At 40.7% G+C, this 144179-nt stretch overlaps 1 protein-coding gene and 1 non-coding gene across 14 annotated transcripts; one reads left to right on the forward strand and one right to left on the reverse strand.

The window, feature by feature from the left end:
* Positions 1-15204: 15204 nt before the first annotated feature.
* Positions 15205-15309, reverse strand: LOC146394508 (U6 spliceosomal RNA). The gene has a single exon (XR_014835977.1). It is a non-coding gene; the product is annotated as a U6 spliceosomal RNA (small nuclear RNA).
* A 7480-nt stretch (positions 15310-22789) lies between these two features.
* ZFX (zinc finger protein X-linked) lies at positions 22790-85182 on the forward strand. 13 transcript variants are annotated; one of them, XM_085006333.1, is made up of 9 exons: positions 22790-22876; positions 24687-24756; positions 53520-53608; positions 56706-57275; positions 76908-77057; positions 77279-77422; positions 77793-77945; positions 78475-78615; positions 79667-83662. In XM_085006333.1, the coding sequence occupies exons 3-9, from the start codon at positions 53548-53550 to the stop codon at positions 80848-80850; spliced, it is 2403 nt and encodes an 800-aa protein (XP_084862459.1). In that variant the 5' UTR covers positions 22790-22876; positions 24687-24756; positions 53520-53547; the 3' UTR covers positions 80851-83662.
* Positions 85183-144179: the final 58997 nt, after the last annotated feature.

A 144179-nucleotide genomic window follows, 5' to 3' on the forward strand; every position in this document is an offset into this window, starting at 1 on the left:
TTTTAAAAAAAATGTTATAGCTGCATCTGTGGGATGTGAAAATTCTCAGGCCAGTGATTGAATCTGAGCCACAGCTGTGATCTGAGCTGAAATTGCTGCAGCTGTGTCAATGCTGGATCCCTTAACCCACTGCACCAGGCTGGGATGGCACCCACAACATTGCAGAGACAGCACTGGATTCTTAACCTGTTGTGCCACAGTGAGAACTCCTCTTTGCATTTTCTTTTTCTTTTTTTTCTTTCTTTTTTATTTTCTAGGGCTGCACCAGCGGCATATGGAAGTTCCTGGGCTAGGGGTCAAATGGGAGCTGCAGATGCCAGCCTACACCACAGCTATAGCAACGCCAGATCCGAGCTGCGTCTGTGACCTACACCACAGCTCATGGCAACGCAGGATCCTTAACCCACTGAGCAAGGCCAGGGGTCGAACCCACAACCTCATGGATACTACTTGGGTTCATTACCACTGAGCCACCACGGGAACTCCACATTTTCTTGATGGTGTTCTTTGAAGCACAAAAGTTTTTCATTTTGGTGAGGTCCAGTTTTATCTATGCTTTCTTTTGTTGCTCATGGTTTTGGTGTCATATCTAAGAATCCTTTGCCAAATCATGATTTACTTTTAAACCTATGAGTTATTTAGTAGCATTTCAGTGTTCTAAACTTTTTTTTCAGCTTTATTGAGGTATAATTGGCTAAACATTTATTTTTTTAATATTTCTTTTTGTAATTCTTTTCCATCAGTGAGTGAGGTCTGATTAATATTGATTCTTTGAAGTTTAAGACTTCATTTGCCATTTATATCTAGTCATCTTTTATAAATGCTTTATATGTAATAGAGAGGAATGAACAAAGTTTTTTTTTGTTGGTGAGTATCTTGTTGTGGATTTGCTGATCTTTATATATTTACGTCTTTCTCCAAATTTAAGGAATTTTCAGCTGTTATTTCTTCAAACATTTTTTTCTGTACTAGTCTCTTTCTGCTCTCCTGGGAGTCTAGTGGCACAAATGGTAGATCTTTTAATATTTTTTCACAAGTCTGAGGTTCTGTTACATTTCTTCAATTTTTTTTTTCCTCTGTGTGTGTGTGTGTGTGTGTGTGTGTGTGTCTTTTCTAGGGATGCACCCGAGGCATATGGAGGTTCCCAGGCTAGGGGTCTAATTGGAGCTGTAGCTGCTGGCTTATGCCAGTGCCGCAGCAATTCGGGATCCGAGCCACGTCTGCAACCTACACCACAGCTCGTGGCAACACCAGATCCTTAACCCACTGAGTGAGGCCAGGGATTGAACCCTCAACCTCATGGTTCCTAGTCGGATTCCTTAACCACTGAGCCACAATGGGAACTCCTCTCTCCATTTTTTGAAATGGTTAATTTCTATTGATCTCTCTTCAAGCTCACTCTTGCTTCTGTCACATGTAATAGTTAATTTTATGGGTCAGCTTGGCTAAGTTATGGTACCCAGTGTTTGGTCAAAAAACTGGTTTAGAGTTCATGCTGTGGCTCAATGGAATTGGTGGTGTCTCTGGAGCCCTGGGATGCAGCTTCCATCCCCGGCCAGGCACAGTGGGTTAAGGATCCAACACTGCAGCATAGGTCACAACTGTGGCTCAGATCTGATCCTTGTCCCGGGAACTCCATGTGCCATGGTGTGGCCAAAAAAGAAAAAAACAAGCAAAAAAAAATGGAGTTCCCTGCTGACCTCGTGGATAAGGATCTGGTGTTGTCACTGCCGTGGTGTAGGTTTGATCCCTGGTCCAGAAACTTCCGCATGTTATGGGTGTGGCCAAAAAAAAAAAAACGTTCAAAATTCAAATAAAACCCATCTCTTTAAAAATGGGTTTAGGGGAATTCCCGTCGTGGCTCAGGAACCATGAGGTTTCGGGTTCGATCCCTGGCCTTGCTCAGTGGGTTGAGGATCCGGCGTTGCTGTGGCTCTGGCATAGGCCGGCGGCTACAGCTCAATTCGACCCCTAGCCTGGGAACTTCCATATGCCACGGGAGCGGCCCTAGAAAAGGCAAAAAGACAAAGAAAAAAAAATGGGTTTAGAAATTCCTGTCATGGCTCAACAGTAACGAACCCGACTAGGATCCACGAGGACGCGGGTTTGATCCCTGGCCTCGGTCCGTGGGTTAAGGATCCGGCATTGCCATGTGCTTTGGTGTAGGTCGACGACACGGCTCGAATACTGCGTTGCTGTGGCTATGGTGTAGGCTGGCAGCTGCAGCTCCCAGTTGACCCCTAGCATATGTGAACTTCCATGTGCTACAGGTGCAGCCCTAAAAAGCTTTTAAAAAAAAAAAAAGAAAGAAAAGAAAAAATGGTTTAGATATTGCTGTGAAGGTTATTTTTAATATGTGATTAACATTTAAGTAAATAGACTGAATAAAGCAGATCATTCTCTGCAATGTTGGCGGGCCTCTTCTAATCAGTTGAAGGCCTTAAAAGAAGACTGACCTCCCTAGAGGAAGAAAGAATTCTGCTTCTAGGCTGCCAAAAAAAAAAAAAACAAAAACAAAAACAAAAAACAAAAAACAAACCAAAAAACAAAAAAACCAAGTGGCCACACCTGTGGCATATGGAAGTTCCTGAGCCAGGGTTCGAGCCACGGTGACTGTAGAAGCAATGCCAAGTAGTTACGCTATGAGCCACAAGGGAAGTCCAAGACTGCTTTTGGAATCAAGACTGCAGCATTAGTTTCTCCTGCGTCTCCGACCTGCTCTCTTGCCTTAAAGATTTTGTGCTTGTCAGTCTCCACTATTGTGTTAGCCAATTCCTTACAAATCAGTCTGTCTGTCTCTCTCTCTCCATATAGATGTTTTTATCATTGATATTTTTCAGTTTGATTCCAGTGTATCAAGAAGAAGTGCCCACAGACTTCCAAAATTCTCCCTAGAGGGCAGTATTGCCCCTGTTGAGCCCATAGCACGTTTGAGATAACTGTGCCTTGACTGAGATTGTCCGACCAGAGATTGGTTGGATTGTGAGATCTGGGCTGTAGATCTCCAATTTCTCATGGTCTCAAGAGCTAGACTAACCCCCCCCCTTTTTTTTTTGGTCTGTTTAGGGCAGCACCTGTGGCCTATGGAAGTTCACAGGCTAGGGGTCAAATTGGAGCTGTAGCTGCCATCCTATGCCACAGCAACATGGGATCCAAGCCACATCTGTGACCTATGCCACAGCTCAGGGCAATGCTGGATCCTTAACCCACTGAGGATCAAACCCACGTCCTCATGGGCACTAGTTGGATTTGTTTTCCCTTAGCCACAGCAGGAACTCTCTAGACTAATCCCATTTTTACAGAAAAAATGACATGGATTCCAAAATTTTGAAGTAGGGGTTCCACCTGTAGTCCACATAATCTTCAATTTATATAAATAAGGTCACTAGATGAACTCAATAAAGTAGATGTTTTATATATGTATGTATAAAATGAGGATTTTATACATATTACATATTTAATTTTTTAAAAATTGTATGGCCACACCCACAGCATATGGAAGTTTCTGGACCAGGGTTTGAATCCAAGTCGCAGCTGCAACTTACGCCACAGCTGTGGCAATGCTGAATCCTTTAACCTACTGGGCCAGGGCAAGGATTAAACTGGTGCCTCTGTAGCAACCTGTGCTGCTGCAGTTGGATTCTTAACCCACTATGCCACAGCAGGAACTCCTATATATTTACTTCTGTTGAGCTCATCTAAAGCATTTTTGCTTATGTATATTGTATTTTTATCATCTAAAATTTACACTTGGTTAGTTTTTATAGTTTCTTTTTACTCTGCTGAAAACTATCTTTTCATTTATTCAAAGGGTGTGTTTATCTCACAGGGCATAATTATAGCAGCTTTAAAGTCTTTGTCTTTTAATTTTAACATCCAAGTCATCTTGCATTTGGTCTGTTGAATGTCTTTGCCCTTGGGAATTAGTTACATTTTCTTGATTCTTCGTATGTCAAGTAATTTTGGATTGTATACTGGATATTTTAAGCTTAGTGTAAGAATCTCTGTCCTGTTAAAGTCCTCCAATGGATGCAATTTTTTTTTTTTTTTTGTCTTTTGTCTTTATAGGGCCGCATCCGTGGCATATGGAGGTTCCCAGGCTAGGGGTCTAATCGGAGCTGTTGCTGCTGGCGAACGCCACAGCCACAGCAATACCAGATCCGAGCAGTGTCTCTGACCTCCACCACAGCTCACGGCAATGCTGGATGCTTAACCCACTGAGTGAGGCCAGGCATTGAACCCGCAACCTCATGGTTCCCAGTCAGATTTGTTTCCGCTGTGCCATGTTGAGAACTCTCCTGGATGCAATTTTTTTAAAAACAGGCAGTCAGCCTGGTTAGTTTCAGTCTACAAGGTCTAGCTCACTTTCTGTGTGCAGTGGTCCCCATGTCAGTTCAGTTTTCAAAGCCATTGTAGTGATGCCTTGGGCTTATCCTACATGTGCACTATTCAGGGGTTAGTTTGAGTGATGTTTCATTTCATTTTGTAGTTCATTTCTCAAAGTCTTTGCTATGTTGCTTTGGGTCTGTCTCATGCATGCTCAGCTCAGAGGTAAGCCTGGAATTTGTGCTGGTTCATACACAAAAGTAGTAAATCCCCTTCTCCAGCTCTCTCCTCTTTGTGATTCCTTCCACGCTTTCCAGCTTTGAGGGGCATGTTTTCTCAGACCTCTGGCCAGAAGTATGGGATTCCTTGGAGTTTTTTCTCCTTGTACTGCCTATAGCAGCTCTGTTAGAGACGTTTCCTCTCATCAATGCTGGGATATATCGATAAAAATTCAATAAATCGCCCCTGTACGAGTCACTTCTTTAAGTTTTGACTTCCCTTCTCAATTCACCTGCTTTGCTTACTTTTCATGATTCTCAAATTGTTTCTCTTTGTGTTCTGTTTTTTCCCCAGAGATTTTAATTGTTTGAAGTGGGAGAGATAGATTGTAGTGGGATTGATTACTCTATCTTGGCTGGCCCCAGAAATTGGTGTATTCACAATATTTCTTTTAATAAAAGTCTGCGAGTGGTAAATCACTTCTTTGTATATATGTAAATGTCTCTATTTTGCCTTTACTCTACAATGGTAATTTACCTAGGTATAAAATCCTATGTTTGCTAATAATTTCCCTTTTTCACTGTGAAAATATTCCACCGTTTTTTGGCATCGGTTGTTGGCTGATGCAAATTCTCCTGATATGCTTATTTTTATTTCCTAGTGGTGATGCCTTTTTTCTCTTGTGGCTTTTAAGATTCCCTTTATCATTAATATTTTGCAGCTTTACTCCAATGTGTCAAGAAAAAGTACTCACAAACTTCCAAAATCCTCCCTAGAGGGCAGTAGTGTCCCTGTTGTGCCCATAGCACTTTTGAGATAATTGTCTCTTGACTGAGGTCGTTTGGACAGAGATTGGCTGGATTGTGAGATCTGGGCTGTAGATCTCCAGTTGCTCATGATCTCAAAGGTTAGACTAGTTCCCTTTTAATAGACAAAATAGCATGAATTCCAAGATTTCAAAGTTGGAATTCTGTCTGCAACCACATAATCCTCATTTCTGGGTTTTTAGTTTATTAATCCCTATTTCTTTAATTAATTCATGGAAACCTGCAGCTTTCACTAAGGTTTTGGCTAACTTCATTCAGTCCTTAATTGCTTTGTATTTCTTTATTCCTTTTAAGGTATTTAAATATATTTCAGAGTAACTCAAAACTACTTAAAGCTGTATCATTGGATCATTTGCCTGCTTTCTTTCCTTTCTTCCATCCTTCTTTCCTCCAATTATCTATTTGTTTTTTTAACATTAGTTGAATTAATAGGCCAGTTTCTATGCTAGATCAGGGGACGGAGAGATAAATAAAACCCAGACCCTTTTCTCAAGGTTTCTTTAGTCTCTTTAATGCATTATTAATCCAGAGAAAAAGTTTCATGACTTAGAACAGAGTTTTAAGGAACATGTGAAGCTATTCCAGAAAAGTCTTTAATTTGAATAACTTTATTTCTGGTATTTTTGGTCAGGATAAACTTGATCCTCAAGCTTCTATAGTCAGTCCTGGGAGTTTCTTGGTGGCTCAGTGGGTTAAGGATCCAGCATTGTTACACTGTAGCACGGGTTTGGCCCCTGGCCCTGGAACTTCCATATGCCAAGAGCATGACCAAAAAAAAAAAAAAAAAAAAAGCCAGTCCTGCTACTTTCTATAAAACACATTACAGGAGGTCCCGCCATGGTACAGTGGGTTAAGAATCAGACTGTGGTGGCTCAGATCACTGCAGAGGTGTGGTTTTGATCCCCGGCCTGCTGCAGTAGGTTAAAGGATCCAGTGTTGCTGCAACTGTGGCATAGGTTGCAGCTGTGGCCCGGCTTCAGTCCCCGGCCTGGGAACAGCCACAGGTGTGGCCATAACATTAAAAAAAATTACAGTAATATTTATTGATCCACGTGCAGGGTGGTTGTGAGATATTTTATAATATTTACTGTCAAATCTCCTTCAGTAGAGAAATTGTTATTCGAAATAGTATTTGGGAAATGTTACTTTGTCAGGCTGAATTATATGTTCTAAAACATCTTGTGTTGAACCTGAAAGTAATAGACATGTATTCAAAATGAGTCTAAGTATTTTTTCTTTCATTTTCAAGTGGACATTTGACAACATTTAATTTTTTTTTTTTTTTTTTTTTGTCCATTCTCACAGCATGTGGAAGTTCCAGGGCCAAGGACTGAATGTGCACCACAGCAGCAACCTGAGCCACGGCTATGACAACACCAGATCCTTAACCTTCTGCACCATCAGAGAACTCTGACAATGTTTAATTTTTGAGCAGAAATAATAGAAATATAAATGTGCTCATATAATTTTTTTTTTTTTTTTTTTTTTTGTCTTTTGTCTTTGTTGTTGTTGTTATTGTTGCTATTTCTTGGGCCGCTCCCGCGGCATATGGAGGTTCCCAGGCTAGGGGTTGAATCGGAGCTGTAGCCACCGGCCTACGCCAGAGCCACAGCAACTCGGGATCCGAGCCGCGTCTGCAACCTACACCACAGCTCACGGCAACGCCGGATCGTTAACCCACTGAGCAAGGGCAGGGATCGAACCCGCAACCTCATGGTTCCTAGTCGGATTCGTTAACCACTGCGCCACGACGGGAACTCCTGCTCATATAATTTTTAAAAGTATTTGTTACTAAATATTCCAAAAAAAGAAGTGATTGATTTAAATTAGGGACATCTTTGTTCATTATAAGTGGTTGTTTAGAGCTTGGATTTTGAATTTTTATTTAATATGTTAATTAAAAATACTAAGAATCAAACTATGTATTTAACTGTTAAAGTTGTTTTTTTGAAGTATATTTTGTATCTCGCTTGGGGAAATAAGCATTGTTAGTGAGAAGCAAATAGTTTGTATGATAATTTTACCTAAAGCAAATTTCTTTTTTTCTTTTTTTTTTTTTTTTTTTGGCTTTTTAGGGCCGCACCCATGGCATATGGAGGTTCCCATGCTAGGAGTGGAATCAGAGCTATAGCTGTTGGCCTACATCACAGCCACAGCAATGCCAGATCCGAGTTGCATCTGCAGCCTCCACCATGGCTCATGGTAACACCGGATCCTTAACCCGCTGAGCTAGGACAGGGATCGAACCTGCGTCCTCATGGATGCTACTCAGATTCATTTCCACTGAGCCATGACAGAAACTCTTCAAATTTCTGTTAATTGAATGCTATTCCAAAATTTATTAGAGAAACTTAAATGTGAACAAATTTGTTTTAGACCATGAAGTACTATATTGACAGGAAACATTACAATCTGTAATAACAATTTTAAAGAACTCCTAGGGCTAAAAGTATTATGAAGTGATTTCATAGACTTAGTTTATTTAAATGAGCAAGACCATAAGAGAAAAAAAATATAGATGAATAAATGTTCCCCTTCAAAGAGAGAATGGAAAATAGAAAGGAGAAAAGATCGCTCGTTTTCAGTTTTTTATTCACAATTTGGTGTGCAGTCCTTCAGGGGATAGGACCAGTAGTTCTATTATTGGTAAAAAAATATTAGGATAAAATCCAAAAAGTTGAAAACACTATAATATTAAAATGGAATTGAAAATATTCATATACCCTAAAAAAAAAAGCAAAACAAGCTCCCGTGGTGGCACAGCAGAAACTAATCCAACTAGGAACTATGAGGTTTTGGGTTCGATCCCTGGCCTTGCTCAGTGGGTTAAGGATCCGGCGTGACATAGGCCAGCAGCTGTAGCTCCAATTCAACCCCTAGCCTGGGAAACTCCATATGCCGCAAGCGTGGCCCTAAAAAGACAAAAAAGAAAATCTTCATATAAATACATGATTTAATATTGTACTAGTTATTATTGCTACATAGCAATATTTCTACAAACTTAGAGGCCTAACACAAGACACACTTATTATCTCACACTTTCTGTGGGTCCGGAGTCTGAGCATAGAACAAATAGGCCATAGCATAGCATAGGCCTTCAGTCGAGGTGTCGGCCAGGGCTGCAGTCACATCTGCGTCCAAGCTCACATGGTTGTTGGCAGCTTTTCATTCCTTGCCAGCTCCCAGACTGAAGGCCTCAAGGTTCTTGCTGGCTGTCAGCCAGAGGCTGCCCTTAGTTCCTTGCCAAGTGGCCTTCTCCATAGGCAACTCACCGCACATTGGCTGGCTTCTTCAAAGCCAGCAAGGGAGAGAGTCTCCTTGCAAGACTGGCATTAGTCATACATACTATAACCATATCTATATTATGTCTCTATCTATATCTGTGTAATCATGTGCATCTTGTCACGTTTATGGTATACTGCTGACTAGAAGCTGGTGATGGTTCTTCCCCCTTCTCAGGAGGAGTGTTGCACACAAAAGTACAAACACCCTAGAGTCTGTCTGCCACAATATGTGTATCTTCTCTAGCTCTGTCCATTGAAATGACCTAAAAGCACTGTCACCTTCGTAATATTGAACACCCCTTGCCCAAGTTGTGGCCTCTGAAAACCATTCCCCATTAAAGGAAAGCTGGGCCTTTTGGAGAAACGGCTTATTCCAGGGCTGGGACAGGGAAAGTACAAGGAGAGCTAGGGACATTTTGTTGTGCTATAAATCTATAAACTTCTCAAAGATCGTGGGGTTATGTTCCACTGGCCCCAGTCATGACATTTAGAGCATTATAAAGACTAATGGTGGCAATTAATTGAAGCAGATGGATTCTGTGAAAATCCATGAGTTAATAATGATGATCAAAATAGAGAATATCTGAAAATTTTTATTTGTCACTACTTGAGGCATCTATCAAATCTACTGCTTACTATGAAAATTGTTAATTAACAGTAAAGAATTAGCATTTTATCCTGCCTTTTCAGCAGAATCTATAGATCATGTAACCAAATATCCCCAGTAGATGAGGGAAGCTCTACTTCGCAGATGAATACCAATTAGTAAGTGTACGGAGTTCCCATTGTGGCTCAATGGTAATGAACCCAACTAGTCTCCATGAGGATGTGGGTTCAATCCCTGGCCTCGCTCAGTAGGTTAAGGATCCAGTGTTGCCATGAGTTGTGGTGTAGGTTGCAGATGAGGCTCGGATCTGGCGTTGCTGTGGCTCTGGTGTAGGTTGGTGGCTGCACGTCCAAATTGACCTTAGCCTGGGAACTTCCATATGCTACAGGTGCAGCCCTAAAAAAAGGCAAAAAAAAAAAAAAATAGTAAGTGTAGAAGAGATGATAGATTTTGAAAAATACCATTTTACAAACATTAATGAAATTATCATGATCATTATCATCTTCATTATGGTTATCAACTGATGTTAAAATGAATGGATGGGAGTTCCCATCGTGGCTCAGCGGAAACGAATCTGACTAACATCCATAAGGATGCAGGTTTGATCCCTGTCCTAGCTCAGTGGGTTAAGGATCCGGTGTTACCGTGAGCTGTGGTGTAGGTTGCAGACACAGCTCAGAACTGGTGCTGCTGTGGCTGTGGTGTAGGCCGGCAGCTACAGCTCTGATTTGACCCCTAGCCTGAGACGCTCCATATGCCATGGGTGCATCCTTAAAAAGACCAAAAAAAGAATAGATGGTGGAGTTCTCTTGTGGCACAGTGGGTTAAGGATCTGGTGTTTTACTGTAGCCGCTTGTGGCATTGCTGTGGCTCAGGTTTAGTCCCTGCCCGGGGAATCTCCCACACTCCCACATGCCACAGGTGCAGGCAAAAAAAAAAAAAAAAACCAACAACAACCAAAAAAAATCCCAAAAAAGTTTTTAAAAATGGATGAATGGCATTGAATGTTTTTTTTTTAATGATTTTTATTTTTTTCCATTATAGCTGGTTTACAGTGTTCTGTCACTTTTCTACTGTACAGCAAGGTGACCCAGTCATACATGCACATATACATTCCTTTTTCTCACATTATCCTGATCCATCATAAGTGACTAGACATAGTTCCCAGTGCTGCACAGCAGGATCTCATTGCTAATCCATTCCAAAGGCAATAGTTTGCATCTATTATCCCCAAATTTCCTGTCCATCCCACTCCCTTCCCCTCCACCTTGGAAACCACAAGTCTGTTCTCCATGTCCATGATTTTCTTTTCTGTGGAAAGATTCATTTGTGCCAAATATTAGATTCCAGAAATGAGTGATATATGGTATTTGTCTTTCTCTTTCTGACTTACTTAATTATGAGAGTCTCGAGTTCCAACCATGTTGCTGCAATTGGCGTTATTTTGGTTTTTTTATGACTGAGTAGTATTCCATTGTGTATAAATACCACATCTTCTTAATCCATTCATCTGTTGATGGACATTTAGGTTGTTTCCATTGTCTTGGCTATTGTGAATAGTGCTGCAGTGAACATGCGGGTGCATGTGCCTTTTTCGTTTGTTTGTTTGTTTTGGCTTCTTAGGGCCGAACCTGTGGCATATGGAGGTTCCCAGGCTAGGGGTCAAATCAGAGTTACAACTGCTGACCTATGCCACAGCCACAGCAATGCAGGATCCAACCCTCATCTGCAACTTACACCACAGCTCAGGGCAACTCCAGATCCTTAACCCAAGGAGCAAGGCCAGGGATTGAACTCGCAATCTCATGGTTCCTAGTCACATTTCTTTCTGCTGCGCCACGATGGGAACTCCACATGTGTCTTTTTCAAGGAAAGTTTTGTCCAGATATATGCCCAAGAGTGGGATTTCTGGGTCATATGGTAGTTCTATATATAGTTTTCTAAGGTACCTCCATACTGTTTCCCACAGTGGTTGTACCAATTTACATTCCCACCAAGAGTGTAGGAGGGTTCCCTTTTCTCCACACCCTCTCCAGCATTTGTTATTTGTGGACTTATTAATGATGGCCATTCTGACTGGTGTGAGGTGGTTCCTCATAGTGGTTTTGATTTGCATTTCTCTAATAATCAGTGATGTTGAACATTTTTTCATGTGCTTGTTGCCCATCTGTATGTCTTCTTTGGAGAAATATCTATTCAGGTCTTTTGCCCATTTTTCCACTGGCTTGTTGGCTTTTTTGCTGTTGAGTTGTATAAGTTGTTTGTATATTTTAGGGATGAAGCCCTTGCCAGTTGCATCGTTTGAAACTATTTTCTCCCGTTCTGTAAGTTGTCGTTTTGGGTTTTTTTATGGTTTCCTTTGCTGTGCAAAAGCTTGTCAGTCTGATTAGATCCCATTGGTTTATTTTTGCTTTTATTTCTGTTGCCTTGGGAGACTGACCTGAGAAAACATTTGTAAGGTTGATGTCAGAGAATGTTTTGCCTATGTTTTCTAGGAGTTTGATAGTGTCTAGTCTTATGTTTAGGTCTTTAGGCCATTTTGAGTTTATTTTTGTGCATGGTGTGTGAATGTTTTTAAAATGTAGACGTAACAATAGTCATTTCCTAGTTTCAGGGCAAAAATATAACTTTAAAATGGAAGGATTGGAGTGCCAGTTGTGGCGCAGGGGAAACGAATCCAAAGCAACCATGAGGTTGTAAGTTCGGTCCCTGGCCTAGCTCAGTGGGTTAGGGATCCGGCGTTGCCGTGAGCTGTGATGTAGGTCATGGATGTGGCTCAGATCTGATGTTGCTGTGGCTGTGGTGTAGGACGGCAGCTGTAGCTCTCATTCAACCCCTAGCCTGGGAACGTCCACATGCCGTGGGTGTGGCCCTAAAAAGCAAAAAAGTAAAATAAAATAAAATAGAAGGATTAAGCAGTCATCACTTTAATTCAGTGATGTTAATCGATCTTAACATGAAGGGGTTAATCATATATTATGTATCTTCTGATGCAATTCAGCATGAATACTCATCACTTATAGAGCGTTCTACCCAAAAAATGTTTAATAAGACTGTTATGGGAAATAACAAATAGAAGAACAAACTAAATAACACCGAGAGGTAGCAATGAAACAAACCCAGAAAGTGGCACGTTCCTCAGCACAACTATAGGACCATCTCTTCAATAGTCAACATCGTAAGAAAAGGTACCTAATAATTGGTACCTATAGTTGATCCTTGAACAGATCATGATTTTAACAACTAATAAGGACATTTTTTGTTATTTGAGAAATTTTGAATATAGTCTGTGTGTTTGATGAAATGGAAAGATGGGAGTTGACTGAACGAAAGCAGGTTATAAAATAGCCTTTACACTGTGATCCATTTTTGCAAAAAGTACACACACACAGAGTTCCCTGGTGGTTCAGTGCGTTAAAGACCCAGCCGTGTCACTGCTGTGGCTTGGGTCACTGCTGTGGCTCAGGTTTGATCCCTGAGTTCCTAGTCTGGGAATTTCTGCATGCTTCGGGTGTGGCCAAAATAAAAGTTCCTAGTCTGGGAACTTCTGCATGCCTCAGAAATAAAAATTAAAAGTACACAAACGCAGGGGTTCCCGTCATGGCACAGAGGAAATGAATCTGACTAGGAACCATGAGGTTGCGGGTTCGATCCCTGACCTCGATCAGTGGGTTAAGGATCTGGAGGTGCCCTCAGCTGTGGTGTTAGGTCGCAGATGTGGCTCAGATCTGGCGGTGCTGTGGCTGTGGCTCTGGTGTAGACTTGCAGCAACAGCTCCAATTGGACCCCTAGCCTGGGAACCTCCGTATGCTGAGGATGCATCCCTAAAAAGACAAAAGACCAAAAAAAAAAAAAAAAAAAAAGAACACACACACACACACACACAATCACAATAGTATAGGAAACGATCTGGAAGTACAGGTACTAAGGTATGAACAATGATGAATCTTTGTCATGGGAATGGGGGCTGTTTATGAATTTCCTATTTTTGCTGTAACAAATTACCACAAATTAGTAGTTTAAAACAATACAAATTTATTCTTTTACAGGTTTGTAGGCCAGAAGTATAAAATGAGTCTTATGGAACTAAAATCAAGGTGTCTACAGGGCTAGATCCTTTTGGAGTCTCAAGGGGAGAATCCATTCCTTGCCTCTCCCAGATTCTAGAGGCTGCTAGCACTCCTTGGCTGTGGCTGCATCACTCAGTATCTGCTTCTGTTATCACATCACCTTCTCTGCCTTCTGATATCTTCCTACCTCCCTTTTATAAAAACCCTTGTGATTCGTTGGGCCTGCATGTACCATCCAGGATAATCTCTCCATCTCAAGATCCTTTACTTCATCACATCTGCAAAATCCCTTTACTGTGTACCAGGTTCCAAGGATTAGGTAGTGGGTGTCTTTGAGGGGAGCCATTATTCTGTCTACTATAGAATACGGTATGTTTACTTTTTAAATATTTAATTATTTATTTATCTATTTATTTATTTTGCTTTTTAGAGCTGCACTCGCACCATATGGAAGTTCTCAGGCTAGGGGTCGAATCAGAGCTATAGCTGCCAGCCTACACCATAGCTCACAGCAACACCAGATCCTTAACCTACTGAGTGAGGCCAGGGATCGAACTCATATCCTTATGGTTACTAGTCAAATTCGTTTCCATTGAGCTGCAATGGGAACTCCGTTTACTTTTTATTTCTTGTACATATTTTTTGATTTTATGTAATGTGTATGTGTTACTTAAAATGTTTAAGTTAAAAGCAGAAAATATTACAGTTTAATATCAAGTGACATGAAATGTGTTTATTTATAAACTTTTATCTGGCTCCATGTGAAGCTTGAGCTTCACCTCCAGTTTTCTTAGTTTTTATTTTATTTTTTTTATTTTTTTAATTTTTTTTGTCTTTTTGCTATTTCTTTGGGCTGCTCCTGCGGCATATGGCGGTTCTCAGGCTAGGGGTCGAATCGGAGCTGTAGTCTCCGGCCTACGCCAGAGCCACAGCAACGCAGGATCCGAGCCGCGTCTGCAGCCTACACCACAGCTCACAGCAATGCCGGATCATTAACCCACTGAGCAAGGGCAGGGACCGAACCCGCAACCTCAAGATTCCTAGTCGGATTCGTTAACCACCGCGCCGCTACGGGAACTCCTTTCTTAGTTTTTATTTATACCAACTCATAAAATTCAAATTCACGATTATATGTTGCTAGAAATAGCAGCAAGTGTTTGGTAGCTGGATCAGCAACTTTGGTGTAGTGGATTGAACAAGGACTCATGAATTGAGAAGTCATTTCTTCCATTCGTTGTTGTCCCTAGCCACTAATGGGATGAAATATCCAAACTCATCCTCTGAGGGTGAATGTTTCACTTTAGGAGAGTGGGTCACTACCACTGGGGCGGTACCAGCAAAGGTATGCCTTGAAAACACATGGAGCTATTTTGGTTGTTACAGTGGTTGACAGGACTCCCCTAGCAGTTAGAGGGTAGGAGCCAAGGATGTCATATGTCCTTCAGTGCATGTGACATTCTTACAAGGACAGATTTTCCTACATCTGCATAATTTTCAAATGTCCTTCAGAGTTCCTGATGTGGCTCAGCAGGTTAAGAACCTGACATAGTGTCTGTGAGGATGCAGGTTCGATCCCTGGCCTCACTCAGTGGGCTAAGGATCCGACATTGCTGTGAGCTGTGGTGTAGGTCGCAGACACGGCTCAGATCCGATGTTGCCATGGCTGTGGTGTAGGCCAGCAACTGTAGCTCTGATTCGACCCCTAGCCTGGGGACTCCATGGGCCGAAAGTGTGGCTATAAACAGAAAAAAAAAAAAAATGTCCCTCTAGCCATTCATGTGTATGAAAAACCTATTTATGATTGTCTGAGCTTAAGCATAACCTCACTTTACACGTACACTCAAAGTAACTTTTTCTAAAATTTGCTTTTAAAAACATGGGATACCTTCACAAATGTGCATGTCGTTTTAGTGCAGGATCCATGCTTATCGTCTCTGTATAATTTCAATTTTAGTGTATTGCTGCTGAAGCGAGCATAACTCAGTCTTTTTTGAACAGTTTCAATATCCTGGAATTTTCCAGGAACGGAACTACTGTGTAAGTTGAAAGGAGTGTGTGTTGTTTTGTTTGGAACTTTACCAAGAATGGTTTAATGTTTTAGAAAAATCACGCCAACGACATCAATGCCATTTATGGACTGTGCTGGATATCTTCCATTTGCCCTCCCAGATTCACTCCACCCTCTGTACCTCCCCTGTGCCCTGGAAAGGGATTGTATCAACAGGTGTCTTTGCCCTCCAGCTTCTGGGTGGGTTCCCTCAATGGAAAGCACGGGAAGGTGGTCTGGAAGGTGAAAGGAGAGTGAGGTATGCCACTCAAAATGACCATTAGGAACTAGGTGTTATCAGATCCATGGAAACATCAAGTTGGATGTGACAAAGGTATTCTGTTGGAAAATGATAATGTTACATATACAACTGAGTCCAAGCTGGTCAGAAGGCACAAGTAAACTGCTTGAAGTGGTTTTAAACTCCCATGGTACTTGCTCCTACTGACTGACTTCTCGCTTAATCCACATTTATGGCTTCCCAAAGAGTTATCTATGACTGGTTAACAGAGAAAAGGCACAGGCCTGGCTTTGCACAGTTAGCTGGTACCAATTAAAGGCAGATGGTAGTTGCATTCTAGCCCCTGAAAGACAGTGGGGGAAGAAAATATTTCTAGGGGCCAAACTTTGGGCAGTACATCTTATTGTTCCCGTCGTGTGGATGGAGAGGTGGCCTAGTTTCTCTCCGGGCGTTATATTGTTGGCAGATACAATTTGTCACAGCCCAGACTGTCCCTGATTTTTCTTGTTTTATATGTCATAAAGGCAAGGCCCTGACCACTTTACCTGGGTCATTTCTCAGGGGTGTATTTGCAGGGAGCTGCCTTTGAAGGATGAGGTGGTATTTCTTTCTGTATTAAAGAGCAGGCTTACTATAAAAGATGTGAATTCCCCAAGGCCAATTTTCTTCAGCCATGATGCAAACATGCATTGTGTACATAGTGTAGCCACCTGGCCCCTCTTCATGGCCCCCTGTAGGACTCGGGGACATGGGGAACCCACACAAATATGCTGATGGTGCTCATACTGCTTCCTGTGCTGCTGGCATCCAGGAAATGGTGACAGGCTAACTTGTTAGCTTGTAAGTAGGAGGAAATCCCATACCCTAGCAAGTTTTTGTTATACACTTTGCAGTTAGTTAGTTTTACAAGACTTTTGTGTGTTACGTGACTTGTACTTGATTTTGCATTCAGGGGTGCAACTCAAAGTTCTTTCTCTGTAGTTTTGGTCCCTCAGGGAAAAATGTTGCCACTTTTATGTTTGAATGGCTTATTTTTTTTTCCTCTGTTCAGGCAAAACTCCTCTGGCAGAGGTGTCACTGCATATCTGTTGGAAAAAAACAGGTAAATTTTAAAGACTTCATGAAACTATTTGACAAAGTTTCATAGCAAACAATACTAAGGCTAGGGGATGAATGGACTGCCAGTATAATAAATCAGAAATTCAAATATTCAGAGCTCCTGTTGTGGTACAATGGAATCAGTGGTATATCTGCAGCACCAGGACACAGGTTTGATCCCCAGCCCAGCACGGTGGGTTAAAGGTTGCATCTGTGGCCTGGATCTGATCCCTGGCGCAGGAACTCCATATGCTGCAGGGCAGCCAAAAAAGAAAAAAAAAAAAGAAATTCAAATATTCATTGTTAGTTTTCTTCTATTTGCACTGTAGATAGGAAACATTTCATGCTCCTATTCCAATTGTTTGTAATTCTATTTTGCCGCTTTTCTTTCCATGGTAAGTTTTAATCTTACAAATGTTTTTATTTCTCACAGTTCTAAATAATGGAATTTCAGTATTCAATCTGAAAAACCACAGGCCCTCCTAACTGCTGGTTTAAGAAATTCCAGCAACAGAATAAGAAGATGATATTCTTGTTTCTTAAAATGTCCTTGAAAATGTTATTTCTAACAAAGAGGTCTTGTAAGACATCTGGAACTGAGGACTTATGGCTTGTTCTATGAACATAACCTTGACCTTAAAAAGCCTGCAATTCTTTTTGTTTGTATTATTTAATATGTTTCCCTGGTAATGATAATTAAATCAACATATACATGTCCTAAAAGCTATAAATACCCATGAGTTGTCTTTAATAGCCAAGTGAATCGAAAAGTTATGTGCATGTAAAAACTTGTTTCCAAATGTTTGTAGCAGCTTTATTCATCAAAAACGAAACAACCAGATAGCCTTCAAAGGTGAATAGACCAACAAACCGGTACATGTATAGAATGGAATACTAGTCAGTGATAAGAAGGAAAGATCTGTTGATTCACTCAACAACATGAATTAAGCTTTTTTTTAGTGGTAAAATATACATAACACAAGCATGGATGAATCTTTATTTTTTGCTAGAGCATGCAGCGGCTGAATGTGGGATCTCAGTTCCCAGACCAGGGGTCGAACCTAGGCCACCGTGGAGAAAGCACTGAATCCTAACCAGTAGACTGCCAGGGAACTCCCAAGGATGAATTTTTTTTTTTTTTGTCTTTTGTCGTTTGCCTTTTTAGGGCTGCACTGGCAGCATATGGAGCTTCCCAGGCTAGGGGTCCAATCAGAGCTATAGCTGCCAGCCTACACCACAGCCACAGCAACCCAGGATCTGAGCCACGTCTTCGACCTACACCACAGTTCACAGCAACACCGGATCCTTAACCCACTGAGTGAGGCCAGGGATCGAACCCGTGTCCTCATGGATCCTAGTTGGGTTCGTTAACCACTGAGCCATGACGGAAATGCCCAAAGCAAGGATTTTAAAATGCATTTTGCCAAGTGAAAAAATCCAGACTCCAAAGACCCCAAAATATTTTATGATTCAATTCATATGGCATTTTGAAAAAGGCAAAACTAAAGATATGTGTATTAGTTTCCTATTTCTGCTAGAAAAAAATTACCAAAAACTTGGTGTCTTACAACACAAATTTATTCTCTTACAGTTCTGGAGGCCAGAAATCTGAAAGCAGTTTCACTAGGCTAAATAAAGTCAGGGTATTGTAGGGCTTGTTTCTTCTTGAGGCTCTAGGGGAGAATTCATTTTCTAGCTTCTGGAGACCACTTGTATTCCTAAGCTTGTGGTTCCTTCCTTACATCACTGTAGCCTCTTGCTTGCGTCCTTGTGCCTCCTACTACCTTTTTTGACTCCTGTGCTGTCCTCTTTTAAAGATCCTTGTGATTATAGGGCCCACCTGGATAGTCCAGGATAATCTCCCAACCACTGAGATCCTTAATTTATTCACACCTGCACAATCCCCTCTGTCCTGTGATGTAATATTCACCCGTTGTGAGGATTAGGACATGGATATATCTTTTCAGATCACTATTTATTTTACAACAAGAAGGAAAGCAGATCAGTGGTGGCGAGGGATTGGGGGAGAGAGAAGGATTGAGTAAATAATGGGCTGCACCAGCATGGTAGTGGATATATGACTCTTAGTTGTCAAAACCTGTAGAATAGAACACCACCAAGAATGAACTTTACTGGAGTTCCTGTCGTGGCTCAGCGGAAATGAATCTGACTAGCATCCATGAGGACACAGGTTTGATCCCTGGCCCTGCTCAGTGGGTTAATGATCTGGTGTTGACATGAGCTGAGGTGTAGGTCGCAGATGCACCTTGGATCCGGTATTTCTGTGGCTGTGGTGTAGGCTGGTTTGTGTGCAGCTCTGATTCAACCACTAGCTGGGAACTTCCATATGCCGTGGGTGAGGCCCTAAAAAGATGAAAAAAAAAAAACTTTACTGCATGCAAATTTTAAAAAATCAACTTGTCAGTGATCTCAAGGTGGAATGCACAATGTGATGAAATAATTTAATTGCATTGAAAATGTATGACATAATTTCACTGACGAGGGTAGGGGGGAAAGTTGCTAAGGAGTTCTCTTGTGGCACAGTAGGTTGGGGATCTGGCATTGTCACTGTATCAGCTTGGGTTGCTGCTTCGTCATGGGTTCAGTCCCTGACCTAGGAGCTTCCACATGCTTCGTGCATGGCCAAAAAGACCAAAAAAAGTCGCTAAGAAACTGAAAAACTGTTTTAAAGCTTACAGATACAGAGAATAGATTGGTGGTTTCCAGAGGCGAGGGGTGGAGTATGGGTGAAATGGGTGAAAGGAGTCAAAAGGTACAAAGTTCCAGTTATAAATAAAGAAGTCCTGGGGATGAACTGTACAGCATGGTGACATTTTAAAAATTTCTCTCTCTCTCTCTCTCTTTTTTTTTTTTTTTTTTTTTTTTTTTTTGCTTTTTAGGGCCGTACCTGCAGCATATGGAAGTTCCCAGGCTTGGGGTCGAAACGGAGCTGAAGCCGCCAACCTGTGCCACAGCAACACCAGATTTGGGCCATGTCTGTGACCTACACCATAGCTTATGGCAACATCAGCTCCATTAACCCACTGAGAAAGGACAGGAATCAAATCCGCATCCTCATGGATCCTAGTCAAGTTCGTTACTGCTGAGCCACAATGGGAACTCTCTCTTTTTGTTTCATTTAGTGTTTCATTTAAATAATATAAAATTGACGGAGTTCCTATGGTGGCACAGGGAAAACGATTCCAACTAGGAATCATGATGTTGTGGGTTTGATCCCTGGCCCGGCTCAGTGGGCCAAGGATCCAGCGTTGCCATGAGCTGTGATGTAGATTGCAGGTGCTGCTCGGATCCTGTGTTGCTGTGCCTGTGGTGTAGGCCAGCAGCTGTAGCTCCAATTCGACCCCTAGCCTGGGAACTTCCACATGCAGCAGGTGCAGCCCTAAAAAACAAAAATAAATAAATAGAATTTCAATCCAATTTGTGAATATTAATTTTAATAAGGGAGTAGATTCAATTTATATTTATCATCACTGATACATTTGTTTTATTATTCATGTCATATTTTTCTTGTCTTTTTTATTTGCTTCGTGATTTTTTTTTTTCCTTCTTTCAGTTGCACCTGTGGCACATAGAAGTTTCTGGCCAGGGATTGAATCTAGGCTGTGGCTGCAACCTATGCGACATCTATAGCAATAGTGGATCCTTAACCCACTGTGCCAGGCTGGGGATCAAACCTGTGTTGCCACAGAGACAGCACAGGATTATTAACCTGCTGTACCACAGTGGGAACTCCTGCTTTATGATTTTTTTAATTCATTTTTATCTGTTTAGTATTTGCTTTTATCTTCTTTGTTTCTTTGGAAGGTCTGTATACATTTTTTGGGCTGTGCCTGTGGCATACAGAAGTTCCTGAGCCAGGGATCAAACCTGAGGCACAGCAGTGACCCAAGCCACAGTAATGACAATGCCAGATCCTTAACTCACTGAGCCGCCAGGGAACTCCAAAGACCTATTTACCTTTGATTCTGGTAACTGTGACTTTTAAGTTTTTCAAAAGCATTCGGAGTCTGTGGAAGGTCATGTCAGTATTTGAATAGCAAGAAAGTTGTCAGTGACTGTTAGGGTTACATCAGAAGGACTCTGGAGGCAACTTAAAGAAGTTCCCACTACCCACAGTTGGGATAATTTGAACATCAATAAAAATAATCGCAATGGATTGAAACACATCAAATATGTTTGAATTATAGTGTATAATAATACCAAACGAATTTATTTTTCACCTTAAAAAAACCCTAAGTTGGAGACATTTTGTGGCACAGTGAGTTAAGGATCTGGTGTTGTCACTGCAGTGGCTTGGGTCACTGCCATGGCACGGGTTTCATCCCTGGCCAGGGAATGTCCACATACTGTGGATGTAGCCAAAAGAGTAAAACAAAACCTGATTGAGGGAGCAGACTTTCAAAACTGTGTGGTAAGGAGGTAGGGAGATATTCCTCCATTGTAACCATTTAACTGATGAAAATTATTTTTATTTTATTTTATTATTTTTGAGAAACTTTTTTCTTCTTTTTAGGGAAGTTCTCATGCTAGGGGTCAAATTGAAGCTGCAGCTGCTGGCCTACACCACAGCCACAGCAACGTGGGATCCGATCCCGATTTGTGACCTACACTACGGCTCACGGCAATGCCAGATCCTTACCCCACTGAGTGAGGCCGGGGATAGAACCCGAGTTCTCATGGATACTAGTTGGGTACGTTACCAGTGAGCCACAATGGGAACTTCCTGAAAATTATTTTTAAAATCCAATGATTTAAAGTCTCTGGAATTTGTCCTAAGGACATACAGTGAATAGAGGAATATTTTTTCAAGAAAATCTACTGCTAAAACCTTAGTAAGGACAATGGGAATCTGGCATTTGAGCCAGGAACTACTTCCCACCCCCCAGCTCAGTGTGGTGGAAGCTCTACTCTTGGGAGATACAGCCAAGAATATGGGGCACCCTGTCTTCACAGCTCCTGGTCTAGAACTATGGTTTCAGTCCAGGAAGAGCAAGCCATTAGCATCTCGCATCACAGCCAGCCCTGTGTTGAAGAAGCTGTACCCAGGCAGGTGCAGGGCAGAGGACCAGCGCTCTCTTCCCCTACTTGGCCTCCACTGTAGGACAGAAGCTCTGCTACACATGTGGCAGGCTCTGGTACTGGGCCCCATCACTCTTGCTCCAACTTGCTTACAGGGCAAAGGTTCCGTATCAGGAGGAGCAAAATGAGAAGACTAGGGGCTACTATCCCTGCCCAGTTACCCTCTTCTAGAGCAGATGAGTCACTGTGGGAGAAATAGCTACCATCCTTCTCTTCCCCCAGCTCTGATATAGTTGCCCAGAGGTCCCCTTAGAACTTAGAACAGTGCCTGTCACGCAGTGTGTGTTTAATATCTGTTACCTATTTTTGTGAAAGACAGTTTGACAGAGCACACAGCTTTTTCTCCAAAAAGTCTAGCCGTTGCTCCATTTTCTTCTGAGAGCCAGTGTTGCAGAGGGATCTGAAACCAAACTGACTTTTCTGCCTTGTAGCTTAGTGGTTAAGACCTCTGGTCAGACTGCCTTGGTTTGGGTCCTGGCTCTTCACCTTACCCTGCATGTGTGACCTTGACCTTGGGCAAGTTACTCGACCTCTCTAATCCTTCCTGTCATCATCTGTAAAGTGGGGCAGCTCACAGACGTCCCTGTCGTGGACCCTTTGCATGTGTCAGCCAAGCCTCCTTCCTCTCTTTTGTCCTTTTTTTCTCATGCCAACCTCTTCATTCTGGTGGGACTTCTAATCCTAGTACCCTCAGCCCCTGGCCACATGTCTTACTCCATCCTCCTGGCCACCAGGATGGATCCAAGGGTGAGGGCAGAACATGAAGACAACCAGTGCCCTTCTGCGGTGAAGCCAGGAGAGGGCCCGTCTCTTTCTTCTGGGGTAACCGAGCCGGGACAGTGGGAGCCCGGAGCTGCCTGTGCGGCGTCTGGGGGAGGCCTGCCTGCTCCCACGCGGAAGGAGAGCTGAAGCAGCTGGAGAGCAGCGGGATCCTGACAAGGCCGTCCAGTTTCTGCATCCAGTCCACTGAAAGGCCGGCACCACCACGTTATTGGAGTGCTCTGAGCGTTACATGAGGGGATTCGTGGAAAGCACCAGGTAGCCTGCCGAACTCCAGGTAAGCCCTCAAGTAATGAGGACTCCTTTCCTCCAGTCTTAACGACTGCAGGGACCCCCCCTCCCCCGAGGTTAAAAGTTGTTGCCAAACTGTTTTCTGTGAGCAGGTGGTTCATGTTCCCTGAGACGTGGTGAGTTCTTTTGGTCTGCAGATACAGATCTTCCTCGAGCTTAGGCAAACCTTTTCCTAAAATCTTTCCTCGTTGCATCTCTTGGCTAGGAACAGCGAGTCCCTGCGGGCTGGTGCCGAGTCTCTCATCTCCCTCATCATTCTCACCTCCACCTCCGCCTGTTGAGTTCCTGCGGGTGTGGACGAGGGTGGAAGTGGTCCTCCCACTAGCCGTGGACTCCTTCTCGTTCTACCCCCAACCCTCCTGGGGCTAGAAGCCCCTGGCTGCCCCAAGCCAGCCCCTTTACCCGCAGGGTTGCTCGGGGAATGGACTTCTGCCACTTCCCAGGTACCCGCCATACAGGACTTCGCAGTGAGAGACTCAGGCAAAGTCTGAAGGGGTCGGGGGGAGGGGAGGGAGCAGAGGCTCCGCAGGATCCCCCAGAGCCCTGGGAGCTCCTTGGAAATGCAGAATCTCAGGCCCCATCCTGGAGCGTTTGCACAACATTCCCAGTCAATGTGTTTGCCCATGAACGTTTGAGAAGCTCTGCTCCAGAGCAGAGGCTTTAACCCTTTTCTTCATAATGCATGTTGGCGGGGGCGGGGGGTGGGGGGGGTGTCTACTCACCAAGTCATTCTTTACAGCAAAAACCTTCCCAAACTCATCACCAGACCAGATCAAGTCCTGTTCTGACTTTTTACTGCTTACTTCATTTTCATGCGAATTTTCCCTTAATGTAATGCTATTGTCATAAAGTGGGGGCTCCATTGCTGGGGACTAGGAGCCTGATAGGCACAATTCACACGTTATTGAAACTTTAATTCAATACAGTTCAGATTCCTGCTGTGTCCTTGGCTGGCCTCACCTTTTGGAGAATTTCGAAACTTTCCACATTTCTGCCAGATGCTTCTTCCTGTTTTGTTCTCAATTTGGGCTGCTTGTTTCTATTTGCTTGATGTCTGTATGCAAAAACAATTTAAAAATTGTGGTTTATGTAAACACAGAGTACAATTCAAATTTGTTCCATATGAGATTCTCTGACGAAGAATTCTTATGTCCTGTAATTGGTCAGAATATTTTTGCTTTAAACTGTAATGTTGAATTATCACTTCTTTTAGCATACTTATTTAATGTATTTTGTGGCAAAAAGTCACTATGTCATTAAAAAGGAGTCTTTGTTCAAAATGTGGAAGACTTTTCAAGAGCTGGTTTAACAAATGTTGCTAGCTGAAAGTTCATTCTGTAAGATAGTTATGTCCTTGGCAAAAATGTAAAAGCATGAGCACATCAAGAGTTGGCCAAGGAATGGGGAACTGGGAATTCTCTTCTGCTGGAGGGAATGTATATTAGTATAATCATTTTGGATACTAATATTGAAAATGTTATATCCAGCAATTTTACTTGTAAAGGTGGGCAAAGAGGCATGTTCTAGTATTTCTTAAATTATTATTGGTGTGTGGGCCACTTGTTTATATATCACCTGAGCTCCTGGTTAAACTGATTATTCCTCAGTCTTATAATGTACCTGCTAAAAACCAGAATTTTTAGAAATTGAGCCCTAGGAATTCACATCTTTAGTTCACACTCTCCGAATTTGAAATGGATTGCTGTTTTCCTAGTTATATGTGGTCTAATTTTATTTATATCATTGCTTATTTATGCTATTTGTTTTGAAAATAAGTGGTGTTATATGATCCACAGAAAAGTGAGAAAGGAAGCAGCTAATATCTGTAATGCTTGCCCTCCTCCAAAGATGCTTTGAAACTTGAAGGTAATTTTTTCTTTGTTTACTTGTGTTTGTTTTTTAAACTTGTTACGGAAAATTTCAAATGCATACACAGACAGAATAATGCATCAAACCCCCATGTGCCCATCATACAGATTTAAAAATTGTCTGCTCAGAGTTCCCGATGTGGCTCAGCAGAAACAAATCTGACTAGTATCCATGAGGTTGCAGGTTCAATGCCTGGCCTCTCTCAGTGGGTTAAGGATCCGGCGTTGCCGTGAGCTATGGTGTAGAAGACAAGCTCAGATCCCACATTGCTGTGGCTGTGGTGTAGGCAGGCAGCTGCAGCTTTGATTCAACCCCTAGCCTGGGAACCTGAATATGCCACAGTTGTAGCCCTAAAAAGACCAAAAAAAAAAAAAAAAAAAAAAAAGTCTATTAAAGGGCAATCATCTTTCATTTGTATCTCTCACCAACCTAACCCTCAACTTCTTTTCTGCCCTCACCCTCCCAGATTATTTTGAAGGCCATCTCCAATAGCATAGCACTTTATAGATGAATATTTTGATAATGTGTTTCTAAAAGATAAGGACTCTTTTAAAGATATAATCACATCATCTTTACACCTAAACTAGATTAACAATAATTTGTTCGTATCGGCATATATCCAGTTAGTGTTGATAGCAATCTAGTCAGAGTTCACATTTCTCCTTGTCTCATTTTTTAATATTTGTTTGACTCAAGATCGAAATAGGGAGTTTCAATTGTGGCTTGGTGGGTTAAGGACCTTACTTTCTCTCTGTGGGGATGAGGGTTTGATCCCTGGCCTTGCTCAATGAGGTAAACTGTGGAGTACGTTGAAGATACGGCTCGGATATGGTGTTGCTGTGGCTTTGACGTAGGCCTCAGCTGTAGCTTTGATTCCACTCCTAACCAGGGAACTTCCATGTGCTGCAGATGTGGCCATAAATTGGAAAAAAAAATTGAAATAAAGTTCATACACTTCAACTGATTGTTACACATTTTATGTCTTTTCTCATCTGTTGGTTTTCTCAATATTTTTTTCCTTATAATTTATTTGTTGAAGAAAGAAGATCCCATAGTGTTTCCCACCATCTAGATTTTATTGATTGCATCCCTGTTTCATCATTATATTTCTCTGTCCCTGTACTTCCTGTAAATTGGCAGATAGAGCTAGAGGGTTGATTGGGGTCTGGTTTGCTTTTTTGGCCTGTGCATCGTTTACTTTCATCATGAGGCGGATGTCTGGTTGTCACTTGGGTTAAAAGCTATTGATGATCATTGCTTAGACCTACTGATTTATTAGTAGTTGCAAAATGGTAATATTCTAATTCTATCAAGCCCTCTTCATCTATTAGTAGGAATACCTCTATTAAAAGAAACTATTTGTTTAGCCTGAGCTACAGTTCATACAGGATCTTTCCCTTTACTAGTTTTCAAAATAATGGATTCGTTCTCTAGCATTCTCTAAAGGTGATCATTTTTGAGAAATCACGATAATTCACATGCTATAAAATTCTTCCTTTTAAAGTGTACAGTTCACTAGTTTCTAGCATATTCACAAAGCTGTGCAGCCATCACCACTAGTTGATCATTTTTAAAAGCCTCATTGTAAACTCAGGAACATACTTGATGTGTTTCGATCCATAGCAATTATTCTTTTGACATTCAAATTGTTTCATCTTTAGCCAACTGGAGCCTCTTTAAACTGGCTCCAGAGACCTTTTGACACTTTCTTTTCTTGCTTTCTGTTATGAAGAGATATTCCTGGTTCATCTTGTACATTTCTGCTCCAGCCAAGAATTAGTCATTTCTGCCATAAAGTCTGGTTCCTTTAGTGGAAAACTGTTATATAGAGGTGTTAATCTGGGTACCTGGGGTGCTTATTTTTACTGGTTATTGTTTCTAGGCCTCATGTATTGATTTTCACCTCTTTAGTGGAGCTAATTTGTTTGCTATGTCCTGTGATTTATAATCCTTGAGGTAGAATTCGGCTACTGGTGATTTTCAGGAATTAAGCAATGTCTTATTCAACTGATGACTCGTGTGAAAAATACTGTTCGAAAACCACCATATTGTCAGTCATTGTTTATTTTAAAATTATTTCCCTTGGGGAGGGTGTGTGGTTAGACTCAGAGTAGAAATTCTTACTTGGCATTAATTATAGCCAGCTGAATTCCAATATGATGCAACTTGCTCATGTTAAGATAAGTACAAGATAACTTAAGTATCAAGCACCAGATAAATGGAAATCTTTATAGGGCATGCTTAGTTTAATAAAACTTGGGTCTCTCTAGGGGAAGGTAAATTTTTTTTTAAACTTTTGGTATATAAAATAACGAATTACCACAACTTTATTCAAGAAGGTCTATATTTTTTCATAAGCCAGTAATTTATTGTTTCTTATTTGGATTTCCATCAGTCAGTGAACGGGAGTGAAAACCAAAAGCTTCTTTTCTTCTTCTTTTTTTTGGTAACTTCTTTTCTAATCTTTTTTTTTTTTGGAAAAATGATTGAAAGTCCTTGTGTTAGCCCTGGCTCAAGGAAGTTTGAACATGTTAGGAATTTTTAGTTATTAAAACACTGTCAAAACCTTGAGTAGTTTCTCTTAACTATCTGATATTCATTAATAGCTCAGAAGGAACAAATAAAATTTAGTACATAATCAAAATCCCTTTGACTGCTTTGAAACCGTCTAGTTTGTATTCTCAGCACATGTCTTTGAAATGTTATATTCTCAGTCTCCCTAAATAAAATTTCACTGTATTGTGTGTTTATTTAAGTGAGAAAATGAAAGTGCGTAAGAATGTTTGTATTCAGCCATACACAGCCTCCTTATTCTGAGTGTCCCAAGGGCAAGTACAAAATCTTCTTACTTCCGGTGCTCAGAAGCTTCTAGGTCCCTAATACTAAAACAAGGAACAAAAGTATCAATGCAAGGTAGGCTGTAGTAGGTCCTTTAAGATCAAGGTGTCAGGGGCATAATCACTCAATGATTTTTTTTTTTTTTTTGCTTTTTAGGGCCGCACCTGTGGCATATGGAGGTTCCCAGGCTAGGAGTTCAATCGGAGCTATAGCTGCCAGCCTACACCACAGCCACGTCAGATCTGAGCCACGTCTAAGACCTACACCACAGCTCGCAACGTCAGATCCTTAACCCAGTGATTGAGGCCAGCGGTGGAACCCACAACCTCATGGTTCCTAGTTGGATTTGTTTCTGCTGCGCCACAACGGGGACTCCACTCAATGCTTGATTATCAAATGTTTTCAGTGATCTTAGGTGTCTTCAAGTCCTACTGGGAATATTTTTGCAACCTGTATTTTGTATTTTATTATAACATGGAACAATTTCTGATCTCTGCTGTTCACACTTCCTTTGTGCCTTCACTTTTATCACATGAGAATTTTATATTAAATGTAAAATGATTTTTATCATACATGTTTTCTTACGGCCTTCCATAAATGGATTTGAAGTACAAATTACTCCTCCCCCCCTTTTTTTTGGTCTTTTTTTTTTGCCATTTCTTGGGCCGCTCCCGCGGCATATGGAGGTTCCCAGGCTACGGGTCTAATCGGAGCTGTAGCTGCCAGCCTACGCCAGAGCCATAGCAATGAGGGATCCGAGCCGAGTCTGCAACCTACACCACAGCTCACGGCAACGCCGGATCATTAACCCACTGAGCAAGGCCAGGGACCGAACCCGCAACCTCATGGTTCCTAGTCGGATTCGTTAACCACTGCGCCACGACGGGAACTCCCCTACTTTCCCTTTTTTAAAAACTCAAAAGTATAGCTGACTTCATCCATACAATCATCTATAGAATAATCTTGGTTAGACTTCAATAATGGTTTATTTAGGAATGTATATATATGTGTATGACTGGGTCACTTTGCCGTATACAGAAATTGGCGCAACATTGTAAATCAACTATACTTTATCAAAATATGTAAATTAGGAGTTCCAGTCATAGCTCAGCGGTAGCAAACCTGACTGGTATCCTTGAGATGCAGATTTGATCCCTGACCTTGCTCAGTGGGTTAAGTTTCTGGCGTTGCTGTGAGCTGTCATGTAGGTCACAGACGGCTTGGATCTAGTGTTGCTGTGGTTGTGGCGTAGGCCGGCAGCTGCAGCTCCGATTTGATCCCGAGCCTGGTAACTTCCATATGCCACAGATGTGGCCCTAAAAAGACAAAAAAAAAAAAAGAAAGAAAGAAAGAAAAAATAATGGTTTATTGAATATAATTAATAGAACTAGGCTATCCTTTCCTTCCTATTTCCTATCAAAGTTAACAGTCTCTTTACAGATGAAAAGTAATGGCAAAAGGCTCTTTTGAAGTATCAATATCTAAACTACATCTGTTTTTTTATTTTATTCATTTACTTTTTTTGTCTTTTCTAGGGCCGCACCCACAGCATATGGAGGTTCCCAGGCTAGGGGTCTAATCAGAGCTGTAGCCATTGGTTTACATCAGAGCCACAGCAACGCCAGATCCGAGCCGCCTCTGTGACCTACAGCACAGCTCATGGCAAGCCGGATCCTTAACCCACTGAGCAAGGCCAGAGATTGAACTATCAACCTCGTGGTTCCTAGTCAGATTCGTTAACCACTGAGCCACGACAGGAACTCCTGGTTTTTTTAAATTGAGCAAAATCTTTCTTGTTTATGATCCTTGGCTCTTTTTTCTTACATGCTAGCGGACTTAGAAGTATTTGATGGTGGAGTTCCCTTCGTGGTGCAGTGGAAAGAAATCCGACTAGGAACCATGAGGTTGTGGGTTCGATCCCTGGCAGTGCTCAATGGGTTAAGAATCCGTCGTAGCCGTGAGCTGTGGTGTAGGTCACAGACGCAGCTCGGATCTGGCATTGCTGTGGCTCTGGTGTAGACCGGCAGCAACAGCTCTGGTTGGACTCCTGGCCTGGGAACCTCCATATGCCTTGGGTGCAGTCCTAAAAGGACAAAAGACAAAAGAAAAAAAAAAAAAAAAAGTGTTTGGTGGTAATTCTGGAACAAAAATGATGACATCAGGTTGTGTTCATGCTGCTTATAGTAGCATGGTTGAGGAGATCCCATTCTTGACATGCCATACCATTAAATGGAGGTGCTAGGAAAGTACTTAAGTGCTGGTTATCAATATTTTGAAATCATGTTAGTGTGGGTATACAAGTTATTTCTCACTTTTTTTCACTTGAAAAAAAATTAGTCTTATTTACCTTTCTGTGAATACAGGCTATGTCACAGTGCAGTGGAATTTTCTATAACTGATGGAGACAAGTCATTTATCATTTAATCGCTTGAAAAAAATCAAGGTAAAAGCCTTCAGAGGAAATTTACCATCAAGTACATTCTCAGAGATTTCTTATTACTGTACCTTTGCTTTTTCTTTTTGAAAGCAATTTTATAATTGTAAGAGGTCTGAAGGAAAAGACCAATTGCATTCTGGGAGTTTTTAAAAAGTTGTGACAGGAAACTAAAATATAAGGCCTCTGTATTTAAAGAGACTTCACACCAATACGCTATTTGCTTTATAAATTTTGTGTTCTTTACTGTTTAAAAATACCTTTACCTAACATTTAGTGAATTGAATAAGGAATAAAGCATGTAAGATTCGGATGAATGTAAAGGATACGTTATTTAACGTTTAACTAGTAAGTTTTAGTCACAGTTTGGTTTCAAAGTTCAATATGGAAAAAGCATAAAAGTTTCACTGTTGAAAATGCCAAATACACACTTTTGGAGTTGATAAATGTTTTACTTAAACGTATTTTTCTAAGTCTTCTTAAACTTTGAAAAGCTTAAGTAGTTTGTAAAAAACATTCATTTCCCAATTCTGCTACCTCTCTCTGTATTTATTAAATGTGAAAAATTCATTATTTATAAAACAACTACACAAAACACATACTTCATAGACTCCCCGACTTTGAAATACAGAGAAAATATACACTCCAAATTCCTCTTTATTGCAATGTGCGAAACCGGTTCAAAATGTAACATTTTTCCTTATTTTTTCACCCCGTAAACTAATAAAATCAGGTTCCCTGATTGAACAATTATTAAAAAAAAAAATTAAACGGTTTAATAGGTGCTCTAGGATAACCCTTCTCCCCCTCCTCTTGCCCACACACTCATTTAGACTGGCAAGCCTATTTTCATTTTATTTCAAAGATCTTTTTTTTTTTTTTTTATTTTTTTATAGCGAAGGCAGGGGACGGCGGGGGTTGCTAAATTTATCTTCTTCTCCAGCCACGGGAATGAAGAAAACACATTTACTGCGGGCGGGGGTCTGAGGGCCTGCAAACAACTCGAGCAGGCGCCTCGGCTAGGACCCGCGCGGAGAGGCGGTAGGTCTCCGGGGAGGGCCCGGGGGGCGGCCGCGGCCCACTGGAGATGGTGGGGGGCGGCCGGGCCGGGTGTGGGCCGCCTGCCTCTCCGCGGGGTCGGCGGACCGCGGCCCCGCGCGGGCTTTACGGCCGAGGCGGCGGCAGCGGCGCGTGTGTAGCGGCGGCGGCGGGCGGGAGCGCGGAGGAGGTGGAAAGAAGGGGGGCGCTGTCACGGAGACTCCGGCCGCCGGAGACCCCGCCGCAGCGAGGCCACTGGGCTCCCCGGTCGCGGGGCGTGAGCGCGCCGACCGGGGCGCCAGGGGGACACACCGGGCGAAGGAGGGGGCCTATCTACCCTTCCGCATTTTCCTGGGTCTCTCTCCCGGGCGGTGACGTGACGTGCTGACGGCGGGCCCGTGCCGGGGAGCTGGGCCGCTTTTTGTCAGCTCCGAGCTCGGCCCCTCCTCCCTCCCTCCGCCCGCCCCACCAGCCGGAGCCCGGCCCAGTGCTCCAGAGAAAGGCCGGCCTGCAGCACCCGCCACCGTCGCCGACCGCCCGCACGCCCGTCCGGTGAGTTCCGGGCGCCGCCGCGGCCGTGGGGCCTAGAGCGCGCGCAGGGGCCTGGTCCCGGCCTGGTCGGCGGCCCGCGTGGCGCCCTTCCGCGCTAGGCCGGGTGGTGTGGCGCGCGGCGTCGAGCAGGCCCCAAGGAGGCCGCAGTTAGGCCTGGGGAGGAGCCCGGCTGCCCCGAGCGGCGGCGGAGGCGCGCTCCGCAAACGGGCGCGGGTTGGGGGAGGGTCGCTCGGTGCCTCGGGAGGCGGCTGAAGGGCCCCGGGTCGGTGCCGCGGCCGGCCCGGGGCACCGCGCGGGGGCAAGGCCTGGCAAGGAGGCGAAGGCTGCAGGCGTGAGGTGAAGGCCGCAGGCCGGCCGGGCCGATTTTCGCTATGTAAATATCGGCGGGGGGGGAGGGACGGGGGACAAGATGGCGGAGGCTCGGCGCCTGCTGCAGGGGACGATTGAGGGGGTTGCCGGGAGGGGGAGCCGCCATCTTGAAGGCGGTGTCTGAAGTGAAAATTCCGCTACAGCCCGTGAGGGGGGGTTGGAGAGCGGGCGGCGGCGGCGCCGGCGGATCCGGTGCCGGGCTCCGAAGGCCCGGCGCGGCTGCGTGTGCGCGCGGAGGGGGCGTGCTCGCTCCCCACAGCGGCCATTGCCCTCGCCGCCATAATGGTCGCTCCAGCTTCTGGCGCTCGGCGGCAGCGCCACCTTCCTGCCCTGCCTGCCTGCCGCAGCCCCGTGACTGGCTGCTGCTTCCGCTGCATTTCAGCTGTGCTGCCGCAGGCGGCCATCGTTGGCCCCTGGGTGCAGGGGCCATCTCGTCCCTTAGCGCCCACGGCCTCGTGCCTTTCCCTGGCGCTTGTAGCTACTTGAGGGACGTCGGGGCGGATGGCGGGCCAGGGATCTGGACTCATGACTGCAAATGGGACCCCAAGACATTTTATTTTTACTCTAGCGAAGTCACACGTGACTGTCAGGGTGCCCTCGATGCGGTTGTTTTCCAGCAATCACTGCCATCTCTAGTGAAAAAAAAAAAAAAAAGGAATGAGAAAGAAAAAAAATTTGATAGGAAGTAGTTTTCACCACCACACTTTTATCCAGTAAGGGAAAAAGTGCAAATTGCATAGCACGGTACCGGGGGAATAAAATTTTACGGAGTCGTTTGAATTTATTTGGGACAACTTTCTAGAAAAGGTGTATTTAAGCTGTATGCGATCTGTTGAGGGCGGGTGCTTTTTGTCAGGAGTAAGAAAAGGGCAGAAAGTTGTTTTTTCTTTGTTTTTTGCTTTAGTTTTCTTACTGAAGGACAACACAACGTGATGCAGTGTTTATTGTTTATGCACCTGGCATGGCATTTAGTTTCTCTATTTGATTTGGAAAGGTGGAAATACATCCCTTAAAGTAGTCTGATTGTATACTCTGCTTCTCTCCTGTAAACTTGGAGCCTAGGTGCTAAGAAAGATTAAAAAGGTTCTTGCAACGCAGCCGATGGCTGCAAGAATTTCGTTCTTCAGAAGCAGATGAAATGAGGTGAAGTGCTCTGAAGTGCTGCGGGGAAGGTACAGCCAATTACTGGGGTTTCAGAGGAAGACACGGTTAGGGGACATTTTGAGGTGGGTAGGATTTTGTTAGACTGAGGTGGGAGTGGGCAAAGGGCACGTCAAGAGTGAAGCCTCAGAAAACAGCAGGTATTTATGATTTGGCTGGAGTGGATGGTGTAGGTAGAGGAGTGGTGGCTAAATAAGGTAGATGGTGGATGGGCTTGCTTTCCAGGTGGGGGGTGCTTAGACTTGATGGGGGGGGTAGGGAGCCCTCACCTGGCCGAGTGATGACGCACCCGAGCCTGACTTTGTAGTTCCTTGGCACTTCCACTGGCCTAGGAAAGTTTCAAAGTTTAGAAATAGTGAGAGTAGCAAGTTAACCAGTTTTTCACTACAGAAATGATTATCAAGAATGTTCGGAAGTTCAGCTAATTTTGCTACTTTTTGAATGATCCATTTGTAGAGAACTCCTTTCTTTCTATCCTAAATTCTCACTCGTAGTAACCTTTTGCTCAGTTATTGTAATTTCTGTAGTAAACAAATGGGGAGGGGTTTCTAGCTTTTCACTTAACCGTGGTTGAAAATTACAGGACCAGTGCTGTGGGTTACTTTTTGAAAATGAGCAGTGAACCTGTAAGTATCCCCATGGTAATTTTTAAAGAAGTCAGTTTTGAAAAGTAGGTTAGAAGAGCAATTACTGAGAAGGCAGTAGCCTTCATATGGCCTTTTTGCAATCCCTGTTCTTCCATCTGGTAAGAGGAATCATCTTGTTGTTTGAGAGGGTAACTAAGGCTCTTTGCTAAGCTAAGTCTTCCCGTATTTTCACTATTCTAGATGCACATTTTGGGAAATGTGTTTCCTAGAACTTTATGATATGAATTTATAGGTATTGTAAATATTCACTAGGAAGTTGAGTTTTTAGAGCAGTAGTTGCTCTGTGGGAGGGAGGGAGGGAAGAAACTGCAGATTCTCATGTTTTTTTTGTAAAGAGTCACGGTCTAGAAAAGTTTGAGATACAGTGCACTGTAAGAGGCTGAAGCAACTAGAATCGAGTTGCTAAGCCTGGCTGTGGTTGATGAAATGGTAAACAGAAACTTGAAAGAACCAGTTGCTTTATATCTTGATGGCTGGAAAAGACATGGAAGAGCTCTAAAAAGGAGAATTGTATTGCACACGTAGTACAGCAGCAGTGGATGTTCTGGTACAGTGAGTGGATGATTAAGATTAAAACTTGGACTCAGGTTGTACAGTTAAGAAGACAGAAGTATATGGTTCAGAAGGATTTCTCTTGGAATCAGTTAAATATAAAGTGCTTTTTGCCTGAAAGGATAGACCTCGATGGTCTGGAAAACAGTGGAGCACCAACCATCTTGGATGAGTGAGTGTTAGTTTTTAATTTATGTATATCTTTCAGATAGATGCCGGTTTCCTTTTTTAAAAACATGCTCACAGTGCATTGAAGAAAAACTTCTCCATGTTGCTTTTTGTAAATGCCTCCTCTCTAACCCCATCTGGACTTGTATTGCCACTGATGACCTTGTTTGCATTATTTGTGTTTGTGCACGCTGGCTATTCCAGACTTTTTTTTACTCTTAAACTCCTCAACCTGTCCTTGAAACCCCTCGGCCTCAGCAGAGATTATGTAATTTTTTACTTAAGCCAGAAATAATAGATGATTATCTGACCTAAGCAGGTGAGTTTCTTTCCTTCCTCATAATGCTCTTCCTTGGTGTCTACCTAGGCTGTCCTATTCTTTCCTTGAAGGAAGAATTAGCCTCCTCCAGGCCCAGATGCTCTGCCTCTGGGAGCCACTAGTCCCAAAGGATGGTGCTCTGTCGGTGTGATTCTGCTGCTTACATCATTGTCCTCTAACTCTGCTGGTGCCTTTCTTTTGCCTTATAAACATTCCTAAGTTTGTTCCTCTTACAAAGCCTTACCTGTTTTATCTTTCCTTTCACCAGGACTTTTATTTCTTTTCATCCCACTATTCCTAGACCCACTATTTCCCAAACTGGGAAACTGCCACCCCATGTCAGCAGGGGTGTCATATAAAAGTGTTTTGTCTTTCAGAAACTCTGTGCCTTCTTCTGTCTTCTGTCATTTGTTCTTGAATCTTCTTGCCTGGATTTGGCATCCTATGTCCACACTTTCTTCTAGTTTCTCATTTAGCATTTCCAGTTGCCTACCAACCATCTCCATTCAGGTGTCTTACTGTTTAAACATGGCTGAAATGAAATTTATCCAGCGCATAGTAGATGCCCAGTACGATTTATTGAAATCTTTTTTTTTTGTTGTTGTTTTGTTTTTGTTTTTTTTAGGGCCACACCCATGGCATATAGAAGTTCCTGGCTTAGAGGGTGAATCAGAGCTGTAGCTGCTGGCCTGTGCCACAGCCATAGCAACACAGGATCCTTAACCCACTGAGTGAGTCCAGGAGTCCGAATTCACATCTTCATGGATACTACTTGGGTTCATTACCACTGAGCCATGACGGGAACTCCTAGAAAAGTTAAAACCAATACCCCCCCCCCAAAAGCCCCTAAAACAACTCCTAGCTTGCTTTATGTTTATGACATCATTTTTCCGGGCTCATTCTTCTCTGTCTCATATAGCAACATGGATATCTTTTGATTTAGCATTTAACCTATTTTAATTGTGTATTTTTATTTTTGTCATCTTTTCTGAACTCTGGATATAGAGAAAGGTTTTGCTTTATCCTTTCCTGGAGCAGCACCTGGCACATGGTAATGACAATTAGCTAAAAATAGTTATCTCAGTTACTGGGTTTTGAGAATTGTATGTAGATGATTAGTTTTCAACTATTCAAGCATCTGCCTTTGACCAGGGGGTGTATATATTAAGGTATACCTCCCATTGCTTAAATTTACGGTTAATATGGCCAGTTTACTCTTAATTCCTGTCAAATTATTTTTCTAAATAACTTTTTATAAAATTCAGGAATCTTGTAACTGTATTTTACTCAAAGGGAGGTATGTTTTAGGTAACTGCGTGGCCTTGAAGAACACAGACATTAAGATTTTAAAAATTGGAGTTCCCGTTGTGACTCAGCAGTAACGAACCCGACTAGTATCCACGAGCATGAGGGTTCGATCCTGGCCTTGCTCAGTGGGTTAAGAATCTGGGGTTGCCATGAGCTATGATGTAGGTCTTAAGGCAGGGCTCAGATCCCGCATTGCTGTGGCTGTGGTGTAGGCCGGCAGCTGCAGCTCCAATTCGACTCCTAGCTTGGGAACTTCCATATGCTGTGGGTGTGGCCCTAGAAAGACACACACACACACACACACACACACACACACAATTTTAAATACTTAAAATTTAAAAATTAGGAAATATTTCAGAATTACTGAAAAGCAAATACCACTCAGATTTAACAGATCTTAATATTATAACATGTTTGCTTTGTAACTTTTTTGTATGTTTAAAGAAAGAAAACCTTATGGATCAGTTAAAGAGTGCCTCTCCATCCCATTCCTGTCTTTCTTTGCCAGAAATATCCTAATATCCACTGACCTAATATGTATGTACCCAAAACAATATCAAGTACTGCTTTGTGTGTTTTAACTTTACATGAGTGGTATCTTACTGTGTTGATCATTTTATATATATTTTTCACTTAGTGTTGGAGACCACTGAACAGCTGAACTCTGCAGAAGACAAATATCTGCTGACGCAGAGTTCTAAAGTACAGGCAATGTGATTTTGAGATTTATTCATGTTGTGTGTGGATCTAGTTTCGTGGTTCTCAGAGTGTGCTCCAGGAATTCCCAGGGATCCCTGAGATTCTTCCATCCCAATTCTTCTGAACACTGCACAAGTACTGTACAGAGGCCACACGAAACATGATGTCATGATAGATTGAACTCAGAAGCAGTTATGGGAATCCAGCTGTCCTCTATTAAGCCTGCCTTTGAAGAGATTTGCAAAGATGTAAAACAGTGCTACTCTTTTCACAATTTTTTTGTTTTGAAAAATTGTTATTTAAAAATAAGTGTTCATGTTTTCATACAGTGGGTTTATTATTTTTTATGAATTAATACTTTTTAAATGTCTTACGTTTAATTTCTTTTTTTCCTTTTTTTTTAGGTTTAATTTCTAATATAAACATCTGTAGATAGAACCTACATAAACAGAAACTCTTTGGGGTCCTCAATTTTTAAGAGTGTGAAGAAGTCTTGAGTCCAAGAAGTTTGAAAACTGTTGATCTAGTTCATTCATTTTACTTACATTTTAATATATAAATGTACTGTGGTTTGTTATGGAGGGACCATTAAGTTGTCAGCGGTTTTGCAATTTCACATGGTGTTGCTGTGCACATCCTATACAGGTTCTTCTCTCTTAGGATTATAGAAATAGAGTTGCTATATTCAAGAGTCTGTACATTTGTCAGCCTTACTGGGAATTGCCAAATTGTCGAATTGTATTCCATTTGACACTCCCACCAGCTGTGGATGAGCCTCTCTTTCTCCAGACCATTGCCAAAAGATTAGACTTTGCAATTTTTTCCATTCTTTTGGGTATAAATGGTATCTCATTGCTGTTTCCATTTTGCATTTCTTAGATTACTAGTGTTGTTGAGCTTTTTCCCCCACATATTATTGACCATTTATTTGAGTTTTCTACAGTGCCTATCCTTGGTCCATTTTTTATTGGATTGTTGCCTTTTTCTTATTGATTTATGGTTATTCTTTTTATATTCTCAGTACTAATGATTAGTAGCTAAACACACTGAAAATATCATTTCCTAGTCTGTGGCCTATCTTTTAGCTTTGTTTAAAGAATATTTTTGGGGGGGACTTCTTAACATGAAAGTAGTCAGTTTTCTCAGTTTTTAAAAAAATTTTTTAATTTATGGCTGTGTTTTCTTGTGTTGGCAAGAAATTCTTACCTTGTCCCAAGGTCAAAATGATGCTGTGCTTTTTCATATTTAGGCCATTAATTTATCTGGAATTTTTTCTGTTGTGTGATGTAGGAAATCTGATTTTATCTTTTTAATATGAATTTGCTGAAGAGTTCAGCCTTTCTTCTCACTGATTTGTAACACAACTCCTGAAGTTTATCGAATTCTTACATACGTACATCTGTTTCTACTTTCTTCTGATTTCATTGGTCTGTTTGACTGTACCTATACCACTCTGATTTAACAATGATAGTTTTATAATTAAATCTTAGTAAGTATTCTTTTTCTTCAGGATTTTAAAGCTATTTTCCTTCCTTTATTTTTTGGGTCAGTTTGTTGATTTCTATGAAAAATTGCTGGCTTTTTATTGTATTTGCATCAAATTATACAATAAATATAGATGCATATTTGCACATGCATGTTAGCCTATAGGTATATACTAAGTAGTTAAGTAGTGGAGCTTGGATTTGAATCAGGGCATATTCTACTTTTTGTAAAGCTCCTGCATAACTTTTGTTAGATTTTTTTTTTTTTTTTTGCTAGAAAAAATTTGTGTAATTTTTGTTATATTGTGAATAGGATTTTCTTTTAGATGTTATTTCTATTTAGTTATTGCTGATATATAGGCAGTACTGTAGGCTACTATGGACTCACTATGAATTGATCATGTAACTTTCTTATTAGCTTGTTTTACACATTCTGAAGTAATCCCCCCTCCCATTTTAACATCTCACAGATTCACATAGATCTTCAGTTGATGGTATCCTATAATCACTGTTGTCCAGGTAGTAGTCATGGTGTAGTTATGATGTAATGACTTTACATGTACATACTTGGTCAAGACTCTTCATTTTGTCATCACTTAAATGAGTTCGTGTGCTGTTGTGTTGTAATTTCATGCCAAACAATACAACTGAAGGCAGAAAGAATTGTGAAGTGGGTTTCTTACTGGAAAGAAAATCCCATAGATAGTAATGGACCATTTTCAGAAATGCCACATCACCAACACTCTTGGCAGAGGACAGTATTGTTAGGAAAGATTGAATAGCTTCGAGTAGAAAGGCATTCTATAGTAGGACCTTGAATGTGAAGTTTTAGGAGTATCCTACCAATTTCTTTGGCTTCTCTTTTTCCTTCTATATCTTCATAAGATATAATAAAAACAAGTCTAAGTCTAAAGAATTTGTCTTGATAAATCACGAGATTTCTAGATAATGTAGCATCAGTTTAAATTGGTAGTATATTTTTCTTAGTTATGGGTAAAATAAGGATGCATTTTAAAACTGGTGGTAGTTTTAGAAGCAGTGAAATTGAGTAATGACAGTTTATGATTTTAGATGTGGTGAATAATGATGTTTTATTTCTTCTTTTCCATTCTTTTTTGCCTTTTTTTTATTCGTTTTCCTTTACTGACTAATGGTTCTAGCACAGAGTTGAATGAAAGCATTGATAACAGGCATCATTGTCTAGGTACTTTAATGTTAATATGTAATGGAGTGCTTCTAATATTTCATCATTAAGTATGATATTTTGGTGAGTTATTTTGGGAGTGGAGATATTTATTAGTTTATATTTATTCTCTTCTACTTAGCATTTTAGAGTTTCCATTATGAACAGGAGCTGATTTTGTAATGTTTTTGCTGTATCTGTTGGTGTGATGAATTGTATTCATGGATTTTGTATTTAAAATTATCTTTGGTGTCCTTGGATATTTGTATCCTTTTGTTATTGCCATGTACTTTTCCTTTTTATGGTAACTTCTTAAGATGTGTTGGGGAGTACTTTTTTGAAACCAGTTAGTTGTATTTAATAGAGATGATATGTTTTTGGAAAGTTAGATAGAATTCATAAAGGAAATTGTCTTTGCGTAGTATCTTTTTTTGGTGTTTTTTTTTTTTTTTTAATTTTTATTTTGTTGTTGTTGCTATTTCTTGGGCCACTCCCACGGCATATGGAGGTTCCCAGGCTAGGGGTCGAATCGGAGCTGTAGCCACCTGCCTACGCCAGAGCCACAGCAACGCGGGATCCGAGCCGCGTCTGCAACCTACACCACAGCTCACGGCAATGCCGGATCCTTAACCCACTGAGCAAGGCCAGGGATTGAACCCGCAACCTCATGGTTTCTAGTGGGATTCGTTAACCACTGCGCCACGACGGGAACTCCTTGGTGAGTTTTTTGATTAATAGTTTCTTTCCTGGTGATAAGTCTTTTTGGCTTTTCTTGAGGTTTTTTTTTTTTTGTTATTTATGCAAAATGAACAGTATTCTAGAAAAATAAAAAATTTCAAATACATTGGTATAAAATAATAAGCTGAAATGACTTTAATATGTCTAATTTAATTCGTTTGTTCCTTTTTTTCTAATTAGTACTGCCAATAGCTTGCCTCTATTATAAAGGCTTTTCAAATAGCTTTTTTAAATTGACCCTTTGCTTCTGCTTATATGGTTAATATTTCTATTTTATTTGTATTTATTCTGACATTTAAAAATTTAAGTTGGAGGTTTGGCTCATTAGTTTTTTTTTTTTTTTAAGTGAATTTTATTTTTTATTTTTATTTTTTTGTCTTTTTGTCTTTTTGCCATTTCTTGGGCTGCTCCCATGGCATATGGAGGTTCCCAGGCTAGGGGTCTAATTAGAGCTGTGGCTGCCAGACTACACCAGAGCCACAGCAACACAGGATCCGAGGCGTGTCTGCGACCTACACCACAGCTCACGGCAACGCTGGATCGTTAACCCACTGAGCAAGGGCAGGGATCGAACCCACAACCTCATGATTCCTAGTCAGATTTGTTTACCACTGCGCCACGACAGGAACTCTGGCTCATTAGTTTTTAATCTGTACTCTTATATGCCTTTAACACTATAAAAATTTTGGAGTTCCCTTGTGGCTCAGCAGGTTAAGGATCAGACATTGTCGCTGCTGTGGCGTGGGTTCTGTCCCTGGCTTAGGAACCTCCACATGCCTTGGGTGTGGCCAAAATAGGGGAAAAAAAAACTATAAAATTCTTCTGAACTATAACTGGATACTGTGAATTTGATGTGAACTGATTTTTTTTTTTTTTTTTTTTTTGTCTTTGCTACGGCTGCACCCTTGGCATATGGAGGTTCCCAGGCTAGGGGTCCACTTAGAGCTATAGCCGTTGGCCTACGCCACAGCCACAGCAGCTCGGGATCCAAGCCACGTTTGCGACCTACACCACAGCTCACGGCAACGCCAGATGCTTAACCCACTGATCGAGGCCAGGGATCGAACCTAAAACCTCGTGGTTGCTAGTCAGATTCATTAACCACTGAGCCACATGTGAACTCCTGAATTGATTTTTTTAATTTTTTTTATTTATTTTTTTTAAATTTTTTTAATTTTTTATTTATTTATTTTTTTTTTTTGTCTTTTTGCTATTTCTTTGGGCCGCTCCCACGGCATATGGAGGTTCCCAGGCTAGGGGTCAAATCGGAGCTGTAGCCGCTGGCCTACGCCAGAGCCACTGCAACGCGGGATCCGAGCCGTGTCTGCAACCTACACCACAGCTCACGGCAACGCCGGATCGTTAACCCACTGAGCAAGGGCAGGGACCGAACCCGCAACCTCATGGTTCCTAGTCGGATTCGTTAACCACTGCGCCACGACAGGAACTCCTGAGTTGATTTTTTTAATTATTTAGTTCTAAATATATAGAAATTTTCATGGTGTTCTTATCCATTGAATTATTGAGACTTAGCAAATTATGGAAATTTGGGCGGGGCTATTATTTCTGTGCCATTTATTTCTAATTTATATTATAGTTGGGGAATATTAATACAAAAAATAGATCGCATTTTTCTGTACTAATAAACAATTTGAAAATCCCATTTAAAAGCCAGGAGTATCCATTGTGGCTCAACAGGTTAAGAACCCGGCTAGTATCCATGAGGATTTAGGTTCAATCCCTGGCCTGGCTCAGTGGGTTAAGGATCTGTCATTGCCTCGGGCTACATTGTTGGTCACAGTTGTGGCTCCAGTTCCATATTGCTGCGGCTGTGGCTGGCGTAGGCCGGCAGTTGCAGCTCCAATTTGACCTCAGCCTGGAACTTCCATATGCCGCAGGTGCAGCCTTAAAAACAAACAAATTAATTTAAAAAAAAGCTAGTATAATTTATGGTAAGGTCAGAGAACATTCAATACCTTGGAATAAATCTAATAAAGCTTATTAAGACCTTTAGTAAAAGCATTACTCAGAGAAATGAAAAAAGAACTAGTAAATGTTCATGGATTGGAAGTGTCAATATTAAAAATATGTCCCTTTTGACATAGAGGGACCAGTCAAACCCCAAAAGGATCTTTTTCTTTTTTCCTTTCTTTCTGCCTGCCTGTCTCCTTCCCTTCCTCTCTTCCTCATTTTCTTCCCTTCCTTCCCTCCCTCCCTCCCTTCCTTCCTTCCATTCTCAAATCTATATGGAAATGCAAAGGGCCTGGAATAGTAAATGCTGTCTTGAAAAACTTGGACTACCGTACATCAAAGCTTATTATAAGGTTATAATGATTAAAATACTGGCTACAAGGCCAAATCGATCAGTGGAACAGAACAGAGTTCAAAAGCAGACCTGCATATATAAGGTCAGTTGATTTACAACAAAGCTGTTGGGATTTTGATTGAATGTAGAGGTTGAAAAACTATGATGCAACATATTCAAGGCCAAGATTCGTTTCTCTCTATGTTTATCGCTTTTTTTTTTTTTTTTTTGGCCACACCCTCCGCACGTGGAGGTTCCCAGGCTAGGGGTTGAATTGGAGCTGCAGCCGCTGGCCTACACCAGAGTCACAGCAACGCTAGATCCGAGCCGCATCTGCAACCTACACCACAGCTCAAGGTAATGCTGGATCCTTAACCCACTGAGCTGAGGCCAGGGATTGAACCCGCAACCTCAGGGTTCCTAGTCAGATTCGTTAACCACTGAGCCACGACGGGAACTCCTCTACCAGCATACTTCATGAATTCATTCTGATATTTTTTAGTGGGTTCTCCTGGATTTCCTAAATGGGTTGTATATAAATAATTTCTTTCAAATAATTATATCTTGCGTTTCATTATCTAATTGCATTGAATATCAGTTTCCATATGATCTTAAATAATAATAATAGTGTTAGTGGGCATCCTTGTCTTAAGTTTGACTTTAGAAGAAATCCTTTTTTTTTTCTTTGCCCACACCTTTGGCATGCGGAAGTTCCTGGGCCAGTCCCGAACCACAGCAGTGACCCAAGCTGTTGCAGTGACAATGCCCCATCCTCAGCCTTCTGTGCCATACTTCAGTCCTGGAAGAAATACTTTTAAAGTTTCACCTTAGTTTTAGTACATACCTTTTTGTTATAAGGTAATACTGATATTCTTCTATCTAAAAATGCATGTTGTAACATGAAGTTTAAGATTTTCATGTACTTGTATTTTTTAAACAGCTTTATTGAGCTACCATCACCAGTAATTTTAGAACATTTTTATCACTCCAGAAAGAAACCCTGTACCCATTAGCAGTCACCTTCCTTTACTCCTGGCAGTCTACTTTCTGTCTGTATGGATTTGCCTGTTCTTCACATTTCATGTAAATGGAATCCTACATGTGGTTTTTTTGTATGTGGCTTCTTAGCATAATGTTTTCAAGGGTTATCCATGTGGTAGCATGTACTAGTTTTTCATTCTTACTGTATTTTTTGAACTGTTAAGAAAATGTCTATTTCAAATTTATTTTTGCTTTTTAGTTTAGTTTAGTTTCGTCTTTTTAGGGCTGCACCTGAGGCATGTGGGAGTTTCCAGGCTAGGGGTTGAATTGGAGCGTCCTTTGCCAGCCTACACCATAGCCAGATACAAGCCATGTCTTCAACCTATGCTGCACTTCGCAGCAATGTGGGATCCTTAACGCACTGAGCGAGGTCAGGGATCGAACCCATATCCTCAAGGATACTAGTTGGCTTCTTAACCCACTGAGCCACAACGGGAACGCCTCTATTTCAAATTTGACTGATTAGTTTGTTTTAAATAAAAAATAGATGTTGAATTTCAACTTTTCAGCATCTGGAACATCAGGATTTTCCTTTTTTGTGACCTGTTAACTTGGGCCATTATTTGGTTCCATCCTTGAATTTTAGAATAACCATGCTTTGCCAAGCTATCTGTGTGTGTGTGTGTATAAAACATGGTGGATCACATTTGCAAATACCTGACTTGGGATTTATTTATTTATTTATTTATTTATTTTTTTTGTCTTTTGTCTTTTTGTCTTTTGTTGTTGTTGTTGTTGTTGCTATTTCTTGGGCCGCTCCCGCGGCATATGGAGGTTCCCAGGCTAGGGGTCGAATCGGTGCTGGAGCCACTGGCCTACGCCAGAGCCACAGCAACTCGGGATCCGAGCCGCGTCTGCAACCTACACCACAGCTCACGGCAACGCCGGATCGTTAACCCACTGAGCAAGGGCAGGGACCGAACCCGCAACCTCATGGTTCCTAGTCGGATTCGTTAACCACTGCGCCACGACGGGAACTCCAGATCTCTGACTTGGGATTTATAATTAACTAAGTTTGTAGCTTGGTTATATTATTTTCCTTAGGTTTTTTTTAAAATGGTAAATTAGGAGTTCCTGTTGTGGTTCAGTGGTAACAAACCTGGCTAGTATCCATGAGGTTGCTGGTTCGATCCCTGGCCTTGCTCAGTGGTTTAAGGATCTGGTATTTCTGTGAGCTGTGGTGTAGGTTGCAGATGCAGCTCAGATCCCACCTTGCTGTGGCTGTGGTGTAGACTGGCAGCTGCAGCTTGGATTTGACCCCTAGCCTGGAAACTTCCATGTGCTGCAGGTATGGCCCTAAAAAAGCCCCCCCCCCAAAAAAAAGGTAAATTAGTTTTATAAAAAGAACCGAGAAGGCTTTCCTGTTCTCTGCTCTGGCATAGTTCAAATAGCTTTGGGAAAAGCCTAGAGCTTGTTGAAGGGGTAACAGACAAGCCTTCCCCCCCCCCCCCCAATTTCATGGTGCTTAGGTTTTCTATCTCTTATTAAGTTAATGCTTATAACTTAACATTTCTCTTCAGTGTGCTAGCTTAGAATTATAGACTACTTTCTTACAAGTTTTTTACTTTTTCTATATCTAAGTGTTTCTTTTTTTTGAATTTTTATTTTTATTTTTATTTTTACAGAATAAAATACATATATTTAAACACAATTACATTCACACAGATTATTATATCATGGATCTTAAGAAAGAGATTAAGTGACTCCCTCTGGAGAAGTGAAATGGAAAATATGCTGAGACAAATAGGAAATTTATTCTATACTTTATCCCATTTTGTATGGCTTTCATCTTTACTATTTAGTATTATCTGTTATATTTCAATTTTTCTTTAAAAATTAGCATTATATTAAAATTGTGTATATTATGCAACTAAAATTTATAAAGAAGAAAGCCTTATATACCATTAAATATTTTATATAGCATAATAAAAAGAATAAGTTAACTGGTAAGAATAACAAAAATAATACACCCTCTAAAAATAAGTAAAATATAAAATGCATAAATTGGTTAAAAAACAGCGTAACTATATAAATATGTCCTCACAATCTGTTACATCTTATTGATTCTTCAATAGAGGCATTACACCATTCTAGGTGATGTGATAAACAAGACATTATAGACTCTTTCTTTCTTTTTGTCTTTTTAGGGCTGCACTCGCAGCATATGGAGGTTCCCAGGCTAGGGGTCTAATCAGAGCTATAGCTGCCGGCCTACACCACAGCCACAGCAACGCCAGATCCGAGCCATGTCTGCGACCTACACCACAGCTCACGGTAATACCGGATCCTTAACCCACTGAGCAAGGTCAGGGAATCAAACCCACAACCTCATGGTTCCTAGTCATATTCGTTTTCACTGCACCACGACGGGAACTCCTATTTTTCTTTCTTATTTCAAATTATGTATGTTTGCTTCCCCTTACTTTCTTCCTCTCTTTTAGATTATTGTCTAGTAGTATTTTATTTTCTCTCCAAACTCCTGAAAAAAGTCAGGTATGAATTTTTTGGGGGGAGGCGTAGCAGTGGCCATAAACTAGTTGATTCCCTAGCTGTGCTCCAGAGAGTGATCATGGAATTAATGCTGCTGATACTCAGTCGAGCATGCCCATTGTTGGTCATGTATGAATCAGGCGGGGAGAGAAGTCAGGGGAAGGAGAATTAGATGAAGGTAGCCAAAAGGCACAGACTTCCCAGTTATAAGATAAATAAATACTAGGGGTGTAATGTACAGTGTGATAAAGGTAATTAACACTGCTTTAAGTTACATATGAAAGTTGTTAGAGTAAATATTGAGAGTTCTCATCATAAGGGGAAAATTTTTTTTTCTCTTTCTTTAATATTACATCTATAAGATGATGGGTATCCACTGAACTTGTTGTGGTGTGGTCATCATTTCATGATGTATATAAGTCAAATCATTATGTTGTACACCTTAAACTTAGTGTGGAATGTCAGTTGTAACTCAATAAAACTGGAAAAACAGTAAAGATGAGCAAACGGGGGTAAAATAAAGAAGCAGGTATGTGGGTATATGCAGACCAGCCCCTGCATTGTCCAGCCTGTTCTTTTTTATTTTTTGTGATTAAAGGAGTTATTAAGTTATAGGTACAAAGCATACTGCTAATTGTATTAGCAAAGGATCAATGTAAAAATAATCCATAATTCTGCAAACGTCAATTTAAAAAAATTTGTTGCATTTGTCAAAAGGCCTAATATTATATTCTTAACAGTATATATAAGATGTACAGAGAACGTTGTTAGTGTCAGCACTGAGTTTACAGAACCTCACAGACCCAAAGTAATGTATTTAGGAAGAGCAGTAATCAGAAGCCTATGTTCATGTAGGTAAGGGAGAGTCGAGTCAGTATTGGGTTACTGTGTTGATGATCTGACAAGACAGTAATTTTAAGAAGTTTCAGAGTTTCAAAAGATTTAAAATGGTTTAAAAACTGTAAAGCTGCAATATGTCAAATGATTTTTACAACTAGTTACTAGAAAACTATGGAAAGCAGTTAATAGCTTGAATAAAATAACATGAAAGTGAGAATGCTTTAATCTTAGGTAAAAAATACCTGAAAATTATAATACATTATCAGAAAGATTTTCTAATACAGCGAGATAGATTGCACATTAAGGAGTTTGATAAGAAAAGCACTTACTAAATTAACAATTGTGGGAATGACCAGTTCAACCCTATTTGGGGAAAAGACGGCAGATAAAAGGAAAAGGGTAGGAGTTCCCGTCGTGGCTCAGTGGAAACAAATCTGACTAGGAACCACGAGGTTTTGGGTTTGATCCCTGGCCTTGCTCAGTGCGTTAAGGATCCCGTGTTGCCGTGAGCTGTGGTGTAGGCCAACAGCTGCAGCTCCGATTTGACCCCTAGCCCGAGAACCTCCATATGCTACTGGTGTAGCCCTAAAAAAACAGAAGACAAAAAAAAGTGGGGGGCTAAAAGAAAATTTCTGGTAATACCAACCCTTCTTCATCATGTACTGCTTTTGACAGAAATTAACCTTTTAAAAAGTTTTTCCCTGACAGCTTTATTTAGTTTATTCCATGTACTGTGTAGTCTAAATCTCCATATTATGTCAAAACAGTCTTCATCCTTTGATCACATCTAGTGTTTCACAGACTCCACTCCAGTATACTTACAGCTTAAGGTAAACATTAGAGTAAACCCTGAGTAGAATTTTTGTTCAGTCTCAGCAAAAGCTGATAAGCTGTTTTTAAAAACTTCAAAAAGTGTGATCCAAAGAAATGAGTTGTTAAACATTATGATATACAATAGAATGTTAAATTTATGAACATAGATAAATTATTGAGTATATTAAATAGCAGTACTTCATGAAGGGTTATTGCTTTACATAACAATAACCAGTTAGAAAGTATATACATTTCCTAACATCAAGTTACAGTCCTAAAAACAAAGACATTTAAAAAGAGTAGTGCACCTCAGTGCAACCAAGTTCAGAGGGTATTTTGACAACTCTAAAAAATTTTTAATTTTTTTTTATTTTTAAAGTACTTTATTGAGATATGATTGACCTATATAAAAGCTTTACACATTTAAAGTATGCAATTTGATGAGTTTGGGAATAAGTGTACACTTATGAAACCATCACCACCATCAAGGCCATAAACATTCATCACCTCACAAAGTTTCTTCCTACCCTGTTGTTGTTGTCATCTTCTTCTCCTCTTCCTTATTCTGAGAAAACAGAAGATCTACCTTCTCAGCAAATTTTAAGTAAATACTACAGTATTGCTAGCTGTAGGCACTGTGCCATAGAGAGGATCTCTAGAACTCTGTATCCTTTGACTCTGACTATTACTTCACCATCTCCTCAATTTTAACCCCTGGGAACCACCATTCTGCTTTCTGCTTCTGTGAGTTAATTGTTTGAGAGTCCACATATAAGTGAGATCATGCAGAATTTTTTTTTTTTTTTTGGTATCTGGCTAATTTAGTATAATGTCCTCTTGCATCTATGTTGTCATAAATGATGGGATTTTAAGGCTGAATAATATCCCACTGTATGTATACACCACATTTCTTTCTTTATCTATTCATCTGTCAGTGGATGTTTAGGTATTTTGGCAACTGTTAATCTGAAAATGAATAGGGGTTTTGGAAAAGTAAGGCTTTAAAAAGACAACATTTTAAGACGAAAAAAATGTATTTTCTTGTTCAGAAGTGTTTAAAAAATTGTTTTTTGTTTTGTTTTAAATTGAAGTATAGTTAATTTACAATGTTGTATTAGTTTCAGGACCAAATTTTAATAGACTTTGAAAGTTCAAATTCTTAGACTTTAAGTAAACAGAATCTTGAAATTGCCAATTGGCTTAAATGGTGTTATGGAAAAGACTAATCTGTAACCGAAACTTGACCTTGAATTTTTTTTTTCTTTTTTTTTTTTTTTTTTCCTTTTTAGGGCCACACCCACTGCCTAATAGAGGTTCCCAGGCTAGGGGTTGAACTGGAGCTGTAGCTGCCGGCCTGCAGCACAGGATCCTAGCCACATCTGTGACCTACACCACAGCTCACGGCAACGCTGGATCCTTAACCCACTGAGCGAGGCCAGGGATCGAACCTGCTTCCTCATGGATACTAGTTGGGGTCGTTAACCACTGAGCCATGACGGGAACTCCCTAGAAGTATTTCGAGGGCATTTAATAATCAGACTAAATGTTAGTATATGTTCACCCAAATTGTTAGTTTCTTGGTTCTCTGAAGCATTCTGCTTATTTGTCTTCAGATTCAACTGGTCTCTGGGCTTGGTTCTTGCAGCAAAGGTAGGGTACTTTCAGTTACATCATTGGGGCATATGCTCCCCACCCTTACATTATCACCATCCTAAGAACTTTCCTGAGTAGGTTCCATTCTAAGAACATTGGTTTCATTCTGGTTGTCATAGAATTACTTGTAACCCCACAGGGGTTACAAAGTTGAAGTATAGTCATCTCTGCTTGGCAGTACAAAACATGTTTTTTCCTGATTCGAAGATGGAAAAACAACCAGTCAGAACTGTTTGTTGAAAAATTACTGCTTACCTGAGTCGAAATAAGGTGAGTGGACACCCTCCATTTGGGCCAGAATATCTGTTGGGAAATGGATATGCAATAAAACGATGGGAATAGTAGCACATAGGTCTGTTATGGTAGCTTGGGTTAATGTTTTAGAGCACCATAAATGTGGGGGAACTGCTGAAGCTTTCTGAGCAGGGGAGTGCCATGATCAAAGCCATGCTCCCGAGGATTAGTCTATCCCCAGATCACTGGAATGCCCTGGCATTTGGTGCCAGCCCTCACTTGTAGGTTCCTGGTCATTTGTTGTGGGAGTGGCAGAAAGCAAAAAGCCAGTTGAGGCTATTTCTGTCCCCTGGGGATCAGGAAATATGAAGCTGAGAGTTAATGGTAATATTGGGAATAAAAAGAAAGGCCAGATTGCTGAGAAGTTGTGGAGAAGGAATGGATACAGTGTGACAAACAGACAAAATAGAAACAGTGAAGAATGAAAAAGCCATGGTGGTCGTGTCTTGTCAGGGGAGAGCAAGAGTTTTGTTCTGATGAAAATGTTCATCAGACAGTCCGGTGGAAGTGTTAAGTACTACCTTGAGTATGTGAATTTGGGGAATCATCCTTGTGTAAGTGGTAGTTGAAAGCCTGGAATAAAGAGAAAGCAGAAGAGAAGAGGGCTGAGTGTCCCACTCTGGGCAAGGCTGCAGTAGTAATGGGAGAGGGGTGGCAGAGTGCATAGCGGTTGGGAAGGTGAGAGGGAGGACTAGGATGTCACTTAAACTGAGGGAGAAGAGAATTTCACAATCAATGATTATCTGTCAAACTCTAATAGAAAAGCCAAGAGAAAGAGTTACTGTGCAGGTTGAGAATAATTAGAGCTGATGAGTTTGGGTTTATGTAGGGAAATTGGGGAAAAGAGTCTTAAATACATCAACAAATCACATTTTTTTGCCTTCTAAATTGGCTTAATTTCATGTGGTACTATGTCATGCTTAGAAAATTAGTTTACATTTATCATTTTGTTATTAAGATTTTTTTTGGCCATACCATGCAGAAGTTCCCGGGCCAGGGATCGAACCTGCACCACAGCAGCGACAACACTGGATCTCCAACGTGCTGAGCCACCAGGGATCTCTTGTACTTACATTTTTAAAAGGGGAAAAAGAATTATGGCCAGAGGTGATTTTGATAGGGAGAGAGCAGAGGCAACTTAGAGCATGCACATTTTTCATTTTTTATAGTTGAAAATTTTTGTTTGTTGGTCCTTTTAATTTGAAGCTTTGAGTAAATAACATGAAACATACTCTTTCCTGAAAATGAATAGAATATACCTCAGAGTTGACAAACTGAAAATGTATTTATTATATTAATATTAATTTGAGTGTCTCATATTTTAAGGAATATATATATATATATATAAATCAAAGTTAGCACCCGAAAGAAATGTAAATAATGATAATTTACAGCGAACAAGTACAATCAGATAAAAAGGAAAAAGGATAAAAGTGTTAGAGAAATTCAGAGGAGGGAGAGATTATTTTTAGCTTTTTTTGTTTGTTTGCTTGTGGGGAAGGGGGTTGAAGGGAAAGATTCAAGCAGAGATGATAGAGGAAATGTATTGTAGGTAGAAGAAACCCTGAGCCAGATACAGAGTTTGGTTTTCCCAGGACATTGGCATTTTGATTGGTTGAAGTGTATGCATGTGGTGGGAGAGAAGGGATGCTTGGTGGAAAATTAGGGACGATAATGACAGAGTTTGTAGCTGGAACTTAGAAGATGACAAGAGTTTCAACTTTATTTGGAGGCAGCAATTAAACTTTTTTTTTTTTTTTTGTCTTTTTGTCTCTTTAGGGCTGCACCCTGCGGCATATGGAGGTTCCCAGGCTAGGGGTCGAATCACGATTGCAGCTGCTGGCCTACGCCAGAGCCACAGCAACGTGGGATCTGAGCTGCGTCTGCGACCTGCACCATAGCTCACGGCAATGCTGGATCCTTAACTCATTGAGCGAGGCCAGAGCTTGAACCTGCAACCTCATGATTACTAGTTGGGTTCGTTAACCACTGAGCCACAACAGGAATTCTGCCATTAAATGTTTTTTGAACAGAGGCCTTTTATCACCTAGCTGATGCTTTAGAAAAATAACTCTTATTTCTATTATTTGAAATTTTAGTAAGCAGCATGCAACACTTATATCATCAGCAAAAAAATGATAAAAGAAAGATGCGTCTAATAGTACCATCTTGGTTGGATTAGAAAGTAAGAAAGAAGAGATAAAGAAACCAGTGAGAGGGGAGAGTTCCCTTGTGGCACAGTGGGTTAAGGATCCAGTGTTGTCACTGCAGCAGCTCAGGTTGCTGCTGTGGGCATGGGTTTAATCCCTGCTGGGGGAACTTCCACATGCCATGGGCATGGCAAAAAGAGAAAGAGGAGAGAGAAAGAAACCAGTGAGGGGGGCAGTTTATGTAGTACTTAAACATGAGTAAACCCTAATCCCTGGTCCCTGCTCTTTTGAATATTTGGTAGTATGTTATCTGTCTGGTTAAGTTCTCTTTGTTTTAAGTTTTTGGCTTAGGTAGAAAAGGGAGCATTAAGGTCATCGAGATAGCTTATAGAAACTCAAGGTAGATAAGGTTCTGTAGCTGGACCTCAGAAAGGTCTAAAACCAGGAGCTAAAAAGCTGTTGATAATCCTCCCCTTTCTCCTCTCTCTACTGTTTCTCAGGACATTCACTTGAATTCTTCTTAATCATTTGTACACTTAATCTCACTAGTCTAGGAGACTGAAGTTGCTGAAATTGGAACCTGGCCTTCCTCAGCTTCAGTGTTCAGTTACCAAGAGAGGATAGAGAGACAAACTGACCTTTGCTCATGGTTTCCATTTTCAGGGATAGGACTTTGATTTTATTCTGCTCAAATATGAACTTATTTTTACTGTTTTATAGCTAGTGCCAATCACCTATGGCCAGGAGAGTATAAATACACTGTGGGAATTTACTTCTCTAGATTGGAGGGTTAGTTAAGAGGTTACTGTAAGTTCGGCAAAAATCCCAAAGGATGTTTACTATGATTATGCACTTTGAATTTTTAACCATTGTTTAGTGTATTTTTTGCAAGATTGCAGACTACATTAAATGTAAAGAAGTAATTTGAAAATCATGCAGGAATTTCCTTCCAATAAGGTGCAAAGTGTAAGTTGAACCTTAATGAAACTGGTTACCCTTGTGGGAGTGTGGCGTATACAGGCTGAGAGAAGACAAGAGTGCTGAGATACTGGAAATGTTCTATATCTTCATCTGGGTAGAGTAGTGATTACACAGATTTATGCATGTGTCAAAATTCATCAAGATGTTTGCTGTATGTGTCTATGTCTATCTAAGTATCTTGAACAAAAAGTCTAGGCAAAGTTGACTATTTGATTTATCCACCTTTCCTTGTTGTACAGATACTTGTATATCATTAAATTTTTGGCAATTTAACTTTTCCCTTTTATTTCAGATAGATATATTTTTCTTTTCTTTCTTTCTTTTTTTTTTTTTTTGTCTTTTTAGGGCCTCATCTGTGGCATATGGAAGTTCCCAGGCTAGGGGTTGAATCGGAGCTGCAGCTGCCAGCCTGTGCCACAGCAGCTTGGAATCTGAGCCATGTCTGTGACCTACACCACAGCTGATGGCAACGCCGAATCCTGAACCCACTGAGCGAGGCCAGGGATTGAACCCACATCTTCATGGATACTAGTCAGGTTCATTACCACTGAGCCAGGACGGGAACTCCCAGATAGATACATTTTTGATAGATATTCATCTGTCATATAATTTTGAGTGTTTTGGAAATGTCATATTATGATGACTTTTTTAACACATGATATAAAAAAAGTAATACTTAGTTTACTTTCTTCCCCTAATTTAGGAGCTCTGACTGATGAGAATTAAAGGCCATGGATGAAGATGGACTTGAATTACAACCACAAGAGCCAAACTCATTTTTTGATGCAACAGGTATAACTACTTGGGTTGTTCCACTTTTCAACTACCACATTTGGAGTTGACTATCAAGTAGACAAATTGCTAGACTCTCTCACTGATATTCACACTTAGGTATCTTGTTAGCCTGTCAAGCCTACAAATGTTAAAGTGAGTGCTTTATTGTTCCCCTCCTTAAAATTTGGTTCCCTCATAACCAACATTCATATTCTTGTCAGTAACAGCAACAATATCGAAGTCTTAGTGTTAAGTTATTCTTGCCCAGTTATAGCACTAAGTCCTGTTATAGTTCTTCCTTTGAAATCTACTTTCTTCCACATAGACTGGCTCTATCATCTCATTCTTAGTCTGCAATAACTTTTAAATTATTTTCCTTACCCTTAGTCTTTTTTTATCTAGCCCACCAATCAGAAAATAACATATGGATCATGTCATTTCTCTGTTTCCCATTACCCAGAAGGTAAAGTATAAACCTAGGGTCTTCCACATTCTGACTCCATCCTACTTTTAAAATCCTCTCTCTCACAAGTTAACAAAAAGAGCCATTTGCTTCAGGAAGATGGAGTCTTACCTCACTCCCCAAACTGTATAAGGAAAATTAAATTTATGAAGTTCTGAAAATAGAGGATCATGGGAGTTCCTGTTGTGGCTCAGTGGAAACAAATCCAACTGGTATCCATGAGGATGCGAGTTCAATCCCTGGCCCCACTCAGTAGGTTAAGGATCTGGCATTGCCTTGAGCTGTGGTGTAGATTGAAGATGCAGCTCGGATCTGGCGTTGCTGTGGCTGTGGTGTAGGCTGGCAGCTGTAGCTCTGATTGGACCCCTAGCCTGGGAACTTCCATGTGCCATGGGTGCGGCCCTAAAAAGCAAAAAAACCAAATAATAATAATAAATAAAAATAGAGGAAAATGTATTCACAATTTCTGATTACCCATGGTTCCAGTTATGTAACATAGTGAAGTGTTTATGCTAGGTTTTATAGTATAAAATGGTTTTATATCACACTAGCTACCCATATAAATAAAATGTTAATGACTTTTCCATTGGACTTGAAATGACTGTATTGCAGTATATTAAAGAACTAGCAATTAACTTTATCAGGAAATTACTGGTGATTTTTAATTTTAACTTTAATTTCTAAATCTAATGGATATATGTATTTTTCTTAACAATTTGGGATAATCTTTTGACTCATATTTGGTTATTTAAGTTTGATAATGACAAATGCCAAGTTATGATTCTTTCTCATGAACATGAGGTATAATTAATGTGCTTGAAAGAGAAACTAAGCTCTTTGGAGGAAAATGCACCCTATTTACTAGCTTAATAGTGCCACAAGCAAGCCTGGATCATGGGCTGAGTGGGGGATTGAAGGGCTGTTGCATTTTAGCCCTGATTGTTAACACTTATGGTGTTTGTTTATCTTTGAGCAAGTCACTTAATCTGCCAGGGCCTCCATTTTCATATGTCCTAATAATAATGAAACCTTTCATTACAGTTTTTCAGAACACTTCCCATATATTCCCATTTGATCATCACAACAGTCTGTGAGGTATGCATGGCAGATACTACTGTCCTCATTTTACTGATGAGGAAACCGAAACTCAGAGGTTAAATGACTTGCCCAAGGTCACAAAACTAATAAGTGTCCAAACCCTGTTCTCTGATTTAGATTTTGTAACCAGTACTCTTGCCACTAAGTGCTTTCATCTTTGTGTCTGCAGAATGGAGATTACAGTGATTTATTGCTTGATGTTAATATTGGGAATATTAAAAACATTTAAAAGCATTTTGTAGAAGTTCTATAGGAATTAAAGCAAACATACTCATTATTTCTGGGTGTAATTAAAATGGATCTTAACTTGCTTTAAGATTTCCTACAGTTTTAAAGGTTCTTTGGCTGTTGTTGATTATTTGCATTTGTTTAAAAAAAGCCATGTGTCTCTCTGAGGGCCTGGCCACTGATACACAGTCATTGAGTTAGGCAGCTGCTTGGACTCAGCCTCATCTGAGTCACATCCAGAAGCACTAATTGACTGAATAGCTTTTTAGGTAAGACTTTTAAAAGCAATTGTTTGCTTTTCTCTGGATCAGGAGCCAAGATAGAAGATTCGTTTTATTTTATCTTACATTATGTTTTTAGCAAGGATACTGATTTCGATTCTCATTTGTGGCATTCATTCAGTAATGTTACTGAGCACTGTAATCTGTGCAAACTGTGTGATCTTGGTGAAGTCATTTAATCTCACTGGGCTTCAATTGATTCAACCCTCTACCTTCATTCCTTAACTGCAGAGTGGACTAGAGTAGGGGGATTGGGATCTGGGGGGATGGGGGGAAGCTGGATGGGGCAAACTACCCTGGTGAAGTTGGGGCAGGCCCTGCTCCAATAACCTCACCTTCCACTGCTCCAGAGCAGCTGCACTTTTATTCATCTTTACCTATCCACAGAGGCTTCTTAACCACTTGTTTTCCCTCTTTAACTGTGGCCTTCTAGCTCTCTTTGTATTAATGGCCCAATCCTTTTTATATTCTAGATTCAGAGGATAGTTTCTGAGTTTTGGTAGTCATAAATGGAGGATATTGGTGGGATATTGTTCTAGAGCAAAGGAGGAGAAAAGGGGAAAAAAATGGAAGGGAAATAAAACATGGGAGAGATGGAAAGAAGAAAAAATAGGAGTTGAGAGAAATGAGCAAGAAGGGAAACAAATGAAAAACATATGATGAAGGAAATGGAATATACCATTGCCACCTGAAGTTGCTTTACTTATTAATTTTTATAATCATCCCTTAAGTACCTCTGCATATGGGCTTAATATTAGTCAGCCTAGAATTTTACTTTCATGAATATTTTTTCTATGACTGCCTCAATTACTTTGTTTTTCCATTATTTCCTTATCTGTTAATTGATTTGGGATGAGTGTAAATGTTCTTTTATTAAGAATTTCTATTTCTGATATGATTCAAAAATAGATTCCCTCTTTATTTCTGTAGTCTATTGTAATGTTTGAGATAACTGAAGTGCTAGTCTGTTTTCCTGGTAACAGTTACACTAATTGAGGTACTCATGCATGTCTACCTGAAATTTGTGATTTTTTGTTTTTTTAAGGAGCTGATGCTACACACATGGATGGTGATCAAATTGTTGTGGAAGTACAAGAAACTGTTTTTGTTTCAGATGTTGTGGATTCAGACATAACTGTGCATAACTTTGTTCCTGATGACCCAGACTCAGTTGTAATCCAGGATGTTATCGAGGACGTTGTTATAGAAGATGTTCAGTGCCCAGATATCATGGAAGAGGCAGATGTATCTGAAACGGTCATCATTCCTGAGCAAGTGCTGGACTCAGATGTAACCGAAGAAGTTTCTTTAGCACATTGCACAGTCCCAGATGATGTTTTAGCTTCTGATATTACTTCGGCCTCAATGGCTATGCCAGAACATGTCTTGACAAGTGAATCCATACATGTGTCTGACGTTGGACACGTTGAACATGTTGTTCATGATAGTGTAGTTGAAGCAGAAATCGTCACTGATCCTCTTACAGCTGATGTAGTGTCAGAAGAAGTATTGGTAGCAGATTGTGCCTCTGAAGCAGTCATAGATGCCAATGGGATCCCTGTGGACCAACACGATGATGACAAAAGCAACTGTGAGGACTACCTAATGATTTCCTGTAAGTCTTGGGGTACAATGATTGTAAGATGTGTTTTCGAAGGCTGTCTTTCCCAACTTACATCAAGGGTGAAGTTTTCTTGACTTCTATACAATTCACATAAATCCCATAGACCTTCCTTCATTGTTTCAGTTTGGAGCCTGTAGGATAACTCTTAAGTAAAGTGAAATGGTACAGAGTAGAGTCCTTTCTCAGTAAGAACACAATAGAAAGATGAGATTTTGTCAGTCTAGAGAGACAAATAGGAGAAGCATTAGAACTGAACTTTTTGAAATCATGAAGAATGTGATCGGGGTATTACCAGCCTTTATTAAAATTAGGAATCTTCTTGACACTTAAAAGGAGGTGAACTTGGAGAAAAATGTATAACCAAATTACTTATATCCTTGTACATGGATGTACAGTACTACCTATGTAATACTTATGTGCTTACTCTACTTATATCTAAAATGCTCTTTATATAGCAAATAGCATGAAAAAGAGCTGTGGCGTAGTATTGAAACATAAATGATTCCAAAACATGATTTCAAGTATTATGGTCTTATATCGGGTTATTAAAGAAAAATAAGGTGTTTTGGAACACACCTCTAATGTCTGGGAGGACAGCTATGTCTTCTTACAATTTATTTCTTCGTACCACTTTCAGAGATGAAATCCTCAGTTGGATAGACCACAGTTCTGACCCAGTATGGAAATTTTTACACCTTAAGGGACTAAACGTCTAACAAACACTCACAGACTGCCTTTATAAATTCACAAGACTGTTTCTTTTGCTCGAATACCTGTTATAATATAGGAATTTAATATAACATGTTGGAGTCCACCAGCATTTAGGAAATAGCTTTTAAAAGTTCTTAACAAGTTTTGGAAATCAGAGAATTCTTTGTGTAAAGAGGAAGAAAATGCCTTCATTCAGCATGTGTTTATTGTGCACCTCCTGTGTGTCGGATGTTATTGTAGATAGTGTAGGTATGGATATGTGTTAAACAAAAAAATACACAAAACCATTGTCTTTGGAGAGTGTACAATCTACAGTGGGAGAGAAAAATAGGTTACACTTTGATGCATAGGTGTAACTAAATTGCTGTGAAGACAGAATGGAGGTGCTGATCTTTGAACTCAGGGATGAGTTCTAGTTTTACAAGATTAAAAAAGACATGGGTAGGAAGGAGCCATTCTGGGGAAATGGTATAGTATGTAAAAAAGGTCTTGGTTTCTGCTGGGAATACTGGGAACTTTAGGATGTATTTGTGTATCTTTATGCACTGTTTAATTACTTAAAATAAATTTCTAGAAATAGAATTGCTGGATCAAAGGGCATATGTGTTTACAAGTCTGGTTACATTGCCTTGGTATTTTGCCTAATATGATTGCTCACCAAGTTTATGAGAATGTCTGTTTCCCTACACCCTGACCAACAGAGGGTATTGTTTTCCTTTTTAATTTTTGCCAATCTGGGATAGGGAAAAATATAGTATCCTGTTTCAAGTTTGAATTTATTTTAGGAAGATAGTCCTGGTAGTAATATGGAATAAGAGTTGGCGAAGAGAGATGAGTGGTAGAGAGTAGTTGAAATGATTCATGCATGAGATAAAGAAGATCCTAAATACCTTCATAGTAATGGGAATAGGGAAGGGAAGCTGGATTTAAGAGAGTTAGGAAGTAAAGTGAATATGATTTAGTGGTAGATAGAGTAGGGGTAGGAATTTGAGGGAGAAAGAGAATTCAAGACGACCCTAAGGTTTCTACCTTGGGAGAGTTGGGTGTCTGGGAGGAGGAATAGATTTGGTGGAAAGAAAATAATTTAGGACCTGTTAAAAGTTTGAGTTGCTTGCTGAATGCAATTGGGTGGATGTTTTCTATAGTGAGTTGAAAGAAATGAATTTGGTGCTTTTGAGAGAGTTTGTGAGCTGGGGAAGAGATTTGGGACAAAAAATCAGGAAGTTTTAGGAAGAAGAAGAGAAAAATTTTTAGAGAGTGTTTTTTAGCATTGTCAGAGGATAAGCAGAATTTCTGAGTGTCACTTAGTGAGAGAATGGGCTTTTAGTTGGGCAACTAGGGGGTCATTAGTATCTTTTTTTTTTTTTTTTTTTTTTTTTTTTTTTTTTGCTTTTTAGGGCTGCATCTGTGGCATATGGAAGTTCCCAGACCAGGGTTCGAATCAGAGCTCCAGTTGCCAGCCACCGCCACAGCCACAGCAATGGCAGATCTGAGCTGCGTCTGTGACCTACACCACAGCTCACAGCAATGTTGGATCCTTAACCCACTGAGCAAGGCCAGGGATTGCACCTGCATCCTCATGGATACTAGTTGGGCTCGCTAGCACTGAACCACAATGGGAACTTGCTTTTTTTTTTTTTTTTTTTGAATGATCTTTTTAATTTTTTTGTGTGTAAAGGCAACTTTATTATTTTTAATTTTTTTATTGTAACTATTGGGTATAAGATAGGCTCAAGGATGTATTGTACAACATAGAGAACATAGGCAATATTTTGTAATAACTGTAAATAGAAAGCAGCTTTTAAAATTGTATAAAAAAAATCATTGGTATCTTCATTAGAATAGTTTCATTAAAACATGGGCCAGTGGAAGAGGTAGAGAAGAAGAGCTGTGATGGATTGAGAAGTTGGTGGAAGTGGTGGAGTAGATGAAGCAGTTGGTATTAATTGCTGTTTTGGTCAGTGAAGGGATAGAAGCAACAAGAGTACAGCTTGTGATGGTTGGCTGGATGGCGAAGGTGTGTTGAGCATGTTTATAGGCTTATGATGCAGAACACCAACTGTTGAACAGGGAGACCGAAGATAAAGGAAGGACTGAAGGATAGACTGGGTTCCAGAGAAGAGGAAGGGAGTAGCGTCCAGAGCAGTGGTGGAAGGCTGATGGGTGAGTCCTAGAGAGGAAGAGTGAGTCCCCTTTTCTGAGGCAGGAAGGCAGTTAAGGATCAGGAAAATTGGAGAGTCTGGGACCGTTAGGTTAGAAGGAGTGTTTGAATATTGACGGCTATTTTCTCTGTGTAGCAAATTCACCTGCTAACATAGAGGGACCTGGAGAGGCTAAGTGGGAGCCGAAGGGTAGTGGCAAAGAGTTGAAAAGCTTTTGCTTTATGGGGATGGCCCAGGACAGAAAGCTAAGAACTTACAAGAAAGATTGCTGAACTGCAGAAGCCAGTGTGATTGGGAGTCTGGCTTTGTATGTAAGATGCATTATTTAGTATGAAAATACTATTTTTAAATACAACTGCCAAATTTTCTATCCCACGACTAGGCAACCTAGGAGCGAGGTTGGAGAAAGGAGGGAGTTGGGTTTGTTGTGCTTTATGAGGGAAGAGGGTCTGGTGAAATACTTAAGAGAAAGCACTCTCTGTTCTTGACCTTTCTTTCCATTCTCTGCCCTTTCGGTCTTAAACTTGTTTACTAAGCAGTAAAATGCATGGCATTGGTTCAACTTGTAGCTGCACACTATATCTTACCTTTATTACTCTTGTAGGAAGTTTAACCCTCCAAGAAAGTCATCAAAAAGCCCAGAAGTTTCTTTACTAACAGTTGACATAGTCTACTGGATGGTTGTATTAAAGTCCAGAGTTGCAAAATTTTCATTAAAAATCTTATTTATAGTTGTCATTTTTTTTTTTTTTTTTGGTCCTGGGTTTCTGCTAATTTATATAGATTTTAATGTTCTGAAAAAGCAAATACAGATGGACACAAACTGCTACTGTAGTATTCGTATGTAGAATACATATTTTAATAATACAATGATAATTCTTTTACTTTTAAAATAGAATATCACATCCACACTCAAAGAATATGAAGAACACATATACAAGTATCTTATCCCCCTATTTTACTCTACTGAAATAATTGAATTGGTTTTAAATTGGGTTTAGGGGAGTTCCCCCTTGTGGCGCAGCGGAAATGAATCTGACTAGGAACCATGAGGTTGCCGGTTCGATCCCTGGCCTCACTCAGTGGGCTAAGGATCCGGCATTGCTGGAAGCTGTGGTGTGGGTTGCAGATGCAGCTCGAATCTGGTGTTGCTGTGGCTGTGGTGTAGGCCAGCAGCTTTAGCTCTGATTCAACCCCTATCATGGGAACCTCCTTATGCCACAGATGTGGCCCTAAAAAGCCAAATGAATAAATAAATAAATTGGGTTTAGGGATATTGACTTGCAGTAGTATCTTTCATATTCTATTACATAGACACTTCTTCACTCTTTCCCTCCACTCCATACCATCATCCCTTTTCACTTCAAAGTAATGATTATGTCAGACTATTAGCTTTGGAATCAAACCAGTTGAATGCCTTGGAATTAATTAGCTTTTCTCTTGTTTCTGCCTCCCAGTAAAGATAATTCTTTTATGCTGCATTTTAACTTAAAACCTATAGTAATTTCAGGAATTGCCTGGTGGCTCAGAGGGTTAAGGATCCAGTGTTGTCACTGCAATGGCTCAGGTTTGATCCCTAGCCGTGGAACTTCTGCATGCCACAGGCATAGCCAAAGGAGGGGTGTGGGGGCAGCAACCCTATAGCGATTTCAGAAGTTTAGGATTGACCAAAAAAAAAAAAAACAAAAAAAACAAAAAAAAAACCAAGGAGTTCCCGTCGTGGCTCAGTGGTTAACGAATCCAACTAGGAACCATGAGGCTGCGAGTTCGATCCCTGCCCTTGCTCAGTGGGTTAAGGATCTGGCGTTGCTGTGAGCTGTGGTGTAGGTCGCAGACTCGGCTTGGATCCTGTGTTGCTGTGGCTCTGGTGCAGGCCGGCAGCTACAGCTCCGATTAGACCCCTAGCCTGGGGACCTCCATATGCCACGGGAGCAGCCCAAGAAATGGCAAAAAGACAAAAAAAAAAAAAAATTAAGTTTAGGATTGAGAAGGGCTTTGTGGTAAGCACGTAGAGGAACTGTGGCCTGATTTTATTTGTGATAGAGAATTCTGAGATGCCATTATTAGCAGTCAGCTTGAATGTATGAGTATTCTTTTCTTTCAACATTTCAGTAAGTTATTGAATCTAAGAGTCTAATAAATGGCTTTTGTAAAGTTTTTAGTGTCCGTCTTGGCAGGTTTCTTCCCTCCAAAGGTCTCATTTAAAATGATGATGAAGTAATTGTGTTATGGTAGTGTATGTTGGCACAAATACACTGTGTTGTCACAGTATGGCTGTCTTTGAGGTCAGGATGACCTCTTCATCTAGTCTTTGCTGTCTAGATGTTGTGATCGCTTCTAAATTGTTTCTTAAGGACAGGAACTGTCTATTGCATCGTAGCTACTTATGTATCTTCCCCATCAAACCCTTTAGCATATTAGATGTGAAATATTTGTTGAATAAATGAATATATGAATCCTCTAGCTGAAAGTTTCTGTATGGCATACCTCATCCCAGATATTAATGACACGTTTCTTCCTCACCAGAAGCTGTTGGGTTCTTACTTGGTTCTGGTCAGGCTAGATATGGTGATACTGCTTTATGGCACTTAAAGTGCCAAGAGTTTTATGGCTCTCTGAGAGGTGGAGTGTTGGTATCATCCTTTTGTTACTCACATTGTTTCTTAGTTCTCCATTAATCTGAGACAGTGACATCCCTAATTTCTTCGCAGTGGTTATCACCCTCCTACAGTTTCATTTTGCAGCTGCGTAGTCAAGATGCTATTTTGTGAAACATTAGCTTGTACAATAGGGCAAGTTGGGAAAGATCTGGTGATGATGAGTCAGGCACTGCCTTACAACAGCTGCAGGAAAGAAAATATTCTTTCGGTGCCTCTCATTAACATGGTCAACAAAATGTCATTCTAGATCTTGTTGACATGTCTCATGTCTGTATTCGTCTCTCTCCTTCCTTTCCCTTCCCTTCCCCTCCCTTTCTTTCCCTTCCCTCCCCTCTCCTCCCCTCCCCTCCCCTCCCTCTTCTCTTCCCCCGAGGCATATGGAGTTCCTGGGCCAGGGATCAGATTCAAGTTGCAGTTGTGGCAACGCTGAATCCTTTAAAACCCGCTGTGCCACACTGTGGATCGAACCTGCATCCTGGTACTGCAGAGATGCTGCCTATCCCATTGTACCACACCAGGAACTCCTTTTAATTTATTTTTTGAATTTTTAATTTTTTTTGGCTGTGCCTGTGGCATGCAAAAGTTCCCGGGCCATGGATCACACCTGAGCCACAGCAGTAATGAGAGCCACAGTGGATCCTTAACCTGCTGAGTCACCACAGAACTCCCTGTCATGTCTTTTAATTAAACATGTCTTTTAATTAGAACAGGTAGGAGATGAATGGGAGTTAGACTTTCCTTTCTAATCCTAGTTCTAGTTTAAGTGTAGAAATAAACTTTTTTTGGTAATAGTTTTATCCGTATACCATTTATTTAAAGTGTGCAGTTCAGTGGATTTTAGTATATTCCTAAACTTGTGCAACCATCACCACAATCAGTTTTATTAGAGATTTTTCATTATCTCAAGGAGAAACCCCATATCCTGTAACTATCACTCCTATCATCCCCCTTGATCCTTTCCAACTCTAAGCAACCCCTAATCTACTTTCTGTATGTATTTGCCCATTCTGGACATTTCATATAAGTGGAATCCCATAATATGTGGTCTTTGTGTCTGGTTTCTTTGACCTAGCATAATGTTTTCAGCATTCATCTATGTTATAGCATGTATCAGTACTTTATTCCTTTTTATTACTGAATAATATTCCATTGTAAGTTTATACATTTTCATCTCTCCTGGGCATATATATTGGAATGGAATTGCTGGGTCATATGGTAATTCTGTATTTAACCTTTTGAGAAACTGCCAGTGTTTTCCAAAGCGGTTGTGCCATTTTATATTCCCACTAGCGGTGAAAGAGTATTCTGTTTTCTCCACATCCTCTCCAGTACTTTTTTTTTTTGGTCTTTTTTTTTTTTTTTAGGGTCACACCTGTGGCTTATGGAAGTTTCCAGGCTAGGGGTCGAATTGGAGCTGTAGCTGCTGGCCTACACCACAGCCAGAGCAACACCAGATCCAAGCCATGTCTGTGACCTACACCACAGCTCATGGCAATGCTGGATCCTTAACCCACTGAGCAAGGCCAGGGATCGAACCCGAGTCCTCACAGATACTAGTCAGATTCGTTACTGCTGAGCCACGACGGGAATTCCTCCGGTACTTATTAATACTGACTTCTCTTGATAGCTATCCTCGTGGATGCGAACTGATATCTGATTGTGGTTTTGATATGTCTCCCTGATGGCTGGTGATGTTGAGCGTCTTTTCATATGCTTATTGGCCATCTGTATATGTTCTTTGGAGTAATGTCTGTTTAGATCCTTTGCCCATTTTTATTTATTTTTTAGGGCTGCAGGTGTGGCATATGGAAGTTCCCAGGCTAGGGGTCGAATCAGAGCTGCAGCTGCCCGCCTACACCACAGCCATAGCAACGCTGGATCCAAGGCATGTCTGCAACCTACACCACAGTTTCATGGCAATGCCACATCCTTAACCCACTGAGTAGGGCCAGGGATTGTACCCACATCTTCATGGATACTAGTCAGCTTCATTACCATTGAGCCACAATGGGAACTCCTTTGCCCATTTTTTAAATTGAGTTGTGTCATTTTGTTACTGAGTTGAAAGAATTTTTTTATATATATTCTAGATGCAGGCTCCTTATATATAATTTGCAAATATTTTCTCTTATTCTTTATATTTTCTCCTGTTGATTGTCTTCACTTTTTTTTTGATAGTGTTCTCTGATGCACAATAGTTTTAAGTTTTGTTGAAGTCCAATTTTTCTCTACAGGCATACCTGGTATATATTGCAGGTTTAATTCCAGACCACTACCGTAAAGCAAATGCCGCAATAAAGCGAGTCACACTATATAGTACTATGTTACATGTGTAATAGTTTTATGTCTTAAAAAAAGTACATGTATCTTTTTTTTTTCATGGCCACACCCATGGCATAGGTAAGTTCCCAGGCCAGGGATTGAATCAGAGCCTCAGCTGTGGCAGTGCCGGATCCTTTAATCCACTGGACCAGGCCAGGGATTGAACCCATGCCTCTGCAGCAGCCCGAGCCTCTGCAGTTGAATTCTTAACCTACTGCACCATAGTGGGAACTCCAAAAAAGTACGTATCTTAATTAAAAATACTTTATTGCTAAAAAATGCTAACCGTCACCTGAACCTTCATGAGTTGTAGTAACATCAAAGATTGCGGTCACAGTTAACTGTAATATAATAATAATGAAAAAATTGAATATTGTGAGAATTACTGGAATGTCACACAGGCATGAAGCAAATGTTGGAAAAATGGCGCCGATAGACTTGTTGGACCTAGGGTTGCCGCAGTCGTCAATCTGTGAAAAATACGATTATCTGTGAAGTGCAATAAAATGAGATATGCAGGTAAATTTTTTTGTTGCTTGTCCTTTTGGTGTCTCATATAATAAATTTTTGCCTAATCCAAGATCATAAGGATGTACCTCTGTGTTTTCCTCTAAGAATTGTGTAGTTTTAGCTCTTAGGTTTAGGGCTTTGATCTATTTTGAGTTTATTTTTGTTTATAGTGTGGGGTAAGGAGCTAACTTCATTCTTTGGCATGTGGATATTCATTTGTCTTAAGCACTTTTTGTTGAAAAGACTGTACTTTCTCCATTGGGTGTTCTTGGCATCCTTGTTGAAAATAATTGACTGTAAATCTGAGGGTTTATTGCTGAACTCTTCGTTCTGTTCCATTGATCTTTGTGTTTAGTCTTATGATTTCACACTGACTGGAATGGGTAGTGAATTTACAAAATACACTGCTCTAAATATTAAAATTTTCCTGAATTTTAAAGTCCAGGAAAGAATACATAATGCAGTTTTTTAAATTGATAAAAATTAATAAGTGATGGCAACATCATGCATTCTTACAGAAAACCAAGATCTCAGTTGGGTATGTGTGTCTACTGTTTATAGTAACGTCAAAGGTGTTTACTAATATGCCAAAAGGGACAAATTAACAAAAATGATAGCAAATAATTTAAGCTTAAAATCTTTAAAACAAGTTTGGTTAAGTGAAAGTATATCATCATTTTAATTAATTACTTAATTTTTTATGGCCACACCCATGGCATATGGAAGTTCCTGGGCCAGGGAGCGAATCCAAGCCACAGCTGTGACATACACCACAGCTGCAGCAATGCCAGATCTTTTTGTTTGTTTTTTTTTTTTTTTTTTTTTGTCTTTTGTCTTTTGTCTTTTTGTTGTTGTTGTTGTTGTTGCTATTTCTTGGGCCGCTCCCGCGGCATATGGAGGTTCCCAGGCTAGGGGTTGAATCGGAGCTGTAGCCACCGGCCTACGCCAGAGCCACAGCAACGCTGGATCCGAGCCACGTCTGCAGCCTACACCACAGCTCACGGCAACGCCGGATCGTTAACCCACTGAGCAAGGGCAGGGACCAAACCCGCAACCTCATGGTTCCTAGTCGGATTCGTTAACCACTGCGCCACGACGGGAACTCCGCAATGCCAGATCTTTTAACCCACTGTGCTGGGCAGGGGATTGAACCTACACCTCCGAGTGACCTCAGCCATTGCAGTTAGATTCTTAACCCACTGTGCCACAGTGGGGGCTCCTACCACCATTTTTAATATGTTTATTTATAAACTTTGAAATTTTACTTAGCGCAGACCATAATTGTAATTAAAACTTTTTGATAGGCGTTCCCTTCCTGGCTCAGCGGTCAACGAGCCCGACTAGGATCCATGACGATGTGGGTTTGATCCCTGGCTTTGCTTAATGGGTTAAGGATCTGGCGTTGCCATGAGCTGTGTTGGAGGTTGCAGACATGGCCCGAATCCTATGTTGCTGCTGTGGCTGTGGTGTAGGCCAGCAGCTGTAGCTTGGATTCGACTCCTAGCCTGGGAACTTCCATATGCCATGGGCACAGTCCTAAAAAGCAAAAAATAAGAAAATAAAAAACAAAAAAACCCACTTTGATGACATTATGGAGTAATAACATAGCTTGTGTTCTCTCCTTTTAGTTGTTTTTATATTCTAAGGCCAGAGACTTTTTCACTATGATAAGTCTGTATTCAAAACACTATTTTCTACAATATATCCAACTGCTTTTTTAAAACCTGAATGTTAATACATCATTAGATTGGTTAGTTCTTAACTAATGTTTACTAAACTCCTTTGATCTGGTGTGATAAATATATATATATATATATACACACATATATATATATATAAAATTTAAGTCTGTTCGAACTAATATTTTAGGAAAGAGTTCAGGTGCTCATGTGTGCGTATGCTTCCAGACTCCCCAGACCTGTCTTTTTTTTTTTTTTTTTGTCTTTTTAGGGCTGCACCCACAGCATACGGAGATTCCCAGGCTAGGGGTCAAATCAGAGCTGCAGCTGCCAGCCTTCACCGCAGCCACAGCAACTCGGAATCTGAGCCATGTCTGTGACCTACACCATAGCTCATGGCAATGCCGGATCCTTGACCCACTGAGTGAGGCCAGGGATCAAACCTGTGTTCTCATGGATGCTAGTCGGGTTCATTAACCACTGAGCCACCACAGGAACCACCACAGCTACTCCCCCAGACCTGTCTTTTAATGACCCTTGAGTCAATTGGCATTTCCATCAGAAAATACAATTTTGTTTGGTAAGGTTTATTTTTAATAAAATTTCCTTCTTGTCTTTTTTAGGGCCGCACCCATGGCATATGGAGGTTCCCAGGCTAGGGGTCCACTTGTAGCTGTCTAGCCTGGGAACTTCCATGTGCCACAGTTGCAGCCCAAAAAAAAAAAAAAATATATATATATATATATATATATATAGTATGAAAGTGTTATACACCAAAATTCTGTGGAAGCTTGGTTGAAGATATAACTAAATTTATTTTCTCTCTACTGCTGTGCATTTTCCTCCTTCCCATATTGTTTTGAAGCAAGTTCCATATATCATTTCATTTATAAGTATTTCAGCATGTGTTTCTCAAAGATCTTTAGAGGTGCAAATAATGTCTTTGGTGAGGTGAATGGAGGAAATGGTGAGAAATGAGTGGCAAAGTAGGCCAGGGCACAAAGCAAAAAGGCTCTTGAATATACTAAGAACCCTGCTCTGCGTTTTCGATGTTGGGGATTGTGAAAGGGTTGTAAGCAGATTAATAATAATGTGCTTAGTTTACAGTTTAGAAAAGTAACCTTAATGGCAGTGTTGAGGGCTACACAAAGTAAGGGTAAAATCAGAAACAAAAAAAAGTACACTGTGGGAGGAGGTTGTAGTAGTCCAGGTGAGAAACACATGATGATAGTTTGAGATAAGGTTCTATCAGTAGAATTTGGCAGAAACAGCTCCATGACATACTTAGGAAGTAGAATTTGAATTAAATTTAGGATTGAAGAAGAAGGAGGGTTTGAAACTCTCTCTCAGGTTTCTGGCTTGTGCAGCTGGGGAGATGGCAAAACCATTGCTAGAGGCGGAGTACGGTAAGACACGCTGAGGGGCTCTCTGCAGGGTTGCTGCCTGCAGCTGTGTTGAGGTGTTTTGACTAGTTGGTCTGATGTTAGCTCCTAATTAAGCACAACTTTGGTCATAGCGTAGATATCCAATAAAAAGTTGTTCAGGGAATGAATGACTAAGTCTAAATCCCCATGTGTTTAATGTATAGACTCTGAGGATTAATACAATCTAATGACTTGTTTATTGATTCTAGGGGCTGTTTGCACAAGAGACATGGTAAAATATTAGCTTATTCCTTTATTCCAAGGGCTTATTGTTGGATGTGTATGAATCTTACCACTATTTGTATATACGAACTCTCTCAATTTTCTTCCTTAAACCATTTGATAAGCCACGATAAAATTTGAGAATTTAAAAATCCATATCCGGAGTTCCTGTTGTGCTGCAATGGAAACGAATCTGACTAGGAACCATGAGGTTGCGGGTTTGATCCCTGGCCTCGCTCAGTGGGTTGAGGATCTGGCGTTGCTGTGAGCTGTGGTATAGGTCACAGACGTGGCTTGGATCCTGCATTGTTGTGGCTGTGGTGTAGGCCAGCGGTACAGCTCTGATTAGACCCCTAGCCTGGGAACCTCCATATGCCACGGGTGTGGCCCTAGAAAGCAAAAAAAGAAAAGTCAATACTAAAATGAATGAATGGAGGAGTTCTCTTGTGGCTCGGTGGGTTAAGGATCTAGCATTGTCACTGCAGAGGCCTGGATCACTGCTGTGGTGTGGACTTGATCCCTGGCCCCAGAATTTCCATATGCTATGGGTGCATCCAAAAAAAAAAACCCATATATATGAGAGAGAGTGCTTTCAGTTTTATGTCCAATCTGGATATCAGTTAGATTTCTGCTAAGAATAAAGTGCTCAAATAAGGTAAAGATGTCCTTCCCTTTCCCCACCTCAAAAAAGATTGGGTTAAAAGGTCTATAATCTTGAAAGTCTTAAAAGCAGTTGGAGCTTCACATTGGTCTTATGATTCATATTTACTGTTTATCTGCTTCAGACCTAGACAAAAATTGTCTTAGAGCTTGCCCTTTGAGCAGATCTCTCATTACTTGGTGGGATAATCACCAGGTTGGGCCTGTCCTCTCTCTCAGAGAAGCAACATGGTGTTATGGAGAGAGTGCCTGTAGCTTAGAGTCAGCCAGCCTTCACTTTGGATGCCATTCCTGCTGCTAATTAGCTGTATGAATTTGAGCAAGTTAGTGACTTCACTTTGCCTTAGTTTCCTTATTTATGAATGAGCAGTAATGCTATCTGACCTGCAGGGTGGTTGTGAGAGTTAGAGAGCATTGCACCAGGCATTCAGCACAGAGTGTGCCTTGTCACATGCTCCCATTGTTATTATCCACACAGAGGCTCTCTGTTGGTGGCATCTTTTGGGCTAGCAAGACTTATGCTTGACTGGCTTCACTTAAGACCTTCCTGTTGTCCCATCAGGAAATTTTGGGGTAAAGGCAGGCACAGGGTAGGATTTTAGTAGTCATTCCTTTCCTCCATGAATTTGTTAAGAAATAAGTTCTAAGTTAACTAAGTTTAGTTAACTATGTTTTAGACCAGTTCAGTGCAATTTCACAGGTATTTTTCATTAATTGTATCTCTGACACCATGCTCAGGATCACTGTAACTTAGGATAGGCGCTTGAGTAGTTCTGATCCTTTAATTCCCTGTCTATAGAATGAGACTTTCATTAAGCCTTTGACCCTCTCTTGGAAGGTTTCAAGAATTAAAGGACATCAGATTATAAGCATTTCTTTGAAATCTTTTATAGGCTATATAATAAAATGAAGATGGAATTTTAATCCTAAACAGAGAGTTCCCAAGGGGGAAGGTAAGAGAGGGAGGTCTAAAAGTGAACTGTTAAGCATATTTATCTACTAGAACATTTGCTACCTTGGCAGAATGCTTCTTGCAAGTTACTCAGTCTTTTAGGTGCTCCAGTTTCTTTTAGGTGCTGTAAAATGGAGATGACACACCTAGTAGTGGGGTTGTTGTCATTGATTTCATGATAAACTATAGGGAAACTACCCATCACATGTCTGTTAGATGCTCATGAGCTTAGGTATCTTTTTAGGAGGAACTACCCATCCACACAATATTGTCACTATTAAATACCACCTGCCTACCCAGGAATCCTTAGGGTATTGAATAATACCAAGTTTTTTATTCTATAGTTTTTCTTTTGATTGAATTTTGGATTTAGAGGTTAAAAAAAATTGAAGTGATTAGGTAGTTAAAATGAGTGTTGGACTTAGCAGAGTCAGTTGGCTCTTGGTTCAGAGAATTGAATTCTTTCTTCAGCAGCAATACTGAGATAGGATTTTATGCAAAGGCGTGGTTTCACTTCTTGATATTAATCCTAAACTAACATTTACAACCTGGCAATCTTGTTAAACCTTTAGGAAAGGTATATGTGTTCAGACTGTCCCTTGAAGTAACTTAATTTAGGAAATAAAATCATCTGTATTTTTCCTTCAAATTAACTTGTTTAAAGATCTGTCAGGTAGCTTCTGGTTCTGAAAGTCTGGAATTTATCCTCTCTGTGGATAAATAGACTGTGGTCATAAATAGACTTCAGGCTTAACTAGACTTTGTCTTTATTCTGTCCTTATAGCATGAGTTTTCCTTTTTTTTTTTTTTTTTTTTTTTGTCTTTTCTAGGGCCTCACCCGAGGCATATGGAGGTTCCCAGGCTAGGGGTCTAATTGGAGCTGTAGCTGCTGGCCTACACCACAGCCACAGCAATGGTGGATCCAATCTGTCTATGTGACCTACACCACAGCCCACGGCAACACCGGATCATTAACCCACTGAGCGAGGCCAGGGATGGAACCTGCAACCTCGTGGTTGCTAGTCGGATTCGTCAACCACTGAGCCACCACAGGAACTCTGGGTTTTCCTTCTTGATTGCTTCTGCCTTCTTTGAAATATATTCTAAAGTTTGACTTTCTTTTCTGTCCACTTAAGTTTTTCTTTGAGTTCTTCTTTTTCCAGTGACTCCCTTCTTGTAGCTTTCTGTCTTTGTGATCCATTCTGGAATAGTTACTTTTTAGGCTTACTATAATACAGACATTTTCCTGAAATTTTCCTTCTTTCATTTCCTTGGACTAATCCACTGTTTTCTGGATCCCCATGCCACCTTCTTCCTTGATTTATTTTATTGGACCACATATTGAAATAACTTCCTAAGGAGTCTAGATTTGTATACTAAAAATATTTTTATTCTGCCCTTAAACTTGATGAGGTACAGAACTTGGTTAGGTACAGAAGTGTAGGTTAAAATGAATTTTCCCTGAGAATTTGTGATTGCATGTTTCCTTGTCATCCAGCATTTGGTGTTACTGTTTAGGAGCCTGATGCCATTTTGATTCTCATTCCTTTGTAGATGTTCTTTTTTCTTCAAAAAAGATCATCTCTTTATCCCTATTGTCCTGAAATAACATAGGGTTTAGTTAGGTGTGGGTCTTTTCCTCATGTGTTGTGTTATCGTGCATCATGAGCCCTTTGAATCTGAAGAATCATGTTCCTCAGCTCTCTGAAATATTATTTAATATATTGCAGGACAAATATTATTTAATGTCATTTAATATATTGCAGGACTGGTATATAGTTTCTAAATTGCACCAACCACATTTCAAGTGTTCAGTAGTCACATGTGACTAGTGCAGATAAATAGAATATTTCCATCGTCCCAGAAGGTTTTCTTGGCTGGTGCTGATCTGCAGAGTCAGTGAATTTGCAGACAACATGATCTCTTAAGACTCGAAGAGGTACAGAGGTTCAGAAAATGTACTACAAGACAATAGAAGCAGATAGAAAGTAAACCGACAGAAATCAGAAATTGAAAAGTAAAAATGTGATCAAGTTAAAAACCACCATAGAAGCAAATATAAAAATAAATTATTTGGAGTTCCCATTGTGGCTCAGTGGCTAATGCAATGGACTGGCATCCATGAGGACATGGGTTTGATCCCTGGCCTTGCTCAGTGGGTTAAGGATCCGGCGTGAGCTGTGGTATAGGTTGCATACACGGCTTGGATCCACTGTTGCTGTGGCTGTGGTATAGGCCGGCGGCTACAGCTCCAATTAGACCCCTAGCCTGGGAACCTCCATATGCCTCGGGTGAGGCCCTAGAAAAGACAAAAAAAAAAAAAAAAAAAAGAATAAATTATTCCTCAGTATATAACCAGGGACAAAGGGACCTGGCTTTAGGAAATCACAGAAATGAAATGATTAAAAATAAAAGATAGAAGAAAGATTATGGAGAAGATGGATCTATATGAGAAGCAGATAAAGGAGACAAACAGACATAAGTGAAATTCAGGAGAAAATAACCAATGAACTAGAAAAATATTTATCGTAGAAGAAATTTTTCTGAAATAAAGACTGTGATCTTCAAGGAACTTCCCTGAAATAGAGATTGCCTTTCTTGTTGCAAGAAATTGACAAAATGATAGAAACCACTAAGTCATAATCACAGTGATATTTAGTGAACTCTAAGGACGAAGAATTGTAGGGACATCTGCACAGAAGTATTCAGTGCTAGAAGACTGGAACAATGTCTACAAACTTCTGAGGAACTAGAACCTAGGAATACGCCTATATTTTGCTCTAGTTTTGCTATTGCTAATGAGATAGTTGATAAGTCAAATTTTTTCTACACTTCTATAGTTTAAAATGCTAGAAGAGATGTAAAGCTTATTATTATATAAGGCTTGAGGACACTATGATGCTAATTTTGTTTTTTTAAAAATAGAAAAAACTGGGAAGGAAATTAACTAATGATGCAATCTCTGGTTAGTGAGACTGTTGATGATTTTTTGTTAATACTAAATTTTATACAGTGAACATACGTTCTTTAAAAATCAGAAGATGAAAATAGAGACCTGGTTTCTAAAGACAGGCACCTCTTCACAGTCTCCCACCCCTCACTTATTTGCTGATTGGGCAAATCACATGTCATCTCTAAGCTTTTCCTTCTTATCTGGAAAAGGTGAGACTCAAATGAGATAAAAGTACATAGAAATGCTAAGGAAATTGCAAAATGCCATGCAAATGGTAGTTATTATTAGAAGTGGTTTTAGTTTCCAGAAATTATGTTTTTCTATTTTAGAGAGGACTTATTCTAAAGCTCCAGTTCTTCATTACAACATTAGAGGAAGGCACTTAGACAGAAATCATATGTATGATGACTCAGTTTTATCAAAGCCTTCTTTGTCTATTTTTAGAAATTCATTTTTAATGGTAGCTTTAAAATCACAATGAAATTTTTAGTACTTAACAGGAACATCAAAATGTTTTTTTTTTTTAATAAATCACTTGTAGTATTTCATGTTAAGAATAATTTCATAGGTTGAATTAGTGGGATACTTTCTCAAGGTGAAAATCTGAAGGTGAATTCTACTTTGGTCTAAGAATAGAATAGCTTTGCTTGGCTCAGGTAAGCCTGTATATTTTAGATGTGTTTCCCACACATTTATGAAAGCAAACAGAAATGTCTTTTTACTCTTAAGTTATAGGTAAATGCATGATGTTTTGCATACTCCATGGTGATTAAATTATCCAGTCATCAAAGATTTTATCTTACAGTTACCAATAAACTAATGTATGCAAAAAACTGCTAGCCCAACCTTGTTCTTTGTAAATAGAGGGTCATTTGATTTTCCAGTACTTGTTAGAATCAGTTTTGACAAATCTTGCCAAAAGAGGCCAAGATTCATCAACAGTATCATACTGGTTAGAGATAGTTCTCTGGAGACATACAGATTTATTTTGGCCTGTCCTGCTAGTTTGGTGATATCTTCAGCCTTCTAATGCTATCTCACTTTGAAATTCCAAAGCCACCTCTAAGAAAATAAGAGTGGCCCAGTAACCTGGGTATGTCGTAAAAATATTTAGCTTTGAAAAAGGGTGAGTACACTTCAGGCCACAAATAAGGACATGATGCTGATTCTTTCCCTCTACAAGCCATTTTTATAAAGTATAGACAAGATACTTGAATTTAGGTAGTTATGTTCAGAGTTCAGGGAACCTTTTTGTTTTTTTAAACTACAGAGAGTTTAACCAGCTGGTCTGTTTGAACCCTCAAATCAATAAGCTTGTCCTGGATCAGCTCATTTTCTCTAGCTTCTCAAGCTCTTAACCCATCTACCAATCTCTTAGTGGTGACCAAAGCCCTTGCCTCCTGTTTCATATTTATGGTCGAAGCCACTAGCTGGGAACTCTTTTCAGCTTTTCTGCATTACAATCTTCCCTGCTTCTCTAAACACAATGTGAGCTGCATTCTCATGTTTACCTCCTCAGGTCTCACCAGGATAGCATATTTCTCTTCCTATTTAAGGAGAATTCCTTTGTCTTGATGCCTAGTTTCATCTCCCTGTTCTTCTGAGATCTTGATCCCAAAATTTCATCAGGTCCTCTGGCTGGTATTTTCTCTCACAGACTGAGCATGCATGAGTATTTTTATCACATACACAGAAAAGTCCTTGACCCTGCAACCTCTTCTTGTTTCTACCCCTTTGTTCTCCATTTTTAAATTGGACTTTTTGAAGAAAGTCACACCTTCCATTGAATCCTCAACCCACTTTCATATGACCCTGTGCAGCTTTCGCTACACTGCTTTTCACCAGGAACATAGGTGACTTCCAGGTGACTAGTCAGTGTGGATATTCCTCCTTGACTTGTGTACACGCTGTGTTATTGCCCTGGACCTTACTAGGATTCTTGGGATTTTTAACTCCTTAGCTTCCTTCATGACCTTCTGCCAACCTGTTCAGCTTTCTCTTCTCGGGTTCCTTTGTAAACTCTTCTTCCTGTCCCTCCCTTAAACTGTGCCATTCCCCAGGATATCCTCAGCCTACTCTTTGCTCACACTGTGGGTTCTTACTTTGTGATCTTAGGGCTTAGTGAACAGGGAGCCGATAGCTCCCACATCTATCAGGCTTTCAGATTTGAATGTCCAGCAACTGACTTCACATATCAGTCATTCCTTGACTCTCTGATTCCTCAGTATTCTAAGTTTTTGCTCTCACCAGACTCTGTCTTAAAAGACTGAGTAGTGAAAATATAGATTCTGCTCTATCAATGGGAAATATGAGGGCAAAAAACTCAGGTAGTTCACAATACTGTAAATCATATACTCTGTGAGAAACAAGCACAAGGTGCTATGAGCACAGAGGGATGGGGCAGGCACTGGTTCTAAGAGCTTTTAGGGATGCCACTCTTTGGAACCTAATTTAAGATACAGAAGAGAGACCTTTTCCCTAATTTCTCTCCATTTCTTTCCCCAGTCACTCAGTCACCTATATCAGAAACCCATGATTATCCTTGGTTCCTTTTGCAATTTTCAGTTTTCATTTAGGTACCCGGTTCTGCTGTTTCAGTCCCAACATAGGACTCTAGCCCTCTTCCCCATCCATAACTACCTCTATCCTGATTTTTGAGGCTTTGTCATCTGTCACCTGCATTATTGCAGTAGACCCAAAGCTAGTGTCCCTGTTTTATTTCTTGATCCCTTTGAATGTCTTTCTCAAGGCCATCATGGTGTAGCAAAAGTGGTGATCTAACCTTGTCACTGCTCTGCTTTAGTGTCTCCTGTCACCTGCAGCAGACATTCTCAAGCGTCTAATCAGAATCCCTGGGGCAGGGAACCTGTAAATCTATCAGGCCCCACCCCTGCATATTCTGCTTTTTTTGGCTGCACCCATAACACGTGGAAGTTCCCAGGCCAGGGATAGAACCTGCACCACAGCAGCAACCCAAGCCACTGCAGTGACAACGCCAGATTCTTAACCTGATGCACCACAGGAGAACTGCGGATTCTGATTCTGTAGAGCTGGTTGGCTGGGGCCTGTGTTTTTAAGTTCCCTAAGAGATTGTGACACTTGACCAGATGGAGAAACCTCCTTCCTACCAGGGTTAAGTCTGAGCCCCTCTGTCTGGTTGCCCAAAGCCCTCCATGACTTGGCTTTAGCCTAGCAGTCAGCCACATTTCTCACCATACTCTCTGCATGTCTGCTTGTCTAGGTAAAATCATCCAATTTTATGTGAATCAAGTTAGAGATTGTATTAGTAAAAAAGGACTTTTGAAAATGGTAACAATTTATTTAAATATATGCTATTATTATTTGTAATGTGTTTCCTGCCTTTTTAGTGGATGATGCTGGCAAAATAGAACACGACGGTTCCTCTGGAATGACCATGGATGCAGAGTCGGAAATCGATCCTTGTAAAGTGGATGGCACTTGCCCTGAAGTCATCAAGGTGTACATTTTTAAGGCTGACCCCGGAGAGGATGACTTGGGTAAGAGCAAACCTTCAGTATATTATACATCCTGATCAAACACTTCAACCTGATTATTTGAGGGCGGGGGGGTTAGACGGAGAATATTTGAATTCTTTTCTGAAGATAACCTTTAAAACAGACTTTCAATGTATTAATAAAGTGTTGAGAATTTATTAAGGTGAAACAGGTGGAAACAAAGTTTTCACATAAATTCTTGGAGCTGTCATCTTCCCTGATAGGTGGCACTGTGGACATTGTGGAGAGTGAGCCTGAGAATGATCATGGAGTTGAATTACTTGATCAGAATAGCAGTATTCGTGTGCCAAGGGAAAAAATGGTTTATATGACTGTCAACGACTCTCAACAAGAAGATGAAGATTTAAGTAAGTAGGTGGCCTTTTTGTGGGAGAGAATTTTATGTTCCTGTAGCTTTTTTTTTTTTCTTTTTAAAAAATATGGCCAGTATTTGAAGGGAAGAAGTAACATTGTTGTAGAAATTATTAAGCTGCCATATTTCAAGGGAAACATCAGTGACTTTTTATGTGTGCTTAGAACGTTGCTTTGAAAGCAGATTATGGTGAAAGCCAAGAATATGAGTCATTCAGCAAGTATTTATTGAGTGCTTACTGTGTGAAAGCTATGTTCTAATTTGAACCTTCCTTCTACTTGTCTATTAATTGAAATCAAGTGGGAATATCTTTCCTGTGATCTCTGTAAAGTTGGTCATACAAGTTTTTATAATTTTCTACTTAGATGTCGCTGAAATCGCTGATGAAGTCTATATGGAAGTGATTGTAGGAGAGGAAGATGCTGCTGCAGCAGCGGCAGCAGCTGCTGCTCACGAACAGCAAATCGATGACAATGAAATCAAAACCTTCATGCCAATAGCATGGGCAGCAGCTTACGGTAAGTAAGTCACATTGCAGTTCTTAGGATTGAGTTGGTTTGTGAACATGAATTCATGATTGAAGAATGGTTTCTGTGGTCTTAGGTTTCAGAAATCTGAAATACCAGTACACTGTAAGGGTTATTTGAATAAGAATAGAGGAAGATGATAACGTCTACTTTTTGTCTTTATTTTTAACAGAAATTTCCTTCATGTGTATATTACGTAGAAGGATGTATTGCAAGAAGTACACAGGCTTTCAAGCTGAAACTTTTCTTCTTGATTTTATGTGGCCCATAACTACAATTTTGGGAGACAGCAAGGGAATCCATGGGGCAAAATGCTGACGTGTTTTTTAGATTTGGAAGCTAGGCATTTCCTCTGGTCTTGCTATAATAAATGTGGTCATAAAACCTATTACCTAGAATGGGGAATTTCTGTCATTCATGAGTATCATGGCTTACTTTCGTTGTTATAGTTAATAGAGAGTCCCTAATTCTTTATCATTTATAATACGGTATAATTTTGTTTTTCAATGCGCATTGTTAGGTAATAATTCTGATGGAATTGAAAACCGGAATGGCACTGCAAGTGCCCTCTTGCACATAGATGAGTCTGCTGGGCTCGGCAGACTGGCTAAACAAAAACCAAAGAAAAGGAGAAGACCTGATTCCAGGCAGTACCAAACAGGTGAGGGCACTTGAGTTCCACAGCCCAGCGTGCTTTGCGAGCTCTCAGATGAAACTCTAATATGTATCCACTAAGGTGTTGTAATGGCATTTTAGCTGCTAGACCATATAAAACTTTTGTGTATTAAATTTGGAAATAAAATTTTAAGAATTCACTGATATTCATGAATGATTTCCTTGGATTAAAAAAAAGAACAGGGAGTGGATCAAACATGGATTAAAAAAATTCAAAACTTGGGTGATTTTTATGTGGATTTGAAAAGAAATAACCTCAGATATGTTGTAAGCATTAACTTTTTTTTAAGCCAAATATATTTAAAGAATCTGACTGTGTCAGCGTGAAGCAGGAATAATTTACAGAGCATCAGGAGAAGTACTTTAGTTCATGTGAGGTATTCCTGTCTATTCTTGTATGCTGATTTGCATATTAAAATTTTAAAGGCATATTGTGATTATGAAAGTTTGTTTTTGTCAGTAATTTTCCACTAATTTCTAAATCGATACAGCTTCAGTTACTAGTTGATAGAAGTTACATATTTATTCCTTTTTTTGTCTTTTTATCTTTTTAGGGTCACACCCTCGGCATATTGAGGTTCCCAGGCTTGGGGTCTAATCAGAGCTGTATCCGCCAGCCTATGCCACAGCCACAGCAACACCAGATTCCAAGCCGCGCCTATGACCTACACCACAGCTCACACTAATGCTGGATCCTTGAACTGCTGAGCAAGGTCAAGGATCGAACCCATAACCTTGTGGTTTCTAGTCTGATTTGTTTCCACTGCGCCACAACGGGAACTCCTTATCACTTATTTTTTTAACTGCAGGGAGAGAGGTTGGTACGGTCATACTGAACCAAGTTGCCAGACCAGGTTCCCTTCATAATGAGGTTGTTATATCTTTTATGTTGAAAAATGGTGAAAGGAATGTTAAGTAGCAAATAGTCTAACATAGGAGTACTTGCCCCATAATGTTCAGGATACACATTTTATTATTGAAGAAACCAAAACAGAACTTGGTTTGACACTCATGCCTCTTTCTTTTTCATTTCTTAGCAATAATTATTGGCCCTGATGGACATCCCTTGACTGTCTATCCTTGCATGATTTGTGGGAAAAAGTTTAAGTCGAGAGGTTTTTTGAAAAGGCACATGAAAAATCATCCTGAACACCTTACCAAGAAAAAGTACCGCTGTACTGACTGTGATTACACTACCAACAAGAAGATAAGTTTACACAACCACCTGGAGAGCCACAAGCTGACCAGCAAAGCAGAGAAGGCCATCGAATGCGATGAGTGTGGGAAGCATTTCTCTCACGCTGGGGCTTTGTTTACTCACAAAATGGTGCATAAGGAAAAAGGAGCCAACAAAATGCACAAGTGTAAATTCTGTGAATATGAGACAGCTGAACAAGGGTTATTGAATCGCCACCTTTTGGCGGTCCACAGCAAGAACTTTCCTCATATATGCGTGGAGTGCGGTAAAGGTTTTCGTCACCCATCAGAGCTCAAAAAGCACATGCGAATCCATACTGGGGAGAAGCCGTACCAATGCCAGTACTGCGAATATAGGTCTGCAGACTCTTCTAACTTGAAAACGCATGTAAAAACTAAGCATAGTAAAGAGATGCCATTCAAGTGTGACATTTGTCTTCTGACTTTCTCAGATACCAAAGAGGTGCAGCAACATGCTCTTATTCACCAAGAAAGCAAAACACACCAGTGTTTGCATTGTGACCACAAGAGTTCGAACTCAAGCGATTTGAAACGACACATAATTTCAGTTCACACGAAGGACTACCCTCATAAGTGTGACATGTGTGAGAAAGGCTTTCACAGGCCTTCAGAACTCAAGAAACATGTGGCTGCCCACAAGGGTAAAAAAATGCACCAGTGTAGACATTGTGACTTTAAGATTGCGGATCCATTTGTTCTAAGTCGCCACATTCTCTCAGTTCACACGAAAGATCTTCCATTTAGGTGTAAGAGATGTAGAAAGGGATTTAGGCAACAGAATGAGCTTAAAAAGCATATGAAGACACACAGTGGGAGGAAAGTGTATCAGTGTGAATACTGTGAGTATAGCACTACAGATGCCTCAGGCTTTAAACGGCACGTTATTTCCATTCATACGAAAGACTATCCTCACCGTTGTGAGTACTGCAAGAAAGGGTTCCGAAGACCTTCAGAAAAGAACCAGCACATAATGCGACATCATAAAGAAGTTGGCCTGCCCTAACAGTACTTCTATAGACGTTCGTAGAGATGTTGGCCTTGAAGCAGAAAATTCATTTTAAAGCCAATCAGTCTCGTTCACATACAATACTGTATATTGATTTATGCTGTGTACAAATAGAGTTATTGCTTCTAGTTGACTTTTTTTTTTAACATTTTGTTCAATAGTGTGTTCTGAATTCTATTCAGTTTGTTTAATAAATGGGGAAAAGCAGCAACAAGCAAGTTGCTTTTAATAAAGTAATCCCTGATTCTATACTGAATTTTTCTATCTTAGAAGTTTTATATTTATTTAAATATTTACCTTGCTTACCCTGATGGTACTCTTCTAAGATCATTTAACTTAAGGTAACTTTAGATTGGTAACTCTCAAAGTACTCATGTTGACTCATTTTTTTCCCCCGTAAATTTCTCACAATAAAATTGTCAGAGACATCTACTAACATAAATGGGAGATTTTATGGTCAGGTCTAATTATCCTAACATGGAAGTCATTTACTCGTTTAATATTTTCAGATCACACAACAGTGAAAGTTTGCATTTGAGCTTTTGTGTCCCTGGCATCGCTGAGTAAAGAGCAGTGACTGGGTGCGTGTTTACTTTTTGTTTTGTTCAGCAGACAAAATACACTTTTGGGGGGGGCTTTCTTCAAAGTATTTACATCTTTTGTCTGCATAGCAAACTTTTAGAAAACTTTATTGAAAAATTTTGCTTGATCTTGTATTTTGATTACTCTATCTGTGCTGCTTTGTCTTGGAATGGTTGTGTGCTACAAATGAGACTTAACTGAGGACTGTATCTGGAATTTCCTAGAGGTAATTTGTGGCTCATAGGATCTTTTGCAACTTTATGTATGTAAATGTACCCTGAATTATGTATATGCACATATATATAACATGTATCTGTGTGTATGGCTTATTTTACATATTTATACACACACCCCAAGTAGTAGTTGTTTAAAATCTATAATGAAAAGTATTAAATTTACAATAACATGAAAGATGCAGGGATGCATGAGAGAGCATTTTGTAACTCATGCTCTTCAGAGAGACTACTCAGGTGAAGAATTAGAAGGAAAATAAGGACACTAGTATTTTTAAAGAGTAAAGGTATTTTCTTTTAAATATCTTTGGTAACTGAAAAATAGACGTTAATATGTTTCTAGATAGAATGTTTTCATATAACTTCAGCTCTATGCCTTTATATTTTTCTGAAAAGCTAATGAGTATCCAGACCTAACTCCCTCAGTTCTCTCTGAGAAGCCCATGAGGGGACTCTGTGTCACCAGGTGAGGGGGACTAAGGAAGCAATGGCTCCGTGTACCAGAAAATGGGTGCTAATTATGACTTACACTTGGCTAGTTCAGCCGGCTCTGTTACTTCTGAGTGACAGTTAGCAGACTCTTAAAATCTTAACACTCAAGTTGGCTTTGATTAGAAGATAAAGGTGTGTTATAAGTGCATGAGGAAAATCTGAGGCCTTATTTGGAACATCATCAAGTCTTTCACAGGTTGGTTTTTCTTTGAAAAGGGGACATTTTTAAACAAATGGTTCTGAATTATGGTTGTAAATTCATATAATAGACTTGGTTAGTTAGGATTTGGCTATTTTAAGATGAACCTTAGAGAACAGAAAACAGTTTTTGGGGTCCCTTATATTGGCTCTCAGCACATGAGTATCTGGCACATCATGGGAGATTTAGGAATTTTCTCCCTACTTGTTAGCTGCCTTGCCACTTCATTATGGTGCTCCATCCTCTTCGTGCTATGACATGTTTACTTTCATCTTTCTCTTTGCCATTGGTATTTGTATGCAAGAGTTATAGGGATAGAAATCTAAATATTTGGTGTTTGGCAAGCCTCTGAAATGCTAGATTGATTTAGTCCAGTTGTAAATCAAGTGCTTTAGGCTGGTATGAACTCCAACCTGAATGCCAGTTAAAGCCAAGGCATAGGAACTCCTATGTCCTCTTGGCCCCCATCACGTGCTTTTTATTTTCTTAAAGTTACTTACAATTGTGTGATTCATTGACCTGCAGTGCTACTCTTGAAAGCTCTGTCTGTTTTTTTGTGAGAACCTTTAAAATCTCCCTTAATTTTTATTTTTCCCAGAAATAATGTAAAACACGTAAGTGAAAGTGGAAATTTATTAATTTTAAAGCATCCTGTAAAAATTAATACAGAAAATATAAATAATTGGTCATTTAACTATATTTTTTTAAATAAACTGAAAGATAAAGAACACAACAATTTACACACTTTATATTTCTCTTACATAGTCTGGAATCATACACAGTTCTTTTCTTTTTAAAGCACAATATTGAAACCTTTAAAAGGTATTTAAGGGTTTGGTCAAGTGAATATGATAAAATGTATTTGTCTGTATAAAGAGAAAATGAAATTGTAGTCACTGTTATGTACTGACATTAGTTACAACCTAGTTTTAATTCTTAAAACAATTTTGATTAGCAAAGCTAAAAAAAAATGGATGTTTCAGTTAAATGTTTTAAAGAGGTACAGATTTTTACGAGGACATAATATAAGTTATTGTTCTGTAGAAATATCCTATTAAATATTGTATGTCCCTCCCTCTGTACACTTTGTAAAAAAAGTAAAATACATAAAAAGAAAATCATATAGGGATGTGTGACATTATTGTAATTGTGTACTTGAGAATAACGTGCAAAAATAAAAATCAGAATATTTTCCTGTTAATGAATGTTTAGTCTATTTGATACCAGTACTAAGTTAATGCTTTTTCTTAAGGAAAAAAAAAATGTACAGTTTTTGTAAACCTAATAAACATCAAAAACAGTGGATTATTTTTATTTCCCCATTTCTTAATTCCTTATATGCAGCAGTGGAACGGAAAATGCTTGATTGCTTTGAGTTTTGTGACTTGGATTTAAATACTGATAATATTTCAGCTCTGCAAATTTGCAAGTTAAGAGGTGATTGGTGAGTCCTTTGATGAACATGTCCTTGAAATTCATTTTTTCTTTTATCTTCATAAAGCATTTGTTTTATTAGCAGTTCTAATTCCCCTGAGATAAATTTTCCCATGCATAAAGTGGTTTTTGAGAGCGCCTAAAGTTTATTTCAGCATCAGTCCACAGCACATGTAATCAAAGAGGTTGTTCCCACCTCCACAATAGAAGCCCTGCCCTAGCATTACCCCCTTTGTGCCCAGTTTGGAGGGCTTGTAGTAGTAGACACTAAAGTACTAGAGAATGGTCATTGTTGTAATAAAAATTGGAAGTTAGGTAAAAGTTAGCATGAGTCAGAAGTAGATTTGAGTCATCTTTGATTTTTAAAGATGAGATCCTGCAATTATTTATTTAACTGTGGAAACAGGCGTTTCCCTTGTAGTTGACACACTAGATAATGAAAACGTGAATGTCATTGTCCAGAGCCACACAGACACAACCACAGCATGCTGAAAAACCTAATTGTAATGTAACACTCGACAGATAACATCTTACTGGTCTTTGATCCCAACCAGTCAGATAATGTGTTGCTTGGTTCTCTGGGAATCTCAGTAACAATTTCCCTTTTCTCACATTCTAGGATTCCTCTAAGGAAAAGCTTGACCAGTCAAAATCTTAAAAGGGTGATATTTCAGTGCAGTGGTTTTCAAAGTGTGCCTTGGCAGCGGTGACAGCACCCTAGGACTTTGTTAAAGATGCAAATTCTCAGCCCCACCCCAGACTCACTAATAGGAAACTGGGTGTGGGATCCAGCAATCTGTGTCTTAACACGTCCTCCTGATGATTCTAATGCATGCTCAAGTTTGGGAAGCACTGTTTTAGAGCACTTGAGGAACTTAAAAGATTACTGGTGCAGCATTGTGTGTAGTAGACACACAAGCAAATCCCAGAAATAAGTGGTGATGGTGAAATGGGACTCAGTTTGTACCTTCACTTTTATGCCATTTTATCCCTTTGGCACGTGCACCTGTCGGCCAGTAAGTATTTCTTTTAGTACACATGTTAAGTAGCCTGTACTTCATGAATCTTGTACGGCCTCCCCAAAGTTACACTCCTCAAAAGTAAACAACGCAGAGGAAGATTCAGCAAGTAAAAAAAGAAGGGCTGAAGAGTGTGTGTTTAGTCGGCCCTATGTTACTTAAGTAATTCATATCAGAAAAACCATTTTGTCACATTCTGCAGCTGTTGAGATAAGGTCAAAATTAAGTTTGCCCTTTTGGATTTTGTTTTATCTTTTGTGTATATATGTTTGCCTTTTTCATAAAATAATTCTTGGATTTGTTATATATTGTTCCTGTTATTTTTGACATCTTTGCTATTGTAAATAAATTCCTATTTTGTTTTAAGTTACCCTAGTGGAGTGTTGGCTGATAGACAAGGCATACATACACACACATGCATGGAAATGAGGCTTAACTCACACAGTTAATAAATCCCCCACACTGTATAAGCCAGGAGTGATATGACCCCTTCAGTAGTTGAGCACTTTTAGCACCAATGGAAGTATTACTGTTGCATGTAGGTATAGCATCTGTACCTGCTTAGACTTTAAAATTATTTTCCTGACCTCTGAGGTGAAATTTCTTAGTCAACCAAGTTTGAGGTCAAAATAAAAAGTCGAGTTATTTTCCTTTACTTGGTTTTTCTTGTCCTCTTTCTTGGTCTTGTGTTGCTAGTATTAGTGAACACAAAGCATACTCTAAAGCCACTAGGATAGTTGGCTACAGAAAACCTTGGTAGGACTTTCAGATGGCGTTTAATCATTCATGATGTGAGTTACTACAGAAATACCTAAACACATTGACAAAAACAGAATAGTTACTTAGACCTACATTATTTTACTTTTCAAGAGAGGCCAGTTTCTGCTTTTCCTTTATGCTTGTGTTTGGCTTTAAATATAAAACCCATTTCCTTTTTTTTTTTTTTTTTTTTTTTTTTTTGGTTTTTAGGGCCACACCCGCTGCATATGGAAGTTCCCAGGCTAGGGGTCAAATTGGAGCTACAGCCGCTAGCGTACACCACAGCCGCAGCAACGTGGGATCTGACCCATGTCTACAACCTACACCACAGCTCACGGCAACACCGGATCCTTAACCCACTGAGTGAGGCCAGGGATTGAACCCGCCTCCTCATGGATACCAGTCAGGTTCATTACTTCTGAGCCAAGACGGGAACTGTCCAAACCCCATTTCCTTTTGCCTGAACTTCTCGAAAATAAGGGGAGGTATTCCAGAGCCATTTGAAGTTGCAATCACACCAGCCATCCTCTCTGGGTTCGAACCACTTTGAAAGTAGACATAAGGAAAAGAAAAAAATAGACATAAGAAACCACCCATGGGGTGTGCGACTTACTCTAGTAAAGCTGGACTGGGAGTCGCAGAGGCTGAATCTACTTCCCTACAGTCTAGGCGTTGGCCGAGGCAGCCAATTCGTTGAAGGTGTGAGGCCCACCTTTTCCTCTGTGAGTTATAGAGATTCTTGGACCCCTACCAGAAGAATGGAGCAAGAGGTATTGATGAGCTGCAGCATTGTCGTCAGCCTTCCCAGGCTGGGACTCAGGGTTAGTCCAATTCTGAGTTGCCCTCTGGCATTAGCCCACTAGACAACTGTGAGGTTCTTACATTTACCCTTGCATATTTGTGTCCATTATCCCTTATTGAGTTTTATTGCCCCCACCTTGAGGTGGTGGTTGTGACAGACTTTCAAAGGTTTAGTTCCTGTTCTCCCAGGGTAGTATGCTTTTCTTTAGAAAAAATGACTTTTGACTGCAGCCTGTGGAAGTTCCCAGGCCAGAGTTTGAACCCATGCTACATCAGTGACAATGCTAGGTCCTTAACCCATGGACCCGCCGGGGAACTCCCAGAAAAAAAAAAACCTTTAAAAGGGCAAATTTACTTTAAACAAGGTGGAAAACTTGCAAATTATTTTTGCTGCGTGTTTTCATTACAAAATTTGAAAAAAATGATGATCGATATACCACTTGCTCTATTAAAGGCGTTCATCTGTTCTCTCCAATCATAGTCCATACACATGAATTTTTTGCATCTTGTAACATCAGCTGGCAATTTCTGGACATCAAATGTTTCCATATCGTTTGAATTTTTAAAAATTTTTAGAGCTTTTTTTCTTTTTGGCTGCAGCGTGCGGTGCCTTGATGTGGGATCTCATTTCCCAGACCGGGGATTGAACCTGAGCCGTAGCCGTGAAAGTGCTCACTCCTAACCACTAGACCACCAGGAAACTCCCAGAACTTAAAGAAAATTTAATGCACATTCTTTTTGCAGAGCATATGGAAAATTCGGAATGGTATAACGAAGAAAGTAAAATGCCTTTCTCTCATTCCACTACCCATAACCTTATTATCCTTTTAAAAAAAACTTTACCGAGGAGTTCCCGTTGTGGCGCAGTGGTTAACGAATCCGACTAGGAACCATGAGGTTGCGAGTTTGATCCCTGCCCTTGCTCAGTGGGTTAACGATCCGGCGTTGCCGTGAGCTGTGGTGTAGGTTGCAGACGCGGCTTGGATCCCGTGTTGCTGTGGCTCTGGCGTAGGCTAGTGGCTACAGCTCCGATTCGACCCCTAGCCTGGGAACCTCCATATGCCACGGGAGCGGCCCAAAGAAATAGCAAAAAGACAAAAAAAAACAACTTCACCGAGTTTTAATTTTATTAGGTCTTTCAGTGGTAAAATACATGTTATTGTAACACGTTATACGATGCAAAATAAGTGTAAAGACAATGATCTCTTCCCTACACTTCCTTCAAGCCCATTTCCTTGAGGTAATCATAGGCAACAGATGTACGCCTTCCCTCTGTGCTCTTACAAACCTGTACAAAGATTGATCTGGAAAGAGCAAGAGGAGGCTTGGAGTAATTTCATTTTTGTTGACCAGAATGAGATCACACATCTTGGCAAGTCACTTAACAAATCATATCCATCCCTCTGGGAAAGTAGATCAAGCTTTATCTCATTCTCTTTAATAACTGAAAAACTTTCCAGAGATTGTACCCACCATAATATAGTCAACCATTCCCTTCTTGATGGACATTTAGGTTATTTCCAGTTTTCTGCCCATACAAGAATGCTGGAATAACTCTCCTTGTGCATATAATCCTTACATGCTTATGCTTTGATTTCCATGGGATGGATTCCCCCAAGAGGTGAATGCCAAGTGAAAGGGTATGTGCTATTTTTAAAAGGTTACTAGGTATTAGCAGATTATTTTTTGTTATAATGTAAATTCCTGCAGTGCAGGGATTTTTGGTCTGTTTTGTTCTTTGCTGTTCACAACATGGCATGTAGCAGTTGCTAAATAAATGTTTGTTGAATGTTGAGGATTTCAGGGTTGTAGCAATTCACACTCCCCCAGCAATATATGAGAGGGCCCACTCCCCTCTACCTTATAAACATTGGGTGTTAAAGCCAATATCACAGGTAAGAAAAACTACATCTCTCTCTCTCTCTATGTCATCAGTGTTTTAATCTGCTCTGACCTGACTCCTAGTGGGGTTGTCATATTTTCATATGCCCAATACCCTTTGAGTTTTCTCTTTGAAGAACCACCTGTTCAAATCCCATGTCCCATTTTCCATTTAATCTTGTTCATTTGGCCTATTAGCTTTCTAGTAGCTTTGCCACACATTTTTCTAGTCTACGACTGACTTTTTTTTTTTTTTTTTTTTTTTTTGTCTTTTTCTAGGGCTGCCCCCACAGCATATGGAGGTTCCCAGATTAGGGGTCGAATCGGAGCTGTAGCCACCGGCCTACGCCAGAGCCACAGCAACGCAGGATCCGAGCCGCGTCTGCAACCTACACCACAGCTCACAGCAATGCCAGATCCTTAACCTACTGAGTGAGGCCAGGGATCGAACCCACAACTTCATGGTTCCTAGTCGGATTCATTAGCCACTGAGCCATGACGGGAGCTCTGACTTACTTTGTTATTTGCTATCTTTATATAGACAAAAATCTTTAATATTCGTGTAGTCGAATATGTATATGTTTTTCCCTTTATGATTCCTGAGGTTTCTTGTCCTACCTGAAAAAGTCTTTTCTGGTCTAGTTTCTACAGATATATGCCTAGATTTTCTTTTGATGATTTTATTGGTTTAATTTTTCTTGGATTTTTATACAATTAAAATTCTTTTGGCGTATGTTGTTTGGTAGGGGGGTTTTGTTTCTCTCTTCTCTTGGATAGAGAGCCAATTATTACAGTACTGTTTATTAAGTAAGTCATCCTATACCCCCATGAAATGAAAGACCCTTTATTATGTAAGTTCATTTGTAACCTTAGATTTCTCCTTCCCTTCCTCCCTCCCTTCTTTCCTTTGATGCTCCCATGACATGCAGAAGTTCCCAGACCAAGTATCAAGCTCGTACCACAGCAGCCACCGGAGCCACAGTAGTGTCAATGCCCGACCCTTAACCTGCTGCATCGCAAGGGAACTCAGATTTATTTCTGAAATGTTTTGTTTTACTGATCTCTGTGTTATTCTTGTGCTGATAACATACTGTTTTACTCACAGTACTTCTATAGCGAACTCTCACACCTAGAAGGCAAATCTTATTTCGGTTTCTTTTAGAAGACTGATTGGAATTTTTGATTCAAATTACAGGAATTTTTAATACTAAATGGAGCCTGAAATTTTTATCATATTGCCTTCACATTCATGTTCCTCCATTTATTTTGGTCTTGTTTTACATTCTTTAATAAGATGTTATTGCTTTCTTCATATAGGCATTATATTTTCATAAGTACATTACAATTCTTTAGCTATCTGGATAATGCTCGAGTATAGAGAAACATACTGATTTTTATACATTTTTCATGGACACAGCTACTTTATCCCATAATCTTCCTAATTCCAATTTGCTTTAGTAGTCTTTTGAGTTTCTTTGTGTGCAGTCATATTGCAAAAAGATTCAATTATTTCCTTTTTTCTATCTTGTATTAGCCAGAACTTATAAAATAATGCTGAATAATATGTATTATACCAGGCATTTACTGTGTTACTCCTGCCTTTAATGGCACTATTTCTGTATTTAATCACTTGGTATAATGTTGGTTTTGGAAAATTAGTGTTTACCAAGGCAGGATAGTTTCCTTCCACAGTTACTTTATATAGAGATTTTATTAGGAATGACTGATTAATGTTATCAAATGTCTTTTAGCCACCCATTGATATAATTATTTGATTTTCTCTTTGTGAATGAAATGAAGTGTACTGAATTAAATCGATAGGTTGTATCATATTTGCATTTCTACGATAAAATTATCCTACTTAGGCAATTTTATTGTTCTTTATATATATAGTTGCTTAAATTGGCTGGTATTTGGAATTTTGTATCTTTGTTCATAATTCTGGTGTTTTGTTTTGTACTGTCGTAATCAGATTTGAATATTAATGTAAAGCTAAATCCGTATGATAAACTTGGAAATTTCTGTAATCTGGAATGGTTTATTTATTTATTTATTTATTTATTATTTTTTGCTTTTTAGGGCCACTCCCATGGCATATGGAGGTTCCCAGGCTAGGGGTGAAATCGGAACTGTAGCTGCTGGCCTATACCAAAGCCACAGCAACGTGGGATCTGAGCTGCGTCTGTGACCTACACCGCAGCTCATGGCAGTGCTGGATCCTTGACCCACTGAGCGAGGCCAGGGATCGAACCCGCCTCCTCATGGATACTAGTCGGGTTCTTAACTTGCTGAGCCACAACAGGAACTCCTATTATCATTTCTTGTTAAATGAGCTCCTTGAAAGCTGTGCATTTCCTTTGGTATAGTCTTTGCTATACCCATTACATATGAATTGTTCTTTTTCATAGCTTTCTAGATAGTTCTATATATCAGTTTTGATTTCTTCTTCACAATAGTGTTTAACTTCCAGGTAGTAACTAGTTTTTTAAATTAATCTCTTTAGTGTTGATCTCTGGTTTTATTGGTTTAGGTTCAAAGTATGGTGGCCTGTATAGCCTCTACAGTTTTTGGAATTATATAGTTTTCTTTTGGGGCAAGACATGATACTTTTTTTGGGGGGGGGCGGGGGGAATACACACACAGGCATGTTAGTATAATATGGGTTTTTTCACTTTGATATAAATTTATAGATAAAAGATCTTGGTGATTATACTTTGAAATCTTCTATAGTCTTGCTTTTTTTCTTTGCTGCAAAAAGCTTCATTGTTTCCCTTTGGTCCTACGCTTGGGAGAGGGCCCCATGGTGGTTAAAAAGCTGCCTAGTGGCTGCAGAGAGGGCCTTCAGGCAGAAGCCCTGACTCCAGAGGGGCTCCTCAAAGGCCACTGGGCTTGGGAGGCTCCAAGTCCTGCTTGAGGGTGAGCCTTTGAAATAGACACCAGCCGGCCCCGCCCAGGGACCAGGCGGGTTGCTGTGGGCGGTCAGGTGGTCGCCCCTCTTCTCAATGAGCTTCACCTGCTCACCCAGGAAGCGGCTGCCCAGGAAGCAGAGAGCTGGGGGAGTCTGCGCAGGCGGAACCGGGCGTGTGAGTCCAGAGGGCCTCGGGGTCAGGTTCTTCTCCACGAGCAGGCGGCTTCCAGGGCATCCCGGGTTTGACCCACGCATCCTGAGATGGCTCTGCACGTCCTGGAAGAGGGCGCGGCCGCCGCGCTGGTTTTGTGGTTTCAAGGGAGGCCGGGCGAACTCGCGCTTCACCTCGGCCAAGTTGCAGAAGTGGCCCAGGAGCTCCAGAGCCACGTCTTCGCAGTGGAAATAGAAGCCCGGAGAGAGGTAGGTGTCAGGGGACCCGCAGATCAGCCCCCATCTGGGTGGAATATTTCTGAAGAATCTGGGAGCTCATGCTTGATCTTCAGTGGGGAACTAAGCTTAAAAAAATGATGTTGGCTGGTCCAGAGACCGAGGATGGCTGAGTGTTTGGTCCCCATGGTCATGAGTTGAAAAAAGGTTGGAGGGTGGTTGGAGGCTGGAGCAAGGGTTGTCCCAGGGTCTGTTCCATCCAAACACTGTTGAGACAACAGGCAGACCCTTGGGACCGCCGACTGTACTGCCGGATTCTTGCTGTTTTTGACTACCTGATTTTTTTAATTTTGGAAAAAATATTAAAATTTCCCACCATAGTGGTGTTTAATTCAGTTTCCTTGTATTTCAAGTTTTGTGTTAGGTGTTTGGCATCTGTTGATTTTTGTTCCTTAGGTGTATGAGGTAGCTTCTTCATGATTGTACAGAGCATTTATTTTTGTCCTCTTTAACAGTTGATCTTGAATTTGGCTTCACCTGATATTTCAACAATCCTTTTTTATCTCTTATATTAGAATCCTTGTTCATGTTGTCAGTGTGTGTATATGTAAGTGTACATTGCAGGATTTATTGCTGCTGTTGTTCCTTATTCATTTTATCTTTCCCCATTTGATGTCTCTGTGCTGAATAAATTGCCTTTGATGGATGCACACCAAATGTTTGTTCCCTCATGCCTGGTATGTGGGTGTATTATATTCTTTCTGAGGCCCTGACTACCCTAAAATATCTACTTTTGCCTTGACAAATGCTGTCTTAGTTGGGAGATAGTTTTGGTCATAGTCCCTTTTTTTTTCACAGTTTATAGATGTTGTTTCACTGCTTTTTTGTGTATGTTAGCTCTTCCTTGGTTTCCTAAAGTTTATGTGATTGTTTGAAAATCTTTGGAATTAAGACATTTCATTAAGCTATGTCGAGAAAGAGAGAGAGAGAGAGAGGGAGAGTATGTGTGTGTGGTTTTTTTTTTTTAATAAGTTTTTTTTTTTTTTTTTCTTTTTAGGGTTGCACCCGCGGCATAGGGAGGTTCCCAGGCTGGGAGTGGAATCAGGAGCTGTAGCCTCCGGCCTACACCACAGCCCCAGCAATGACAGATCCAAGCTGTGTCTGCGACCTACACCACAGCTCACGGCAACGCCGGATCCTTAACCCACTAAGCGAGGCCAGGGATCAAACTTGTGTCCTGTCCTCATGGATGCTAGTCAGGTTCATTTCCGCTGAGCCACGATGGGAACTGCTGTGATGTGTTTTAATCACATCTGGGAGTTATTTGTTGCGCTCTTACTTGCTGATGGGTCAAGTCTCCCTTAAGCTGAAGGAAATTTCCTTACATTATGTGTGTAATTGTTACTTCTCTGACTGGCATTTTGCTTCTTTGGGCTTTCCTATCATTCACATACAAGATCTTCTGGATTTGTCTTGTGGTCATAAAATGGTGCCTGAAAAAAAAATCGCTTTAATTCCACATCCCATCATGTGATTATTATACTGAAAAATGTAAACGTTTGAAACGAATATCTCTTGAAGAAAGAAGCAAGAGAGTGGTCATGTTTTAAATGAGTAACTTGTCCTCCTGGAGTAACAGTGCTTCTGAGGTATTTTTGTGTAGTAGAAGGAACTTCGGCCAGAAGTTTCCTGTGTTAGAATAATAGCAGTCTGAGTAACCTTTTTGCCTCAACTGTAAATAAAGAGGCATGTGAAAAGGTCTTAATGCTTAGCACACAGTGCTGAGTAAGAGTTCCCCATGTCCTTCTTTCCCAGTACGTTATAAATCTTGTTGAGCTAGCAAGAGTGACAGCATTTATTGTCGCAGACATTCATTGCCGTTATCTCCGAACATTTTTTCTCAAATCGTTCAAATTTAACATACAGTGCCAAGCTTTGTTTCAACACGAAGCAGTTTATACCCTCGCCAGTAAAATCTGGAAATAGTAAGTTTTGGTGAGGAGGTGCAGTGAAGTATGAGAAGTCCCGTTGCTGTGCATTCTCACCAAAGCATATTTTCAGACTTTTAAGTCTTGCCAACTTTATGCATGGAAAAATAACTACATCGAGGCTTTAATTAACATATCCCTAAATATGAATAATATTGAGCATCTTTTCACATACTTATTGATCGTTCTGTTTCCTCCTCTGTGAAAGCCTGTATAGATTTTGGGGGGGGCTCATTGTCTGTTGGATTATTTGCCTTTTCCATGTTGATCCATAAAATATCCTTTATATATTTTTGATATTGGTCCTTTGTCAGTTAAATGTGATTTATCAATCGCTGCCAATTATCTCCTCTAGTCCTGTAGCTTGCCATCTTACTCTCTTTTATTTTAATGAACATGTCTGTTTTAAGGAATTAAAATTGCAATACTTTCATTATATTTAGTGTTTCATGTGTCTTAGAAAAACCTTCCCTTCCCTACAGTAATGAAAATATTCTCTGATGTTATCTTCAAAAAGCTTTATAGTAATCACACCTAATCTTTAATCCACAGAGTCAGTTTTAGGATATATATGAGTTAGGCATCCACTGTACAGTTTTTAAATTTCAGATTGATGCAAGTTCAATTCTTTATTGAAAAACCAATACTGTCTCCATTGATTTTTCAGAGCCAGCTTTGTAATATGTAAAATATTGCTACATATGTGTGTCTGTTTCTGGATTTTCTGTTTTGTTCTATGGGTTATTTGTGTTTTTCTGCAGTTACACCACACTGTTGGAATTGCTATAGTTTTTGAAAATGTCTTTATTAAGATGTGATTTACAAACCATAAAACCCAACCATTTAAAGTATACAATTCAGTGCTTTTAGTATAATCAAAGAGTTGTGCAACCATCACCATGATTTAAATTTAGAATATTTCATCACCCCCAAATGAATCCTGTACCCACTGGCAATAACACCCTAGCCTTCCTCTCCTTCCAACCTCTGGCAACCCTTAGTTAACTTTCAGTCTCTATAGATTTGCTGTTCTGGTAATTTCAAATAAGTGGAATCATATAATATGTGGAGTTTTTTTTTTTGGCTGGCTTCTTTCACTTAGCATAATATTTTCAAAGGTCATCCATATTGTGGCATGTATCAGTATTTCATTCTTTTAATGATAGAATAATATTCCGTTGTATGGCTATACCACATTCTGTTTATCCATCAGTCAGTTAATGGACATTTGAGTTGTTCTACTTTTTAGTTATGATGCATAATGGTGCTATGAGGATTTGTGTACAAGTTTTTACATGTATGTGTATTTTCATTTCTCTTGGGTATATATACTTAGGAATGGAATTGCTGGGTTGTATGGTAACTCTGTGTTCAACATTTTGAGCAACTACCAGACTCTTTTCCAAAGCAGCTGCATATTTTACATTCCCATCAGCAGTGTATGAGGGTGCCAATTGCTCTACATTCTTGCCAACACTTGTTATTGTCTGTCTATTTGATTTCAGTCATCTTAGTGGGTGTGAGGTTTATCTCATGGTGGTTTTGATTAGCATTTCCCTAATGACTAAGGATGAGAACATTTTTTCATATGCTTGCTGGCCATTTATATATCTTTTTTAGAGAAATGTTTCTTAAATCCTTGCTCATTTTTCTTTCTTTTTATGGCCACGCTTGTGGCATATGAAAGTTCCTGGGCCAGGAGTCCAATCTGAGCCGTCTGTGATCTACACTGAAGTTTGTGGCAAGGCTGGATCCTTAACCCACTGATAGAGGCCAGGGATCGAACCTGTGTCCTCATGAACACTATGTCAGGTTCTTAACCCACCGAGCCACAAAGGGAACTCAACATTTGCCCATTTTTAGTCGTATTATCTGTCTTTTTTATTACTGAGTTCTTTATTATTCTGGATACCAGTCCCATGACTTACTATAGTTTAAGAATAATTCTTATATTTCTTAGAACAAGTCTACCCATTTTATTCTTCTCTTCAATGGTGTCTTGGCTTTCGTCATTCTTTTCAATGTCCACATATCATATATTTTGGAGGCCTATCATGCAATTATAAATACATCATTTTTAACATTTTCCTTTAAAAATATCTTTTTACTTTTAACCTTGTGGTACCATCATGCTTTAGACTTAATCTCCTGTAAGCAAATTTAAAATAAATTAAAAAATTCAGTGCAATTTTAGTCTTGTTAACTTGTTTTAATGTAAACAGTGATATATTTGATATTTATCTAGCCTACTGTATAGTTTTACATTTTGATTATAAAAATTTTAAAATAAAAATCTTAAGCATAGGAGTTCCTGTCATGGCTCAATGGTTAATGAATCTGGCTAGGAACCATGAAGTTTCGGGTTCGATCCCTGGTCTCACTCAGTGGGTTAAGGATCCAGCGTTGCCGTGAGCTGTGGTGTAGGTTGCAGCTCGGCTTGGATCTGACATTGCTGTGGCTGTGGGGTAGGCCATCGGCTACAGCTCCAATTGGACCCCTAGCCTGGGAACCTCCATTTGCCGCAGAAGCGGCCCTAGAAAAGGCAAAAAGACCAAAAAAACCCCCACTTTTAAGCATAAACAAAGGTTGTTGGAATAGGGGTAATGGACCCCTGTTTACCCATTATCTAGATTCAATAATTATCAACATTTTACCAATGTGCTTTCATCTATCCCCCCATCCCATTTTATACTACAGTGTTTTAAAGCAAATCCTAAATATCATGTAGTTTCTCTGATAAATGGGTATGGCATTTACTTATGTGGTTAGTTAGGCTTTGCTCACGATATACGGACATTCCTTGATTGAACCCATGCCACAGCAGGGACCTGAGCCATAGCAGTGACAACCCTGGATCCTTAATCTGTTTCACCACCAGGTAACTCCAAACAGATGGCATTTAAAAAAATATAACTACTGGAGTACCCATTGTGGCGCAGTGGTTAACAAATCCAACTAGGAACCATGAGGTTGTAGGTTCAGTCCCTGGCCTTGCTCAGTGGGTTAAGGATCTGGCGTTGCCGTGAGCTGTGGTGTAGGTTGCAGATGCGGCTCCGATCCCACATTGCTGTGACTCTGGCGTAGGCTGGTGGCTACAGCTTCGATTAGACCCCTAGCCTGGGAACCTCTACATGCCGCGGGTGCGGCCCTAGAAAAGGCAAAAAAAACAATAAAAAATAAAAATTAAAAAAATAAATAAATTAAATTAAATTAAAAATATAACCACCATGCCCTCATCAGATGCTGAAACATTTATAATAATTACTTATCATACATTATCCAATTCATATCCAAATTTCCCTAATTGCTACTTTTTTCTTTAAGTGTTCCTCACCCACTCCCCCATCTTTTTTATGGAATTAATCGATTAATTAATTAATTTTATTTTTATGGCCACACCTGTGGCATATGGAAGTTCCTGGGCCAGGTGTTGAATGCAGCTGTGGCAATGCTGGATCCTTAACCCACTGCACTGGGCTGAGGATCCAACCTGCACCTCCACAGCGACCTGAGCCCCTGCAGTCAGAATCTGAACCCACCTCACCACAGCAGGAACTCCTTTACGGAATTAATTTTTCAGAGAAACCAGGTTATTTGTTATATGGAATGTCTCACAGACTGCATTTGGCTGGTCCTTCCTCATGATGTCACTTAAATTGTTCTGCCATTGCTCTTATCTCTTGTAAATGGGTAGTTAGATCTGAAGCCTTGATTAGATTCATGTTCAGCTTTTTTGGCAAGAATACTTAATAGGTGGTGCTGTGTGCTTCATATTGCATCACATCATTAGGTGCATAAGATCTGGTTTTCCCACTTTCAGTGATTATTGAGTAAATTTAGATGCATATTTACCTTTCATCTATTTGATTGCTTTCCTTTGGATTTACTGTTTTTCAGTACTCTGCTTTTTCCCTTCTGTTAGTCTGCAAATAAAAGAAGTTTCTTTTACTGTTTTAATAGTTGGAGTTCCCGTTGTGGCTCGGTGGTTAACGAATCTGACTAGGAACCATGAGGTTGCGGGTTCAATCCCTGGCCTTGCTCAGTGGGTTAAGGATCTGGTGTTGCCATGAGCTGTGGTGTAGGTCGCAGACGAGGCTTGGATCCCGTGTTGCTGTGGCTCCGGAGTAGGCCAGTGGCTACAGCTGCGATTCGACCCCTAGCCTGGGAACCTCTATATGCTGAGGGAGCGGCCCTAGAAAAGGCAAAAAGACAAAAGAAAAAAAAGAAAAGAAAAAAAGGTTATTTGGACATTACAATGTGGTTTCTAAACTTATCAAAGTCAAATGTTAAGTGATGCTTTTACACTTCCCTGAGAAAGTATAAAGACTATAGTTTAGTTTCCCAACTTAAATGCTACGGTTGTCGGGGAGTTCTTGTCGTGGCACAGTGGAAATGAATCTGACTAGGAACCATGAGGTTGCAGGTTCAATCCCTGGCCTTGCTCAGTGGGTTAAGGATCCGGCCTTGCCATGAGCTTCGGCTTGGATCTGGTGTTGCTGTGGCTCTGGCATAGGCTGGCAGCAGCAGCTCCGATTAGACCTCTAGCCTGGGAACCTCCATATGCCACAGGTGTGGCTCTAAAAAGACAAAAGACAAAAAAAAAAAAAAAATGCTACTGTTGTCGTATATTTTATTTTATTTTTTATTTTTTTTTATTTTTTATTTTTTTGTCTTTTGTCTTTTTGTTGTTGTTGTTGTTGCTATTTCTTGGGCCGCTCCCGCGGCATATGGAGGTTCCCAGGCTAGGGGTCGAATCGGAGCTGTAGCCACTGGCCTACGCCAGAGCCACAGCAACGCGGGATCCGAGCCGCGTCTGCAACCTACACCACAGCTCACGGCAATGCCGGATCGTTAACCCACTGAGCAAGGGCAGGGAGCGAACCCGCAACCTCATGGCTCCTAGTCGGATTCGTTAACCACTGTGCCACGACGGGAACTCCTATTTTATTTTATTTTAATTGAAAGGATTTATTAGATACTAATTTTTTGAAACAGACTTAAAATAACATATTTTGTTAAAAGGCAGAGAAAGAAAAAGAAAATTAATGCATTAAATATTACAGTTTCATTATATTCAATTTATTAGTCCATATTTCCATTTTGTTCTAAAAAGTAATTAATATGCCCTTAATGAAGAGATTTATACAAGATGCATTTGGTACTAGGTGTAACATCATAAACTTAATTTATCATGAGGTAATTATTCCAAATGTTTATTCCAAAGGTCATGTATTTTAATTCTCTATGTGTTTTAAATCCTAGGTATAGAATTATAGGTTGGCAGGTTTTTTTTTTTTCTTTATATTGTTTTCTGGATTCCATTGTTCCCTTTGAGAAGTCAGCTGTTGACCTAACTATTGCTCCTTGGAATGTAATCAGCTTTTTCCCTTCTATGTGTTCCCCCTAGCACCCATAGTTCTGCTGTGATATGTCTGGATTTGAATTTCTTTTGATTTATCCTGCTTTGGATTTGTTGGGCTTCTTGAAGGCAGAGATTAGTGACATTTGTTATCTCTTCAAATGTTGATTCTTCTCCATTCTCTCTTTCCTCTCCTTCTGAGAGTCCAGTGAAATATGTTAGGTCTCTATAGTCTATCATACTATATATTTTTTAATGGCCTCACTCTTGGTATATGGAATTTCCTGGGCCAGGGATTGAATCTGAGCCACAGCTGTGACCTATGCTGCAGCTGTGGTAAAGCTGGATTCTTTTTTTTTTTTTTTGTCTTTTGTCTTTGTTGTTGTTGTTGTTGTTGTTGTTGCTATTTCTTGGGCCGCTCCCGCGGCATATGGAGGTTCCCAGGCTAGGGGTTGAATCGGAGCTGTAGCCACCAGCCTACGCCAGAGCCACAGCAACGCGGGATCCGAGCCACGTCTGCAGCCTACACCACAGCTCACGGCAACGCCGGATCGTTAACCCACTGAGCAAGGGCAGGGACCGAACCCGCAACCTCATGGTTCCTAGTCGGATTCGTTAACCACTGCGCCACGACGGGAACTCCGTAAAGCTGGATTCTTAACCCACTGCCCTGGTCTGGGGATTGAACCTGCTCCTCTGTGGTGACCTGAGCCACTGCAGTACAATTCTTAGCCCACTGCACCACAGCAGGAACTCTCCTCCCCTTCATATTTATAAAAATATTTTTTCCATCCTTTAAGTCTCTCCATGCTTCATTCTGGATAGTTTCTTTAGAACTTCCTTCTACTTCAGTAATTTTATCATTGGCTGCATATGATCTGCTCTTGACCCTACTATTCTTTTTCTTTCTTTTTTTTTTAATCTTGTTTCTTTCACTTAGCATGATTATTTTCAGATTCATTCATGTAGCTGCATGTACCAATAGTTTATTCCTTTTAACTGCTGAGTATTATTCCATTGCATGGATATAACACAATATTTTTATACATTCATCTGTTGGTGGATATTTGGATGGTTTCCAGTTTTGGGCTGTTACAAATAAAACTACCATGAACATTTATGTATTTGTGTGGACATATGTTTTCATTTCTTTTGGGAAAATGAAGTGACTGTTTTGTATGTTCTGTATTTAACAGTTTAGACATAGCCAAACTTTCTTCCAATGTATTTTACCATTTTACAATTCCACTAGCAGTGTTTTTAAAATTTTTATTATTATTTAAAAATTTTAAAGTGTAGTTTATTTACATGTTTTGCCTTCAATAGCAGTATTAAAGAGTTTTGGTTGTTTCATATCCTCACAACACTTGTTGCAGTCATTGTTTTAAAATTTTTTACTCATTTTAGTGGTTATGTATGATATTAAATTTTTTCTCTTTTAAAAAATTTTATTTTATCTTATACAATACAGTTGACTTTTTGGTGTAAAAATCTACGAGCTTTTTAGAAATTAACATATAGTATAAATGATTCTTTGTTTTGGTTGTGCAGGTCTCTGAGTTCTAACAAATGTATTTATTTGTGTAACCTCTGCCACAAACTGGATGCAAAAAAATCCTATCATCCTAAAAGTCTCCCTCAGCCTGCTGCTTGTAATCCCACCCTCATCCTACCTGTAATCCTTGGCAAGTAATATTCTTTTCCCTATCACTATAGTTTTCCCTTTTCCAGAATTTCGTATAGATGGAACCATGTAGTATGTAACCTTTGAAAGTGGCTTCTTTTGAGTTCCTGCTGTGGCTCAGTGGGTTAAGAACCCAACTAGTATCCATGAGGATGTGGCTTCAATCCCCACCAAATGTGGATTCCAGATCTGGTCTTGCTGCAAGCTCCAGTGTAGGTTGCAGCTGTGGAGTAGGTCTCAGCTGTGTCTTGGTTCCCCCGCTGCTGCTGTGGCTGTGGCTTAGACTGTCGGCTGTGGCTCCAGTTTGACCCCTAGCTTGGGAACTTCCATATACCATGGTGCGGCCCTAAAAAGATAAAAGAAAGAAAAAAAGAAAGGAAAGAAAGAAAGAAAAAGGCTTCTTTCACTCAGCGTAGTGCCTTTGGGACTCATTCATGTAATAGTTTACTCCTTATTGCTCAGTAATATTTCTTTATAAGGCTATACCACAATCGTTTCTTCATTAACCCATTATGAACTGCTAATCCCAAACTCCTAATTTAGTCCTCCCTCTCCCTCCCTTTCCCCTTTGGTTACCATAAATTTGTTTTCTATGTTGGTGAGTCTGTTTCTGTTTTGTAAATAAATTCATTTGTATCATATTTTGGATCCCATATATATATAAGTGATATCTTATGATACTTGTCTTTCTCTGACTTACTTCACTTAGTATGATAATCTCTAGGTCCATCCATGTTGCTGCAAATAGCATTATATCATTCTTTTTTATGACTGAATATTATTATTCAATATAATAATATTCCATTATTCTAATAACCTTACACACACACACTCTCACAACATCTTCTTTATCCATTCATCTGTTGATGGACATTTAGGTTGTTTCCCTGTCTTGGCTGTTGTGAATAGTGCTGCTATGAACACGGGGCTGCATGTATCTTTTCAAATTATGATTTTCTCAAGATATATGCCCAGGGAGTTCCCTTCGTGGCTCAGTAGTTAACAAACCCAACTGGGATCCATGAGGATGTGTGTTTGATCCCTGGCCTTGCTTAGTGGGTTAAGGGCCTGGTGTTGCCGGAAGCTGTGGTGTGGGTTGCAGACGTGGCTCAGATCCGAATTGCTGTGGCTGTGCATAGGCAGGCAGTTGTAGCTCTGATTTGACCTCTACCTTGGGAACTTCCATATACCATGGGTGTGACCTTAAGAAGCAAAAAAAAGTATATATATATATGCGCCCAGGAGTGGGATTGCTGCTGCATCATGTGGCAACTCTATTTTTCAGTTTTATAAAAAACCTCCATACTGTATTCCATAGTATTTGCACCAGTTTATATTCCCACCAACAGAGTAGGAAGGTTCCATGTTCATGGATTGGAAAAATCAATATTGTAAAAATGGCCATACTACCCAAAGCAATCTACAGATTCAATGCAATCCCTATCAAATTACCCATGACATTTTTCATGGAACTAGAACAAACAATCCAAAAATTTATATGGAACAACAAAAGGCCCAGAACTGCCAAAGCAATCCTGAGAAACAAAAACCAAGCAGGAGGCATAACTTTCCCAGACTTCAAGAAATATTACAAGGCCACAGTCATCAAAACAGTGTGGCACTGGTATCAAAATAGACAGACAAAATAGAGCACCCGGAAATAAACCCTGACACCTATGGTCAATTAACCTTTGACAAGGAAGGCAAGAACATAAAATGGGAAAAAGAAAGTCTATTCAGCAAGCATTGCTGGGAAACCTGGACAGCTGCATGCAAAGCAATGAAATTAGAACACACCCTCACACCATGCACAAAAATAAACTCAAAATGGCTGAAAGACTTAAATATAAGACAGGACACCATCAAACTCCTAGAAGAAAACATAGGCAAAACACTCTCTGACATCAACATCATGAATATTTTCTCAGGTCAGTCTCCCAAAGCAATAGAAATAAGAGCAAAAATAAACCCATGGGACCTAATCAAACTGAAAAGCTTTTGCACAGCAAAGGAAACTAAAAAGAAAACAAAAAGACAGCTTACAGAATGGGAGAAAATAGTTTCAAATGATGCAACTGACAAGGGCTTAATCTCTAGAATATATAAGCAACTTATATAACTCAACATCAAAAAAGCCAATCAATCAATGGAAAAATGGGCAAAAGACCTAGAGACTGTTCTCCAAGGAAGATATACAGATGGCCAGCAAACACATGAAAAAATGCTCAACATCGCTGATTATAAGAGAAATGCAAATCAAAACTACCATGAGATACCACCTCACACCAGTCAGAATGGCCATCATTAAGAAGTCCACAAATAACAAGTGCTGGAGGGGCTGTGGAGAAAAGGGAACCCTCCTGCACTGTTGGTGGGAATGTAAACTGGTACAGCCACTATGGAGAACAGTTTGGAGATACCTTAGAAACCTATACATAGAACTTCCACATGACCCTGCAATCCCACTCTTGGGCATCTATCCGGACAAAACTCTACTTAAAAGAGACACATGCACCTGCATGTTCATTGCAGCACTATTCACAATAGCCAGGACATGGAAACAACTCAAATGTCCATCGACAGATGATTGGATTCGGAAGAGGTGGTATATATACACAATGGAATACTACTCAGCCATAAACAGAACGACATAATGCCATTTGCAGCAACATGGATGGAACTAGAGAATCTCATCCTGAGTGAAATGAGCCAGAAAGACAAAGACAAATACCATATGATATCACTTATAACTGGAATCTAATATCCAGCACAAATGAACATCTCCTCAGAAAAGAAAATCATGCACTTGGAGAATAGACTTGTGGCTGCCCAACAGGAGAGGGAGAGAGTGGGAGGGATCGGGAGCTTGGGCTTATCAGATACAACTTAGAATAGATTTACAAGGAGATCCTGCTGAGTAGCATTGAGAACTATGTCTAGGTACTCATATTGCAACAGAACAAAGGGTGGGGGAAAAATGTATACATGTAAGAATAACTTGATCCCCATGCTGTACAGGCAGGAGTGGGATTGCTGCTGCATCATGTGGCAACCCTATTTTTAGTTTTATAAGAAACCTCCATACTGTATTATTCCATAGCATCTGCACCAGTTTATATTCCCACCAACAGAGTAGGAAGGTTCCATTTTTTCCACACCCGCTCTAGCATTTATTATTTGTAGACTTATTAATGGTGACCATTGTGACTGGTGTGGGGTGATACCTCACTGTAGTTTTGATTTGCATTTCTCTAATAATTAGCGATGTTGAGCATCTTTCCATGTGCCTATTGGCCATCTGGGTGTCTTTGGAGAAATGTCTATTTAGGTCTTTTGCCCATTTTTTGACATTTTGTCCATTTTTAATGAAGGTGTTGTTTTCTTACTATTGAGTTCTGAGTTTGTGTATTCTAGATATAAGGCCTTTTGTTGGATATGTGATTTCTATATTTATTTTTAAATTTCTTTTTTAAATAATTTTTGTTATGGCTGCACCTGTGGCGTATGGAAGTTTCCTGGCCAAGGATTAAATTTGAGCCATAGCTGTGCCAATGCTGGATCCTTTAACCCACTGTGCTGGGCCATGGATCCAGTTGGCACCTCCAGGGTGCCTGAAGCCACTGCACTCAGATTCTTAGCCCACCGTGCCACAGTGGCAACTCTGGATATGTGATTTTTAAATAGCTTATCTTTTCATTCTGTGAACAGAGTCTTCTGCAGATCAGAAGTTTTAAACTTTTATTTTTATTTTCTATTTTTTTATGGCCACACCCATGGCATATGAAAGTTCCCGGGCCAGGGATTGCATCCAAGCCACAGTTACACAGCTGCAACAATGGGATCCTTTAACCCACTGCACCAGGCCAGGGATCAAACCTGCACCTCTGTAGCAAACCAAGCTGCTGTGGTCAGTTTCTTAACCCACGATGCCAGAGCAGGAACTCCAGAAGTTTTGAACTTTCGTGAAGTTCATTATTTCAGTTTTCTTTGATAGATGATCATGCCTTTTTTTTTTTTTTTGCCCACACCCATGACATGCGGAAATTCTCCAGCCAGGGATTGAGCCCACCCCACAGCAGTGATCCAAGCTGCTGCAGTGACAACACTGGATCCTTAACCCACTGTGCCACAAGAGAACTCTGAAATGAAAGATTATGCTTTTCATACCATACCTAAGAACTCTTTTTCTAACCCTAGGTCAACAAGAATTTTCTCCTACTTTATTTATAGTTTTACAATTTAAAATTACATTTATGATCTATTTTGAATTAATTTTTGTATAAGGTATGAATTTAAATTGTGGTACTTTTACGTGTCTGTGCATTTGGATGTCCAATTGTTACAACACCATTGGTTGAAAAGACTATATTTCCTTCATTGAATTGATTTTGGACCTTTGTCCAAAATCAATTTGCCATATTTGAATAGTTCTCTTTCTGGATTCTTAGTTCTGTTCCCTTAATCTATGTGAGTATCCCTCTGCAATACCACATTGTCTTGATTACTGTAGTTTTATAGTAAGTCTTAAAATTGGGTAGTATGAATGCTCCAACCTATTGCAAAATTGTTTTAGCTCTTCCAGTTCCTTTGCGTTTTCATACAAAATTTAGAATAAGCTTGTCTAGATCTTCAAAAATCTCTGCTGGGATTTTGATTGGAATTGCATTGAATTGTAGATCACTTTCATGGGAATTGCCATCTTCATGTTATTGAGTCTTCCAGTTCAAGAACATGGTATGTCTCTCCATTTATTTAGGTCTTTTAACATTTCTCTCATTAGCATTTTGAAATTTAGCATACAGATCCTGTACATGTTTTGTTATACTTATACCTAAGCATTTAATTTGGGTGTTATTGTATGTGATATTGTTTTAAAAAAAATCTATTCCTAGTAATTGTTCCTTGCTATTTATTGTATAGAAGTACAATTGACTTTTGTAGCTTGACTTTGAATCCTGCAACCCTTCCAAATTCCATTATGAATTCTAGGAGCTTTTTATTGTCAAATCATTGAGACTTTCTACATAGACAACCATGTCATCTCTGACAGCTTTTACTTTTTACATTCCAATAACATGCAACTTATTTCTTTTTCTTGCCTTACTGACCTGGCTATGGCTAAGATTTCCAGTACATTGTCAAATAGGAATGGTGAGAATGGAATTCCTTGCCTTTTTCTGATCTTAGGGGAAAAGCATTCAGTCTTTCAGTAATAACTGTTATGATAGCTGTAGGATTTTTTGTAGATGCACTTTCCTTTTTGCATATTATTGAATTCCGTTTGCCAAATTTTTGTTTAGAATTTTTTTTGAACTTTGATACCCCCTCATAAGCTTATAGAAACTCCTGGAGTATTTACAGTTAACATCAGTCTTGTGGTGCTTTATTGCCTTGGCTTTGTAACCCCAGGGCCTACCTAACTTTGGGTCTTAGAAATATATACATTTCTGGGAAATATGGCTGGTTTGCATCAATCCCGGATCACTACTTTTGGCTTTCTTTAAATTGATGAAATCCTATGTTGTTGATAGAGGGACAAATTATGAAATTATAGCAGTGAAAGGCACAGGAAACAGCCCTCTGGTACAGGTCCCTTATTTTAGGCAGATAAGTGTGTAAGTTTTCATGGGCTCTCAGTGGCCCTGATGTTCTTCTTTGACAGGAAGGAAGTAATTTTCACTTGGTCAAGAGAGGAGGGTAGTAGCTGAAAGTGGCTCTCTCAGTGATTCTACCTCCTGTATGGCGTTATTAAGCAGCTCCTTCCACCTCCACCCCCAGAATGAGCAGTCTCAGCCTTTAGATCTTAACACCTGCTAGAGGTTTACTCACTGAAGCTGCTTTAAATGAGCCTGTCCTGTTCAGACAGATGTCATGGGATTGCATAAAAACTCAGTGCAGGATTTGCCTTAAGAACTTATCAGTTACCCCCCAACCCCTCCCCATCATCTCTGGTTCTTCAGCTTCCATTTAACTTTGTGTCTACTTCCCAGGTCTTGCCTCAGGTACTCTGGTGTGCAACACCCACTGTGAACCCACTGGCTCAACTGATTCTGTTTTGTTTTGTCTTTTTTTTGCCATGCCTGTGGCATGTGGAAGTTCCCTGGGCCAGAGATTGAACCCACACTACAGCAGCAACCTGAGCCACTGCAGTGACAGCACCAGATCCTTAACCCACTCTGCTACAAGGGAACTCCCTGATTCTGTTCTTGATATTTACACTTTCTAGTTATACAAGCCAGTAAATTCCATTTTTTTATGTTTAAGTTCTTTAGAATTGGGTTTTTAAATTTTTATTTATTTATATTTTTATTTTATGGCGATCCTGCGTATGGAAGTTCCTGGACCAGGGACTGAATCTAAGCCACAGCTGCATCAGTGCTGGATCCTTTATTTAATCCACTGCTCTGGGTTGGGGATAAAAATGGCACCTCTGCATCAACCCAAGCCACTGCAGTCAGATTCTTAACCCATTGTGCCATGGCAGGAACTCCTAGGATTGAGTTTTTAATATCACAAAGTGTAGAGCCCTGGCTAATGCAGAAGTATTTTATAAAGTGTATTGAATGCCAGACTTAGCGGTTTGAACATTGTTTTGATAGGGAGAAGAAACCCTTGGAAATTTTGAAGTAGACAACTGGCATCATTTTTGTTCATTCGATCACTCAAGATACATTTATTTATTTGTCTATTATTTTATTTTATTTTACTTTTTGCTTTTTAGGACCACACCTGCGACGTATGGAGGTTCCCAGGCTAGGGGAACCTTCAGCTGCTGGCCTACACCACAGCCACAGCAACACGGGATCTGAGCCATGTCTGCAACCTACACTACAGCTCATGGCAATGCTGGATCCTCAACCCACTGAGCAAGGCCAGGGTTCAAACCTGCATCCTCATGGACACTAGTGGGATTCGTTTCCACTGCACCACAATGGGAACTCCAAGAAACATTTATTGAGTGCTACCATGTACCCTATGCTGGGTCATGGGCATCCAGGGGTAAACACAGCAAGGTGATACCTGCCTGGAGGAACTCACTGTTAATTTCACTAAGTAAATAATATTTGACTGCTGATTATATATAAAACACTGTGGTGTTTGTTGACATAAAGCTCTTAGTTCAAGATGGTGGCAAAAATGGTGTTGTTGGAAGGACAAACTGGTTTGCACCAGTTTACAGGTGTACTAGAAGAACTGGACTGAGGTAGGGAACGCCACTCGGCGGGGGGGGGGGGGGGGGGGGGGCTGCAAGAGCCCAGCCATGAGATAGAAGTGCTTGAGTTAGAACAAGCAAGATAGGTGGGAAAAGCCTTGAAAAACAAAGAGGGAAGGAAGGTCGAGGAGTTGATTGATGGGAGCATGAGAAAACTAGAAGATGGTTTTGAAGACAACCTGAATGGCTATGAACAACAGCAGGGATATTGGGAATTGGTTTGAGGGGGGCAGTGAGGAGACTTTTTGCATCTCTGTTTATGAGGAATACTGGATCATGGTTTTCATATCTTGTGATATCTTTTTCTGGCTTTGTGTCAGTTATGCTAGCCTTACAGAATGAATTAAAGTCCTTTCCACTTTAATTATCTGGATGGGATGGTATAGAATTGACATTATTTCCTCCTTAAATTTGGTTTGGTAGAATTGACTGTCAAAGCAATTTATACTCCCTGGCATTCTCTTTGTGGGAAAGTTTTATATTACCAATTCAATTTCATTAATAGAGGGCTATTCTGATCTTCTTTCTCTTCTTGAGTGAATTGTAGTAGCTTGCGTCTTTCAATGAATTTGTTCATGTAAGTTGTTGAATTTACTGTCCTAAAATTGTTAGTTGTATTCCCTTATTATCTTTTTAATAACTATAGAATCTGTACTGATGTTATCTTTTATCTCAAATATTGTTATTTTGGGGTTCTTTTTCTTCTTCCTGAGCATCGTGGCTAGAGATTAATCAGATTTATTGAAATTCTCCTAGGACCAGCATTTGGTTTCATTAATTTTCTCGATTTTTCCTATTTCATTAATTTCTGCTCTGATCTTTGTATCATCTTTCTTCTGCTTAATTTGGGTTTAATTTTCTCTTGTTTTCTAGTTTCTTAAGGTGGAAGCTAAGGCCATTGATTTGAATCTTTTCTTCTTTTCTAATTTAGGCATTTAGTTTTATAAGTTTCCCTCTAAGTACTACTTTAGCACACCTTACGACTTTTGAAGTGCTGTGTTTTGATTCTCATTCAGTTCAGTCTACTTTCTGATTTCTTTTTTGATGTCTTTTTGACCCACGAGTTATTTAGAAATGTGTTATTTAGTTTCCAATTATTTTAAAAGAATGTGCATTCTTCTGTTTTGGGGGGCGTATTCTACAAATGTCAATAATTAATTAGGTCGGAGGTTGATAAGTTTGTTCACGTCTTCTGTATACTTCCTGATTTTCTGTTTCTTTTGTAAATTTTTGAAAGAGGGGCATTGAAATCTCTGACTGAAATTGTGGATTTGTCTTTTTCTCCTTGTAGCTCTGTCCATTTTTTGCTTCATGGGTTTTGATGTTCTGTAATTAGGAGTGTAAAGGTTTAGGATTTTCACGTCCTCTTGATTAATTCACCCTTTTATCATTATGAAATGCTCATCTTTACTCTTGATAATAGTCTTTGATCTCAAATAGACTTCCCCTAATATTAATATGGCCATTCCAGCTTTCTTATTAGTATTATAATGGTACATTTTCCCCATCATTTTAATCTTTTAACCAAGCCGTAACTCTATGTTTTGGTTGTGCCCGTGGCATGTGAAAGTTCCTAGGGCAGAGATCAAACTCCGAGCCACTGCAGTGACAACACCGGATCCTTAACCTGCTGTGCCGCAAGGGAACTCCCAGACCATTTATATTTAATGTAATTGTAGATATGGTTAGATTTATGGCTATCATCTTTTGCTAGTCTTCTATTTGTCCCATCTCTTTTTTGCTCCTTTTCTTTTCCCCGCCAGCTTTATTGAGGTATAATTGAAAAGTAAAAATTGTATATATTTAAGGCATACAACATAATGTTTTGATATACATATCCATTGTGAAATGAGTACCACAATCAAGCTAGTTAACATATCCATCACCCCGCACAGTTACCTTTTTTCTTTTTTCTTTTTTTTTTTTTTGCCATTTCTTGGGCCGCTCCCACGGCATATGGAGGTTCCCAGGCGAGGGGTCCAATCGGAGCTGTAGCCACCGGCCTACACCACAACCACAGCAACATGGTATCAAGCATTGGCAACGCCGGATCCTTAACCCACTGGGCAAGGGCAGGGATCGAACCCGCAACCTCATGGTTCCCAGTCAGATTCGTTAACCACTGCGCCACCACGGAAACTCCCACAGTTACCTTTTATGTGTGTGTATGGTGAGAACACTTAAGATCTACTCTCTCAGCAGATTTCAAGTATACAGTACGGTATCATTAACTATAGTCACCATGCCGTACATCAGATCTCCAGAGCTTATTCATCCTGCATAATTGAAACACTGTACCCTTTGACCAACATCTCCCTATTCTAGCCTTAGCTTTTGGCAACTACCATTCTACTTTCTGCTTTTATGAATTTGACTTTTTTAGATTCTATGTATAGGTGAGATCATGAGTATTTGTTTTTCTGGCTTATTTCGTTTAGCATAACGTACTCCAGGTTCATCCATGTTGTTGCAAATGGCAGGATTTCCTTCTTTTTAAAGTCTGAATAATATTCCATTTTATATATTTATGCACATAACATTTTCTTTATCCATTCATCCATGGTTCATTATCCATTGATCCATTACAGGCACTTAAATTGTTTCCATATCTTAGCTATTGTGAATAATACTGCAATGAACATGGGAGGTCAGATGTCTCTTGGAGGTACTCATTTTGCTTTTTTTTGGGGGGGGGCACACCCGTGGAATGTGGAGGTTCCCAGGCTAGGGATCAAATTGGAGCTGCGGCTGCCGGCCTAGACCACAGCCATAACAATGCAGGATCCAAGCCGAGTCTGTGACCTACACCACAGCTCACGGCAATGCCAGATCCTTAACCCAGTGAGCGAGTCCAGGGGTGGAACCCGCAACCTCATGGTTCCTAGTCGGATTCGTTTCTGCTGTGCCACGATGCAATTTCCCTGGAGGTACTCGTTTTGTTTCCTCTAGATGTATACCCAGAAGTAAGATTGCTGGATCATATGGTAGTGCTATTTTTAATTTTTTAAGAAACCTCCATACCATTTTCTGTAGTTGCTGCACCAATTTACATTCCCGCCAAGAATGTACAAGGGTTCCCTTTTCTCTCCATCCTTGCCAATGCTTGTTATATTTGGTATTTTTGGTAACAGCCATTCTAATATATGTGAGGTGGTATTTCATTGTGGTTTTGATGTGCATTTCCCTGATGATTTGTGTTAGGCACATTTTCATGAACCTCTTGGTCATGTGTATATCTTCTTTGGGAAAATGTTTAGGTTTTTATCAATTTTTAAATTGGGTTATTGGTTATTTTGCTTTTGAGTTGTATTAGTTATTTTGTATTGAGTTATATATACTGGATATGAAACCTAATCAGACCTATGGTTTGCCAATACTTTCTCTTATTTCGTAGGTAGCAACAGTTTATTTACTGTGCAGAAACTTTTTAGTTTAATGTAGTTTCACTTGTTTATTTTTGCTCTTTCTGCCTGTGCTTTTTTTTTTTTTTTCTTTTTAGGGCCACGCTCTTGCCATATGGAAGTTCCCGGGCTAGGGGTCAAATCGGATCTGTAGCTGCCAGCCCACGCCACAGCCACAGCAACATGGGATTCAAGCCACATCTGTGACCTACACCACAGCTCATGGCAACACTGGATCCTTAACCCATTGATTGAGGCCAGGGATTGGACGTGTGTCCTCATGGATACTAGTTGCATTTGTTACTGCAGAGCCATGAAGGAAACTCCTGCCTGTGCTGTCGTTGTATCCAAAAAATCATTGCCAAGACCAATGTCGGATTTCCCCCTGTGTTTTCTTCTAGGAGTTTTATGGTTTCAGGCTTTACATTGAAATCTTTATTCCATTTCAAGTTAATTTATGTGTGTGGTATAAGACATGGTCCAATTTCATTCTTTTGCACATGGATCTTCAGTTTTCCCAGTACTGAAAAGGCTATCCTTTCTCCATTTTGTGATGACTTCTTTCAGCTTTTGTGTGTCTGAAAAAGTATTTATTTCCAGAGTTCTTGGGTGGCTCAGTGTTAAGGATCTAGCATTGTCATTGCTGTGGCTCCAGCCATTGCTGTGGCATGGGTTCAAGCCCTGGCCTGGGAAATTCCACATGCCATGGGTGTGGCAAAAAAATATTTATTTCCCCCTTTTTTTTTTTTTTTGTCTTTTTAGGGTTGCACCCACGGCATATGGAGGTTCCCAGGCTAGGAGTCTAATGGGAGCTGTAGCAATGCCAGATCTGAGCTGCATCTGCGACCTACACCACAGCTCACAGCAACGCCAGGTCCTCAACCCACTGAGCAAGGCCAGGGATCGAACCCCCAACCTCATGGTTCCTAGTCAGATTCGTTAACCACTGTGCCATGATGGGAATTCCTATTTCCCTTCATTTTTGAAAGATATTTTCACTTGTTATGGAATTCTAGGTTGGCTTTTTTTTTCTTTTAATGCTTTAAAAATGTTTCTTCACTGCTTGCATTGTTTGAGAGAGAAATATGATGTTCTTCTGTTATGTAACTTTTTTTTTTTTTAACAATTGTCTGACTGCTTTTAAGATTTTTCTCTTTATTACTGGTTTGGAGCAATATAATTATGATGTGCCTTGGTATAGTTTTCCTCATGTTTCTTGTGCTTGGGCTTCATCGAGCTTCTTGGATCTGTGAGTTTATAGTTTTCATTATATTTGGAAAAATTTTGACCATTGCAAATCTGCCATTAATCCTACCTAGTGTAATTTCATCTCTCAAAGCTTGATTTGAGTCTTTTTTATAAAAACTTATCTTCTGGAGTTCCCGTCGTGGCGCAGTGGTTAACGAATCCGACTAGTATCCATGAGGATGCAGGTTCGGTCCCTGCCCTTGCTCAGTCGGTTAACGATCCGGCGTTGCCGTGAGCTGTGGTGTAGGTTGCAGACCCAGATTGGATCTTGCGTTGCTGTGGCTCTGGCGTAGGCCGGTGGCTACAGCTCCGATTCAACCCCTAGCCTGGGAACCTCCATATGCCGCGGGAGCGGCCCAAGAAATAGCAACAACAACAATAACAACAACAACAACAACAACAAAAAACCCCAAAAAAACAAAAAAAACAAAAAAAAAACTTATCTTCCATGTCTCAGCTTTTGAGGGCATAAAATACTCTTATAATCCTTTTAATGTTCTTGTCTACTGATTCTAACATCTTTCTTATTTGGGGCTGGTTTGATTGATTGATTCCCCCCCCCCCCCATTTTGTGTTGTATTTTCCTGCTTCTTTGTATGCCTAGTAATTTTTTTTTTCCTATTTTAAGGCCGCACCTGCGGCATATGGAGGTTCCCAGGCTAGGGGTCGAATCAGAGCTGTAGCTGCTGGCCTATGCCACAGGCACAGCAACGCCAGATCCGAGCTATGTCTGTGACCTACACCACAGCTCGTGGCAATGCCGGATCCTTAACCCACTGAGCACAGTCAAGGATCCAACCCGCATCCTCATGGATCCTAGTCGGGTTCGTTAACTGCTGAGCCATGAAGGGAACTCCCACTAGCAATTTTTTTTAAATGGACACTAGACATTGTGAATTTTACCTTGTTGAGCGATGGATAATTTTATATTCCTATAAACATTCTTAAGCTTTATTCTGTGACACAGTTACTTAGAAACAATTTGATCCTTTCAGATCTTGTTTTTAAGATTTGTTAGACAGGACTAGAACAGTGTTTAGTCTAGGGTTAATTATCCCCTCAACTGACCTAAGATTCTTCTGAGTACTCTGCCAAATTCCCTATGAATTTTGAGGTTGTCCAGTCCGGTTAGTGGGAACAGGCAGTATTCTTGGCCCTGTGTTAACTCTGAGTACTGTTCCCTCTAATCTCTTCATTTGATTCTTTCCCTGGCCTTGGGCAGTTTCCTGACGTGCTTGTGCTGATTAGCACTCTACTGAATACTCAAGGGAGGCCCTCTGCAGAGAGCTGGAGTTTTCTCTCTCTGCAGATCTCTCTTCTCTGGAACTCATTCCTGAATATTCTAGCCATTTTTATCTCCCCAGATTTTCAGATTGATCTCCAGCTCTGTCTCTTCAACTCGGGAGCTCACCAGGCTATCTCCGAGTTCCCCTTCCCTGCACCATGACGTGGAAACCCAGGGCAGTAATGTGGGGTGATCCTAGGGCTCACCTGGTTTGTTTTCTAGCTTTCCCTATCACTGTCATTTGTTGCCTAATGTCCAGTGTCTTATAACCCAGTATTTTATATATTTTTTTCATCTTTTGATTATTCAGATGGGAGCTTAAATTCAATCTTCTTACTCCATCTTGGCCAGAATCCTCCTAATAATTTTTGATGGAATATTTGACATGTGTATGAAAAAATATGGAGATAATTCAATTCTCTATAAAGTGTTATTTTCTTATAGAATTGTTTTATGTTAGCTTCAGGCTAGCAGCTGAAAGAGAGGCAGTTTTCCTTAATATAATCAGGCATTAAACTGATTTGAAACAGAAAATAAGTCTTTTTGAATGTTTATTCATTTCTGGTTCATCCTTATTCCTGACACAGCTCTTCACAGATTCCACCTGAAAACGTGGAGTGTTTATTAGGATCCCTGTTCCTTGGTGGGCCCTAAACTCTTAATTTCCCCCCTATCCCTTTGGGACTCTTGGGAAGCACTGCTGAGCTCCTCAGTCTATGAGTCATTACTTCTGCTAAGCTTCTCAGCTTTTCAGCTGCTGAGAGCAGTAAATGCCTTGGAGGAAAAAGCAGCCAGCAATGAATGTTGGTCTCATCTTTGTGTGTTTCTCATCTTTTATCTTGGCTCTTAAGACCTCATTGCATATTGCATTGGCTCTGATACCTTCAAACAGATTTCGAAAAATATCTTACCTAGTTTTTCTGGTTGTCCTTAGCGAGAGAGTTGGTACGCAACAAGTTAGTCCACTATTGCCAGAAATAGAAAATCTACCTTTCATCTTTTTGTTGGTTACTTTATTTTACTTCATCAAAGTGTTTGCAATTGGCATTCTATTCTATAATTACAATTTCCATTTGTTTAGTGTTAGTTTTAAATTTGCATACATACAATATTCATCACCAGTCATTTCACCATTGCAATGCCATTTTGAGTTCTTTATTTTGATTCAGTATTAGGTTGCTTGGAATTTATTCCCCCCAATTTTTCTCTGGGAGCCTCCTTCCCCTGTTGCAACTGGCTTGGTTTCTCTCCAGGTCTATTTGTACAGCTGCGATCCTTGAATTATTTATACTTATTATTTTCCTAGTTATATGTACTCTCTTTAATATCATGTCTTTCTCAAGACAGTCTCTTCAATAAATGGTGCTGGGAAAACTGGACAGTAACATGTAAAAGAATGAAATAAGAACATTCTCTAACACCATATACAAAAATAAACTCAAAATGGATTAAAGACCAAAATGTAAGACCAGATACTATAAAACTCCTAGAGGAAAACATAGGCAGAACACTCATTGATGTAAATCACACCAATATCTTTTTGGATGTCTCTTAGAGTAATGGAAATAAAAACAAAAATAAACAAATGGGACCTAATTAAGCGTAAAAGCTTTTGCACAGCAAAGGGAAACCATAAACAAAAGGAAAAGACAACCTACAGAATGGGAGAAGATATTTGCAAACGATGTGACCAACAAGGGATCAATTCCTCAAATATGCCAACAGTTCATACAGTTCACTGTCAAAAAAAAAAAAAAACAACCCAACCAGCAAATGGTTCGCAGAAGATATAAATAGACAATTCTCCAAAGAAGACATACAGGTAGCCAACAGGCACATGAAGAAATGCTCAGCATCGCTAATTATTAGAGAAATATAAATCAAAACTACAATGAGGTATCACCTCACTCTGGTCAGAATGGGCATTATCAAAAATCTATAAATAATAAATGCTGGAGAGGGTGCAGAGAAAAGGGAACTGTTCTGCACTGTTGGTGGGAATGTAAATTGGTATAACCACTATGGAAAACAGTATGGAGGTTCCTCAAAAAACTAAAAATAGAGTTTCCTTATGCTCCAGCAATCCCACTCCTGGGCATATATCCAGAGAAAACCATAATTTGAAAAGATACAGGTACCCCAGTGTTCATTGCAGCACTATTTACAACATCAAAGACATGCAAGCAACCTAAATGTCCATCGACAGGGAAGTGGATAATGAAGATGGGGTACATGTATACAATGGAATATAATTGTCAGAAAAAAGAATGAAATAATGCCATTTGCAGCAATATGGATGGGCCTAGAGATTATCATACTAATGATACAGGAAAGATGATACCGGAATCCAGGTGTTTTACGGCAGTAGAAGAATGAACTCCGTGAACACACAGGCTGCAAGCAAGCAAAGTCTTTATTAAAGAAAAGCAAATAGCTCCCAGGACAGCTGGGGGTGGGGGTGGGGAGAAGAGCCCCTTTTCTCTATTGTCCTTTAGGGGTTTTTATTTCTTAAAGATGGGGGGTACCAGCGTGGGGTACAGAAAGATGTGGTTTTCTCCCATTGGCCTTGCTCAGTTACCTCTTATCAGTCCTTGTCCATTAGGGGTTTTAGGGTTGGAAGTGTCCCCAAAGTTTTATGGTTTCTTTGTCCTTTCCTTTCCTTAGACTAAGTCACCATTCCTCTCATTCCTTTTCTACCCGTTGAGGAGTGGGCTAGAGATTCGCATTTCCTACAGTAAACAAAGCTGGTGGGGAATGCGCATTTCCTAGAATAAAACAAGGCCTGTGGAGGTGTTACTCCCTGGAGCCCTTAAACCACAAAGGTTGATCAATATCCATATCAAAAGAATGTATCGGAGCCCATGCTCCTACACTAACTACCTGAGTTAGTATTCTGTCTGACTAAGTGACATTGCTTTATGTGGAGTGTAAAAAAAATGAACTTATTTACAAAACAGAAACAGACCCACAGACATAGAAAACAACTTATGGGGAGTTCCCTACTGGGACAGCAGCAACGAATCCGACTAGGAATCATGAGGTTGGGAGGTTCCATCCCTGGCCTTGCTCAGTGGGTTAAGGACCAGGTGTTGCTGTGGCTGTGCAGTAGGCTGGCAGCTGTAGCTCCGATTCGACCCCTAGCCTGGGAACCTCCATGTGCCTCGGGTGCAGCCCTAAAAAGGAAAAAAAAAAAAAAAAAAAAAAAAAAAAGAAAGACAACAATTTATGGTTACCAAAGGAGAAATGTGGAGAGGGGGAGGGATTAAGGGGTCAGGATTAACGTATACACACTACTGTATATAAAATAGATAACCAAGAGGGACCTATTGTTTAGTACAGGGAACTCTACTCAGTATTTTGTAATAACCTAAGAGGAAAAAGTGTGTATATATATGTGTATACACACACACACGCACACACATATATATGTCTGAATCGCTGTGCTGTACCAGTTCAATAAAACAAAACAAAATATTAAGGCTTTGTCCTTCTAGGCTTACACAGTCATGTGCTGGAACACACCTAAGTTTCTGGAAGGGGTTTGGAAACGTTAACTTTGAGTCCTTGAATATCTGACTATGTCTTCATTCTCTTCTCTTGATAGTTGAAGCTATATTATTTCCTTTCTCATAGCACTTAAAGGCAGTGATGAGACTCCTGAGAATAATATTGTTCTAGTTCCTTTGAAGGCAATCTTGTTTTTCCTCTTTGGGAATTTAAAGAATTTTTCCCTTTATTCTTGGTGTTCTGATATTTCACTACAATAGGTCCCCATAAATATTTAAAAATTTATCCTACTTAGTATTTGCTTGGCTCTGTAAATATGAAAGCTCTGTCTTTTTTTTTTTCTTAACCTCTCGGGAAATTTCATCTCATTTATTTTATTACAGTTTCCCCCTCGATTCTTTTCAGCTCCTCTGGAACTTTCACTTGATTACAGCTGATACTTTTGGATCTGCCCTTGTTCTTTTAACTTTTCTGAAACATTTTAATCTCTTTTGTTCGCTGTTTGCACTGCGTTCTGAGAAAATCCCTCAGAAAACTTGTTCTTCAGCTAGAGAGTTTTTTGGTATTTTTATTTTCCGATCTTTAATTGGTTTGCTTTTTAACAGCCAATTCCTGTTTAATGAATGCGATAGCCTCTCTAATCTTTCTCCAGATATTAATAAGTAACTTAAAGGTATTTTCTGTTTGCCGCATCTACTCTTAATAACTTTAAGTCAAGGCTTTATGAGGTCCGTTTATTGCAAGGCTTCCATCCAAAGAAATCTAGGTCAGCAGCCAACATTCATGATGAGTAATTTACAGCTTTGCTTGGTCTCTTGAGAAAAACCAAAGAGGAAATGCATTTTTAATGCTTATCTAACATCTTAAATATTCCTTTTCCTCACTGCTGCTACCCCAATACACTTTGCTGGTAAGAGATCTCTGGAAATCTCTCCCATTATCACCTTCTAACCCTCTCAAATCCCCTCCACTATCTGGTCTGTACAACGTCTTTTTTTTTCCTCCCCTTCTTTGCTCTTCTTCTTCCAACTTGGAATCTCTATGTTTTCTACATAAAAAAAAAAAAAAAACCCTCCTTATAAGGAGTTCCCTGGTGGCCTAGCAGTTTAACGATCCAGCATTGTCACTGCTGTGGCGTGGATTCTATCCCTAGCCCGGGAACGTCTGCATGGGCGTGGCCAAAAAACCCCAAACCCCAAACCAAAAAACCTCCTTATACATTCCCTGTGGATTCTCCACAACAAATGAAAACCCAAGAGCTGCAACATGAAGATGAATCTTTCTCCCTTAGAAACTGAGCCTGGTGAGGTCAGATTGTAAATACTCATACTATGAAATTGCTGTCCCTGATAGTTTTCCCAAGGAAGTATTTATAAGTCTGTAAAGAGCATCCCGGTATTTAATAGTGGTACCCAGGGACCACTTCTCCCGTTGAGTCTCCCTCCTTCTCTGGCTGGGGTTAGTGTAATTACTTTTTTGACATCCTGGAGACCATGCCCGGCTGAGCCTGACCGAGTTCGTGCTTCCTTCTCACAAACCTTAGCGCCAGGGAGTGGCACACTCCCCGGTCTCGGCCCAGGTAATGGGAAGAGGAGGAGACGTGCCCCAGGTAGGTATCTTCACGTTTGGAGGCTGCTGCTGGGCGGCCGTCTTCCTTAACACCGTGAAACACACCCAGGCCCTGTGGAACCTTCCAATGTTTGCAGGTAGCATTTTTGATTTCATTGCCATTTGTGCGGGTTTCCAAAAATGCCAGGATACTGATGGTCCAAAACTCACTGCCACCCCTCTTGGGACTCATCCTGTTTAACCGAGAGCAAACTAGTGGGTGTAGTCTCTCAACTGAACTCTTTTTGAAAAATCTTATAGATGGTAATATAGAAATGAAGACAAGTCACAGTAAACACAAAGCGAGGTTTCCATGAAAGGTGAAGATCATGATGGACGTTGCGAGGGGACGCTGGTGAAAGTGAAATATGTCACACGGTGAATTTCTCAGGGACCACCCACTCTCCTTTTTCAGCACCAATGTTGCCCTTCTCACCGTGTTTTCCAGGAGCCTTTCTCGACTCCAGGTTCTCTCTGCCAGCATCACTTTCTCCCCTGCTCTCTTCATAATCCGCACCTGACTCCAGAAGCTACCTGTTTCCTGCAGAGAGGAAGGTTTTTAGATAGAGAACTCCCAGCAGCTGCACTCTCCAAGCTGGGGAAGCAGAAAAGCCGATGGTATAATTGAGTCCAAGTCTAAAGAGCTGAGAACCAGTAGATCTGAAGGGTAAGGGCAGGAAAAGACAGACATCCCAGCTCAGGAGGAAAAAAAGGCCAACTGACCTCTTGGAAGCGGAGCGCAACTTGGGTTTCAGGCTCTGCTTTATTCACACCACTAGGATCTTGCTTATCTTGGGTCCAGTTTCCTCTTTTTCAATCACTTCTCTCCCCTAGGCCTCCACTAGAATCTTTAGTCTGAGCTGACCTTTTTCTCTTCCTCAAATTAGCTTTACTAACAGTGAGAATTCTGAAGATTCGTGAAGTCTAAAATGGCTTAATAAATCCTATAAATTAGGATTACAGGCCCTTGGGGAGTTCCCTGGTGATCTAAGGGTTAGGACTCAGTGCTTTGACTGCTGCCACCCAGGTTTGATTTCTGGTCTGGGAACCAAGATCCCACATCAAGCTGCTGTACACTGCAGTACCCCCCCCCCCACCAAATTTATAGGCTCTTAGTCTGGGTCAGAGGTTCTTTGCCTTAGCTGCACATGCAACTCATCTGGGAATATTTAAAGAGTCTCCTGCACAGGACACAGCTCAGGCCAGTTGAACATGGAGCTCAGAGGGAGGGGCCGAAGTATCAGTATTTTGAAAAGTTCCCAGGTGACTCTACTGTACAGCCAAGGTTGAGAACCTCTGCTCCTAGTGCTTCCAGCCCTTCTAGCCTTGCTGCCATTCCCGGGAGACGCCTGCTGTAACAGTTGGTCTGGTCTGAAGAAGCAGGTGGTGCCCTTTCTCCCTTCTCATTAACGTGTGCTGGTAAGTTTTGCCAGTGAATTGCAGCCGTTGCCCATTCGGTTGCTCTCTCTAGGGCTGTGAGGCAGCTCTCTCACACACGCAAACACACGTGAGTTGGTGACCCCAGGGTCCATGAACAACCCGAACTTAGGAGTCATTTCATTGACACTCCGTTCTCTCAGCTCCTGCCCTTGTTGCATTCCGTCAGCACCTCTAATCACAGATCAGGCTGGTACCTTAAAAGGTATTTCTCACTCACGGATCGTGTTTCTGGCAGCAAGCATTCCACATCTGTGATTTCAAAGCCCACAACATCACCAGCCACATAGAGGCTGCGGAGTCCCAGAGAGCTGATGACGTGGGTGGCACCTAGGAGGGCCCTGGGCGAATACAAACATGTCAGTCCCAAGACCCTTGTCCTCATCAGGAACAACTTCTGTTTGGTTTTTTCTTTTTTCTTTTTTTGACCGCGAGCACAGCATAGGGAAGTTCCCGGGCCAGGGACAGAACCTGCGCCACAGTAGCAACCTGAGCCACTGCAGTGACAACCCTGGATCCTTAACCGGGCGTGCAACAAAGGGACTCCCTCTGTTTCTTCAGAAACTGGCTATTTGTTGCACGTCCAGATATTTTTTTCCTGTCTTGCGGCATGTGGAGTTCCCAGGCCGGGGATCCGATCTGAGCCTCCCTTTTGACCCACGCTGGAGCTGCAGCAATGCCAGATCCTTTAACCCCCTGTGCTGGGCTGGATTGAACCTGTGTCCTGACGCTCCGGAGACACTGCCTATCCCATTGCGCCACAGTGGGAACTCCTGGTGTTTTAAAGGACAGCTTGTTTGCAGCTTCAGACTGACATAATGCTGCATCTGTTTGGTTTGTCTCTTCAAGTACACACTTCTAATAGCACGTTCTCCGCAAACTTGCCGGTCTGACTTCAGACCTCTTGCTGTCCGTCTTTGGGGCCATCTAGAGTGCTGTCAAGTCCATCATGGCTTTGGTGTGTCTGGGCAACTCCTTATCTTTTACGTCATTGTTCTGATCGTCGAACGTTTATGGCACAGATGGCTTCTCGTTCAGGTTTAACACAAAGGTCTGAATCTGAAGTCTAGCTGGATATCACACCTTAAAACTCAGAGATGCCTTACGGCACCCCAACTGTAGTCCAGGCCCTATGGCCCTTGCTCTCCTGGGGAAGCGTCAGGTTGGAGGACAGTCAGTAGCCACGTCATGTACCAGCTTTTCTGCTCTTTGTCTTGTCCTTGGGAGAATGCAGAGTTTTTTTTTTTTTTTTTTTTTTTGCCATTTCTTGGGCCGCTCCCGCGGCATATGGAGGTCCCCAGGCTAGGGGTTGAATCAGAGCTGTAGCTGCCAGCCTATGCCAGAGCCACAGCAACGCGGGATGCGAGCCGCATCTGCGACCTACACCACAGCTTATGGCAACGCCGGATCGTTAACCCACTGAGCAAGGCCAGGGATTGAACCCGCAACCTCATGGTTCCTAGTCGGATTCGTTAACCACTGCGCCACGACGGGAACTCCAGAATGCAGAGTTTTGTGAGTGATCCAAGAGGTGAATAAGATGTAGCCTACCTGCACCCCCAGCCAAGCGAACACACGGAAGTGGCTCTTTCCTTCATAATCTAAGCCGTAGGGAGTCTAAGGAAGAACTTGGCAGGTTGTCCTCATCCATTCACCTCACCGTGTGCGCCTGTGTCCAGTCCTTCTGCTGCCAGAGGGCAACCCTGGAACCCTTTCCAACACCGTCGCCCCTTCCCCATATTCCTTGATCTTTTCAGTGCCTCTGCCATGGGTTGTCCATTTACTGTACTCTGTGCGGTTCCTCTTTTCCATGGCAGAGGAGAAAGCTTTAGGTCTAAAGGTCGAAGTGGACAGTGGAAGAGTTCACTGTGCTGCTGTGACCAGTGGGAGAAATAGTTACAAAGCAATCCGATATTTTTGTGGAAGATTAACGTCCTGTCGGTATATGTTTTGAACCTCATTACCCTAAAAGAACTCATGTCTCCTTCTTAGCTTTTATGACATTTTGAAAAAGCCTCTGCCTCTTGCCTCAGCCTTGAGATGTTTCAGTCTCCCCACGGTAGAGTGGAAAGAAACACACACACACACACACACGCAAATATTTCTCCATTAATACCACAAGCAACTCTGGTATTTCTTGTGTTGCTGGTGGCGCTTGGTAACTATCCTTTACAGCAATGCATTTCTTCAGATGTTCTGAGATTCTTGCATGTTCATGTTCGTGTTTTCGTTTGAGAAATCCTATTTGTGTAGCTGTGATTGTGATGCTGGCTCTGATGATGGAGCTTGCTTTGAGGCGTTTGGGGCTGCAGTGGAGCGGGGGATGTTTGGCTGTGTCTCTCTCTGTTGGGGATTGCTGGCTTCCTGGGGCGGTTTTAGGGAGAGAGTACATGTTGTTGCTGTAAGCTGCTCAGCGCAAGCCCCTGGAGAACCCGGGCTGGGGAGAGAGGGAGCGGGAGCGGGAGAAAGGGTGAGAGAGAGAGAACGAGAGGGAAGGGGGTAGGAGGGACGGAGGAAGGCGGGAGGGACATTCCACATGTGCACATGTAGTCTTCAAATTAGCCTCCCAGAAATTTGTTCATACTCAAGGGAATGTCCCTTCTGATCCACTAATAGGTCACATACTATAGGTCGAAAAACCCTGATGGGTGAGCCTTATTTTTTAAGAACAACCTGGAGATTTTAACCATGTAAAAAAAGGTTTGAAAGTCAATCGATGCATCATGAAGGTATTTTCCTGGAAGTATAATGTTTTCTTAGGCACAAATGGCCACGCGTTGTTGAAGTTATCATTTGTGCCCCTGGCTTGAGGTGCACTTAATTTCAAATGACTGCTCTCTTAGTAATACTCAGATCGAGGCTTACATGCAAAAAGTCCACATGTCGTTATGACATACTTGTGTCAAAATCTGCAACAACATTTTAAAAAGAAAATCACAGAAATCACTTAGAATTGTAGAACTGTATATATATTTTTGAAAGTCATCAACATGGTATATGTGATAATTCACTATTAAGAATATCCAGTTGATTGCTCTTTTTTCGCAGGATAGGCTGTGTCAGAAGGTGCTGTTCTCAAGGGAACGGGTTCCAGCCCAGCGAAGGGTGCCATCTACTGGATTTACTAATGTTCCTTCTCAGAACACCAGGAAGTCTCCTTCAGGACTCTGGGGTACTAATAATTCCTCCACTCCTGGAGCACTCCCTTCTTTCCCACCATTTTTACACAGCATAGACAAAGCACTGAGTCCCCACGGGGCTGCGTAGCGGCTTCTGAACTGAATCCCACTGATTCTTGTCTCTCCTCGAGTGCGCGCTGCACTTAATCAGTCACTTGCTTCTAATGAATAGAGTACGACAGAGGGGATGGGATAGCCCTTCTCAAATTAGGCTATAAAAGTGTGTGACCTCTGTTTTGGTCACAGACTGCCTCTCTCTGGTGTCTCTTATGTGTTCGTTCCGATGAAGCCAGCTGTCATGTTGTGAGCTCTGGCCTCTGGCCAACAACCAGTGAGAAACTGAGACTGTCATTGGAACTGAGACCTTTAGTCCAAAAGCTTGTGAGAGACAATCCCACCAATAACCATGAATGAGCTTGGAAGCAGATCCTTCCTCTTTGGAGCCTTCAGATGAAGCCGCAGCCCCAGTCAGCCTCTTTTGTAAAATTGTGGCTGTACCCACAGCATGTGGAAGTTCCTGAGCCAGGGATCGAACCCGTGCCAGAGCAGCAACCTGAACCACAGCAGCGACAACACCAGGTTCTTAACCCATGGAGCCACAAGGGAACTCCCACAGTCAACATCTTGATTGCAGGATGGTGTGAGACCCTGGTATTTGACCCACAGAAACTGTGACAAAATAAACATTGCTTTGTGCCATTAAGTTTTGGAATGGGAGTTCCCTCATGACTCATGGGTTAGGGATCCTGCGTGGTCACTGCTCTTGCTCAGGTCCCAGCTGTGGTGTGGGTTCTGTCCCTGGCCCTGGAACTTCCACATGCTGTGGGCGTAGCCAAAAAAAGTTTTGCGATGATTTGTTATGCAGCAGTAGGTAACTAATTCAAGGGCCAATAGTGGCTCACTAATTTCGATGGATTTTCAAAAGCTTCAGAAGTTTCCTGTTTGAATTGGGCCTAATAAGCCTCATAAAGACTTTCTTCTGTGCTTGCCTGGTTAGACAGTTAGACCTTGCATCTCCAGAGGAGTAGTCCTGGAAGCTTCTGAGGCCACTTGATCTGTAGTTCTGCAATGATAGGTCTTTATCATATACCAAGCGAGTGAGCATTTTAAGATAAGCATACTTTTCAGAGTAACATGCATTGTTTTTATCATTAATTTTCAGTTAGAAGAATAAAGCATGAACACATTCTCCTGGCAAAAATAAGTACATTATAGATAAAGTCCTCTTTGACAGTAACCTGATTGAGGCCTCTCTCCTCCTCATAATAGCGAGCTCCACTCTTTATTATGAGTTTGGAGTAGATCTTGCCAGAACTTAAAAAAATTTTATTAACATGCACGTGTCTGTGTTTACAAAAATAACACTCCTGCAGTATCATTCACTTTTTCCCCACTCCTCCTTGCTTTTTTCCCACTCAGCCATCTCTTCCAGTTTTGAAATCCCTATTGATGTATGTGGACTCTAGTTCACTCTTACTTATCAAGTGAAAACAGCACTTTGTACTTAGCTGCCATGTACTGATGACCTTGGTTCCAGACCTTCACCGTCACACACCACGCTGCAGTGAACATCTCCTACCTGTCTGTGCCAGAGCGTGTTTTTCCAGGCCAGACACCTATGAGGGGAAAGGCTGGGTCATAGATTATGCACATCTTTCGTCTTAGCAACACTGCCAAATTGCCCGACCAAATGGCTGTGTCAATTTATGCTTCCTATAGTAATGAAAATGCCTGTTTGCCCTAAACTTTGCCCAAATGTCGTATTTTCCAGCCTGGTGGGAGAAAAGTGACTTCTCGTTGGTTTGGTTCACATTCTCCTAGTTATTGGTGAGGTCGAAAACCTCTTCGTGTATTTAGTGGCAGTTTTTCTCCCTTTGTATAGGGTTCCTGTGAGAGCAGTTGTGTGTGTGTGTGTGTGTGTGTGTGTGTGTGTGTGTGTGTGTGTGTGTGTGTGTGTGTGTGTGTGTGTAGCAGGGCTTGGGGGGAAGGGTGTGAATTTGAGCTTGGATGCCAGCTACCCAGGGGAGTTGCATTCCAGTTCTGAGCACATGGGCTGCCCATCGCTGATAGCCTGTGAGAACTTGAGATCACGTGCAGCCTCTCCCTTTGGGGTGAGATAGAGCCACCGGTTTCAGCTCGGACCTTCATCTGGAGAGCCTCTGGGGGTATCCAGCACTCGAACTGCTTGGTCCCGTCCCAACACTACTGTGTGAGGGCAGAAACTAGGAGGTTATGATGTTGGCTTAATGCATTGCCTCTGATCAGTGCAAAATCGGTTGCGGCTCCACTGTGGGGGCAGGGCAGAAAGATGAGTGGAACTTAGCGAGCTCCCCTCGGTAATAAAAGCCCCCTTAAGTCTATTGGACGCCTCAACAGGCAAGACTGACAAGGGCAAAGACTGTCAGGAATTAAAGTTTGGGGTGCCTTATGCTTGCGAAGCAAGAGGAATTAGGACTGTATGGTGGAGGAGGGATACTTCATAACTAATGGCAAAAACAAGGAGTCTTGCTGGTCCTTAAGTTTTCTTCTTTGCCAAATATGTATATTTATATACTTTAAAGAATTCCTCATGTCTTTGACTGACTTCTTTCTCAGTATGGATGAAGATGGATAAACTCGTGCTGTTTAGACCACCAGGTCCAGAATCATGTTAGAAGAGCAACGGCTCTGGCGCAAAGATCTTTATCTTGCAGCTGGATGCAGAAACCGAGGAGGCTTTGGTCCCCCGCCTTGGGAAGTGTGAGTTCATCTTATGTTGTAAGGAGAAGCAATCACATTATTTTAGACACCAGAATTTTTGGAAGTGTGCATATGGGAAGAGGGGTTAGATCAATAATTAGTGACCAAAAGGCTGGGCTGTTTCCTGAGGGGAGGGGAGTACCACCCAGTATTCATTCAGCCGGCCCTACGGCCAGCGTGATTACTTCTGGGCAATTCCCTCGGTGTGTACAATCCTGGTGGAATGATCAATCGAGGGTCTGGCAGAACTCCTGCTACAGAGGCCCCTGAAGGCTCCATCTGCCAGATTCTTCCTCTAAGTTCTGCAGTAGAGCCAGAGTGTCAGCATGTTGCCCAAAGCCTGTGAGGATGACTCAGTCTTCTGGAACTTTTAATCCTTTAATCCTTAACAGAGTGAAGCAAATCAATTCATTCATTCCAGTGACTGTGCTGGGAAAGACTGTCAGGCTACTCCGGTTACAGAGGCTCTCTGGAACTCCCTGGTTCTGTCTCGATCCACTGCATGAATATACTTCAATTTATGTATCCTTTTTCTATCAACATCCGAGGCTATCTCAGATATTGCTGCCATGAAGATTCTTTTTTTCCCCACATTAATTTTGCTTTAGTAGCGTCAACTTTCTGTCCCTAGCTAACGAATGGAGAGATTTTTGTCACAGTAGTGTTTTATTCATAATGCATTTAAATATATACATTTCAGTTTGTTTTTATCACTCTTACTAGGGACATGTGTTTTTAGAAAGAGACAGAGTAAGCTATACCCTCCAAAAGAGAAAATACAACTATAGTTTAAGTAACAGAAAAAAAATAACAAGCTATTAAAAATGTAAAGCTGGGAAATTTTTCTAATCATCATACCCAACACCTAAATTGTCTTTCATTGTCAAACACTGCACTTAACTAAAACATTTAAAATTTAGTAATAGAATGATTGCTTGGTTAGATTTATTTTGTTTCTGTAATAAATAATATTAAGAATAAAGACAAAAATAGTGATGATAATATACAAAGAAATGTTGGAGATACTTTTATAGCTTGTGATACCCTCAGAGGCAAAAAAAAAAAAAAAAAAGAATCAAAGTCCTTTGTTTTGTTAGTGACTCAAAAAAATTGGTCAGATGCATTGCCTTTGGAAATGTCTAAACTGTGTCTTTTCTGTCTCTTTTCCTGTTAATCTTTAAACCCATAGGCATTTCAGGGTAAAGTTAATCAGTATGCTTCTGATTTATTGTCAGTTAAGTCACTGAAAAGTTGTTTGTAAAATGTTAGTTCATGACAAATGAGCTTTTGAACCATTCAAAAATACTTCCAGGACCTTGTATTTAGAGACAAAAAAAGGAGTCATGTTTCTTTAGATGTCATTCGACCAAGATCCCAGTGAGGAGAGCTTAAACTTTATAATTCTAAAATTCACAATAGATTTTCAGCTTGAAAAGGCACATCTTCTACCACTATTCTCTAGTCTTGTCCAAGCCTCTCTCCCTTTCCGTGGACTTGATATTTAAGAAATTGAACTTTGGCTTCAATTTAAAGGCTGAGTGCTTCTTCTTTTTTTTTTTTTCTTTTTTAAATTGAAATAGAGTTGATTTACAATGTGGTGTTAGTTTCAGATGTACAGCATAGTGATTTTTTTTTTTTTTTTGCAGAGTATATTCTATTGTAGGTTATTACAAGAGAATGCTGTGAAGATTCTTGTACTCGCTTTTGGTCCACATGTTTACACATTTCTCTTGGGTGTATACTTGGGAGTAAAATTGCTGGGTGGTACTTGCAATAGAGATTAAACACACATCTTTGACTTATTAAAGTCTAATGTCCAGGAGCATGCAGAGACCTATGTGCCAATGTAGTTGTGTATATTAAGCCTCTTAAAACATCATTATTGTTGTATTGTACAGTCATTATTTTTTTGTCTTCTTTTATTTACTTATTTAATTTATTTTTTATTTTTAAAATTGAAGTATGGTTCATTTACAATGTTCTGTTAGTTTCTGGTGTACAGCAGTGATTCAGTTATATGTATATGTGTGTGTGTGTGTATTCCTTTTCATATTCTTTTCCATTATGGTTTATTACAAGATCTTGAATATAATTCTTTGTGTTATATAGTAGATCATTGTTGTCAATCTCTTTTATATGTAGTAGTTTGTATCTGCTAATCCCAAATTCTTAATTTATCCCTCCCGCTCCTTTTCCCCCTTCTTCACCCCCTTGTAATTTTTTTTTTTTTTTTTTTTTTTTTTTTTTTTTTTGCTTTTCAGGGCCTCACCTGGGGCATATGGAAGTTTCCAGGCTAGGGTCCAAATTGGGCACTACAGCTGCTGGCCTACACCACAGCCACAGCAACACCAGATTTGAGCCGCGTCTGTGACCTACACCACAGAGCTACAACTCTGTATCCTTAACCCATGGAGCGGGGCCACGGATCAAATCTGCATTCTCATGGATGCTAGTTGGATTCGTTACTGCTGAGCCACGATGGGAACTCCATTCCACTTTAATAACCATAAGTTTGCTTTCTTTTTTTTTTTTTTTTACTTTTTTTTCCCTATATCTATGAGTCTGTTTCTGTTTTGTGAATAAGTTCATTTGTATCATATTTTAGATTTTCCACATGTAAGTAATGTCATTTGGTCTTTGTCTTTCTCTGTCTGACTTATTTCACTTAGTATGATAGTCTCTAGGTCCATTCGTGTTGCTACAAATGGCATTATTTTATTCCTTTTTATGACTGTGTGTATGTATGTATACATGCGTGTGTGTGTGTGTGTGTGTGTGTGTGTATCGCATCCATGTATCTATCTATCTATCCCACATCTTCTTTATCCATTTTTCTGTTGATGGACATTTAGGTTGCTTTCATGTCTTGGCTATTGTCAAGATATTTCACATTTACTCTTGAAGGATACTTTCTCTGAGTGTAGATTGTTAGATTGGCTGTTATTTTCTTTGAGCTTAGTGAAATTAACTTTATACTTTCTTTAGGCCTCTGATATTTCTGCTGAAGTGTCCACTGTCAGTCTGTTTCTCCTCTGTAGGTAATATATCTTTCTGCAGTTTTACTGGCTATGTTGACCTATATCAACTGGCTGACGTAGTACTTTCCAGGTGTCTCCACTGTGATGTTACTTTATCTGCTTTTGATACAGTACTCTTTTTTATTTTATTTATTTAATTTTATTTTTTGCATTTTAGGGCTGCACCCGCAGCATATGGAAGTTTCTAGGCTGGGGTCATATTGGAGCCGTAGCTGCTGGCCTACGTCACAGCCACAGCAACGCCAGATCCAAGCTGCATCTGCTACCTACACCGCACCTAATGGCAATGCTGGCCTCTTAACCCACTGAGTGAGTCCAGGAATTGAATCCACATATTCATGGATACTAGTTGGGTTCATTACTACTGAGCCACAACAGGAACTCCCAAAAGAGTACTCTTTGGAAGCAAAGACTCTGAGCGTAACTCACACTTAAGGGGTAGGGAGTTAAACTTCACCTTCTTGAGGGGGTGTGTCTACGTAAATTATTTGGGATTCTTCAGTGTAGGAGATTTGTCTGTTCTCCTCCATTAGTTTTTTTTTTTTCTTCAGTTGTTTATGTCAGTTTGGACTCATGGATATTTATTTTATTAATATAACTTTAGGTTGTAGTTTAGTATTACATGATTTGTTTTGTTTCTCTTGCCCAAATTTTTATGGCTTTGACCATTGGTAGCTCCTTCAGATTGTCTCCTGTGTGCCTTTGACATACTCCTATCATTTCGTTTTGTTTTGTTTGAGCACTTCCCTACTTTCTGGAACTTCAAGATGTTCTTTGCCCACATTGTATTTTTTTGTGCCATCATTCTAAAAACAACCATTCACCAAGAAGCCTTGATTCCTTTTATTGGAGGATGGTGTAGGAAGCCAAGAAGGGTCACTTCTCAGTTTTTTCTTCTTGCAGATATTTTCAATCATTTAAAACATTTCTTTAAATAAAGTAAGCATTTTTTTTTTCATTTAATGTCTTTCTGAAGTTTTGGTAAGCCTGATTCTGCAGTCTGTTGTTTCAGCAGTTTCCTCCTCATAGTGACTTGCTCTCTTATTATATATGTTTGGTTATTTGTTGCTTTGTACTGATCACTATACCTGATAATTTATTTTGAAGACTCACTGAAGCCCAAGATGAAGCTGCTTTTCTCCAAAAAGTTTTCCATTTGCTTTTTCTTCTTGGTATGGTCCCAATCTGGAACCACTTTAAATCAGGTACACAACTCTAATTTCCCAGAATTACTCAGTCAATATGAACCTGAGCTGCAAGTTCATGGTCACAACCTTGTAGAGAAGGAATTTTTTTTTCCTGCTCTGAATAATCACCAAGCCAGTGGGGTCCAGTTTAACATGGGAAAGGCCTCTTAGTACTTTCCCTACCTTGGGTTGTTTTATGTCCGGATTTCCCCATTAAGCTGCTAGAATTGAAGCACAAGTGTTCCTTGTTAGCAAATCCCTTGAGGTAAAAGTGATTCTGGGCTTTGAAACACTTTTTCTTTCTACAGAGTCCTGCTTTCTCTTGGATTTTGGCTTGGTATTTCTTCTTTACTCTTTCATTAACTTTTAAATGCTCTTAAGATTTAAAAAAAATTATCCATCTGTTTAGTTGTTTTTTTAGTTATCCATATTCTTAGTTGATTTTTACACGTAATACAGCCCATCTTTCCTGGAAATAGCTTTTTCAATGTAGGGACTCCATCTTTCTTCAGTTCTGGAAAATTCTCAGACAGTATCTCCTTAAATATTGCCACTTCCTGATTCTTTCTAGTTTCACTCTCTGGAACTTTCATTAAATGTGTTTTGGTGCCTCTCAATCTATCCCCCTCGCTCTTAGTTACTTTTTCATATTTTAAATCTTTTAATCACTGTGTAGCCTCTGAGTGATTTCCTTAGCTGTCCTCTAAATCACAAACTCACTTTTTGCACCCATTCTCTTGTCTATCTCATTGTGTTGGGCATTTGTCGGTTTGTTCTCAGACTCATTCCTCATCCTTCTATGCTTTGGTCCATCCATATCTCAAGGACCTTCATATCCCAGGATCCCTTCTGTGTAAGTTTGCTTATTCTTCTCCCTCTGACTTGGCTTTGAACAAGTGGAAGTGACTGTGTCCCCTCTGCCTGATAGCCACACCTTCCATGGCTGCAGCTCCTGCTGTGGTTGTTGTTCCCTTCAGAGGGCTCTAAATGCTTGGTTCTGCTAACACAGCTTCCTTGTGTTGTTCCTTCAGCCACAGGAGTGGTAACAGTGTCCTGCTGTTTTTAGTCTCTGGGCTGTCTCACCATCCCCTCTTGTCTTCTTAGTTCCCCCATCACTTATGTAATAAATTCCACGTATTAAGTTCTCTCTGTTGAGGGATTTTTCTTTTCCTACTGGAACTTGGCTAATACGCCATCTCAAAATTATCTGTGTGTTAAATTTTCAAGATTACTGTCTGTTCTTGATTCATAGCCGGGTGCTCATGTTTGTTGATTTTGAATACATTTATTTTAGAATCCTTTCCAAATTGTTCTAATATTTCTACTTTCTTTCTTTTTGGCCACACCTGTGGCATGTGGAAGTTCCTGGGCCAGGGGTTGAACCTGTGTCACAACAGCAACCTGAGCCACAGCAGTGACAATGGGGGATCCTTAACCCACGGCACCACCAGGGAACTCTGTCTACTTTCTTTTATATGACTCCTCCTAATTGTTGTCTTCCTTTTGTGGTGTTGGGTTTCATTGAAGACTTTGTATTTTTTTTTTTTTTTTGCGGCGGGGGTCGGGGGGGTTGTTCATCATCCTGGAGGCTTTTTTCTCTGCCAGTCACTTTCCCTGGAAAGTGATTTTATGATTGCTTCAGCCCCAGTGTCTTGGGACCAAAGCCAATGGCTCAGGGCTTTTGCTCTGTGGGCATGTCACGGTTCCCAAGCAGCTGCTCACACAAAATGTATACCCAGTGGTGGACTGTGCAAAGCTCTCTGCTTTCTTGCTCTATCACAGGCAGTTTGTTTCTAGCTCCACTCCCCTGCGGATAGGTAGGACTCTTTCACCTTCAGATATAGCGGGGAAACCATGAACCCTGTGCTCCCATTTCCCCCTGGGAATGGGGGAATTAGTAAGTGGGGATTCCTTACTCCTTTGTTGGATTTGAAATTCCAGACTTGGGGTCGAAAAGTACCAACTTCTAATAAATACTAGGGAGGTAATATACCATATGATGGTGGTGTGGTATATTTGAAAGTCGGTAAGAGAGTAGATTCTAAAAGTTCTTATGACAAGGAAGAACACATTTTTCTTCTTCTTTTTGTATCTATACAGACTGATGGATGTTAACTAACTTATTGTGGTAATCATTTCACAATATATGTAAGTCAAGCCATTATGCTGCACTCCTTAAACTTATACAGTGCTGTATGTTAATTATATCAATAAAACTGAAAAACAAAAATAAAAAATAAGAACAAAATAAAACACAAAAGAAATTATTGACTTTATTGTCTGGGTCTAGTCCTTCCTGGACTCCATGAGCCCACAATTTAGGCTTGTCCTTACTATGCTATGGGTTTCCACTTCCCTTCCGGTCCATGATTTAATAAATGTCCCCAAGGAGTTCCCGTCGGCTCAGGAGAAACGAATGACTAGCATCCATGAGGATGCCGGTTGGATCCCTGGCCTCGCTCAGTGGGTTCAGGATCTGGCGTTGCCTTGAGCTGTGGTGTAGGTCACAGACATGGGCTTGGATCTGGTGTTGCTGTGACTGTGGTGTAGGCCAGCAGCTGTAGCTCTGATTCGACCCCTAGCATGGGAACCTCCCTATGCGGCGGATGCAGCCCTAGAAAGCAAAATAAATAAAATAAAATAAAAAATAAAAAAATAAAGAATGTCCTCGAGTACTTTTTGAAACACTGTATTTATCATTTTTCCACTTTTGAAGCAGAGTGAAGGAAGCGTAGCCTATATTCACCATGAGTCAACACAATTTTTAACCGCAAGGTAGTCAAAAGCCTTGCTGTTCAAAGTGCTTTCTCTGGAGTGTGTTATTTTTTTTACCATTTTATTTATTGTTTGTTTTTATACAGTTTTTGAAGGTTACTTCTCATTTACAGAATATTGGCTATATTCCTTGTGTTGTGCAGTGCATCCTTTCACCCACCTTACCCCCAGTAGTTTGCACCTCCCACTGCCCCACCCCTGTATTGCCTTTTGCCCCCCACTGGTAATCACTAGTTTGTTCTCTGTAGCTGTGAATCTGCTTCTTTTATGCTATATACACTAGTTTGTTGTATGTTTTAGAGTCTGTGGAGTGTGTTCTACATGTGTAATTTTTATAAGCAGTGATTATTTAGATTTAGCACATATTTTACTTATTTCTTTACTCTTTATTGCTTCTTATATCCCATCACTTTTAATTTCATTTTTCTCCTAGTTGAAGTTCTCTTGGAACTTCTGGTGTAACATTTTTGAGTCCTTAATGGTCTTTATTTTGCCTTCATTCTTTGACAATATGAACGGATATGGGCTTAAAAACTCAACGATATTTTCCTTCAGCACTTTCCAGATGCTACTCTATTATCTTCTTGTGTTCATAAAAACAAAAACGGAAGAAACCTTTTTATCATAAAAATAATCTTACAGAAAAGGAGGAGGAATAATGTAATGAACTCCCAAGTATTTATCCATTTACTTCAGCAATTAACAATGTTTTTGTATCCGTTTTGCTGACATTTTCACTTTTTTCAGATCTTTTTGTTCTGGTAGGGAACAGTTCTTTTAGGGAACTTTTCATCCTTCTTGTTCTGAAAATTTGCTACAGTGTCTAGATGTGCTTTTTGAATTATTGTAATTACTGATTAGCACTCAGAGGTCTCTCTCGATCTAAGGACTTGTGTTTGGGTTCAGTTCTGGGAGTTTCTTGACTGTTATTATCTTTTGAATGTTGCTTCGATTATCTTCCTCTGGAAGGAACTTTTGGAAGACTCTTGTAACTACTGAATCTTATCTCCATCTGTCTTCACAATTCTCTTCATTCTTTCCCTCCCTTTATCTCTTTATGTGGTGTTCTGGGAAAGTTTCTCAATGTAGCCTTTCAGCTTCCTGATTTATCCCTCAGCTGTGTACAGCCTGCTCTTCACTGTTAGAGTCAACAGCTACATTTTTTCGTTCTTCAGCTTTTAAGCTTTGAGGGTTACAGTGCTTGGCTGTGGACTTCTGTTCTGTAGGAAAATTCTCCTGGGTGCATCCTGAGCAGAGGTGGCTTTCCAGGGGCCTTAATTTGCAGAGGTGCTGGCCACACAGGGTCATGGTACCTGCAGTGTGAGTCCTGGCCTTCCAGTGCTGAGGGCTGCTGTCCTTCTTAGATGAGGACGGTCTTAGTCAAAACGAATGGAGTCTGATAGCTACTTTAAACAGAAGAGGACGTTATTTCTGTTTGTCATTGAGGGACGAAATAATGTATGTAAGGGCACTGTTACACTATATACCTTGATTAACTTTTACATATGTATACACATGTGTAATAACCACCCAGAGCAAATTATACGTTATCCCCAGCCCTCCAGAAGTTCTTTGTGTCTCTTCCCAGTCAGTATTCATCCCACCCTCCCACCAGAGGTAACCATTTCCTCTGTTTCCATTACCACGGATTACTTTTACCTGTTTTTGAATATTACAGAAATGGAATTACACCACATGTGCGTGTCTGACTTCCTTTGCTGAGCATAATGTCTGTGAAATTTATCCTTGTTCATATACGTTGTTTGTCTTTTTATCTTGCAGTATAACATTCTACTGGATGAACAGATCGCAGCTTATAGGGCCATTCTATTGATAGACATTTGGGGTTTCTCTTCCAGTGTTTAATTCTGCTGAGTAAAGTGTCTGTGAACATTCTCATTTGTGTCTTTGGCGAATATATGCATGCATTTCCCTTGGGTTATAAACCCAGGAAAGAGATTGTTGGATCGCACAGTAGGCATACGTTTAGTTTTAGTCAGTACAATTTTTTCAAAATTGGTTGTACCAATTTACATTCCCACCAGCAATGTATGAGAGTTCCAGTTGCTCCATATCCTTGCCAATACCTAGTATTGTGAATCTTTTTTATTTTTAGCCATTCTGGTGGGTGTGCTGTGATGTCTTAATGCGGCTTTTGTTTTTTTGTCTTTTTAGAGCCTCATCTGTGGTATATGGAAGTTCCCAGGCTAGGGGTCACATTGGAGCTGCAGCTGCCGGCCTACACCGCAGCCACAGCAGTGAGGGATCTGAGCCGTGTTTGTGACCTACACCACAGCTCACGGCAATGCCAGGTCCTTAACCCACTGAGTGAGGCCGGGGATCCAACCCACATCCTTATGGATACTAGTCAGGTTTGTTTCTGTTGAGCCACAAGGGGAACTCTTCTCATTGTGGCTTTAATTTGCATTTCTCTGGTGAGTAACGATGTTGAGCACTCTGACAGATTAGATTTTCCATAGTTTCCACAACATCTCCCATCCCACATGGTCTTACAGTACAACTGTGACCCATCAGAGATGGAGCCTTTGTACCCTCCCCTTGAATCCAGTGGTCATGGTGGAAGTGGTAACATGCAACTTCTAAGAGTAGGTTGTAAACAGCATTACAGGCATACCTCTTTTATTGTATTTAGCTTTATTGTGCTAAGTGCAAATATATTTAAAAAAAATTTTTTTAATTAAAAAAAAAACAAATCAAAAGTTTGTGGCAACCCTGCATTTTCAGATGATGGTTAGCATTCTTAAGAAATAAAGGTTTCTTTTTTTTTTGTCTTTTTAGGGCCATACCCATGGCATATGGAGGTTCCCAGGCTAGGGGTCAAATCAGAGCTGTAGCTGCTGACCTACCCCACAGACACAGCAACGCTAGATCCAAGCTGCATCTGCGACCTACACCACAGCTCACAGCAATGCCAGATCCTTAACCCACTGAGCAAGGCCAGGGTTCAAACCTGCATCCTCATGGGTTACGGTTAGGGTTAGGGGTTAGGAGTTGGTACCTCTGGTTAAGGGGCGCTTCTCTTCCTACCCCAAGTCTGTCCAGAAGCAAAGTGCTGAGGCAGCTCAGATTTATTTCACCTGAGCCACGACAGGAACTCCTAGAAATAAAGTATTTTTACACTAAGGTATGTACATTTTTTTTTTCAAGACATAATGCCATTGAACACTTCGTAGACTACAGTATAGTGGAAACAACTTTTATATGCACTGGGAAGCCCAAAAAATGTGTGAGACTCACTTTATTGCAGTATTTGATTTATTGTGGTGGTCTGGAACTGAACCCCCAATATCTCTCAGGTGTGCCTGTACCCTGTTCTTTTGGGACACCCTCTTGGAGCCCTGAGTTTCTACACAAGCAGTTCACCTAACCTGAAGTCACTATGCTGTGAAGAAGCCCAAACCAGACCATAGGACGAGACCATGTGGAGAGGTCCTGAGACTTCATGAGAAAGGTTCCCAGCCAGCCCCCAGCTCTCGCCACCTTTTGGCTGCAATTGCATGAGACACCCCAAGCCAGAACCTCCCAGTCAGAACATTCTCCAGTCATTGATTATTGTTCTCGACTGGGGGAGATTTTGCCCCCCAGGGAGTTTTGGCGATGTCTGAAGACATGATTTAAGGTGGTTGTAACTTGAGGGGAGGCTGTTCTTGGCATCTCGTAGGGAGAGACCAGGGATGCCACTCAACATCCCACAGGAACAGGATAGTCCCCTCCCCCACAACCAAGAATCGTCTGACCTAAATGTCACTTGTGCTGAGGTTGAGAAACCCTACTTTAAGCCACGTAATCCACTAACTTTTAGGATGTGTTGCTCCACAGCAGAAGGACTAGGACAAATACACAAACAGAAAGGGAATTTATTAAAGAGAATTAGATCGTTCACAGATCTCTGGGAGGGCCAGAGTGTTGCGCTTATCGGCTACTTAGCTGGGAGGGACGGTTACACCACATCACCGGGTGAAGACTGCCAGGCATGGACCCACTGTTTGCACCTGTGATGCTGAGGACTAGATACCAGGACCTGTGAATTCTGGAAGCCAGTACCACCCTCCCCAGAAAGTGGATTCCACGTGTTTCCTGCTTCATGCTGCTCACTTTTGAGTCAAAGTCTAACTTTGGTATGTCTGATGGGTGAACCCTTGGTTATGTGTAAACCTATATGCAAGGGAAGCTGACAAAGCAAGTTTTCTGGTTTCTACTATGGAGGCAGGACCAACACAGGACAGGTGTTCCAACTATGCTGGAAAGCCACAACCTTGACAAAATTTCCTGATAATAGGTTGTTTTAAGCTTGTTGTAAACATGATTTATGATGACTGCAGAAGGGCACATGTGATGACTCTACTATAACTTAACAATTCTTTTTGTTAACACATTTGACTATTTCTAGTTTTTTGTTAACCTGCTTTGTTTTTGCTTTTGTTTTGGTTTTTAGGGCTGCACCTGTGGCACATGGAAGTTCTCAGGCTAGGGGTCTAATTGGAGCTGTAGCCGCCGACCTACACCACAGCCACGGCAATGCCAGAGCCTCAACCCACTGAGCGAGGCCAGGGATCGAACCCACAACCTCATGGTTCCTAGTTGGATTTGTTTCTGCTGCGCCACGACGGGAACTCTGACCTACTTTAAATAATGCTGTGATATTATCAGATTTAGGGGCTGGAAATTTTACTTTAGAGATTTCTTTTAATCCCAAGGAAATAACTTTAAAAACCCTGGCTTTTTTTACAGAGGTATTTAATGCTTTCTTACTTACAACTATTGAAAATTGGAAATAGCTCAAGTATCTAAAGTCATGGAACAGTGGACTAATTTTTATAACAAACTTCTAAGCTATCCTGGGATGGTATTAATTCCAAGTATTAGGCCACATTGTCTCCATCTGTTTGTTTATGCTGGGTCAGACCATGTGTCCAGTTTACTTTGAAAAATATAGTCACTGTGACTGTGTAACTTTGTTATAATGGAATTTCACAATACAAAACAATAGCTTTATGTTCTTTTGGGCTAATACATAGAAAGTGGGTACAAAGCATTTTATGGAAAAAACTAAAATATAAGAGTCTCAATATGTTCATTACAGCCATGTAAACTTAGTGTTTGCATAATGTGAAGGGTCCTAAGAAGGTTGCCTTTTGTTTGGGGTGTGTAAAGTTGTTTAAATATAGAAAAATAAAAGGAAATTCCCCAGTGTTTATATTAACATCTCAGCATCTGAAGAACTTGCCCAATAGGTGGCAGTACTGGATAAGAGCAGATAGAATCTTTTCCAGGCTGCCTTTAAGCGGTGTTTCTCAAACTGCAGGCTTTGGTTTGTTTGCATCAGAATGACCTGGTTAAAATACAGCTTGCTGGGCCTTTCCTGCAGAGGATCTGTTGTAGTGAGTCGCAGATGCAGCCCGAGAAGGCGCCTTTCTAGCAGTCTCCCAAGTGGAGCTGAGGCAGCTGCTCCGGGGACCCCAGTGGAGAACCGCTGCCTTTGAGTGGAGCTCCTTGGAGGGTAGAAGATTTAGAATGGGCTTCTCTTCCTCTTCGTGGCATTCGTCAGGCTCACCTCACCACCATGTTCACCCCATGTCAACAGAGGGGTAGTGCGGCCACTCAGCACTGGGGGGGGGATCCTGCATAATGTTCTCTACCCCGTCTTCCCTTTGAAGGGAGCAGATGGGCAAGATGGAAGAAGGGTTCATCTGTTGTTTTTTGGAGGCACCGACGGACCTCACACTGGGGTCCAACGCTGGCCAATGCGGCAAATTACTGGTCGTCTCTGTCGCTGCCCCATGAACAGAATGGGCTATCTCCTGTTCTGCAGCAGGCAGGCATCTTGGGGTCCTTTGCACCCTTCTCTCCCCCTCTTCTGTGAATACTGATCTTACTATGAGCCTAAGCCTTTGTGATAGCTCATTCCGGGCTTTGTGTGTCATGTGCTCTAACTGCTGAATAAAGAACACAACCCCCAACTCATAAAAATTCAAGCAAAATTCAGCCCTTAAGAAAAAATTTCTCCTCAAACTTTCAACCTCTCCTCTCCCTATTTTCACTCCTTCAGCCTTGCTTCCTACTTCACTAAGAACGTGGAAAGAAGTAGAACTTTCACAAGTTCCCAGCACCGCAGCTCCCCCCCGCCCCCCCGCAACGGGCTCCCCCCCCCCGCCCCCCCCGCTTCCCCCCCCCCCCCCCCCCCCCCGGGCATCTGGACCCATATACTTCCTCTCCAACAAGATGGATGACTCATTAATGCTTCTGGCCAAGAGGAGGCCCTCCACTTATGCACTAAATTCCATCCCCTCTCAAGGTCATGGCTGCCGCAGTCCTCTTCTCACTCCTGCATCACCAGTTTCCCCTATTTACTGGACCATTCCCATGGTATATGCAGACACTGTATTAAACAATAGAGTTGCTTCTGTTCACCGTCTCCAGTTTCTCTGCTTCTTTTCTCCCATGAGCCCACCCAGTCAGGTTTTGTCCCCATCTCTCTGCCAAAACTGCCCTGGTCACAAATGACCCCTACATAGCCAAGTCCCATGATGACCTCTCAGTTCTCAGTAGCAGCATTTGACGAGATGGTCACTTTCTTAAAACACTTTCTTCCTTGGGTCCCGTAATACCACACTCTTCTTTTTTCTCTCTTTTTCCTTCCAGCAACTTTTTATTGAAATACAATTGATTTACAGTGTTATGCTAGTTTCAGGTGTACAGCAAAGTGACTCAGTTATCCATATATGTATATATATTCTTTTTAAGATTATTTTCCATTATAGGTTATTACGAGGTATTGAATATCATTCTCTATGCTATATACTAGGTCCTTGTTGGTTAACTATTTCTTAGGTAGTAGTTTGTATCTGTTAATCCCCAATTCCTAATTTATTCCTCCCCCTTTCCCCTTTGGTAACCATAAGTTTGTTTCCTATGCCTGTGAGTCTATTTGTTTTGTGAATATGTTCATTTGTATCACTTTTTAGATTCCATATGTAAGTGGTATCATGGTATTTGTCTTTCTCTGACTTCACTTAGTGTGAAATATCTAGTTGTATCCATCTTGCTGCAAATGGCATTATTTCATTCCTTTTTATGGCTGAGTAATATTCCATTGTATATATGTACCACATCTTATTGATCCATTCCTCTGTGGATATGGATGGATATTCATTGTCTTCCCTTTTTGATCACTCCTTCTCATCCCATTTACTGGTTTCTCCTCATCTTCCCAACTTCCAAGTGCTGAAGAGCCCGGCAATTCAATCCTTGGACCTCTTTTGGATCTACTCTCACTTTATTTTTGTTTTTATTTCCGTTTTGGCTGTGCCCATGGCATGTGGAAATTCCTGAGTCAGAGATCAAACTCACACCACAGCAATGATAATATCAGATCCTTAACTGCTAGGTCACCAAGAAACTCCTCTACTCTCACTTTCTGAGTGATCTCATCAAATGTCTCAGGGGCTTAAACACCGTCTATATGCTAATAACTCTCTGATTTCTATCTCCAGCCTGGACATCCCTCCCAAACTCCAGACCGGTATATTCAACTGCCCACATGATATCTCCACTTCAATATGTGGCAGACCCTTCCATTACCTGTCCCAAATAGAGTCTTTGATATATACTTAGCTCACTCCAAGCTACTCCTGCAAACTTCACCACCTCAGTTAATGGTAGCTATACTGGTTCAAAGCCAAAAACCTCAGTGTTGTCCTTAATTTCTTTCTTTTTCTCACAACCCATATCCAATCTGTCAGCAAATCTTCTTGGCTCCATCTTCAAACTATATCCAGAATTCAGCTGCTTCTCCTTGACCTTTGTCCTTGCCCCTAACTGCTACCACACTGATCCCGGTCCCCAGCATCTCTCACCTGGATTATTGAAAGAGCTTACCAACTGGCCTCTTTGCTTCGTTCTTGCCCACTTGCATTCTCAACACAGAAGCCAGTAATCTCGTTAAAACTGAAGTCAGATCAGATTATTCCTTTGTCGAACCCCTACCCTCCATTTTATTCAGAATAGCACCCAAGTGCTTCAAGGCCTTTGAACTTGGCTTCTCACTCTACCTGGATTTCTCTTTCCTGTGTATTTATTTGCATGGCTCTCTCTCCCACATTCTGAAAAAAATTTCCCCAAAGCCCCCTTCTCAGTAGACTTTGAACACAGCAGATCACCCTCCATAATGTGGGTGTGGCATTTCCCTAACGGACCCCTGTACATTGAAGAAAGAGGCAGCCCCTCCAGATTGGTGCGTGGCGGGTTTAATAAGCAAGAGGTTTGTCTTGGGCATCACAAGATGAGTAGATCTTCACACCTGCCTGCTAGAATCCTTTTTTTAAAACTTAATTCATTTTTTCCATTTTTGAAAGCTTTATTGGAGTATCGTTATTTACAGTGTTGTGATAATTTCTACTGTACAGCAAAGTGAGTCAGTTATACATGTACCCACATCCATTTTTTTTCAGATTCTTTTCCCATATGGATCATCACAGAGCACTGGATAGAGTTGCCTGTGCTGTACAGCTGCCTGCCAGAATCTTTAACGTCTATATAGAGGCTGTTTCGTTGAAACCGGCTCCTAGGGTGAGAACAGTGGGCACAAGGCACCTTCCAAGGACAAGGAAGGGGATGAGGAGCCTCTGGTTGCCCAGGTCCAGCCTGTGGGTCAGCTGGTGGTCACGTCCTCTCCATGACCTCCTCCATGGTGGGCCTCACTTAATCAATTGAAGGCCTTGAGTGAAAAAGACTGAGGTCCCCCAGGAAGCATGAATCCTGCCTCCACAGGCTGCCTTTGCACTCGAGCCCAAACATCTGCTCTTCCATGGGTCCCCTGCCTGTCAGCCTGCCCCATACACTTCAGACTTGCCAGCCCCCATGATCACAGAGCCAGCCCCCCCCCCGCCCACTCTCTCTGTCTTTCTCATTCTTTCTCTCTCCATCCTGTCACTTCTATTTCTCTGAAGAACCTTGACTGCTACAGATTTTAGTTCCTTGGCTAACTTTTCTAAAATTTTAATATCCATCTCCTAGCATTTCATCCCTGCTTCCCTACTAATTTTTTTCTTCTGAGCATATATTATGATCTGAAACTATTACATATTTTGCTCATTTATGTTATCTGTTGTCTACAAATGAGTAGTAACTTACGGGTTGTCTGTAAACTATTAGGAAATTATCCATTTGGGGATTCTAGAGGGTATAATGAAATTATTTTGGAGTTCCCATTGTGGCACAGTGGAAACGATTATGACTAGGAACATGAGGTTGCGGGTTTGATCCCTGGCCTTGTTCAGTGGGTTATGGATCCAGCGTTGCTGCGAGCTGTGGTGGAGGTTGCAGACGCGGCTTGGATCATGCATTGCTCTGGCTGTGGTGTAGGTCGGTGGCTACAGCTCCAACTGGACTCCTAGCCTGAGAACCTCTATATGCCGCAAGAGCAGCGCTAAAAAGCAAAAGAAAGAAAGAAAGAAAATAGCATTTACATTTTACCGTGTCTACCACATAGCTGGTGCTAAATATGTATTTGTTAAACAAACGAACGAATAAGTGAATAAATCGGTGTATGAATGATGAATTGATGGGATGAGCGAGTGGCTGATAGTGAAGTGACCCCTGTAGTGACACTCACCCAAGCCTACAAAGCTTTTGACAAGCTGGGGGAGTAAGAAAATTTCCAGTACCCTTGCTGGGACAAGAGGATTTGCTGCCAGTAGATGAAGTATGGCATGACCTATTGTGACTCTCATAGCTCAATTGAGTCACAGAATATTCCCCCCCACTTTTTTTTTTTTGGCTGTGCCCATGGCACATGGAAGCTTCTGGGCTGGGGATTGGACTCGCACCACAGTACTGAACAATGCCTGGTCCCCAACCTGCTAAGCCACTAGGAAACTCCAGAATATTCCATTTTAAAGGCCCATCCCGAAGATGTAGGGGCAGTGTTCCCAGGAAAAAACAATTTTTAAGCATGTATTTCCTCTTCTTGGGTAGGGGGGCAATTTTAGAACCTACTTTTTATCTATTCAAGATCAACAGGGGAGTGAGAAACATCCATGGTGCAGTGGACTGGATACCTGGCCTGGGCAGGGCAGGTGTAGCCATGAACTTGTAATGTTAACAGGCTGCGCTTAACCCACAAGCACTTTTTAACTCGCTCAATCCCCATAACCCCAAGTGATGAGAACCGTTGTCGTCCTTATCAGCCTCAGTTCGCAGGCAGGAAGCAAGAAGCTAAGAGCTTGCTTGAGCTCACCCAGCCGATTCTGAACCAAGGCAGCTCTGGGCCGTGCTATTAGCCATGACTTCACAAGGAGAAGGTGTCATCATTGTCACTGCCCGAGGAAATAGGTCTGTGAGGGTCAGGGTGGGCAGAGAGGCTGAGGACCTTGATTTTTTTTTTTTTTCTTCTTTTTTTGGCGTAGAAGTTGACTAGAGAATGGTAAATTTGCTAACCAGGCAATTAACAGATATTTTGTAAGCATTCACTATGTGTTTGAGAGAAAGGAATAAGCATTTATTTAAAGCAGTTTACTGGCTCTTCTGTGCTAGGCATTGCTGAGAATCAAAAGCTAGTACAGGAGTTCCCATTGGGGTTCAGCAGGTTGAGAACCCAACATAGCGTCCATGAGGATGTGGGTTCAATCCCTGGCCTCACTCCGTGGGTTAAGGATCTGGCATTGCCACGAGCTGTGGCATAGGTCGCCGATGCAGCACGGATCCAGCATTGCTGTGGCTGTGGTGTAGGCCAGCAGCTGCAGCTCCGATTTGACCCCTAGCCTGGGAACTTCCATATGCCGCAGGTGAGGCTGTAAAAAGAAAAAAAAAAAAAAAAAGCTAGTGAAGAAATAAGGCCCCTGACTTCAAGGAGCTTCTGCTCTAGTCTGGAAGACAGGCTCTATAGCAATGCCCCAGATAATTAATGGTGCAACACAACAGTAATATTGGAGACCTCCCAACAAACAAAGTGTAGCATCCACT

This window comes from Sus scrofa, chromosome X, assembly GCF_054392235.1.
Source record: "Sus scrofa isolate SSC_HxYL_T2T_F1_AM1 chromosome X, Sscrofa_HxYL_maternal_Yorkshire_Landrace_v2.0, whole genome shotgun sequence".
In the NCBI taxonomy this organism is placed as follows: domain Eukaryota; kingdom Metazoa; phylum Chordata; class Mammalia; order Artiodactyla; family Suidae; genus Sus; species Sus scrofa.

Excerpts from the sequence above, each read along its gene's own strand:
- ZFX (XM_085006333.1), top strand. The coding sequence starts at position 53,548 with ATGGATGAAGATGGACTTGAATTACAACCACAAGAGCCAAACTCATTT. Across the intron at positions 57,276-76,907 it reads GGACTACCTAATGATTTCCT|TGGATGATGCTGGCAAAATA; the intron begins GTAAGTCTTGGG and ends CTGCCTTTTTAG. Across the intron at positions 77,058-77,278 it reads CCCCGGAGAGGATGACTTGG|GTGGCACTGTGGACATTGTG; the intron begins GTAAGAGCAAAC and ends CTTCCCTGATAG.